The sequence below is a fragment of the Rhinopithecus roxellana genome, chromosome 10 (genome assembly GCF_007565055.1).
Source record: "Rhinopithecus roxellana isolate Shanxi Qingling chromosome 10, ASM756505v1, whole genome shotgun sequence".
In the NCBI taxonomy this organism is placed as follows: Eukaryota; Metazoa; Chordata; class Mammalia; order Primates; family Cercopithecidae; genus Rhinopithecus; species Rhinopithecus roxellana.
Genome location: NC_044558.1, coordinates 23820310 through 23933390, shown reverse-complemented (window position 1 = coordinate 23933390; position 113081 = coordinate 23820310). Strand labels below are relative to the sequence as shown.

The 113081-nt window shown below is 38.3% G+C and overlaps 1 protein-coding gene across 5 annotated transcripts; it reads right to left on the bottom strand.

Moving 5' to 3' along the window:
- Positions 1–9808: 9808 nt before the first annotated feature.
- MYBPC1 (myosin binding protein C, slow type) lies at positions 9809–108177 on the bottom strand. Of its 5 annotated transcripts, XM_010357198.2 has the most exons (33): positions 108054–108177; positions 88189–88224; positions 85476–85517; positions 84913–84954; positions 75479–75517; positions 74578–74613; positions 72831–72941; positions 70606–70754; positions 70186–70303; positions 67684–67735; positions 65580–65636; positions 59651–59817; positions 57444–57576; positions 55373–55497; positions 54106–54211; positions 52960–53126; positions 50990–51152; positions 49587–49693; positions 49124–49257; positions 36362–36521; positions 34927–35031; positions 33443–33631; positions 32431–32565; positions 28121–28288; positions 25355–25443; positions 22215–22410; positions 20446–20585; positions 18495–18654; positions 17669–17805; positions 15420–15606; positions 13011–13069; positions 11253–11295; positions 9809–10098 (listed from the first exon to the last, which is right to left on the bottom strand). In XM_010357198.2, the coding sequence occupies exons 1-32, from the start codon at positions 108076–108078 to the stop codon at positions 11272–11274; spliced, it is 3558 nt and encodes a 1185-aa protein (XP_010355500.1). In that variant the 5' UTR covers positions 108079–108177; the 3' UTR covers positions 9809–10098; positions 11253–11271. The 5 variants fall into 5 exon arrangements, with proteins under 5 accessions (XP_010355500.1, XP_010355503.1, XP_010355502.1 ...); XM_010357200.2 differs by lacking the exon at positions 13011–13069 and having other exon boundaries at positions 9819–10098; XM_010357201.2 differs by lacking the exons at positions 74578–74613; positions 75479–75517.
- Positions 108178–113081: the final 4904 nt, after the last annotated feature.

Sequence of the window (113081 nt, the reverse complement as noted above, 5' to 3'; positions counted from 1 at the left end):
GGTTCTGATCTGCACGCACTCTCTAAGGTCTAGGACAAACCAGAAATTGCTTCCAAGGCACTTGTGTGGCGCAACCTCTATCAGCGAGTGCAGTTTGCCTCACCGGCTTAGTCAAACACTTGGCACAGGGGTCCACAAACTGCTGCCTGTGGGCCAGACCCAGCCCACCACCTGTTTTCCTACAGCCCTCCAGCCAAGAATGGTTTTGACAGTTTTAAATGATTGGAAAAAAATCAAAGAATACTATTTTGTGATGTGAAGTTATATGAAATTCAAAGTTCAGTGCCACAAGTAAAGCCATGTTTATTCCTTACATATTGTTTGGCTGCCTTCATGCTACAAGGGCAGCCGAATTCAGTTGTGACAGAGACCATATGGCTGGCAAAGCCTGGAATATGTCTTACTGGGCCCTTTAAGGAAAAAAATGGCAACCACTACCTTAGAGCAATGAGTGTGTCTACAGACCAAGCGTATATGTTTTAGGAATATGTACCTCCTCATCTTTAATGTGTAAAACGATGCTGACAAATGCAGGAAAGGAAATGGAATGATGGAGATCCACTTTTAACAATGCCGGTTTATGTGCAGTGAACTTGACAGTACCTACTTTTTAATTTACCAATGCCATGAACAGTCCAAGGAAAAAGTCCTTTTCCAGATTAGCAGATTTCACTATATTAAAGATAATTTTTAATGAACATCAAAAGACATCATCAAGAGAATGAAAAGACAAGCCATAAACTGGAAAAAGGTATTTTCCTCAAAACCCACAATGAATAGTACCCAGATTATGTAAAGAACTCCTAAAAATCAATCAAAATAAAAAATATTCAACTGGGCTATGTTCAGTTTCTATAGGAGAAGCCCTGGAACATGGTAATGTTCCAGGGTGCACTTATGAACATGAATGAATTGCACAAGCACATGTTCAGTGAAAAAAAAAAAGCAGATGTATTAGTCAGCTTGCATTGTCATAACAAAATGCCATAGACTGAATAGCTTAGACAACAGTAATTTATTTCTCACAGTTCTGGAGGTTGGGAAGTCCAAAGTCAAAGTGTGTTTCTTAGTGAGGACTCTCTTCCTGGCTTGCAGATGGCCACTTTCTATGTCCTCACATGGCAGACAGAGAAAGAGAGGAAGCTCTCTGGTGTCTCCTTATAAAGTCCTTATAAAGGCACTAATCCCATCATAAAGGCCCCACCCTCATGATATCCAGTATCCTAAAGGCTCCATCTCCAAATGCCATCACATTGTGGAGGATTAGGGCTTCAACATATGAATTGGGGGTGGAGCGGGGGCAGGATACCATTCCGTCCATAACAGCAGGTCATAGGCAAAATGCACACAGAATTATTTTACTTATATAAACTTCAAAAACATGCAACTGTACTTTGCAGCTCCCATGTGGCAAAGTTATTAAGAAAAGGGAAAGAATTATAAGTACAATCCTGATAGTGGTTACTCCTGATAGAAAGAAGGGAAATGCAATTGTAGGCAAGTTTCAAAGGTATTGGTAATTTTTTAGACTACAGCTAAGCAAACTACAGCAGCCTAAATGGAATAGAAGTTTAGTTTTCCAACATTGATGTCTGGGTAGGCATGGTAGGGCTACATCGCAGCTCGATGGTGTCAGAGACACAGTCTTCTTCCATTTCGTTAGTCTGCCTTAGGACCCTTAGGATGTTGCCCTTGTCCTTGTGATCAAAAATGACTGACCAAGACTCCCAACCAATTGGAAGGGGAAAAAGAGAAGGGGCTGCTATGCTCCTTTCTTCTGAAGGCCATGATCAAAAGTTGCACACATCACTTCTGCTCTTATCCCACTGGCCAGAACCTGGCCACATGGTTGCTATGCCAAACTGTAAAAGAGCCTGCAAATGCAGTCTTTAGCCAGCCACCTGCCCAGTTAAAATTCCTTCATTTTATTTATTTATTTATTTATTTATTTATGTATTTATGTATTTATGTATTTATATATTTAGAGACAGAGTCTTGCTCTGTCGCCCAGGCTGGAGTGCAGTGGCACAATCTGAGCTCACTGAAACCTCTTCCCAGGTTCAAGAGATTCACCTGCTTCAGCCTCCTAAGTAGCTGAGACTACAGGCATGCACCACCATACCCAGCTAATTTTTTTTTTTTTTTTTTTTTTTTTGAGACGGAGTCTCGCTCTGTCGCCCAGGCTGGGGTGCAGTGGCCGGATCTCAGCTCACTGCAAGCTCCGCCTCCTGGGTTTACGCCATTCTCCTGCCTCAGCCTCCCGAGTAGCTGGGACTACAGGTGCCCGCCACCTCACTGGGCTAGTTTTTTGTATTTTCAGTAGAGATGGGGTTTCACCGTGTTGGCCAGGCTGGTCTCGAATGCCTGACCCCAAATGATCCTCCTGCCTTGGCCTCCTAAAGTGCTGGGACTACAGGTGTGAGCCACCACAACCGGCCAAAACATTTCTATTATTATTGAAAAGTGAGAGAGTGGGTATTGCAGGGGGCCATCAAGCTGCCTCAATCACAGGTTTTTAACTGAGTAGTAGTAACATATTCATTTTACTATTATTTATGCCATCTATATAACTATATATCTACACAGATATAGATGGCATGGTTGTGTATTTTGCAAATATGAAATGTCATAATTTAAAAATAGTGAAAGCAATAAATATAAAAACCATTTTTAAACTACTCATCATGCTCTAAATTGATTTTTCCCTGTGCTGCTTTGTTGAATTTTTGGAAATTTCAAATTAATTCAAGACATACTAAGGCATATTTATTTCTTCTACCTTACCCCACTCTAACATACTCTAAAGTCAAAAAAGTATATTAGAGATTTTCTACTGTTTTATTTCTTGCATCATGACTCCCCTCCATTTTCATGGTTTATTACATATAGTAATTGATACATACAATGTTTCCCTTTTTTCTTGAATTAACATGGTAGCTCACATTTATGAGTTTCTGTCCTATGCCAAGCGCTGTTCTAAACATCAGGAGTTATTTCAGTTACTCCTCAAAAAAACTCTGTGAAATAGACCATTGTTATCCCCATTTTACGGATGAGGAAATTGAAGCACAGTGAGGTTCAAAAACTTACCCATGGCTGCACAGCTAGTATGGTGGATTCAAGCCCATGTAGGCTGATTTCAGAGCTTATGTTCCCAATGACTGCAAAATGCCACCTAATAACTTACATGTATTAAATATAGGACTTTGGTGGGTACTTCTGTCAATATGGAACAGTACAGTTTCTTTTTTTTTTTTTGAGACGGAGTCTTGCCCTGTCGCCCAGGCTGGAGTACAGTGGCGCGATCTCGGCTCACTGCAAGCTCCGCCTCCCGGGTTTACGCCATTCTCCTGCCTCAGCCTCCCGAGTAACTGGGACTACAGGCTCCCGCCACATCGCTCGGCCAGTATTTTTTGTATTTTTTTTAGTAGAGACGGAGTTTCACCGTGTTAGCCAGGATGGTCTCGATCTCCTGACCTCGTGATCCGCCCGTCTCAGCCTCCCAAAGTGCTGGGATTACAGGCTTGAGCCACCGCGCCCGGCCGGAACAGTGCAGTTTCTATATATCATGTTGGTTTTGTGCCATTCCAGTCTATTCTAAATATTATGAAAAAAGTTATTATACTAAATTTACTAAAACTAATAATAAATTCCCAATGTTCAGAAGACTTTGATAAAGTCCAACCTCCCTCACATGGCATTTGAGGGCCCAGTCTACCCTCCTAGTCTTACCTCCCTAATATCTCTTCCCCATTCTTCTCCCTAAGTCTCATGCTCCAGCTGCGTGGGCCCATTGGCTGTCCCCAAACCCACTCTCACTTGTTCCCTGTTGGGAATCCCTTATTATTCCTGTCACATTGCCCGTCACTCAAGACTCAGCTTAAATTCCACCTTCTCAAAAATGAACTCCCAGATTCTTCCGATTTGATCCCTCTTACTCCCACACAACCAGAGCACTTTGTAGCTTGTAATGCAGGCTATCTTTGTTCAGTTATTTGTATATTGATCAGTCTCCCTGCCCAGGTCATAGAGTGTCAGATCAACCCTGCACTGAGTGTGCTCCTCAATGCCTGGCATCCAGTAAACATCCATAATTAAAAATATATATATTTTAAAATGATTACAGACACACAGGAAGTTGCAAAAATAATACAAAGAATCCCTTGTATACCCTTCACACAGACTCCTCCTATGGTAACATCTTACATTTCCATAGCACAATAGGGATGCATAAATGTTTATTTGATGATTTAACTAAATTGAATTCCTTTTCCAAAGGAGAAAGAACATCTTGATTTAGGATCTTGGTTTTACTACTAGTTCTTTTGTGTAACTTTCACTCGTATTTCAAATATTCCTTAACATCCTCAATCTCTAGGCCAACTTTCCACAAAATATTAAATCGTGTCATATAGGCAGATTAGGCACTGTTGTGTGTGAAACAACCAGTTAGAAGCCCATGGACTTTCACTGGTTTGGAAGAAAGAGTGGGTTGCAATAAGAAATCACGTGGCTAGAGGCTGGGCGTGGTGGCTCATGCCTGTAATCCCAGCACTTTGGGAGGCTGAGGCAGGCAAATCACTTGAGGCCAGGAGTTTGAGACTAGCCTGGCCAAAACGGTGAAGCCCAGTCTCTACTAAAAGTACAAAAATTAGCCATGTGTGGTGGCATGTGCCTGCAATCCCAGCTACTCAGGAGGCTGAGGCAGGAGAATTGCTTGAACCCGGGAGGCGGAGGATACAGTGAGCCCAGATCATGCCACTATACTCCAGCGGGGGCAACAGAGTTAGACCCTGTCTCAAAAAAAAAAAAAAAAAAAAAAAAAAAAAAAAAAAAAAAAAATCACCTGGCTAGGCTTGCATTGCAGTAGAATTTTATCATCAGGGCATCAAGCTATCTGTGTGAGTGTTTAGAATTCTGGGATCCACAGGCTTGAGTATTTGTGATAAGCATAGTTTTATGGTATGATACTTGCTTTACTTGCTTGGATTTTATATTTTTATAGTTTTGTACTTTGAGACTCTGAAGTCTAAATTTTATGGAACTCTGGTACTTTACAAAATACATGGGTAGATAGTATTCAATAATAGATTGATTAAAACCTTTGCTCTCCTCTCTAAAAATGCTTCATTTCCTGGACAAGATCAGAAAACAAAATTTCACAATACAGTCCCCAAGATGTTATGATTGTGTTATTTATCTGAAATTGCAAAAGCATTTTAGGGTTAAGAAAACTGATTTCCTTCAGAGACACAGTTCTTAGCATTGGGTCTTGTTTATATCCTTTAATTATATTTTATTTATAATCTTTTCCTGAGTTTATCTTCTACTGCTCTAAAATACTTTGCATGGTATGATTTGAGAAGCACTAGAGGGAACACCCTTCTTCAAAAATTCCTTTTTCAGGAACCCACTTTGCCTGACATCCCACAGTGAGTTAGCCTTTGAGTTAGGGCTTTTAGGAGTAACAGGTTAAGTTATATTTAGACATTAGACAAGGTCATTATCAGCAACACCTGGGAGGGGATACATTTCTCAGGACGTTTTTCCTCTGGGACATCTAAGAGCGAATGCCTCCAAATAATAGCCATGCAAGGAACAAGACAGAGAGTCCGGAGCATGGCCTCTCCAACGTGAATGAGCACACGAATCACTGGGGATCCTGTTAAAATGCTGATTCTGAACTTAAGGATCTGGGGCAGGGCTAGAAAGTTTTCATTTCTTTTCTTCTTTTTTTTTTTTTAGATGGAGTCTCACTCTTGCCGCCCAAGCTGGAGTGCAGTGGCGTGATCTTGGCTCACTGCAAACTCCGCCTCCAGGTTCAAGTGATTCTCCGGCCCCAGCCTCCTGAGTAGCTGGGATTACAGGCATGCACCACCACGCCTGGCTAATTTTTTTTTTTTTTTTTTTTTTTTTTTGAGACGGAGTCTTGCTGCATCTCCCAGGCTGGAGTGCAGTGGCCGCATCTCAGCTCACTGCAAGCTCCGCCTCCCGGGTTTACGCCATTCTCCTGCCTCAGCCTCCCGAGTAGCTGGGACTACAGGCGCCCGCCACCTCGCCCGGCTAGTTTTTTGTATTTTTTTAGTAGAGACGGGGTTTCACCGTGTTAGCCAGGATGGTCTCGATCTCCTGACTTCGTGATCCACCTCCCAAAGTGCTGGGATTACAGGATTGAGCCACTGCGCCCGGCCAATTTTTGTGTTTTTAGTAGAGATGGGGTTTCACCATTTTGGCCAGGCTGGTCTTGAACTCCTTACCTCAGGTGATCTGCCTCCCTCGGCCTCCCAAAGTGCTGGGATTACAGGGGTGAGCCGCCATGCCCGGCGGAGAGTTTTCATTTCTAAGAAACTCCCAGGTGGTCAGCTGAGTAATGAGGGACTGAAGCACACAGTCTTAGGAGGCTTGGGTGGAGGCACCAATTTGAGCTCTCTGGCTCTCAGGCCTTCAACTACACCTCCAGCCTTCCTAGGTTCTGTGGACAGCAAATCATGGGCTTTCTCAGCCTCCATAATTCCATGACGAATACCTTATAATTAATCTCTTTCTAGATTTTTCATTCTTTTTCTTTCCTCTTTTCCCTTTTTCTTTCCATTCCGTCCCTCCCCTTTCCTTCCTTCCGTCCCTCTTCTTTCCTTCCTCTCCCATTGGTTGTTCCTCTGAAGAACCCTAACATAATAGCCAAGTCATAGCCTTCAAGACTGAAGGACCCCAGGTCCACACTTGTCAGGGATGTTTCAGAGTCACCTGTCCTTGAGTGAACCATACCAGGTTTGACCATTAAACTAAAAGAACTGCTTTTGCTTATTCTATGGGTGACTTTTTTATAAAGTGTAATACAATGACAGACGTCTCTGCAGGCACCAGTGTAGATTGAAGACCAGAGGCGTTTCCTTCTCTCCATTTTCTGGGCACCAAGAAAGATTCCTGTTGACTTTGGAATCTGAATCCCTAAACACGACAGAGAATATCTCAATCTCCCTAGCTAGTGGAGAGCTCAGAGTTACATTTAATCTGATTTAGAAAAGTTAAGTAATATGGTAAGTCCTGTGCTCCATCCTAGTATGATACACACATTGACAATAACGAACACATAAACCACATTATCCAGTTTCTGTATTGTTGTCGTCCTCTCTTATACCTGCATCCTGCCCTGTTTATATGTTCCCCTCTGTGTACTAGTCTCATACATTATAAATTCCTTGAAGGCACGAAGTACCTCTTCTTTTTTTTTTTTTTTGAGATAGGATCTGGCTCTGTTGCCCAGGCTGGCAGTACAGAGGTGAGATCTCAGTTCACTGCAATCTCTACCTCCTGGGTTCAAGCAATTCTCATGTATCAGCCTTCTGAGTAGCTGAGACTACAAGTGCATGCTATCACACCTGGATAATTTTTTGTAGAGATGGGGTTTTGCTGTCTTGTCCAGGCTAGCCTTGAACTCCTGCACTCAAGTGATCTGCCTGCCTTGGCCTCCCAAAGTGCTAGAATTACAGACATGAGCCACCACGCCCAGCCTGAAGTACCTTATTTATCAAGTTGCAAGCTGAATCCATTACAGTGCCATGCAGATATCAGACATTCAATAACTCATTTGTTGAGCTGAACAGTGTTTCAGAATTTATTCTAAAAATGAATGGTTAAGGGCATATTACCTTGTTCCAATGTCTCTTAGAATTAATTGTTTTCTACTTTGATATTAATTTAGATGAGAACATTCATTAAGCCTTCTTTTAAGGTAAATAAAGAAACATGAGCCTTAAAAAAAATTTTTTTTTGAGACAGGGTCTCACTTTGTTGCCCAGGCTGGAGTACAGTGGTGCAATCTTGGCTCACTGCAACCTCCACCTCCCAGGTTCAGGCTATTCTTGTGCCTCAGCTTCCCAAGTAGCTGGGACTACAGGTGTGTGCCACCACGTCCAACTAATTTTTGTATTTTTAGTAGAGACAAGGCTTCACCATGCTGCATAGGCTGGCTCGAACTCCCAGCCCCAAGTGATCTGCCCACCTCAGCCTCTAAAACTACTGGGGTTATAGGCATCTGAGCCACTGTGCCCAGCCTAAAATTTTTCATGAATGTTTAGTTTCCCAAAAGAATTTTTGGTAAATTCCTGTGATATGTAATTTTTTAATACAGTGAAATTCAAACAAAATTATAGAAAAACTAATAGTAATAACAGCTTCTGATACTTTTTGCTCTTTGCAGTTTCACAATAGACTTTTTCTTCCTTATTAGAACTTTGCAGTGTATGTGTACCCTTAATATAAGGAAAGATTATGTGTAGAAAAGTAACATTTTCTAATACAATATAGAATTAAAGAGCCTAAGTCATAAGTGAGGAACCAAAATTCAGCAGGGGGGTTTTACAGTCTCTTTTAGGCTATGTAAAACCATACACGTATAAGCAGCCTAACCAACTTGGCCAATGTCTTGGCAAAACTGCTCAGTGCATATTTGAGTTAAGTAGCCAGCTCAGCTGCTGCACTATGGCTAAGACCCAGCAGCTGGGCTGCAGAGACCATGCTGATTGGGTTTGCCACATTGTCATTTCTTTGGTTTGTACATAGATATAAGGCCTTCGTGTCTTTATAGATGAGCCAGACTTCCTTTATGTAAAATACCTTAGCCAATACTGTGCACGTGGCTTTCTTGATTAAAATTGATATTTACACAGGGATTGCACACAATATTATTCTGGAGTTGTTGGGAGCATAGGAGCAGGGGTGATAGCCAATGTCATTAACAACAAGTAAGGCAACATCACCAACCAACTCCAAAAGAGATATATAGAGCCACCATAGTTTGGACATAAACTAGACTTTCTCTTGTTCTCAAATGTATTGCAACGAACTGAATCATTCACCCTTCCCTTTACGAGCCTAACATCAACCCAGATCCATGACGACCATAGAACTTCTCAGCTAAAATCTGGAAAGAAAGCAGAGCAGATATGTTTAAAATGTCATCCAAAGAAGCCATGGGCCCACCAACAAGTGACAACATATTTAGCCCCTGCAAAAAAAGACCGAAAAGAAAAACAGAAGGGAGGCAAGGGAATAAACAGTAATGGTGTGGTACCTTACAGTTCAATTCTACTCCCTTAACTGAAACTTTGTATCAGGCAGAGTAAGGGAAATTGCGGAAAAGATTATGGGTTAGTATAAATGTTTCTCAGCCGCTAGATTTTTTTTTATAAAGATTTCCATCAAACTGAATGGATACCTTCAGCAAACCCTAACTCTATAGTAGGTCTGTTGTCTGTAACAGCCCTCTGTCACTATGACAAGCTGTTTTGGCAGAAGCTCTGGCAGAGTTGGCCAAGATGCCTTGCTAGAGCCACAGGGAGGGCAGACCTGGGTTCAGGGGCATGCTGGCTCCCAGCCTTTAGCCTCAGTTCTGTATCTAGGCACACAACCCCAAATACATAAATGAATATTGTATCATTTCATCACAAACACTTCAGATTTGTTGTACCATTCACTGAATTCATTTTCCCTTCTGAGGAAATTTGTTTGAAAGTTAGACTTTTAAAAATGTTTTATTGCATTCAAATAAGAAAACAGGGCACAGATCCTGGTGTTAAGCAGGGCTGTATGAAATAAACAACTCTGCTTTAGTTAGAAAAATCTATTAGATCAAGAGAAAGATGGGTTTTCAAGGTCCAATTGTGGTGTATTGTGTTATGTTCTTTACTCTGAGAGGAAAAAAAAGCATTTATAGCCTACTATTTAAAATAACTGCTTTTGCTGATTCTATGGCTTGCATTTTTGTAAAGTATAATACAGTGAGCAGAGATAGTAATGACCAAAGTGCTGACTTCAAATGAGATTTTGTTTGCAATTTTTAATTAAGCAATCTGGGCAATTTTTTTTTTTTTCTCTTCAACATTAGGAGGAAAGAAAAAGACCACACTTGGGGGCCTGGTGGAAAAACAGAAAATGCTTTTTCTCATTTCAACCAGATTTCAAAGCAGCAGAGTGCAGAGAGGCAGTGGCCAGGCCCTCAGTATTCCTCAGGATTGCTTGAGTGTACGTCTCGCAGATATGAATCAATTATGTTTGGAGGTACGCCTTGCAAGAGGAGCCTGCAGAAGGAGAGCCCACCTAGAGAGGACCAAAAGGAAAAGAGATAAATCAAAACCATCTCCGTGAAAAATCGCTGAAACAATACTTCTTGACTAGCTGCCTGGAAATGTGACTAATTATGTTCCCATTAGTTACAAAGATTCATTCAGTCTACTTGGAAATTTTCTCCTGGTTTTAGCATATTTAGAATTTAAAGCACTTGGCATCTAGAAGGAAAAGCAAGTTCCCAGCAGAACCATAGCACTTTTTCCCCTACTATTGTTCAATCTTCATTTAAATTCCCAAGTGGTTGGAAAGTATTTATTGCTCTTTGAGAGGTTTTGTGATTCCTCATAGATGATTGAAATGTTGTGACTGAACAGCAGAATACATGCATACCACCTTATGGATCAGCGGGAAGATCTGCTTCCAGTTTGTTAATGTTGTTTTTAATTAGGCACAGAGAGTTTCGATTCAAACACATTGGAAAAGATATAAACTACCCCCTTTAACTTTGGTCATTTATGCACATCAAAAGCACAAAAACTGGAAATATTTTGTTAAAGTTACAGTGATAAGACCAGTCCAATACTTTCTGAAGGTGTGAGAAACACCTACCAATATTTCATACCTACCTTCTGAGTTTCTGATTTATATCAAAAAAATAAAAGTACCCTTCAAGAGAGAATCCATGAAACCACAAAAATTCATGGTCCTTTAGTGAAGTGCTTCACTACTTGCTAATAAATTCACGTCCAGACAAAGCAGCATGCCATTTGAACATTCTTAAAAACTTCTTTAATGCAAATTTGAGAAAGTCATTCTCCTTTTTTAAGAAAAACAACTCAAGTCACATATTGGTAGAAATGATGCCACTTATGTACATGTCCATTCCTTGATGCAAATAATTCAGAATGCTTGGGTATCACCCATTTTTGTCTACATTAAATGCTTTGATTCATGCTCTACTGCATTCAACAACTTGCTTCATGTCAACAGGAGACTGCTGTGATGGATAAGTACTAGCTGTTAATTTCAAGATAGTGAAATACAAATTAAAACTACAAAGTTAGCTATTTAAAATAAGTCTATTTTCATTGGATTACATAATGAAAATCATGCCATACTCCACAAGCTTGGTATGGCTTATGACAGTCATAAGCTTCATATGCCAAAACCATATGAAAGCTTACCTTAGATGATATTATACATTCAAAAATCCTTATTGTGCAACGACTAAGGAAAAGAGAAAGAGGGAGAGAGAGAGAAGTTGTAAGCATTAATAAAGTGCTAACACCAAAGTTGAGTACTTGTTGGATGAAATTATGGTCATGATTATGATGAGGTGATTTCATTAATCCTTAGTCATGTAAAAGATATAGGAAAATAGAAGCACATGAAATGAAGGGTGGGGATCCAGTCACGTCAAAAGGATCATTAATATGTAAAACATTTATTAATATGCACAACTACTTTGCCTGAATAGGTGGCAAAGCCAATCCGATTGTATAGTGAATATCTATGGTAAGAGCTTCCAAACCATTAGCTTAAAACAAATACAAAAACCAAAACCCTACAACATATATATATCGTGTTTTTCAACAAAAGAAAAACATAGACAATGGACAAAGTGTTAGTGTACATATATATATGTTGAAATTCTAAAAGGCAAAATTATCAAGTACAAATATTAGACTAGTGTATTCTATAATATTGTATTCTGAATGGAATATATATGACTGATCTAAATAGACACAAAACCTTATGTTACAAAGCTATTCTGTATACAATCTACAAAGCTTTCAAGAAAGAACCTTACTTTTTTTCTCTTTTGAAAGCTGATATTATCTTTGGAAATTCACAAAACAAATATTGTAAACTCAGGCATAGATCTACATCATCAGGGTTTTAATCAGGTTGCATACCCAGCTGCAAATAACTCTTAATTTGCAATTCCAAATGGGGGCGAATCACATGTATATGATAGTACTCATTTATTGCTTGATACATTTTATAATAGAGCCTAGAATTTTCTTTCCTTTTAAGTTCATAAACATGTGAAATAATTTGAGTCCCTATGAAAATGTCTAAAATCTTCAACAGATAGATGGGTTACAGATATTCTACTGGTGAATTTGTAATGGAATATTTTAAATATGTAAGTTTCCCAATTTTTTTTTATTTGTTATTTTTTTGAGACAAATTCTCACTTTGTCACCTAAGCTGGAGATCTCCACTCACTGAAGCCTCTTCGACCTCCCACATTCAAGCAATCCTCCTGCCTCAGCTCTCCAAGTAGCTAGGACTACAGGCTTGTGCCACCACACCTGGCTAAGTTGTGTACTTTTTGTAGAGATGGGAGTTTGCCATGCTGCCCAATCTGATCTTGGATTCCTGGGATCAAGCGATCCACCTACCTCGGCCTCCCAAAGTGCTGGGATTATAGGCGAGAGCCATCACGCCTGGCCTTTAAATATTGGATTTTTTTTATCCTCTTTCCATAAAAAATGCTCAGAACATTAAAAAAAAATGTTTAAAACGTTCAGTTCTCTGAATTGCATCATGAATGTAAGGAAACTATGCTGTAAACTATCTTTAAAAAAGTATTTCTACAGTTAAAAAATGAAAATAATAAAGAAATGTTGATTCCCAAGTTTTGATAGTCTTATTATATAAAACGAGATCATCTTCAAATGTAGCTTTCTGGCTTTATTCATGGAGACATGTGGTAAGGTACGTAGTTTTCTGATAAAACTTAGTTTCTACATTACTTAATATCCTTGAATAATTTGGCCTTCCTTGTTCATGGCATAAACACTGTATGCCATGAGCTGCTAAGAGGTACAATTAAAAGCGAATGAGAAAGTCAAGCTTTACATGCAAGGTGCATTTTCATGTAAGAGGAATGGAACGGAAAGTAGAATATCCAGCGGGATATAAACTTTTTAAACCTGTTGCTGCCCCTCCAGGAAGACTGGCTGTCCAGGGGTATCTACTCCTTGATATATCACTGCAGAATCAGAATATTTGTACCAGTATTTATTTATTCTCAGTTGACATTCTTACCTTTTTTCACAACTTAACTTGATTCAAGTTACCTATTATCAGATAACAATCTGATGACAAACAATTTCAGCTTTACTTTTAGGACCAAAAACTTTTATCAATATATCACAGTTGATACTTTATTATGAACTATGTACTAGAATACATTATTCTTTTTATCAAATTTAATTACTGTACCATTTACTATATTTTCATTAAAAAGAATACATCTTGTATATGTAGAATACTATTCACTTTTAAGGAGGGCCTCAAATATTGTTCCATTTGTTAAAGCATCATTTTATATCATTAACAACATTCAGCTAGTTTCAAAGCATAAATAAGTGGTACTTTTTTGTTTTTAGTTTTTGTTTTTTTGGGGGATATTGAAACAAAAGCATCAACAATACTTTGGAACTAATAAGGCTAGTAGTTGAGAAACCAGATGATTTGCAATTATGGCCTTAATAATCATTTAAAGCCAATAGAGGTGCTAAAAATGTTTAAATTTACAAGCATTATCTCAATAGTAAGGCTTGAAATTTTCTAAGAACATTATATGCCTTATATTTGTGAGAAAAAAATCAAATCTTTTTCCTTTCACTCAATTATGAATCGTAAAAGAAAAAATACAGCTTTAAAAAGTTATAAGAGGAAAGCGGCTGGGTGCAGTGGCTCACGCCTCTAATCCCAGAACTTTGGGAGGCCAAGGTGGATGGACTGCTTGAGGTCAGCAGTTTGAGATCAGCCTGGCCAACATGGCGAAATCCCGTCTTTACTGAAGATATAAAAATTAGCCAGGTATGGTAGTGCATGCCTGTAATCCCGGCTACTCAAGAGGCTGAGGCACGAGAATTGCTTGAACCCAGAAGGCAGAGGTTGCAGTGAGCTGAGATTGCACCCTTGCACTTCAGCCTGGGTGACCTTGTCTCAAAAAAAAAAAAAAAAAAAAAAAAAATATATATATATATATATGTATATATATATATGAAAGTAATTTTGTTCAAGAAGTTTCTCTATCATATTTATATTAGACTTAGGACTAAAAGACCTTTTTTTTTTTTTTTTTTGAGACAGAGTCTCGCTCTGTCACCCAGGTTGGAGTGCACTGGCGTGATCTTGGCTCGCTGCAACCTCCACCTCCTGGGTTCAAGCCATTCTCCTGCCTCAGCCTCCCGAGTAGTTGGGATTACAGGCATGTGCCACTACGCCTGGCTAATTTTTGTATTTTTAGTAGAGACGGGGTTTCACCATGTTGGTCAGGCTGGTCTCGAAATCCTGACCTCGTGATCCGCCCGCCTCAGCCTCCCAAAGTGCTGGGATTACAGGCATGAGCCACTACGCCCGGCTAAAAGACTCTTTTTAAAAAAACATAAATACCCAAGCATTTACTATGATTTTCTAAAATAGATAGTTACTTTCTGAGTTTTAGATCATAATTTCATTATAGAGAGATTGGAAAAAGAAAGATTTTGGTTATTACAGAATGGCAATATAATACAGCTAAGAATGAGAGAAAACACACTAGGATCATGTCACCTATTATCTCATAATGGTGACTCTTTGAAGGGGGTTTCATGGTGTCCCAAAGTAGGTTCTGCTCGTAAAGAAAAATGTCAGTATAAAAATGGTAGTTGATTAATATGAAAATTGATTAAGATGGCAGGTTATGCTTTTCAACCACATAAATCCTTATGTGTTTTCTTGGTTTACATTAGTTGCCACACTTTGAAAACTAGTATAAATGAAATGTATACCTATATATGGAAGTTCTCTAGTTAGAGATTTGAAAAGCAACCTGTTATAATATGTATATACTGTATTCTATATGTGTAATATCAAACACTTAATTAGCAAAACTATTTCTATAAATATCAGAAAATAATAAACTTAACAAAATAGTAAACTAATTAAAAATAGTGCAGATTCCTCAATTGCCATTTCATGGATTTTCACACTAGGCTTCTATTTATAGATGAATGATGTCACCAAAGTGATAGCCCCTTTCATTCTTACCACGGTGTACACATACTAACATTCCACTGAAATTAACAGTAGCGCAAATCACATAAGACAAAAATAAGTTGACTTAAATAATCAAATAACCTTCCACAAATAAAGTGAAGTGAATGTAGGATGTAAAACTGCCTTCTCTCCCTGAATTCCCTCCCTGCTTCCCTCGCCCTCACCACCCTCTCCCACCCTCGCTGCAGCATTTTGCCAAACAATTTGGATTAAGAACAATAAGCATTAAGAACAATAATTCAATGATTTTCTTTAACTTTAGTCTATACATGAGATATTGGATGTCATACCTTTCACCTCCAGTTTGCATTCAATCTCCACTGTCCCAAGGTCATTGACTGCTTTGCAGCAGTAAGTGCCTCCATCATAGGGGCTGGGCTTGCGAATTTCCAGGGTACAGACTCCCTGGTTGCTGAACATCCTGTATCTTGGGTCATCCACAATAGCAACTTTGTTTTTCATCCAGGTTATTTTAGGCTGAAGTTCAAATTGAAGAAACTTAGGTCAAAACATACCTGTACTTGGCATATTAATAGACCATCAAAGCCAGCAACAGAATTTTAAAGCATGACTTTAAAAGAAAGTGCATCTGAGAATGATAGGTTTCTACTTGGGCACCATTTCTCACATTAAACTCTACTTAGTGCTTGGCAAAGAAACAAATGAACAGTTCTGACAAAGAAAGCCAGATTTGTTCAGAGGCAACTCTGGGGCAATCTTCTCAAATGGATTCAGTTGCATTTCAATTTGATCTACACAGATACAAACTTTCAGTTATAGGATGAACAAGTTCAGGGCATCGAATGTACAGCATCGGTGGTGACAAATGTTAATTTGATTGTGATAATCATTACACAATATGTACACATATCAAATCATCATATTGTTCAGCTTGAATGTATATGACCTTTGTTTGTCAATTAAATATTTTCAAATTAAAAAACAATTTCATCCATAGGTCCACGATATTAACTCATTGTAGAGAGTGCATATTTGCTGGGCATTTTTTTTTTTCAGAGAATCCCCATAAGGTGTCATGACTATTTGATTTTCCTCATTTCCTTTTCCTGATACTCTTTTTTAATTCTTTATGAGCTGCATCTGCCTCCTCATTACTTAACCTGTCCTCTGACATCTATATTCATCATCCCATGGAAATGGATCTACTCCAATCAGATAATGCAAGATCAGTAATGACCCAATCACCCAGGAAGATGACTTCATTCTCCTTGACCTCTGAACAGCATTTGATATCAGTGACTCCTCACTCTCATATTGTCTTCTCCTTTCTTTTGTAAATATACACCCTCCTCATTCTCTCTTCCACCTCTTCTATTATTTTATCTTGCTCAGAACCTAGAGATGGCACTTTTCTGTCTCCTTCACACAGTCTTCTTCTTCCTTCCGCCCTTCAAATGGGAGCAATCACTGAGTCTCACACCTTGGTCCTTGGCTTTTTACTTGCTATCCTCTTTCCTCAATGATATTCCTTTCTAAAGCTTTGGCAAGGGGTAGAATGTAGCATCTTTATGTCTGGGACTCCCAAACCGAGAGCAAGAGCCCTGGCCTTTCTCCTAGGCTCTGGGTGAACCTCTCCATCTGCTTCCTCATCATTCCCATTTGGGTGTACCAACATCATTTCCAAGTACACATTAATTTAGCAACTTTCGCTCATCCTCAGTCTGGCTTTTTCCTTTGACTTTCCTTTTTTTTTTGGAGTCTTCTGTCACACAGGCTAGAGTGCAGTGGTGCTATCTCAGCTCACTGCAACCTCCATCTCCCAGGTTCATGCAATTCTCCTGCCTCAGCCTCCCAAGTAGCTGGGATCACAGTTGTATGCCACCACGCCCAGCTAATTTTTGTATTTTTAGTAAAGACCATGTTGCCCAGGCTGGTCTCGAACTCCTGATCAAGTGATCTGCCTGCCTCAGCCTCCAAAGTGTTGGGATTACAGGCGTGAGCCACTGCACCCGGCCAACTTCCCTATTTATGATCAAGGTATATACAGGAAAAAAAAATGTTCATAAATTTTCCCAATTCTAGGGTACTTTCAGTGCACCCAGGGATATGTACATCCCTATGGGTGATATTCATTAAATCGTTGTTCTTTCCAAATGCCAACATGAAGCCTTGAAACCTTTCTCATCTCTTCAACCGGATATGATATCTCCCTTCTTAGCACACTGTACCCTTATCAAAGCACATTTATATTCTGTCTTACAGTATAGTGTAATTGTTGTTTAATCTATCACAGAATTCTTGACATTACCACCTAATTTTCCAAGTGAAACAATGTTATTACACATCCATCTCCTTATACAGGAGATGTTCTTTTTTAAATAGGCGGTTTGCTTTTTCTTCAGAGGAATCCCTTAGTAAAGAAATGTAAGCATTTTTTACTATTGCATCTGAATAGTGTGCCTAATTATCTACCACCAAAACACAAGGAGCAGCTGGATTTGTTTATATTGTTACTTACATTATAACACAACAAATACAAGCGAGGGACTTTAACTGATGTGATAGAAGAACATAGTACCTTAGGATTTCCTCTCACACTGCAGTTTAGGGTGGCATTGTAACCAGCGATGGCATAGGTGTTAACCAAAGGCTGAGTAAACATGGGTGCCTCTGAGAAATCAAAGTCTTCATACACTGGATTTTTGTAGATTTTACCTTAAAAACAAGCATTACAAATATGTTAAAATTATGTAAATTGGCCTGAGACTATATTATTGGTGGCATCCTTTACTCACAATTAAAACTTTCCTGAACTTAGAAACACACGGAAAAAGATGAGCAAATGCCATGTGGCAAACATTCTGAGGGGTACAAATGCATAGCCAATCATACATGAGATAGAAAGCCAGAGGGGTCATCTGAAACTGAACCAGATATTGAGAAGACTTTGGTGTCTTTCTGAGTATTTTGAACAGAAATTTGTTCTAATGTGAAAATTCACAAGGAAGGTTTTAAAAAGAGTGGTTTATGATGAAGTGAAAAGATAAGGATAGAATTTAGTTTCTCCTTTTATAATTGAGTGGGTGCCACGTGTAGCTACATTGAAGGTGTCCAAGAATAAAAGTAGAAACTCTAGAAGAAAATGTCTACTTTTTCCTGTCTCTGGGGTATTAGCCATTTATAGATCCACTGCCTAGAAGCTGGAATGAATTAAAGCCTATATTTGTAAAAACATTCAATAATAATATAATTTCACTTAAATTTTACTTGAACACCATTATCATAATTTTACAATGTACATTTACCATTTTTTAAATTCCCTTTCACCACATCTCTTTTTCCAGTCTTCTCTGTGTAGTCACTGTCAACCAAAGTTTTCAAATGTCAGTCCATTCCCAACTCACCATCCTTGGCGATCACAGCACTCTCTTTAGTCATGGTGGCATCCTCACTGAGGCCGCACATGTTTTCAGAAAAGACCCGGAAGTAATATTCATTCCCTATGACCAGTTCAGTAATGGTGGCACTGGTTCGGTGATAATGCTCGATGACAGTGAACCATTCCTAAAAGAAAAAAAAATAATAACTGGAGGAAAATCACCTAAAAGCATACAATTTTTCTAACTGTAGATTGGGATAAATAAGTGCTTTATTAACAAAAGGGAAAAAAGACTACTTATTTTTGTACGGAGAGTAATAATATGTTGTTAAAATATGTTTATATGGAGAGTAATAGACGTTGTTAAAATATGTTGAAACAATGTATATTTTGTTTAATATTTTACAACTTATTTGCAATTGACTATGTAATCTTCATTTACACATTAGATTCATATACCCTAGATGTCATCTACAATCTTTATATTTTTTCATAACCTTTAGGTGTCTGTCATCTATTTATCCAACTGTCTACCTACCTATTTGTCTTCCTAGCTATCTTTTGTAGAATAAAGTATAATTACAGAATTTTAGTGCCAACTTCTTATGAGAAAGACCTGAAGCTAAATCACTAGAGAAACATTAGTAATATCCAGGGTCTCACTCTGTCACCCAGGCTGGAGTGCAGTGATGCGATCTTGGCTTACTACAGTCTTGACCTCCCAGGCTCAAGAGACCCTTTCACCTCAGCCTCCTGAGTAACTGGGACTACAGGCACATGCTACCACACCCAGCTAATTTATTTTTTATAGAGAGGAGGTCTCCCTATGTTGTCCAGGCTGGTCTCAAACTCCTGGGCTCAAGCAATCCTCCCACCTCAGCCTTCCAAAGTGCTGGGATTACAGGTACGAGCCACTGCTCCCACTTTGTATTATTAACTTTGGTTCTGTTTTTTCTTTTTGAGATGGAGTCTTGCTCTGCCATCCTGGCTAGAGTGCAGTGGCACAATCTTGGCTCACTACAACCTCCGCCTTCCAGGTTCAAGCAATTCTCCTGCCTGAGCCTCCCAAGTAGCTGGGAATTTGGGTGTGAAAAAATCTGGTGATCTTTAGCAAGTCATTTATCCTCTGTGAGCCTCAGTTTCCTCATCTATAAAATAAGTTTATAATATGCCATACTCCAACTAGGTTGCTTTTTAAACACATTAAGTCAGGGGTTTTCAATCTTTTGGCTTCCCTGGAAAAAGAATTGTCTTGGGCCACACATAAAATACACTAACGCTAATGATAGCTGATAAGCTGAAAAAAAAAATCATAAAAAAAAATCTCATAATGTTTTGAGAAAGTTTACAAATACATGTTGCGCTGCATTCAAAGCTGTCCCGGGCTGCATGTGGCCCAGGGGCCACAGGTTGGACGAGCTTGCATTAGGCTCTTTTCCTCCTCCAGACCTTTCCGCATTTGCACATGCTGTAACCTTGGAGAATCTTTCTTTTCTAACTGGTGTCTGTCTTTTTTCTTTTTTTTTTTGTAGATATAAGTGCATAGTATCCAACTTATTTCACAAGGAGAAAGAGTTGCATGGGTGTGAATCTGAGTCAAAGTCTCGAGCAAATATTTGTGGAAGGAATGAGTTTATTGAATTCTATGGAGCATTGAACCAGTTGCTTTATATCATTTAAGCTTTGTAACAATCAAGCAGGGGATATTTGTGCCCCCATTATATAGACGAGGAAAACAGAGATGAAAGAGGTCAAGTGATTGTGGTCACGTGTGGTCCTTATACACGTGGTCTTAAGTAGCAACGCTGGGGTTTAATTCCAGCTCTGTGGCTCCACAGGTCTTTTCCTTTCTGCTCTGCCACATCACTTCTCCATGGCCCCAGCTGGCTCCTCACCAGTGAGGCCCTTGTGCCACCTCCTTTACCTCTGATGAAATGGGCTTTTGCTGCTGATAACCAGAGAAAGCCAGACCTTACCATGCTCTTCTTGTCGGCCTTCTGGATGGTATACCCTGTGATAGCAGCATTTCCATCATCCTTCGGTGGAGTCCATGTGAGAGCGACATTTTCTCCCCAGACATCCTCAATCTTCACAGTTTGGGGTGGACCTGGACGGTCTACAGGATGAATTCATGGTGTCACTGCAAGGTCACTTTCTTTCCCAGTCTACATTTCATTTCAGGAGGATATTTTAAAAGACCCTTTACTCTGTTTTAGGAGGCATCATTCTTCTAGACCCTGCTATGGGGGCTTCTGAGACCCTGTGCCTTCCAGTAGAATGGAGCCAGGCCAGATCAAAGGGCACAGAGCAGCCTCAACACTCCCTTCAACTTAACAAAACTCAAAAAGGATTAGCCAGTGGGAAAAGAGTGCTTAGTTTAAAGGGAATGACCCTTTAAACCAAGAAAGGAGGCTGTTACAGGAAGTTGCCCTGTTGGTTAGAGAACCTTAACTTTCAGCAAATTTACTGAAATACAATGATAACAATGATTGAAAACAAGGCTTTTTTCTAGCTCTGCTCTTAAATTTCTTTCTTTTTGTTTTTTGGGAGACAGAGTCTTGGTCTGTAACCCAGGCTGAGTTGCAGTGGTGCAATCTTGGCTCACAACAACCTCCTCCTCCCAGGTTCAAGTGATTTTCATGCCTCAGCCTCCCAAGTAGCTAGGACAAGTGTGTGCCACAGTGTCTGGCTAATTTTTGCATTTTTAGTACAGACAAGTTTTTACCATGTTGTCCACGCTTGTCTCAAACTCCTGGCCTCAAGTGATCTGCCCGCCTTCCAAAGTGCTGGTATTACAGGTGTGAGCCACCATGCCCGGCCTTAAATTTATTTCTTGAAGTTGCAAAAATTACAGAATAATTTAAATAATTAAGAACTAACATTATTTATTCTTTGGGCAGGTAGGTATCTAACTACTCCGGCAGGATCAAAGAGTTCAGTGCTTAACTGTTCAGTTTTGCTTAGGCACATCTTACTTATATTAATATTTTTAAAAAATTCTTCATTCTCCATGAAAACTTTACCAGTAAATTTTAGGTGTAGTAAGAAACATGCTAAACTATAGCTAGAATCTATAATGTCTAGAATGTAAGAATTCAACATAAGAAATAATTTTATCATCAGGGAGATGAGAAACTAAAAGTAAGAGAGAGCCGGGTTGTAGAATAGTGCAGAAGGATTTCACTAAAAAGTACATTCATTAATTTTCTTGAACATATATGCCTTAAATCTCTCATGATTAGTCCTTTGAGTTGGTGAGAATTCATTTTGAAATGGTAACAAATCTTACTGTCTTTTTTTTTTTTTTTTTTTGAGACAGAGTCTCGCTCTGTCACCCAGGCTAGATAGAGTGCAGTGGCTTGATCTCAACTCCCACAACTTCCACCTCCTGGGTTCAAGTGATTCTCCTGCCTCAGTTTCCTGAGTAGCTGGGATTACAGGTGCACGTCACCATGCCCAGCTAATTTTCGTATTTTTAGTAGAGACAGGGCTTCACAACGTTGGCCAGGCTGGTCTTGAACTCCCGACCCTAAGTGATCCACCTACGTCGGCCTCCCAAAGTGCTGGGATTACAGGTGTGAGCTACTATGCCCAGCCTAATTTATCTCTTTTTAAAAAACAAATCTAAAAAAAGAGTTTTATGTAGAGCCAGCCTAACAAAACTCCTGCTCTTGCCTTAGGGACAAGGACAATTCATCCCTGTACTGCTTTGACAGAACGTTCTGGCTCCTTCGTCTAAACCTACCAACAATCTGGATGTCAATTGATGCAGTCTCCACAAATTTGTCCACTTTGACTTGCAGATCGTATTTCCCAGAGTGGCTCCTCTCTGCTTTTCTAATAAATATGATTGTATCAGTCTCAGAGTTGCGAATGTTTATTTGATTCTTATCAATTTCTACACCATCCTTCTTCCAAGTTAATTCTGGTCTTGGTTTTCCCTAAAAAGAAAGACAGCAAAAGTAGAGGGGGTAAATCACATTGTCTGAAGATGTTTCTTCAGCATTATGAGAAGGACAATGACTTAACCCATTCTAGGCAGGGCTGGAAAACACCACCCTTCTAGTCTGGTGGTGAGCAATTACAGCAGCAAAGTTGTCATCTGCATTTTATGTGCAAGGCACTACCTTAGGTACATCACATTGATTATTTTCCTCAGTCTTCACATCAAGCTTAGTATCATTATTCTCATTTTGTGGATAGATAAGTTAAATAATTTGCCCAAGGTCTTGCAGTTAAGTAAGCACTGGAACCAGATCTCCCAGCTGGGTCTGTTGGCTCCAAAAGCCTACACAACACAAGATAATGGTTAAGAGCATGGGCTCTGGGGTCCTGGAATCTATATCTGGCTCCTGATCACTTAATGTCTGTGTGACCTTGGGCAAGTTACTTACTAAGCCTTCTATGCCTCAGCGGGAATAATGGTAGTACCTATCTCAAAGAGTGGTTATAAAGATTGAATTCCTGAGAAAGTTTCTGCCCAATACATAAGTTTTTGTAATTAATATCATCTAATTTTTTTTTTTTTTGATGGAGTTTGGCTCTTGTTGCCCAAGTTGGAGAGCAGTGGCACAATCTTGGCTCACTGCAACCTCCACCTCCTGGGTTCAAGGGATTCTCCTGCCTCAGCCTCCCGAGTACCTGGGTTTACAGGTGCACACCATTGTGCTTGTCTAATTTTTGTAGTTGTTAGTAGAAACAGGGTTTCACTAAGTTGACCAGGCTGGTCTCGAACTCCTGACCTCATGTGATTCACCCACCTCCGCCTCCCAAAGTGCTGGGATTACAGGCGTGAGCCACCGTGCCCGGCCAATATCACCTGAATTCTCTCTCTGTTCCCTCTAGCTGTTGAAACTATTCTTTAAGAGCAGAATATAAGAAATCATAATCGCATTCATGAACCTGAGTTTCCATTTCTATTACAAAGGAATTTCCTAGAAGATCTGAGCATCCAGGCTCACCCTGGCAGACAGGAACCAAGCATGAATTCTGTCAGGTAAGGCACAGCTTTCCTGTGGGCTCTGAACATGGCTAGGTTATAATAAGAGATGTAGAGCTACACACCAAACCCCTGCTCTCAGAGCCTGAAGAGTGGTTGGGGGTGCTCAGACTCACACATGGGAAGCAGAAAACAACATTGTTGAAGATAGGGAAAGACAGTTGAAGCTTGTATTTCCTTAAATGTACAACTTGCTCTTAACCACTAGGGGAAAATGTGGGTTCTCTAATAACACATAAAGTGAAAAAAACCACTGAATTAAGTCACAGGGCCACAGACTCTGTTCTTGGCCCTGCCATTGACTTTCTGTGTGACAATGGGCAAGTCACTTAACTTCCCTGTCAGTTTCTTCCCTTCTCAAGCAAGGTAAGGAAATCTGGCCTTTCTGCCTCACAGGGTGTTTCTGAGGATCAAATGAGAAAATGTTTGGGAACTCTAGAGATTACACAAATATACTAACATCACATTTTGGTCTCATCTCCCTTCCTGGGGGCTGAACAGTCTCTGGGATGCCAGATCTACGGGGAACTTGTTCTCATGATTTTTTTCTCTCTCAGACTCAGGGACAGAAGCAGAACACACAGACCCCCAGATCTGGGAGCTGGGATTAGCTGTGGTGGCAGGAACGGTGTGGAGACTTGAGGGCTGATTCAGCAGCCCCACTGCAGGGTTGGGGCTAGGTCCCCAGTGCCTGCCTTGTTGCCACTTCTGGTTTTATTTGATGCTGCAGGAGAAGGAAAGTAGGAAGAATCTTGCCAAGTCACCCGCTTCCTCCTTGGCTGTGTTCCGCTTCACTTCCTCCTTGACTTTCATTCTGATTTCATGCTGGGGGTACGTAGTACACAATGTCTCTCCTTAGGTTTGTGCCCAGAGTGCAATGAGGATGGCCTGAATTGGCCATGCCTTTAGTTTGGTTTCATGGGAGCCTGGGTTTGAACAGACTTCTCTCTGTGTGTGCGTGCATGTGTCTGTGTGTGTGTGCATGTGTATGTGTGTATGAGTGTCAAATGTGTGTAGAGACCTACATTCTAAGGCCAGCCTGGCTGATACAATAGCCACAAGGTACAAGTGGCTATTTAAATTAAAATTAAAGAAAATTAAAAATTTATTTCTCCAGTCACACTAGTTCCTAGTTACACATTTCAAGTGCTCAATAGCCACATGTGGCTAGTGGCTATGATATTGGACAGCGCTGATATAGAACATTGGTATCATTGAAGAAAATTCTATTGAACAGCACTGTCTGGAGGTGCCATATGAATAGGGAGCTGGAGAGTAAGGGTTGGGAGGTGCAGGGTGTGTGTGTGTGTGTATTTGTGTAAGACCAAAATTGACTATTGTAAGTGAAGACTAGTGAATTTTGTGAGGAACAGATTCTTTTGCTGGAACAATGATTTAATATTGTTCATATATTTCAGTTAGTGTCATCGTGATTTCAAATTTTAGTTGTCCTCCTTATTGAAATTATTTTGGTTTGGGGTCATCGTGGGAACTAAGCACACACTGTTTTCCTGAATGTGACACTGACAGCTTCACTTAAAATCATGGGTTTCTACAAATATATATGATCAAAAGAATCTTCAAGCATTTCTTCATTTGGTATCTCCTTGATGTTTCTTCCCTGCCCACCACAGTCCCTGAGTTTCAGGCAAGACTATATCTCATTTGTCTCATGCAGAAAGAAAATCTATGATGGTTTCTATAGATTTCTCTATTTTGATAGCAGGAGATTGCTTAATCATTCTCTAACACTCTTTCTTTCTTTACCTCCTCTCCCTCTGAGGAAATCCTGAATCATGATGAACTTAAATGCTAGAGCTTATCTTCCTACTTCCTAAACTAACCCAACCATGGAAAGAGAAAAAGAGCGAGCCTTGAACTCTTACCTGGAAAGGTATAACCAGATTGACAGCTTCTCCAACTCTGCGGATATAGGTTTGCTTCAGGTGTCTTGGGATGCGAATCTTTGGAGGTTCTGAGTGAGGGTAAAATAGCACAATTTTGCAATCAGTCTGGTGTCTGAAAATAGCCTTACAAAAGCAAAATGGCATGATACTCACCAGAGTACCTTTGTGGTCATATCTCTGCAATGAAATCTGAGATGTGCCACTAACAGACAATATATGGTAACTGGTTCAAAATGTGTGTGTGGTTTTTGTTTGTTTGTTTTGTTTTGTCTTGTTTTCTCTTCAAGCAGAGATGTTTTAACAGTTTGACTCAGCAAAATTTATCCCTGATATCCTTGGCTTTATTGCAACTTTGTATTTTTATTGTTGTAGTAAGCCTAAAGCAACTTTATAGAAAAATACATTTTCTCTTAGGGCCTATAAGTCTAGGAATGCCGAAGGAAGGAAGGAAGGAAGTAAGGAAGGAAGGAGGTTCCTTCCTTCCTTCCTTCCTTCCTTCCTTCCTTCCTCCTTCCTCCTTCCTTCCTTTTCTTTTTCTTTCTTTCTTCTTCTTTCTTCTTCTTTCTTTTCTTTCTTTCTTTCTTTCTTTCTTTCTTTCTTTCTTTCTTTCGTTTTCTTTCTTTCCTCTCTCTCTCTCTCTCTCTCTTTCTTTTTCTTTCTTTCCTTCTTTCTTTCCTTCCTTCCTTCCTTTCTTCTTTTTTTTTTCAGACAGAGTCTCTCTCTGTCACCCAGGCTGGAGTGCAGTGGCATTGCTCACCGCAACCTCTGCCTCCTGGGTTCAAGCGATTCTCATGTCTCAGTCTCCTGTGTAGCTGAGACTACAGGCACATGCCACCACACCTGGCTAATTTTTGTATTTTTAGTAGAGATGAGATTTTGCCATGTTGGCCAGGCTGGTCTCAAACTTGTGACCTCTGGTGATCCACCCGCCTTAGTCTCCCAAAGTGCTGGGATTACAGGCATGAGCCACTGCATCTGGCCGGTTATTCATAGTTTCTAACAGTGAGTATATTTGCCAGGGAACATTCCACAAAACATCCATAGGCACCACATTAGCTGGGAAGACTGTCCATTCTTCCTTACCAGAAAAAAACAAAAACAAAATGTTAGCACCCAGCACTTGCTATTTAGGTGACTCTGTTGGAGTTTAACAGTAACTTTCTCCTTGTGTGACTATGGCGGAGTACATAATAGGCAACCCTGGCCCACTGTGTATTAATATTCATTAATTAAACATCATGAAGATACTAAAGCATGTCGCTGCAAATCCATCAGGAGCAGAGAGTCAAAGGCTCACAGGCTCACAGGGATGAAGCAGTTCTTCTTACTTATTTCCTCAAGTAAAAGTGGAGCTTCTATGCAAAAAAGTCACCTATTCATCCTCCAACTCAGTTGTACGGTGCTTTTCCTGGGGTAAACCATTGTAGTGCAGTGTGCAGCCTAAGTGTTCAGACATACTTTGCATTTCATTGTCACACAAGTCTAGAAAAAAAACATACTCAAGAGCCAAGATTTGATGAAAGCTATTAGTCTTATTCTTGTTTTGTTTTGTTCGAGACAAGGTCTTGCTCTGTCACCCAGGCTGAAGTACAGTGGCGTGGTTTTGGCTCACTGCAGCCTCCGCCTCCTGGGTTCAAGTGATTCTCCCACCTCAGCCTCCTGAGTAGCTGGGACCACAGGCGTGCGCCACCATACCCAGCTAATTTTTGTATTTTTAGTGGAGATGTGGTTTTGCCATGTTCCCCAGGCTAGTCTCAAACTCTTGGGCTTAAGTGATCCACCTGCCTCAGCCTCCCAAAATACTGGAATTACAGGCATGAGCCATCCTGCTCAGCCAAAATTAATTATTTTTATGCTTCATTAAGAACACTCTAAGGGCCAGGCATGGTGGCTCATGCCTGTAATCCCAGCACTTTGGGAGGCTGAGGCAGGTGGATCACTTGAGGTCAGGAGTTCGAGACCAGCCTGACCAACATAGGGAAACCCTGTCTCTACTAAAAAACACCAAAAAAATTAGCCAGGCATGGTGGTGCATGCCTATAATCCCAGTTACTTGGGAGGCTGAGGGACGAGAATTGCTTGAACCCAGGAGGCAGAGGTTGCAGTGGCCAAGATTGTGCCATTGCACTCCAGCCTGGGCAACAAGAGCAAAATTCCATCTCAATAAAAAAGAAGAAAAAAATAAAAGACTCTAAGGCAAAACTGGTCCTTTTATTTCAACTGTTGAATGCATGGTGGTGAGGAAGGCAAGGTTGGCTAGTATTACTCCGTGGCAGTGACCTGATTTCATACTAAGGTATGAATAGTTTTACTTATCTTCATTTTTATACTATCAGTGCAGATGTCAAAACATTGAAAGGTACAAATAATATATTCATAATATTATGAAAACGGTTCTGACCCTGCAGATTCATTGGAGGCACACGGTTGCTGCAGGGATTGTTTGCATGGTTGCATTAACATACTCTCCCTCCACTGTGAATAGGCAGCCCAGCCAGAGTTGGCTCCTGGAACCAGTAGAGGTTAACTAACTGGTCCTCAGAGTACCAAGATAAACCTGAAGGTGATCTCCCATATTGCCAGAAGAGAGCTGTTTTGTTAAGTTCTAACTCCTAGGAAGCATTAACAAAATATCAAAGGAGTAACAACAAAATAGGAGGTTTTGAGAAAGAAAGTCAGTTTGAAGAAAAAAAAAAAGCGAACAATGTAAAATGGAATCTAAATTTTGAAAGCCTTGTCACCTACCTATAATTTCCTTCACTAGAATGGGCTGAGAATAGTACTTGGGCTCGCTGGCACCAGCTGCATTAACAGCCTTCACACGCACAAAGATCTTTGAATCTGTCGGCAGATCTGTGATGGTGAACTTCGTCTTGTCGATCAGATCTTTGTTTGCAGGTAACCAGTTGTCAGCTGAAGTCCATAAAAGAAGAGGAAAAGAAGGAGGAATGCTGTTTAGTGAAAAAAATCATCTTAACCATTACAGTCAACTCCAAATTAGTATTTTACTCATAATAATAAATCATTTAGAGAGATTATGACTTTGGTCTGGACTCCGACTACAGGGGTGGACGTTTTTCATGTTAAATAAAAAACAGCCTAAAATAGCTAACATAAATAATAGGAAAAATAAACTATAAGCTTCTGTTGTTTCTGAAAAACCTCTTATTCAGCACGAAGGTATCCTGAATAATAGTAACTGTCCACAAGAATTTTGTAACAGTTTTATTCCAATTTGATTTTATAATGATTCATGCAATCATGATTGCTAGCCATCTATACACATTAAAGTTCAGAAAAACAGGAAAAGGCTATCTTTATGAATGAGAGACATTGACCTTTATAGTCATATCATACATTTTTATCTTGGTTGATTTACTGTTGTAAGACACTAACATGGGTATAGAGAACCTGATCATATTTATTCACATTGATGAAGAGAAAAAGCTTATATCACAAAGAGAAAACACAGTTCATGGGCTGATACCTCATAAGGAGTTGGTAAAATTCTAACCTTGCGACCAAAATCTAATTTTAAAAAGTTTTTGGCAGCTTGTGTACAAGAGAATTTTAACCCCGCATTCAGGCCTTACAAATGTTTCAGCATCTAAAAGTTAGTATGCATTTTGCCCATAGGAAGAAAGAAGACTTTGACCCCACATTAGTAACTCACTGCTCCCTCTCCCCCAACTCTAAGGATCTGTGTGTGTGTGTGTGTGTGTGGTGAGTATACTTCATGCTTGGTCATTCGATATTCCCAGAAACATTATAATATAGTAAGAAAATTTGAGAGCTTCACGGAATACTTTACCTGGCAGATCATACGCAGCCTCCCCATTTTCATCAGACTGTTTTGCTGATGTACCTTTGAGAATCCGTCATTAAAATTAATTAAAGACACCCACTTTCACACCAGAAGAATATCGTATCAGCAGTCAGCATTCTCTGTTAGTAAAGTATGCAAAGTGTGCAAAGAGATTTGTCCTCAGAGCAGTGACGGAAGAGACCAAACGGTGTTAGGGGGGGTTCCTCAGGAGAGCACAGCCTGCTCTGTGCAGACTGTGGCTTCTGTCCTGAGGCACCTGCCACAGAGAAGAGGAGAGAAAAGAAAAGAGAAGAGGAGAAAGGAGGCTGGGACACCTCCAGCAGTGGGAAGAAGAGATAGAGAAGAACAAAGCAAGACCCTGAAGAAAACAGAGGAGCAGGTCCTGGAATCCGCAGAGGAGCAGCGCACAGTGAGACAGTCTATCCTTGTTTCTGTCTCTGCCACCCCAGCAGGGGAGGATTCTCTTGGGTCCCCAGGAAACACGGTGCTCCCACAGTGGGGCTCCCTCATTCAAGACTGGGAGTGCAGGCCCTTGGGATAAGGCCAGCCCTGTTTTACCAGGGCCCAAGTTCTGAATAGAATTGGAGGCTGCCCCAGCAGCTAAGGAGGGAACATTGTCATGTTCCCATGACAATGAACTCTGTCAAGAAAACAAATTGAGCCTGCCCAGGTCCCTGCATCCCACATGGGTGACTCACAGGGTGGTCTTGGGCATACCCCAGTGGTTTGAGATGATGACTTTCTCGGGATCAGGAGAGGAGTGGGGGCATCGGGGACTGGACTGGCTGTCCATTGGAACCTTTGCCTCTCTCTTGTTCTAACCCTACCAGGATTATCAAAGAGAAGGGGCAGGCGGCTAGAATATCCTGGCAGCTAGGAAGGCATGTGGAGAATAAAAATTCCTTATGTCTTTGAAAAAGAGACACATCTTTACACAAATTGTCTGCTTGGGAGCTTCTGGGTTGGTATTTTCAGAGTCAAGAGACAGTGGATGAGAAAGTGAAAATAAGAGACTCAGAAAACATGTACAGAAGAATGAAGAACTAGTAAAAGAGACAATTTCAAGAGAAAACAGGACAAAACAAGACCAGAGGGGGAACAAAAGTAGTCCATCTCTTCATATTGGAACCACTTTAATTGGGGAAACACAGACAAAGAAGATGGCATCCCAGGGGTTGGGCAAGGAATTTGTAAGTTATTTAACACGTGAGGAGAATTTCTAAGAAAGGAAAGAACAAACTCGAGTGCAGAAAGAAAACAAAGAAGAGTAAAATGTTGCAGGCATTAAAAAAATAATAACAAAACAAAAACGAGAGAAAGGCAGAGTCCAAAACAACACACGATCTTATAAAACAAAGAATTCTCTTACAGAATAGAACCTGACGTCTCTAAAAGCATTAAACACTATAGAAAATTAGTCTGGAGGACAATAGCCATTAAAAGAGAATGAAGAGTCGGCAGCCACATAAAGAAAATAAGAAAAGACTGCAAGGGGAAAGAGATACACATTGTGAAAGAACTCCCATAGAAAGCTAATTCCAAAACATTACTCAGCAAAATATATACATAATGACTGTGTACATATACATATGTATTCATGGGTATACATATGTATCTACACAGACCACACGCAAAATTATGTAAAATACACTTCGTTGTATTTTATCTAAGGTGGGCAACATCAAAATGACAGCCATCTATCATTTTGCTGTATCTTCTTACTTTTTAAACCTATCAGAAAGAAAAGAGTAAAGAATTTGCTCGATTCATACATACACAAAAGGTTTATGCTCAAAGGCCACATCACACATAAGATTGGGATATTCTGCTGGCTGGATAATATAAAAAACAGAATGGAGTGCTCATGACTTTTTTAAATGGGGGCGGGGGGATGGAAGAGGAATAAACTGAAGTGCTCAAGAATTTACTTGTTGCATTAGTGACACTACCCCCTTCCCTTGCTGGGTTAACCCTGGGAAGTTTCTGACAACGTTTCCACTGCTTTTGGTTAGTGGCCTTTTAAATCCTGGAGAAACCAATCATAGGACTCTGTGTGTGGAGTAGGCGCAAGAGGGATTGAGGGGTATCAGGATACTTCATTGTCCCTCTCCTCTTCTTCCCTCCAGAACAGAGGTGAGCATTTCCACAGGTGTCCCAATCCAGGCACCTGGGATTTCTTTTTCAGGAGTTTTCTCTTCAAAGGAAGTTTCTTCTCCATAGCGAGTTTCCTCCAGGGGAGGTGCACTTGTGTTCACATTCCTGATTTCCCGAATGTGCTTCGTAACCTCCTTCCTTCATTTGGAGGATCTATGTTAAAGTTTGGTGTCCAAAGAGTTTTCTTGGAGGTGAAGTCTTGGGCTATTGTTTGTGGAATTTGAACAAGTTTCCTGGGTGATTCTTTACCTACCATCATCTAGAATGGAGACCAAGTCCAGAGCCATTTTCAAATGTCATCTCTTTCTAGTTATGGCAAATAAGAAACCAAGAAACACAACAGGACTTTGGTAAGTTTCACATTCTTTTGGTTTTCAGGTAATTCTGGCCCATACTTTCTTCCGTCATTTTTTCTTTTGCTATTATTTCTATCAGTGATTTTAAAAATTTATGGCCTTGTTTCTCTTCCCCTCCTAAATTAAACTGATTACATTTTTATATCCCCAACTCCTGAGATAAGTTACTGCTACATATTGAACTTCTTTCTTATACGTTCAAGGATTTAACGCTGCTTCCTTTAAAACTAAGACTGGTTCTTAATTCATCTTATTTTTAGATGAAGGCAGGTGATGATCACTAGACAAATACGTAGTCTCCCTTTATTACCCAAAATAGGCCACTCTTTTGATAGTTACCTTCGGCTCAGTATAGGTTTTAGAATTTCCGACTGGCTTCATCATAACTAGACTTTTATATTGCTGTGGTGCAATTCAATTCCACCAGTTTAAGAAGTGGAAGTCCCCAAAGTTTTGTTACAATCTCTTCCTGCCATGTCTTAGTTCAATTATGGTGTCCAATCTGGCAGCCTAGTCAAGGTACTTTTGAGATATCAATTTATAAGCACCAAGTACTAAAAAAGGGCTTAGTTTGTATACATCTCAGAAGGATGACATTTGGCTTGATCTTATTTTCGTAGGAAGGTGATGCATTCTCAACGAAGAGAGACAAAAGAAAGGGAAGGGACATATCTCACCTATTGATGACAGTATTCGTTTTATCTACTGGTTGTACTTACATCCTTCAAAGCAATACTCTAGCACATAGCCATCTAAACCTGCTGCACCAATCTGGTCTGGGGGACGCCACTTCATCGTGACAGTCGTGTCAGTGACAGAGTCCACAGCCAGAAGAGTAGGAGGGCTTGTTACAGCTTAAAGATAAAAGAGACAGAAAAGAATAAAGTATTTACTACACAGCTATAGTGCAGGAACTGTGATAAAATCAATGGGGACACAAATAAAAATAGACACAAAAGCCCTACATCTTAATGAAATTCAATTAAGACACCTTGAGCATGGTTGTGTGCCAGGCAAAGATCTAATCAACGTGAGAATTTTGGAAATGCTGTCATGTGTTTTTTCCAAATTGAGAGGCTGGTGTGGGAAGCTGGGAGGCCCAAGGAAGTTGAAGAAGGCAAGGTTTGGGATCTAATGATCTAGAGTAATTTTCCCAATGCTCTCTAATTTCTAAGTGCAAACTCTTGTATTACATTTTCTTTCCATTGAAAAAACTACCTCATTGCCATAAAATAATGGAGATGTCTTTTTTTTTTTGCCTTCACTGAACTAACTTTTTTGATTTAATAGATAACATTTAAGGTGTGACCGTAAAGCAAAGAAACCAGTTTCCAAGTGTAGCCTGTTGAACTGACCTCAATTTGTTTCAGTGGTAGTTGTTTACAATAAGCTGGGTTATATTAATAGGCTAATACCTTCAGAAGGGCAAATGGAGAGTAGTCATATGTCCATGGACTCAGCAACATGCTTTCAGTGGGGAATGACAACCAGAGCCACCCACAGTTGGCAATGGAATTATGGTAATGAATTTCAGGGCCTATGTTATGAAGCTATTCAACTTAACCTACTTTTTAATTTCTTAGACACATAAAATTGTCCCTAACTGTTTCAAGCTCCTGCCACCTACCACTCTAAGAAGCATCCAGGCCTGTTCAGCTAGGGATCAGAGAGAAAGCAGTCATACTCTGGGGCAATGATGCTCATGACAAAGACTCATCTGTCTTGACTTACCCAAAGGAACAAAAGGCCTGGAGGGCATACTGGGCTTGGAGATGCCAATGGCATTGACTGCAAAGATGCGGACCTCATAGGCCACACCTTCAATCATCTTCTTGGGCTCAAAAGTTGTTTCTTTGCAGAGATCAAAATTCAGCCTCATCCACCTGGAGCTTTGTTTCTTCTTCCTCTCAATAAAATATCCTGCCGGTATGCAAAATGAAAACTCAGGTTTTTCCTTGGTCTCTGAAAATAAACTTTGTCAGATATTAGAAGTCCTTAAAATTTTGCATTTTGTCATCAATCTATGTGAAATAGTCATACATGTATGTAAATATTTTTAACCTACCTTATTCCAAGAGAATATAAATATTAATATAAAATATAGATGAAAATAATGGGACTAAGAAATTAAAATTGTACTACAAAGAAAAGAAAAATGGATCACAGATAAGTCAGCCATAGCGACTTAGTCACTGTAAGTGAACAATATAATCAGAGCCAATGTAGTTGACTCTGAGTCCCAGCAAGGAAGATAAGAAAGGGGAAATGACCAGTTTCATGAGTCTCATTGTTAGCAAAGAGAAAAAATTCTCATGGCATAGGGGAAGCAAATGTTTCTAAGCATTTACATCTTTTTTCTTTCTTTCTTTTCTTTCTTTCTCTTTCTTTTCTTTCTTTCTCTTTCTTTCCTCTTTTTCTTTCTTTCTTCTTTCCTTTCTTTCTCTTTTTTCTTTCTTTCTTTCTTTCTTTTTCTTTCCTTTCTTTCTTTCCTTTCTTTCTTTCCTTCCTTCCTTCCTTCCTCTCTCTCTCTTTCTTTCTCTCCTTTCTTTCTTTCTTTCTTGCTTTCTTTTTTTTTTTTTTTTTGACAGAGCGTCACCCTGTTGCCCAGGCTGGAGTGCAGTGGTGTGATCTTGGCTCACTGCAACCTTCACGCCCCCGGGCTCAAGTGATCCTCCCACCTCAGCCTCCAGAGTAGCGAGTAGCTGGGACCACAGGCGTGCACCACCATGCCCAGCTAATTTTTGTATTTTTAATAGAGGTAGGGTTTTACCATGTTGGCCAGATTGGTCTTGAATTCCTGGCTTCAAGTGATCCACCCGCCTAGGCCTCACAAAGTGCTGGGATTACAGGTATGAGCCACCACGCTCAGCCTAATTATTTAATTCTAAAAGAAATTTCTTCATAGACAAAATCATGTAGAATCAGACATTCACTGGCTAGGATAGTGGAAGTTAGCCTTATAGTTGCCTCAAAATTAGTGTGTATAAATGTCAAACAAAAAAGAAAACCGGCAATCAGATGATATTCATCAGAGTTATTTAAATCTTGAGTAATTACAGAGCATCTCAACATATATATTTCATTTTGAATACATAAAGCTACAGTAAAATAGGTTTTCTTCTAAATGCAATATTTTAAAATATGCTGTGTACTAAGATGCGTAAAGAGGACACAACTGTACTGGCAGTTACACAGACTAACCAACGGGCAGTTACCTAGGATTGGAGACCCTCCATCGTAGGCAGGAGGCTCCCAGTTCATGATACACCAGTCATCTCCCACCTCTGTCACAGTCGGTGCCACTGGAGGATCAGGGAGGTCTGTGGCAGACAAAAAATAGGATAAAGTAAAATAAGGAAGAGGGAGTAGAAAAAAAAAGTTAATAGGAAAATACGTTTCTTGGTGATAATCACAGAAACTGTTATTTCTGAGACTTTTCCATGTTTATTGAATTATGCTTATGATATGGTTTGGCCATGTCCCCATCCAAATCTCATCTTGAATTGTAGCTCCCATAATTCCCACATGTTGTGGGAGGGACCTGGAGGGAGAGAATTGAATCATGGGGGCAGTTTCCTACATACTGTTCTCATGGTAGTAAGTCTCAAGGGATCTGCTGGTTTTATAAGGGGAAACCCCTTTGGCTTGGTTCTCATTCTCTCTCTCTTGTCTGCTGCCATGTAAGACATGGCTTTCACCTTCCACCATGATTGTGAGGCTTCCCCTGCTACAAGGAACTGTAAGTCCATTAGACCTCTTTTTCTTTATAAATTACCCAGTCTCTAGTAGGCCTTTATCAGCAACGTGAAAACAGACTAATACAAGTTGGTAACTAATTTGGGCAAAAATGTGTGCTCAATATGGGATAAGGGAAGATAAGCCCACCCCTCGCTCCAAATAAAAATAATGATGTCTCCAAATCCCTTAAACTAGTGTCCCAGCATTACAGAATAAGCCCCATGTGAAACCCAAAACTCTCATTCCTTACCTTGAAAAATGTTAACCAAGAAATTATTGTCTAAATGTTGAATATGGTTGTTGTGGTTGTTGTAGTTGTTGTTTTTAACTACAAAGTGAACTTCCAGCAGAATTGAATCAAGGAGTTTTACAAGACTCAAGATGTTGGCTGGTAGAAATCCAAGTCAGAAATGGCAAGTCACAATATCTTGTAAATATAGTTTGGTGTCTGATAAAAATGACCTTAGTTTTTGGTCAATTTGAAATATGTCATTTAAGGAGAAACTAAAGTGAGAAGAGGAGAGTATCAGACCTTGGAACAGTAGTAATCTGCTAGACTCATTTTACTCAGTTTTGGGCTTAGGAAAAATGCACTTAGATAGTTGTCTAAGGACCAAGGCAGATCTTATCCCTCTGTAATGACTGTGATGTGGGAAGTTATTTAGCAATTGTGTTTCAGTGATGTTTAAAGGGCACCAAAAGGGAATATGACTGGAGAGCTAATGACCAGCAACCCCAAATGGCTGACCTTAGCTATTCTTCCTCCAATGATAAGTCCTCTAGGCAAGAAAAAAAAGAAGACAAAGGAAAGACAAAGGAAGGAAATGGAAGGGAAGGACAAAGAAGGAAAGTCTACTCTGAATCTTGACATGTCAGCTTGATTCTAGAAGTGTGTTTACCTGGAGGACTTACCCACAACTTTAATCTTGATGGCTGCATGTGCCTCTCCAGCTTCGTTTTTCAGATTGATGTGGTAAACACCAGAGTCATCTCTTTCAGCTACATCAATGACCAGAGTGCTGCTATCAGGGTAAGATTCTGCCCTTATCCGGCCACTGCCTTCCATAATAGCCTAAGAAGGAGAGAAACAAAATGTGGCATGATTTACACATAAAAAAGGGCTACTTCGGAGTGTCTTATAAATTGAGGAATTCAGCAGACTATACAGTGTAGAGTGTATAGATTATATAGTGTATTTGGCAGACTATATAGTGTAACTATGTACTGTTCATGCCTATTATATATTTTCTCAGTTTAATTCTTCCCCAACTCTAATGACAAGGTATTATTATACCATCTTACACATAAAGAAACTGAGACTTATCTTGCTCAAGGTCACACAGGTAGGAAGTAGCAGAATTGGGATTTGATCCCAAAGCCCACTAGCCACCAACTTTCCCAAGAGAAAATTGGAGGGCTAAAAATACAAGCGCAGAAATGTCATTCTAGGAGAGGAGGCCCTGTCTATGAAATTAGAAACCCTCAAACTCCTATCAGCAACTAAATAATGATTTGTTCACTTTCTTAGATGTTTGGAAAATTTTAAAATACTGAAAAGGATTGAAGAAGGCTGCAAGGCCAATTTTCCACTTTCTTCTTCTAGCAAAATTAAAAAAGAGTAAACATCCAATTCCCAAAGTAAAGACAGAGTGAGGTTGAACCTCCTATTATATTTTCTTTCTTTTATTTTCTTCCTCTTCTATTTTTCACTTTTTTTTTCTTCTTTCTTAAACCTGAAATTTAAAAAGGATTACATTTTTCTGATTCCCAGGTTGTATCTTCTATAAGACAATAAACAGCCAATATACAAAGAGGAAAAGGAGAGAAGGTCAAAGTAATTTAGAATCTGGTTATTTGTCACTAACTACTAGGTAAACTCTCTACTCTTTTGTGTCTGTATTAGGACTCATAAGTCTTCAACAACCTAAGATTGTGATCACAGCAAGAATATCTGAAATAATTCTCTAATTCTTCTATTTTGTAATAGAACAAAATTCCCTCATATCAGCCAAATTCTAATGTAAGATTATAATAGATGTTCTCATTTGTTTTTATTTTTTATTTTTCTCACTCCCAAAGCTAATCCATCTCCTTTCTTTTTAATGTGAGAAAAAAAGTTTATATTGGGTCATGTTACACTATCATCTTCAGTTTTCTATATTTTGTTTTGTTGGTTTTCTTGTACACTATAATTTACATAGAGCAAAATTCACACTTTTTAGAAATATAGTTCTATGAATTTTGACAAATTTGTGTTACCACCACAGTCAAGATATAAACCATTTCCATCACCTTCAACGTGGCTCCAAGCTCCTTGGCAATTAAACTACACCCTACACCCTGGAACCACTGGAACCACTGGTCTAATATCTGTCCTTCGTTTTCCTTTTTCCCAAATGCCATATAACTGGAATCCAACAGTATGTAGCCTTTTGCCTCTGGCTTTTTTCTTAGCATGATACTTTTTAGATCCTTCCTTGCTGCTGCATGTATAACTAGTACATTCCTTTTTATTGCTGAGTAGTATTCCATTGTATATTCCATGTGTAGTTAGTTCATGTATGTACCAAGTGTGTATTTGTACAATTGGACTTTTGGGTTGTTTCTGGGTTTTGACAATTATGAACAAAGCTACTGAAAACATTCATATACAGGTTTTTGTGTGGACATGTCTTCATTTTTCTTGGGTGAATGACTAGACATAGCATCATAGAATTGTATAGTAAGAATACATTTACTTTATAAAAAACCACCAAACGATTTGCCAAAGAGGATGTACCATTTTGCTGGTACATTCAATCTGGAAAAGTGATGTATGTACATTTCATTGTTCCATATCCTTGTCAGAACTTGGAATTGTCATTTTTAAAGTGTTTTTTTTTTTAAAAAAAACTCATTAAAATACTTTTTTAGTATACTTTCTTTCACTTAGCATAATTGTTTTAAGATTCATCCATGTTTTTGTATGTATCAGTATTTCTTTTTATTGTATGACTATAGTATTTATTGTATGAATAAAAAGTAGTCCATTGTATGAATATATTAAAATTTGTTTATTGATTCACCTGTTGATGGACATTTGAGTTGTTTTCAGCTTTTGTATATTACAAATAATGCTATTATGAACACTTGTTCTGGTAGTTTTTTTATTGTTGTTGATTACATTGAATTTTTTACATTGGTAACCATGTCATCTGCAAATAAAGACAGTTTTACTTCTTCCTTTCTAATATGGATGTCTTTTATTTCCTTTTCTTGTCTGGTTGCTCTGGCTAGAAGCTCAAGTATGATGGTGAATAGAAGTAGTGAGAGTGGGCATATCTCTCTTCTTTCTGATTTTAGAGGAAAAGCATTCACTTTTGCATTGTTAAGTAGGATAATAGTCGTAAAATTTTTGTGGGTGTCTTTTATCATGTTGAGGAGGGTCTTTTTACTTCCTGGTTTGTTGAGAGATTTATATTAGGAATGGATCCTGGATTTTGCCAAATGTTTTTGCTGTGTCTACTGAGAGGGCTGTATTTTTTTCTACTTGTTCATATCATGACTTATATTGATTTTTAAATATTAAACCAACTTTTGGATTCCTGAGATAAACCCTACTTTGTTATGATATATTACATATTATTATTTTCATATATTGTTGGATTTGATTTGCTAAATTTTGTTTAGAACTTTAAAATCCATGTTCATGAATGATAATGGTTTGTAGTTTCCTCTTCCTGGAATGTCTTTGTCTGATTTTACTATAAGGGTAATACTGGCCTTAAAGAACGAGTTGGTAAATATTCTTATTCGCTCTTCTTCAATTTTGGGGAAGAGTTTTTGTAGAATTTGGTATTGTTTCTTGCTAAATGTTTGTTAGAACTGTCTAGTGAAGTCATCTAGACCTGAACTTTTTTTGCGAAATGCTTTTAATTACAAATTTCCTTTCTTTAATTGTTATAGGGAAATTCAATACTGATTTAGTAGTATTCTGCAAGTCTAATATGTGATGTGTTCATAAATATTTTCTTTTTTGTTTTTGAGATGGAGTCTTGCTCTATTGCCCAGGCTAGAGTGCAGTGATATGATCTCGGCTCACTGCAACCTCCGCCTCCTGGGTTCAAGCAATTCTCCTGCTTCAGCCTCCTGAGTAGCTGGCATTACAGGCACATGCCACAATGCCCGGCTAATTTGTTTGTATTTTTAGTAGAGACAGGGTTTCACCATGTTGGCCATGCTGGTCTTGAACTCCTGACCTCAAGTGATCTGCCTGCCTTGGCCTCCCAAAGTGCTGGGACTACAGGTGTGAGCCACCGCACCCTGTCATAAATATTTTCTAATTTACCATATGGTGTCTTTGATCCATGAATTATTTAGACATGTGTTGTTTAGGTTCCAAATATTTGGGAATTTTTCCAGATATCTATTATTGATTTCTAATTAATTCCATTGCAGTCAGAAAACATACCTTGCATGACTTGAATCCTTTAATATTTATTGAGAATTATTTATGGTCCAGAATATGGTCTATCTTGCTAAATGTTCCATGTGCGGTTTAAAATAATACTCATTTTGCTTTGTGTAGTGGAGAGTTCTTTAAATGACGATCAGTTCAAAATGGCTGCTGGTATTGTTCCAGTCTTCTAAACCTTACTGATTTTCTGTCTTCTTGTTCTATTAACTATTGAGAGAAGAGTATTGAAATCTTAAATTCCTCGATTTCTCCTTGCAATTCAATCTTCTTGCCATTTATTTGCAGCTTGTCCCATCTGTTCTTTGTGCCTCTTTTTCTGCCTTCTTTTGGGTTAAATATTTTTATGATTCCATTTTATTTCCTTTGTTGATTTATTAGCCATAACTCTTTGTTTTATTATTTTAGTGGCTTCTTTAGGGTTTATTGCAAACCTCTTTAACTTTTCACAACCTACCTTCAAGTGATATGACACTTCATGTACATTACAAACAGTCCCTGACTTACAATGGTTTTAACATACAATTTTTCAACTTTATGATGGTATGAAAGCAATATGCATTCAGCAGAAATCATACTTTGAATTCTGAATGTTGTTCTTTTCCCAGGCTAGCAATATGCAGTATGATACTCTCTCGTGATAGTGGGTGGCAGCAGCGAGCCTCAGCTCCCAGTTAGCCATATAGCCATGACGGTGAACAACTGATCTCCATAGTGTACTGTGTTGCTAGATGATTTGTCCATCGTAGGCTAATGTAAGTGTTCTGAGCATGTTTAGGTGGGCTAGGCTAAGCTATGATGTTCAGTAAGTTAGGTGTATTAAATGCCTTTTTTTCTTTTTGAGACAAGGCCTTGCTCTGTCACTTAGGCTGCAGTGGCTCACTGTAACCTCTGCCTCCAGGGTTCAAGAATTCTCCCACTTCAGCCTCCCAAGTAGCTGGGACTACAGGTGTGCACCACCACACCTGGCTAATTTTTTGTATTTTTGGTAGAGACGGGGTTTCACCATGTTGGTCAGGCTGGTCTTGAACTCCTGGCCTCAGGTGATCTGCCCACTTCTGCCTCCCAAGGTGCTGGGATTACAGAAGTGAGCCACTGTGCCCAGCTGCTTTTTCAACTTATGATATTTTCAACTTACTATGGGTTTATCTGGTGCAACTCCATCATAAGCCAAGATGTATCTGTAGAAGAAATTTATAGTAGTACAGTTCCCTTTTTACCTTTACTAATTCTTACTTCTATTTCTTCCCTACTGAACTTGTATATTTGTTGTTATAAATTTCATGCATACTTATGTTATAAACCCTATAATGCATTGTCATAATTTCTGTTTAAACAATTTTCTTTTTAAAATATTTAAATATTAAGAAAAAATCTTCCACGTTTATCCATGTAGTTACTATTTCTGGTGCTCTTTGTTCTTTTGTGAAAATATTTCCAGCTGGTATCACTTCCCTTCTAACTTCAAGGATTCCCTCTAACATTTCTTGTAGTGCAGTTCAGCTGGTGATGAATTCTCTCAATTCTTGTATATGTGAAAATAATTTTACTTTGCCTTCATTTCTTAAATTCATTTCTACTGAGTCCTAGGTTGACAGTTTTTTGTTTTTTGTTTTTCAGTTCTTTAAAGATGTTGCTCCTGTTTTCTCACTGGCCATGCTTCCAGAGAAATATGCTGCCATCCTTGCCTTTGTTTCTCTTTACTTAATATGACATTTTTCTCTATCTGCTTTTAATATTTTTCTTCATCACTGGTTTTAAGCAGCTTGATTGTGATGGATCTTGGTGTAGTTTTCTTAATGCTTCTTGTACTTAGGGTTTATTGAGCTTCTTGCATCTGTAAGTTCATAGCTTTTACCAAATTTGGAAACTTTGTGGCCATCGTTAATTAAATATTTTTTTTCCTTCTCCTTGGGGAACTCCAGTTCTGTCCTGTCTTTGGGGACATACATTTGACCCCTTAAAGTTCTCCATAGCTCAATGATACTCTTTTTTTGTTTCCAGAAAATGGAAGAGGAGGAAATACTCCTTCTCCAATTTTCTTTTGTTTTCATTAAAAAACTTAAGTTTTTAGAGCAATTTTAGATTCACAACAAAATTGAGTGGAAAGTATAGAGAGTTTCCATCTATCACATGTCCCCACACATGCACAACCTCTCCGACTATTAACATCCTGCACCATGGTGGTACATTTGTTACAATTGATGAATCCATGTTGACACATTATCATCACCCAAATTTCACAGTTTCCATTAGAGTTCACTTTTGGCATTGCACATTCTATGGGTTTTGACAAATGTATGACATGTATGCACAATTACAGTATCATACAGAATAGTTTCACTGCCCTAAAAATTCTCTGTGCTTCACCCTGTTCATCCCTGTCTTCCTCCCAGGCCCTGGCAACCACCCATCTTTTTACCACCTCCATAATTTTGCTTTCTCCAGAATGTCCTATAGCTGGAATTAGGCAGTATGTAACCTTTTCTGACAGGCTTCTTTCACGTAGTAATATCTGTTTAAGGCTCCTTCATGTCGTTCTTGGCTTAGTAGCTTATTGCTTTTTAGTGCTGAATAATATTCCATTGTCAGGATGTACTGTAGTTTATGAATTCATTCACCTACTGAAGGATATCTTGGTTGCTTCTAGGTTTTGGCAATTATGAAAAAAGCTGCTGTAAACACTTGTGTGCAGGGTTTTGTGGGTGCATAAGTTTTCAACTCATCTGAGTAAATATCAAGGAGCACAATTGCTGAATTTCATGGTAAGAGTGTGTTTAGTTTTGTAATAAACTGTCAAACTGTCTCCCAAAATAACTGTGCCATTTTGCATTCCCATCAGCAATGAATGAGAGTTCCTGTTGCTCCACATCCTTCCAAGCATTTTATGTTCTCAGTGTTTTGAATTTTGGCCATTCTAATGCATGAATGACATTGTTGTTTTAATTTGTAATACCCTAATAACATGAGACATTGAACATCTTTTCATATGCTTACTTGTCATCTATATATGTTCTTCGGCGAGAGGTGTTTTTTCAGCTCTTTGCCCATTTTTCAATCAGGTTGTTCATTTTCTTATTGTTGAGTTTTAAGAGTTCTTCGTATTTTTTTTTTATAACGATTCTTTATCAGATGTGTCTTCTGTAGCTATCTTCTCTGAGTCTACGGCTTCTCTTCTCATTCTCTTGACATTGTCTTTTGCAGAGCAGATATTTTTAATTTTAATGAAGTCCAGCTTATCAAATGTATTTTCCACTAATTGTGCCTTTAGTGTTGTATCTAAAGGATCATCACCATAATCAAGGTCATCTAGGTTTTCACCTATGTTATGTTCCAGGAGTTTTATAGTTTTACATTTTACATTTAGGTATATGATCCACTTTGAGTTAATTCTTGTGAAGGGTATAAAGACTGTGTTTGCATTCATTGTCAGTTGTTCCAGCCTTATTTGTTGAAAAGACTACCTTTGCTTCATTGTATTGCCTTTGCTCCTTTGTCAAAGACCAGTTAACTATATTTATGTGGGTCTATTTCTGGACTTCCTATTCTGTTCCACTGATCAATTTTTATGTTCTTTTGTCAATACCACGCTGTCTTGATTATGGAAGCTTTATAGTAAGTCATTAAATTGGGTATTATCACTCTTCTGAGTTTGTTCTTATTCTTCAATATTGAGTTGGCTATTCTGGGAGTTTTGTCTCTGTATATAAAATTCAGAATTAGTTTGTTCATATCCACAGAATAACACACTTGGATTTTGATTGGAATTGCATTGAATCTCTAGATTAAGCTGGGACATCTTGACAATATTGCATCTTCCTATACATGAATATGGAGTATCTCTTCATTTATTTATTTTTCTTTGATTTCTTTCATCCGAGTTTTACAGTTTTCCTCATATAGATTTTGTACCGATTGGATTTATACCTAATTATTTCATTTTGGGCGGTATGAATATAAATGGTAATATGTTTTTAAATTTATATTCCACTTGTTTATTGCTGGTATAAAGGAAAAGAGTTGGCTTTTGTATGGGAACATTGTATTATCCTGCAACTTTGCTATAAATTATTAGTTTCAGGAGTTTTTGTATCAATTCTTTTAGATTTTCTACACAGACAACCATGTCATCTGTGAACAAAGACCATTTTATTTCTTCCTTCTCAATTTGTATGCCTTTTTTTTTTTCTTTTATTGCATTAGCTAAGCCTTCCAGTATGATGTTAAAAAGCAGTGGTGAGAGGAGGACCCTCTTGCCTTATTTCTGATCTTGGTAGGAAAGCGTCAAGTTTCTCACTGTTAAGTATAACTTTGGCTGTTGGGTTTTTGTTGTTGTTGTTTTATTCAGTAGATTTTTAAAACTCAAATTGAAGAACTTTCCCTCTATTTTTATTTTGCCAAGAGTTTTCTTCATGCATTTTGTCAAAAGATTCTTTCTGTGTCTATTGACATAATCATGTTATTTTTCTCCTTTAGCCTGTTGATGTGGTGGATTACATTAACTGATTTTCAAATTTTTAGCCAGCATTGTATACATAGACTAAGTTCCACTTGGTCTTGGTGTATAATTCTTTTTATACATTGTTGGGTTTGATTTGCTAATGTTTTATTAGGATTTTTGCATCTACATTTATGAGAGATATTGGTCTGAAATTTTCTGGTTTTGGTATTAGGATAAAGCTGACCTCATAGATTGAATTAGGAAATATTCTGAAAGAGATTAAGGCACAATTTCTTTTTTAAATGTTTGGTAGAATTTACTAACAAACCCACTGGGGCCTATTGCTTTCTGTTCTGTAAGTTATTAATTATTGATTCAATTTGTTTAATAGAGATAATCCTTGTCTGATTGCCTATTTCTTCTTGTGTGAGTTTTAGAAATTGTATCTTTCAAGGAGTTGGTCCATTTCAACTAGGTTGCGAAATTTATGGGCACAGAGTTGTTCATAATATTCCGTAACTATCTTTTTAATGTTCATAGGATTTATAGTAATGTCCCTCTTTCATTTCTGTTAATTAGCCTTGACTCTTCTTTTCCTACTTAGCCTGGCTAGAGGGTTATACGTTTTACTGATATTTACAAAGAACCAGCTTTTGTTAATTTTCTCTATTAATTTCGAGTTTTCAATTTCATTTATTTCTGCACTAATTTGTGTCATGTCTTTTATCTGCTTACTTTGAATTTAATTTACTCTTCTTTCTCTTGTTTTCTAACATGGAAACTTTGATTATTACTGGTTTTAAGTCTTTCTTATTTTTAAATATATGCAATCATTGCTATTAATTTCCCTTTAAGCACTGCTTTTGCTGCAACCTAAACATTTTGATATGTTGTATTTTCATTTTCACTTAATTCAATATATTTTAAATTTTCTTTTAAGATTTCTTCTTTGATGTGTGTTGTTTAATCTTCAGGAATTTGAGGGATTTTCAGCTATTTTTCTGTTTATTGATTTTTGGTTTCACTTCTGTAATTTATTTATTTTTAGTTTAATTAAATTGTCCCTGACAGCAGATATTGCATGACTTCTATTTTAAAAAATTTGTTAAGGTGTTTTTATGGTCTAGAATGTGTTCTATTTTGGTGAATATGCTATGTATTCTTGAAAAGAATGGGTGATCTGCTGCTATTGGATGAAGTAATCTATAGATGTTAGTTATACACAATTGATTGATAGTGCTGTTGAATTCAGCTACATCCTTACTGACTTTCTGTCTGCTGAATCTGCCCATTTCTGATAGAGGGATGTCAAAGTCTCCAACTATAATAATGAATGCATCTATTTTTCATTGCTGTTCTATCAGTTTTTGTCTCATATATTTTGAGGCTCTGTTGTTAGGTGCATACATGTTAAGGATTATTAGGCCTTCTTGGAGTATTGACCCATTTATCATTATGGAATGCTCCTTTTTATTCCAGATAAATTTCTTTGCTCTGTAGTTTGCTTTGTCTGAAGTTAATATGGTTACTCATACTTTCTTTTGTTTAGTCTTAGCACAGTATGTCTCTCTCCATCCCTATACTTTCAGGGATGCAACTTTATATTTAAAGCGGGTTTCTTATAGTCAGCATATCTTCAGGTCATGTTTTTGCTATACTGACAATCTTGGGCTTTTAATTTGTATATTGGACCATTGACATTTAAAGTAAATATTGGTGTAGCTGAATCAATATCTGTCATATTTATTATTATTTTCTATTGGTTGCCCTTCTTCTTTGTTCCTATTATTGTCTTCTACATTTTTTTCTGCCTTTTGTGGTTTTAATTAAGCATTCTGTGTGATTTCATTTTCTCTCCTTTATTAGCATATTAATTTTACTTCCTCTTTTTTCAACTTTTTAAAGTGGTTTCCCTAGTTTACAATATATATTTACAATTAACCCAACTCCACTTTCAAACAACACTACAGTGGTTCACAAGTAGTGCACGTACTTTAAAACAATGAAATGTCCCTAATTCTTCTCTCCCATTTTTTGTATTATCGCTGTCATTCATTTCACTTATATATAAAAATACATAAATATAACTATATAAGTATACCTAATGGAATACATTGTTGCTTTTATCATTTTGAACAAAATGTTATTGGTTAGATCAACTGAGAGTATGAAAAATGAAAAAGTTTATTTTACCTTCACTTATTCATTATTTTATACTCTTTCTTTATGTAGATCTGAGTTTCTGACCAATATTATTTTCCTTTTTTCTGAAGAACATCTTTTAACATTTTTGGCAAGACAGATCCATTGGCAACAAATTTCCTTTTTGTTTGTCTGAGAAAGTCTTTATTTCTCCTTCACTTTTGAGAGAGAATTTCAGAGGGGACAGAATTCTAGGTTGGTGGGTTTTCACTCTGAACACCTTCATTGTGTCACTCCACTCTCACATGTCAGCAGTTCGCCCTGTATCCTCAACTCTCTGACATATCTAAGAGGAGTTGCTAATTTTTCAGATTGTCCAGCTTTTTACTTGTTGTTAGGCTAGAGTGGCAACTTCTAAGTTGATTACATGCCAGAATGAAAATTGGAAGTCTAACTGATTCTTTAAATTATTTTGGACTTTTTCTCTTGTGTTTCATTTTGGATCATTTCTATTGCTATGTCTCCAAATTCACCTGCAATGTCTAATTAGCCATTAACTCCATCTACATATTTTTTTATCTGAGACATTTTATTGTTTTCATCTGTAGGTGATTTGATTTGGATCTTTTTATATTTTCCATTTCATTTCACTTTTTTCACTTAATTTTCTGTATTTAATTCAAATGAAGAGCTTAACATTTCTCCACCTAACTTTTTGAACATATGGAATACAGTTAAAACAACTATTTTCATATACTTGACTGCTAAATCTAATTTACATATGAGATCTGAGATGGCTGTAACTGACTTTCCTCCTCATTTTGAGCTGTGTTTTCCTGCTTATTTCTCTACCATAATGTTTGACTGGATGGCAGAATATTGCTAATTTTGCCATGTTGGGTGCTTGATATTTTTGTATTCCTATATAAATCTTGAGCTTTGTTTTGAAATGCAATTAAATTATTTGGAAATTGATTGAATCTTTTAGGCTTGTTTTTATGACTTATTAGGTGGGTCCATGACAGTACTCAGTCTAGGGTTAATTATTCCTGCAACCAAGGCAAGGCTTTCCCGAGTACTCTACTCAATGCACTGTGAATGATGAGGTTTTCACGTCTAGCTAGGGGGAACAGGCACTACTATTGGCCTTGTGTGAGTGCCAGTCCACTTCTCTTTAATCCTTTCAGATGTTCCTTTCTTGAATCTTGGGTAGTTTCCTCATAAATGTACACTGATCTTTGCTGAATACTTGAGCATGATCCTCTGCTGAGCTTCAGGGGGACTCTCTGTGTAGCTCTGTCCTCCAGTATGCATAGTATGTATCCTATGAACTCTAGCTGCCTTGGTCTCCTTGCGCAATGGGAGTCCTAAACTTAGGGAGTCCACTGGGTTCTGCCCAGCTTTTTCTTTCTTGTGCCACTGCCTGGATGCTCTTTTATGGCAATAAGCTTGAGGCAATTACAGGGCTCACTTCATTTGTTTATCATATTTCATAGTCACTGTCTTTCACGATCTGATGTCCAACGTCTTGAAACCCATTGTTCATATATTTTGTCTATTTTGGTGGTTATTTCAAGTGAGTAGGTAAATCTGGTTGCTGTTATTCAATTATGGTTGAAAGTAGAAGTCTCACTCTGCTTTTTATCATTTTATTTTATTTTTAACATTAAGAAAATTTTTTTTGAGATAGTCTTGCTCTGTCACCTAGCTGGAGTGCAGTGGCGCAATCTCGGCTCACTGTAACCTCTGCCTCCTGGGTTCAAGCGATTCCTGTGCCTCAGTCTCCCGAGTAGCTGGAATTACAGGCATGCACCACCGTATTTGGTTAATTTTTTTGTATTTTTAGTAGAGATGGGGTTTCTCCATGTAGGCTCAGGCTGATCTGGAACTCCTAGCTTCAGGTGGTCTGCCTGCCTCAGCCTCCCAAAGTGCTGGGATTGCAGGCGTGAGCCACTGCACCCGGCCTCATGTCTTCTTTTTAAATGTAACTTTTTTTTTTTTTGCTTTTATTTTTGTAGAAAGCCACAGAGTCACACATGAGCTGGCACTGCTCTACCATTTCACCCTCATTTGTCTTTCTCCCCATCATTCACTTTGCCCCAGACATGCTGGCTTTCCTTCTGTTCCTCCAACACATCAGGCTCATTCTCTCCCCTTGGCCTTTGCACTTATAATTGCCTCCATATGGAAATCTCTTCTCTTTGATCTTCACATAAAGGGTTCCTTGTTCTTCACAGAGGCTGCCATTGACTATGCAGTCATTTGTAATTGTATCATTCTCTTTTATTATCTTCTTGTACTTACTACTATCCAAAGTGACTTTGTTCACTTATTTAATAATTCATTTCCTTTTTCATCTCCCCAATTTCCATTAGAATTAAAAATGAGGCTTTCTTCACTGTGCATCAAAATGTGCTTTGCTATGTAATAGTCAGAAATATGAGAAGTAAATGAATGATGATCAGATTTGCCTGAAAATCAGTCATCTCTCTTTTTCAAAGGAATTACAACTGTACTGTACTGCTGTACATTTATTCGTTTTCTCCCTTCATCTGACTAATGGAGGGCAAGGGGTGGAGTAGGCAGTGTGTATGCATATGTGTGTGTGCATGTGACTGTGTGCAAGTATAAAACAAACCTTATCTGCCCGGCTCCAGATGGCTTTAGGAGGTGGTTCTCCACTGATGGGGATCTCAAGACGAAGCTTGTTTCCTGCAATCACTGTCACTGTATTATCAGCATCAAGACCATCCAGGATGATCTTAGGAGGATCTAGAATATTAAACATAGTCTTTGTTATCAGACAGTCATTTCTGTGTGAATATCTGCACTAATGTTTGGCTGTATGATGGTAGTAACCAATATTTTATCTGATCAAAAAGAATATAAGAGAAGTCAAGATAGTTGGTGCCTGGCACCTTGCAAAACCATTTTATTGTAAGGTGTTGGTATAAGTCACCAATCTTTCTGATTGGTGATTAATATCAATTGATGTATTTTTCCTTAAATGTCACTTAGTTTTGAATATATTATAATTCCATGGTAAGCAAAAGCAAACAAAAAAGAACACAACTATGCAATGACTTATTTTATCTACTCACCAATAACATGAACTTTGGCAGGCAGAGTAACATTGTAGGCATCAGGTGCAAATACATAATCACCTTCATCTTCAGTGAGGGCATTGGCTATCACTAACTTGTGTATCCTAAGGAAACAAGGAAAATGTATTTCTAAGACTGCAAAGATCTAGTTTATATAAGACCCAAACTGAAAAGACACTTGGCCTTTATCTGATTAACTTCTGTAGTGCAGGAGAGAGAGGGAGAAAGAGAGAGAGAGAGAAAGAAAAAGAGAGAGAGAGAGAGAGAGAAAATGAATGAGAAGCCTTAATTATTCTACTTATTGGTTCAAATTAAATGTTTATTTTGGACAATAAGGAATTATCTCCACAAATACAATCTGCTTATTGTATAAGCAGTCTATTATTCTTTTTTTAATCTCATAGCTTTAAAAAAGCTAAAATAGAACATATCAATAGTGCTATACTTTAAGATTCAAGAGATTGCCAAGAATAATATTGATTTTGACTTTATATCCCAAACTCTAAGAACAACAGCTCTTAACTTTATTGGGGTCACAAACCAGTGAATCTCTAATGGACACTATGAATCCTTTCTGTCTAAAAAGTATGTATTTTTGTACACACAGAATTTTCTCACAATTTCACAAGAATTATGGGGCTTCCTAAAGTTCATTTATGATATCCTAAAAGCCCATGAATTCAAAGTTAAACTCTTGCCTTAGATCTTTGCCAGGTTCTAGGATATTATGCCCCCTACACAAAGATTTGTGGGAAGGCATTGTGACACTTATTGGTTAAAGATAGTTAATCCATTTGATCAGGTCCTCAATTAGAATTCAGTATTTTTCCTCTAAATTCATATTTATTATTTATTTTAGAGACAGGGTCTCTCAATCTATTTCCCAGGCTGGAATGCAGTGGTGTGATCTCAGCTCACTTCAACCTCCCCCTACTGGGCTCAAGCCATCCTCCCACCTCCCAAGTAGTTGGGATTATAGGTGCATGCCACCACGCTTGGCTAGTTTTTGTGTTTTTTGTAGAGACGAGGTTTTGCCATGTAGCCCAGGAGCTCTTGAACTCCTGACCTCAAGTGATCCGTCTGCCTCGGCCTCCCAAAGTGTTGGGACTACAGGCATGAGCCATGGTGCCTGGCCTCTAACTTCATGTTTAGATGGAAAAAGGGTCAATGGATTTTGAATAGACAAAGTACCATAGTATGAGGTACAGATACAGGATTATGAGTAGGACATGGTGTACAACAGAGAAATCACACCTTCTTGCTAGTTGGAAGCAAAGAATCAGGAATAGATGATCTCCCTATGGCTACCCTTCAAACATCCTCAACAAATATGTAATTTAGAAAACAGAGAAAGTAGAAAAGGGACCAAACCTCATTTGCCGGTCACCTGGCTCACTTACCTTCCCTTGTGAACCACCTTTAGACGGTCACTCTCCTGAATGGGTAGGCCATTTTTAGTCCATTTTCCAGTTATGTTTTCAGAGATTTCACACTTCAGGCAGATTTCTTTTCCAAGATTTACAGTCTGATCAGTCAGAGGTGTCAAAATCTTCAGAGGTTTCACTGTAGAAATGATAGACCATTACAAATGCAAGCCCAAACTCCCGACAGGCCAACATGGTGGCATTTCACAATGGTATAGTGAGCTCTACTACAATGTTTGTTTTGAAAGTGAGAAGTTGTACCAATGCAATTAACATATTATGGGATAATTTCACATTTGATTATGTACAATTTCATTCCTTAGAAAAACCAGGTGAATGCAGAAAATTGCATCCAGCTGAAATGAGCCAGCAAGGAATGCACAAAATCCGCAGACTCATACCTCAAACATATATCAGCTACCTCAGTTCATCCATGTGATATAAGCCACACCCATTTACATCAGCGGTCACAACTACTCATCAGATTTTGAATAATCCTCTTTCTACTGCTTCACAACAGTTCACAAGCCACAACACTTCCAGCATTACTTCTGTAAGCAAATCTCAGGTCTTTTTCAACATTAAGTGCCATGTTTATTACAATATTTATCAACCATTTAGCATGTGTAAAACTGTGCTACTACTTTTTATTAGGTTATTATATTTTAAAAAAACATGTCGTTGACTGATATGGTTTGGCTGTGCCCCCACCCAAATCTCATCTTGAATTGTAATTCCTATAATCCTCACATGTCATGGGAGGGACCCAGTGGGAGGTAATTGAATCATGTGGGCGGTTACTCCCATGCTGCTGTTCTCATGATAGTGAGTGAGTTCTCATGAGATCTGATGGCTTTACAAGGGACTTTTGCCCCTTTTGCTTGGCACTTCTCCTTGCTGCCGCCATGTGAAGAAGGACATATTTGCTTTCCCTTCTGTCACGATTGTAAGTTTCCTGAGGTCTCCCAAGCCATGCGGAACTGTGAGTCAATTGAACCTTTTTCCTTTATAAATTACCCAGTCATGGGTATGTCTTTATTAGCAGCATGAGAATGGACTAATAAACCAACAAAATTCTTGAGTGTTGTACCCATAATCCCATTTCCCCTACAAACTCTATGGTTTTTATTGCATGACTTTGCAGAGCATAATTATTTTTAGAAATGCTCATGTTACATAATAGCAGAACTGATTGTAATTGCTTTAAATGGATACAAATATCAGATAAGGATCTGTCTATGGCTGAAAGACTTCTTGATGTTAAACTAAAATGGCCACAGTTCCATAAAGCATAAGGAATGTATTGGGAGTGATCCTGAATAATTCAATGATTATATGAACTGCAACTGGACTAAGCAATAAATACAGAAGTAAAATTTCTACTCTGTTTGTGACATCATCTTGAGATATTTGCTGTTTTAATTTTTATGGCAAATTGGGAAAGATTCTGCCATTGCTAACTGACTAGGAGTAGAGGGCATTGAGGGAAGTACGTTAATTCTCTCATGCCTCTGAAGCCTACTAGGAAATGAGCTCTTACAGTCTTCTCAACCAAACCCTTTTGGTTTGAATTACTTTCTTCTCATGTAAAATGTAATTGCAGAGTGTTGAATGTTTACTTGATGAATAGCTAGCTAACATTATCAGGATATGACATAATATCTAAGTATTTATCCCCTATTTATGTGGTCTTGGAACTATAACTTTTCTGGCAGGTGATTTTTATACTTCCTTCCTAATACTGGTGCTCTACTATTAAATTGAGTCGTGGTTCCTTCCTCAAAGACTCTGACTGATCTGACATAGACATTTAGCTAGAATGAAATCCATTTTACATACTTAAAATCACTGCAAATAGAAATCAAATGGAAACTTTTCTAAAACCAAATTAACACAACCATCATTAGTAAGCCCACTTAGAAGACATCTAAAGAAGTCTTACTTACAGTCAACACTAAGTTTAGCAGATGATTGTCCTCCTGTTGTCATTACTGAATATTCTGCAGAATCAGCCTTTGTTGCTCCCTCTATGATCAAGATGTGTTTCTTACCCTCAACTCTAATTCGGTATCTCGATTTTGGACCAGGGATAATCTCTTCACCATTCTTAAACCTGAATTAAAATAGTAAAAAGGTTTATAAAAGATCCTTCAGGAAAAATACCTTGTCGATTGTGCCTGTTGCAATATCCTGAAGAATTTCTGGCAGATATGAGACACACAAGAACTATTTGTTGAATTAAAAAATGTACGAATCAATCTCTGTATCCATCAGTAGATTCATAATGCAACAAATACTGTCTACAAAATTGTGTTAAAAGAACACAAGCCACCTGTTCTCACTCAAGATGAATCAGGTGCAACTGCTAAGAGTGGATATTACCCACATGGAGGCTCTTGAAGCACACTAGTAAGAATATCACTTAATGCACTTTAAAGATAACTATGATTCTCTATTAGAATGAACAATCTACACCGTACCAATAACTACAAATCCTGCTGTGTAATTTACTGTACCTTTCAATATAACATTTCATTTTAAGATTTAAAATTTCTAGTTTTTAATTTTAAGGTTACTCACAAGGAACCTGAGAAAACACTCCCCACCTAAGCAAAACAAATAAGCTCTTGTTTCTAAAAGCAATTGATGATTCTCAGCCTAAATGTTTTTTCCCTGAGGTACTATGAAAATAAAGTGACTAGGGGTTACATGAAAAAAAATAAATATGTTTTTTCATGTAAGTTGCCAATATGGGATAGTGAGAGGAAGCCTGCTATAAAGGTTAAGAGCATCCATAGGCTTTGGGGTCAAACAGATTTGGGACAACTTGAATCATCCACTTAGTAGTAAGTACCTACGTCCCTACATGCTTGCTCACATATATCTCTGGTTCTGTTTTCAGTCTCACGAGTGGAAAAACCCCAGTATGTTAGTATACTTTTATTTATCATCTCTACTAACTCAAATGAGGTGGAGATTATTTTCAAAGGTTTAAAAGCTATTTGTCTTCCTGTCCTATCAACTATGAAGGTCCAATTTTTTTTTTTTTTTTTGCCTATTAAAAATGGACAGACTTCATTAAGGCTATTTACCATTTTACATTGGCATCATCTTCAGACACCTCACATTCTAATTCCACTCTCTCTCCACAATAAGCAGTTGTATCTTCCAGCTGTTTGGTCACCATAATTGGAGGCTCTAGTATACAAAAAGGGGAAATCAGAATCATTTAATATCCAAAGCCTATCCCATGAACCCTGATTTGTTCACAGATGAAAAACCAACAGTAAGAAAACAACATCTATGGTTGACATGGTGATAACAGTAAGTGAGTTTTTTGTTTTTGTTTTTGTTCTTGTTTTGAGACAGAGTCTCACTCTGTTGTCCAGGCTAGGGTGCAGTGGCATGATCTTGGCTCAATGCAACCTCCACCTCCCAGGTTCAAGTGATTCTCCTGCCTCAGCCTCCTGAGTAGCTGGGATTACAGGTGCCCGCCACAACACCCAATTAATTTTTGTATTTTTAGTAGAGACGGGATTTTATCACATTGACCAAGCTGGTCTTGAACTCCTGACCTCAAGTGATCACGTGCCTCGGCCTCCCAAAGTACTGGTATTACAGACATGAGCCACTATGCCTGGCTGTGAGTTTTCTTTCTTCCTTTTTTTTCAATGTCTGTTCTTGGCAAAATAAATAGCAGGCAACCCTGGGTAAATTCTCCCAATTTTTTCATAACTCTCCAAGTCAAATAAATTATTGCTTTCAAGAACAAACAAAACATATATCAAATATTATTCTTTTAGCAAAGAAGATACTAAGTGTTAGACATTTCTGATGAAGGAGAATATATAAAACTCAAATCTTTGATCCTAGTTCCAGATGAATGACAGAGATCTCAGAGTTGTCTGTAATCAGAAGGCCTCATAAAGAAAATAAGGAAGACATGGCTTCATTCACACCCTCCAGCTCTTTTCACAATGTCTTAGTAAATGATAATTTTCAGTGTGCTTGGTGCCAACCACTTATTAATGACGCTGAATTCAAGAGAAACCTATATGTGATCAACTGAGTTTGTGAAACAGGGATTATCCAGTAAAATCTGTTGGGTTCTAAAGCTATAACTAGAATAATTATTTTTGCAAAATAGTGCTTGACTTGAGTCAAAATCATGAGGCATTTGTACTCAGCAGGTTTCCTTTCTCCCCTCTGCTGTTCTAGTCTTCAATAAACCAGAAGACTCATTGGGATCCATAATAGCTGCCAGTGTAGAGGAGCCTCAGTTGCTTTCACTTTGATCATTATCCCTGGGAGAAGGAGCCAACAGCTCCTGGTGACCACAATAAGAGATTTCATTTTTACCTCTTACGAAGAGCTCAGTGGAACATTTCTCATCACCGGCTGTCACATAATACTCCGAATCATCTGTCATCTGACAGTTATTGATAAACAGGATTCTCTGGCATCCTTTGTGTTCAAAGATGTATCTGTTTTGAATAGGAGGAAAATAAACAGAGTCTGTGAATGTGATTTTATTCTTTATTTCCAGCAAATTTGGCTTATAATTTGGTAATGTTTGAAAGTCAAGGATCTATTTCTTGAGACAGGGTCTTGCTCTGTTGCACAGGCATGAGTGCAGTGGTGCAAACATAGCTAATTGGAGCCTTGACATCCTGGGCTCAAGTGATCCTCCTGCCTCAGCCTCCTGTGTGGCTGGGACCACAGGTGTGGGCCATTAGGCCCAGCTAATTTATTTTTTGTAAGACTGAGTCTCACCATCTTGCCCAGGCTGGTCTCGAACTCCTGGGTTCAAGCGTTCCTGCCTCAGCCTCCCAAAGTGTTGGGATTACAGGCATAAGTCATCGTGCCCAGCAGGGATATAATTTTGATCTGCAATTTAGGTATCATATCTTACACAGTTTAACATCAAACAAAAAAAAAATTTTTATCTTTATAATGCACAATATATAAGCATATTTATAGATACTATTTAATTTCCATTATAATTTTCTTTTACATAAGGTTTTTATTTCAAATAAAAATCAATACTCACATATTTGCTATTTAATTTTTTTAACCCACTGTTGGAAGATAGAGTTGGCTGAGGGTGTGAGATTTTTAACTCTGTACATTCTTTAACTGACCAATTCATGTGCTTTATAGGGGGTAGAGACTTGATCTTACTCATTGATGTATGAATAAGATCTATTCATTGCCTATTCCAGTGGTATAGTAGATCTCCTTGGGTGAATAAATGATTATACAATTTAAGAAATAATGTGATATAATCACAAACACACGCAGTAGTTCTGTCGAATGTGATGTTCTCTTAGATGAGCTTAAGAACTGGTGCTATCATACAGTTACATCTACTAAGAAAGAATGTGAGTATTTGGAAACAAACTAGAAGCCAAGAAGATTGTAAAATATAATTATCTGTGATCTGTATTATGGAGGAGCACATTATGGGATTAAAATAGACTAGAAAATAACTGCTTTGGGAATTTCTCAAAATGAAGCCTTCAAGAACAAGATATTTAAAAATATTTTCTACATGAAGATAACCAATTAAAATTATGTTTTTGGTAAATTCAGGCCATCTTCAAGAGATTTTTACACCAGATATAAATGTTATCATCACAAAGTCACTCTTGTGGCATGACCACATTAAGAATTGGAAACCACCTAGTTGTACTCCAGAAGTAACAGCTTTCCAGGATTAACATCTTTTATAAATGTACACATGGCTCCTGTTAACCTGAAAAAATATATTGGAGTTGAAAATCTCTCAGGCTGAGGAGGATCTCTGTAAAGTAGTTTTATAATAGACTGGAGATACCATTAGACATCAGGGATTAGTCTGTCTTTAGTGTGCCTCCATTTGCAAGAAGGCCAAAAAATAATAAAACACAGGCTTAGACCCACATTTTGTTTTATCTCAACATTAAAGAGTTCCTTTTAGATGCAATATTGCAAGTGCTCAGAACAGTACCTGAATTGAAAATAGAAGGTATTCACCCATTATTAAATATAGTTGTTATTTTGGAAAAGCAAAAGTCATCTAATTATAAGATGTGATTCCCAGGTGGCATATCAAATACGGATTGCAAGTTATTTTTCAATTTTATTTTTTAAAATTGGGAGAAATTTGGCAATACTCTGAAATAATCACATATAACCTGCAGCGACACAAAACCATAATTGGAAAACACTTTAGTTTTACAGAATTAAACATAAAACAAGGTTTAGTTTACATAGAACTATCATGTTTCCATAATAAGTAAAATATGACTTAAATGTTTACTCTCTCTCCATATGATTTTGTATTATGAAAATATAACTAAATATCCTTTTATTCTCAGAAAAGTAGGTCAAACTACTATTTGGTTAATTTAATGTAGAGCTATCACTGATTTTTGCAAAGCCCACTTACTTGGTACTGGGTCGAATTTCTTGACCATTTTTATACCATTTCACCTCCAACTTTGGATCTGCCAGCTCCACAACAAACCTCACTCTGCCTCCTTTGTCAACCTGATATGCAGGATCAAGAATTTTTGCGAAAGCTGATAGAATAGAAGAAGCAAAAGTATGTTAATATATGTATACATATGCTATGAATTTAAATAGTCAATACATGTAGGAGAACCTAAAAGCAAATGAAAAAATGAATCTCAAAGAAGAAAAAATCAGAAAGCTTCCAAATTATCCTTTATATTTTGAACACTGTTGACTTATATACAATAAGATGGTTTAAATTGAAAAGAGAATCCACACGTTTCTGGAAGAAACATAAGAAAAGAATCATTGAAGAAGCTTTAAAAATGGCCTAATTCTTCAGGGAATGTGCACTATAAAACGTCCAAATGAAAGTGAACTTTAAAAACATGCTGGGGCTGGGCACGGTGGCTCACGCCTGTAATCCCAACACTTTGGAAGGCTAAGGCAGGCAGATCACTTGAGGCCAGGAGATCGAAACCAGCCTGGCCAATACGGGGAAACCCTGTCTCTTCTAAAAATACAAAAATTAGCAGGGTGTGGTGGTGCGTGCCTGTAATCCCAGCTACTCAGGAGGCTGAGGCACGAGAGTCACTTGAATCTGGGAGGCAGAGGTCGCAGTGAGCTGAGATCATACCACTGCACACTCCAGCCTGGGTGACAGAATGCGACCCTGTTTCAAAAAAATAAAAATAAAAGAACACGCTTATTCTTTCAGCACAATTACTATTAGTGTCATTGGCCTTATTTCTGCACTTCTTCTATGTCACAGATGGTTTTTTAAATAATCGAATTTATAAGATAAATTCAGTGATTTGTATTAAATCGAATGTCTTTGACTAATTGAAACAGTAGGCTTACCAAAGTTTTTTATACTGTGGTAACTTGCCCAAATAGTGGCATTTAAAAAACACCCCTTGCACATACGTGTAGGAATCCAGGATTTCCAAAGATTTTAAATAACATAGAACACAACAATTAAAAAAAAAAAAGTTGTCTTTGAAAGGTCCTAAAGATAGTTAACTTCTTTTTTTAATTTAATAAGCTTTTTTTTTCCTGGTTTTTAAAAGATAATCATTTTCATTTAGCAGTTTGGAAAATACAAATGTGAAATGCTTCATGTTGTCATGCTTGTATTTCCATCATTCCAACCTTATTATACTATTGTTTAGGTAAGCTTGCTGTCCCATATTTTAACAAGTTAAAATAAACCCTAGCTTTTAAAAAAGCTATCTACCACACACCTTAAGAGATGAATTCAGAGCTAAGTGATAACAATAACAAAGTTCAGCCTGGGGAAAAGAGATGTCAGCTGGCTCTCCCCTGTAGCACGCACACACCTCTCAAAAATATAACATCAGGAGTTCTGGGATAGTGGGAACGGCTGAACTCCAGAAACTAAAAAAATATACCCTTCTATATTTCTCTGGGGCCATTTCTCAACCAGTTTCCAGGAAGATCAGAAATAAAGGTCAGATTTTTTAAAAGAGGTGGTAAAAAAGCTTTAAATTCTATTTGAACATTAACAAAATAATAATAATAGGATTGATATATTACTAATCTGATGTGTTATAAAACCCATAACCAATAATGACCAAGTACAGGAAGCTTCGAAGAGCTAATGGTCAGTGTAAAATGCATTCCTTTTTCTTTCTTTAAAATTTCCACTTTAAAAAGGTATTTCAGACCACAATAAACTGGACCCATTTCAGACCCCCACGGAGCTGCTTATTGGTTTTACAAAACATTTTGCTAACCGTGCTGGGTGTAAAAAAGTGAACTCTCCACACGCCATCAAGTGGGTGGAAGAAAAGGATGGTGAAAGAGTCCACTCTGCTTAAGTAAAAATCAATAATTTGACAGTGAGAGGGGATGTGGAGGCTGGAGAAAGGGGGCCGCTAAGAAATTCGCAGTAACAGCGGGGGTAATGTACTATTACATTTACGTTGTGTGTGGACCATGAATCTCCTGTTACCTTGAACCTTCAGGAGCTGTCCGCCAAGACAACCGTAACCCCTGCACGCTTACCCAGGCCCACTCCCAACCCCGCGGGAGACTGGAAGGGGCATGGGATGGGGTTCAAGTCTTTCGAACGCTGCCACGCCCCTCGCCCCCGCTGCCACGTCCCCCGGGCGCGCTCACCTGCGCTCTTCTTCTCCTCCCTGCGCATGCGCTTGAGGCGCTTGAGCATGCCGCGCAGGTCGGTGATTCCATACTGGAAGGCGATCTTCTCGTATTCACTGGGTTTCGCGTTCTTCAGCAACTCCCACACGTCCACCTCGGGTTCTTCCTCCTGCTGCTTCACCTCCCTAACCGGGGAGAACCATGGTCTAGTTTAGTAGCTGCACTGGCCCTTAGAGACCAGGAAGGTCGAGGTATGATTCTGCTTTTTCAGTTCAGTGTAAAAAAGCTCTGTTTAAAGCCTGAGTACTTGAAGCCCAGAAGTCAAGTCTTGCCTTGCTGGAATGGAAGTCTTAGGGAAACTTGCAGGTAGTAGAAGATCAAATGTGTGCCCTTATAGTAACACCTCTCGTTTTCCTAGTTAATAAAAACAATTTTAGGGGGAGTAGAGGACATCAGGAAATAGCCTAAAAATATATTTTACTTATTTTCAAATTTAAAGTCTAATTAGAAGATGGGATTTTGAGAAACGACAGGTTTCATCTAAGATATGGATATTGAATTATTGAAAATTGGACTAGAACTAAAAGGTTTAGATTTGGCCTATGAAATAAAAATGATCTCTTTCTATTTTCTTTGATGTACATGCCTTAGATAAATATGGAGACAGTACAAATACGTTATTTCAAACATTTGGATTTTGCAAATAGCATTTTCCCTACCATATTAATAACTGAATACATTAACCATTTTTTACCTTTTTTAAAATACAAAAAAAAAAAAAAAAAGAAACTGCCATGAGTTTTTTGTTTTTCACATAGTGTTTATGGATACTGATGGTTTTTTAAATTTTTTTTTCTAAATTGGCAGGGGGAAAGGAGACTGGCTTTAAAAAATTTTCTTACATTTCACCTTAAAGTACTGTCTTGAATGTTTTTTGGAAGCAAATTGGGTATGAGTTATAAAAATATAAATGTTAAACTGGAACAAATGGTTTAGGGCACCATGAACAAGGGGAAAGTAACTTCTTAGGGTGCGTATCAAAATTATGACCCCAACTTTTGATCATTAACTACAGAACACATAAAGAACATATATGACTTTAAAAAATAAGATTTAAGATTTACACTTGCCTTCCTTTCTTTTAAAAGCATAAAATAAAAATAAAACTCAGAAATAAACACTCTTTTGGAAAACAGGCTTAGTATAAACAAATTGGTTTCCTTCATTGAATAAATAATCCTGATTTTGTTGATGTTTACATGACTGTTTTTATCAGGTTAATTTGAAAATGTTACAATGACTGCTTACCATAATGCTGATTTGGATATGATTTTCTAGAAAACTGGTCAAACATCTTATACATCAGTGTGAAAATGAATTCATGCTATCATGTTAGGGAATGACGGGTTACGTCTGTTTGCATTGTCATATTCATTACACTTGTTTCAGAGTGCCTTCTTTTTTTTCTTTTTTTTTTTCTTGAAGACAGAGTCTCACTCTGTTGCCCAGGTTGGAGTGAAGTGGCATGATCTCAGCTCACTGCAACCTCTGCCTCTTGGGTTCCAACGAGTCCCCTGCCTCAGCCTCCCAAGTAGCTGGGATTACAGGTGTGCGCCACCACACCCAGCTAATTTTTGTATTTTTAGTAGAGATGGGATTTCACCATGTTGGCCAGGCTGGTCTCAAACTCCTGACCTCAAGTGATCCATCCACCTCAGCATCCCAAAGTGCTGACCACCACACCCAGCCCAGAATGTCATCTTCATACTCATGTGTACTTTGAGAAGGAAATACTGGGTTGTAATCATGGATAAAAATATGCAGGGGAGGGGAGGAGATTATAAATATTAACATAGAGTTCAGGGTGGCATTAAGCAAGGATGACATCTAAATATCTAACTTCCATTTTACATTGTCATGTAAGTTTTTTTGCCCAGTGGGTTGGGGGACATTGAGGCAGAACTCCTGGAAAATGGAGGGAAGTGCAAGGTCACTGGTCTCTCCAATAATCTTGATGGCAAGGACTAGACAACACCATTAGCAAAATGTGCCTCTTAAAAACTCAAGACATAGCATTATCTTCATCTCACTGATAGTAGCTACATCCTTTATTAACATGGGAAAATTGAAAAGCTTAAGAAAATTGTTGTGAAATTGGAATATTGGTAAGAATTTGCCAGATCCACTAAATCTACTTCCTGGAAACAGTAAACACTTCAAATATATCCTTTAAATATTTTAGTAGGAAGTCTAGGAGAATCGCAATTATGACGTATATGTATAGGCTGGTGAGGTGGCTCAATCTTGTAATCCCAGCATTTTAGGAGGCTGACGTGGGAAGATTACTTGGGCTCAGGAGTTCGAAACCAGCCTGGGCAACATGGTGAAACCCTGTCTCTACAAAAAATACAAAAATTAGCTGGGCATGGTGGTGCATGCCTGTCATCCCAGCTACTTAGGCTGAAGTGGAAGGATTGCTTGAGCCCAGGAGGTTGAGGCTGCAGTGAGCCAAGATTGCGCCACTGCACTCCAGCCTGGGTGACAAAGTGAGACCCTGTCTCAAAGAAAAACCCAAAAAAGATGTATATGTATATTCGTATGTATATATTTTCTGTGGGGTGTTCCCTCAATCTAATTTATTAATGTTCTCTTTTTGTCACATTCCAGCCTAAATATAGTCCTCAGACTATAAAATTATACCATACTGGATTATGTTAAATTTGCATTTGAACCATGAAGAATTGCATATATACATTACATACTTCAGGTATCCTCCTGACATTGGCAGAGGATTTAAAGATATCAAGCTAGATATAATTAAAATAGCTAACAAGAGGCACAAGTCATTGAGTCCTACATAGATCCATGAGGGGAATATTTATATGAAGGAAACCAGTAATAAAGATGATAATTTTGATTGTGATTTCCTGAGTCAATTTTGTTGATAGATTTATAAAACCAATCATCCTCACCATTTTTCATTAAAATGCCGGGATACTCTCCACTCTATCACATACTTAGTCGTATCAAATTTCATATAAGAACACCAATGACCTCTTGCCTATTCCTTCCTTTTCTTTCCATTACTTAATTGTATCTCAATTAAGTATCTCAATATAGAGAAGTATCTATCTTGTACTGAAATGTGAGGTCGAGGCTCTCACCTTCAGCATTTCCTTAATGCACCTGGAACATATCTTTAGTTACTTACCATGGTGGCTGCACATGACCCTGTCTGCATGGCTATGTTAAGTTACAATGAGGAGAAAAAGCCACATTTCTGTAGGCACTTCTGATTCTTTTCCAAGCCTCGGGATAGACCTGTATAATGCTCATGGTATTTTCATCTACATCAAAATTTCAATAACTTGGTGATCCTAGTGAAGAGTAAACAGTTATAGAAATTTCATGTAGAATACAACTTACAAGTATTTATACAGGTCAATTCCTATAACAGGATGCTGCCCAAAAGATTTAATCTGATTTAGCTAATGTCCATTTGAAGTAAGCTGGCTTTGTTCAGAGCAGGAATATCTTTCGTTGTACAGAGATGTTGGTTTTAATCATATATTTTTTTTCTCATGGGGATTTTGGCACACACACTTGGAGGAGTAGAAATGGTAACCAGGTGTCATTACCGCAATGAAAACACAGGCAACTCACTAATTAGTAGGAGAACACAATGAGTTCTAAAGTTATATTAGTGGATTAGCACAGTATACTGAAAGAACATAACATAGCCTTATATTAACAACAATCTAATTATGAATGAAAATCTTAAGTAGGGGGTAAGAGAAAATGAGAACTGAAGACACATTGGCTGCCCATTAAGTGATTGTTAAATTTTGTCATTTTGACCATGTAATTAGATTTATTTTATTCTGGAATTACTGCTTGAAAAAGTCTGTTCTTTTTTCTTTCTTTTTTTCCTTTTTAATCAGAGCATGGTGCTTAATACCGTATCACATTTTTGTTGATTGATCGTGTGTGTGTTTGTGTGTTGTCTCCTTATGAATATAAACTATGTTAGAGAAAATGACACATTTCCTTAGAGGAGGTGCATATTTATTTGCCACCTACTGTGAACCAAGCTTTTTCACTTAATTTAATTTGCACAATAATTCTATTAAGTAGCATTTGTTCTTCACATTTCCAGGTGTGAAATCCAAGTCTCGGAGGGGTCAAATATTTGACCAAAGTCACATAATTAGTAAATGGTAGAGATGAAACTCAATTCCATGTTTTTACCACTGTTTTTCCTCCCACAAAAGTGTATCTATCCTTTTCTGTGTGCCAGGCACTGGATTTCTTTTCCTCACATCAGTAGCATTATATTCTACACAAAGATAGTGTTTAGTATTTTCCTGAATGAGTAAATGATTGTGGGGAGAATACAAAGCTCTCTTGTCTTCCTAAAGTGTCAATTTGTATTATAAACTGAAGCACCAGCTTCCAAGGCAAATTCAGAGTGGCATCTTTAATGTGGAGTCACAGGAAATGAACTGACTCATAAAAGGGAAACCTGGATTTGGGTCCTGGCCCTGCCTTGAACTCTTGTGTGACTTGGGATAAGTCACTTGTTATCTCTGGACCTTGGTTTCTCATCTGTAGAATGAGGAAATGTGAGGCTCACTTAAGGGCACTTCATATACTATTGCTTTAAATGCATTTGGGGAATTAATCAATACTATTGAGACTAATGGTTATTTGAATTAGTCTATTGATGGGCTGATATCCCTCAGTAATTAATAAATCACACCCATTAATATTTCTGTTCTTAACCTACATGTTGAGCAGTAGGGGTAAATTTTTCATTCATAGAGACTTGAATAAAGCTATCTAACTAAACAGAGAATAAACACAATCCCAGTTTATTTCAAGTGTTTGTAATTTGTTATGAAGCATATTTGTACTTGTAGTCTTTTAATAACCATAGAAAGCATTAAAAGTAATTTTAAAAGCCTGGAAAGTTAAGTGAAAACTGATATTATATACAATTAATTTAAAATTATAGTTTTACTCTGTTTATTTACAAATTTGCTAGATAAAACTTAACCTCTGAAAAAAGTATTTCTTTCTGTTGCTTCTGCACTATAGTAAATATCTAGATACCTCTAATATACATATAATATAGTATATATGTAAGGAATCCTAGTGAAGAGTATAGCAGTTATAGAAATATATATACGGAGAGAAATCTTATAAAATGGTTATGTTCTAAGTATCCATAATGAAATTCTATAAATTTTATTGCAGTAGAGAACAATGAAAAGGAAGTGTGAATGTGTGATAATACTAAACTTTTATTTCCATTTTATCACTTCTAAAACACATTTTTGAGGCATTTTAAAGACCTCGGAAATGACAATGCAACTTATCATCAATGGTGTGTCAAACCATTTGGAGCAATTTTTTCATTGCTTAGTGATTTATAAAGTACTGGTATATCTTAAAAGCAGTGGTGTCTTAGACCTGCAGAAATACAGTACATCATAAATAATATATTAAAGTAGGTGTGCCTCTTACAATGTGTATACCTTCAGACTTCTACCAAAATTGTAAAATTGATTTTTTGATCAAATATCAAAGAGAATGAAGGCTTTATTTATTCAGTCATGAGAAGGAATCATATGTACAGTCTTAGAGGTTTCTAGGTATTTGTATTATGTCTCAGTTTTCATGTCTCTTCATCCCCACTTTAAAAACATAGGTGAAGAGTCAGGAAACATTTAAAAAGAAAGTTTAAAAGCATCTATTAAAGTCTTTAAAAGATTAGTATGCAGTTGTTTCTCTCTTCCTTAGTCAGCTCTGTTATATTCTATAAGCAAAACACATTTTCAGAAATGAAAAATTCTTTGAAAAACATCCACTTTAAACTTGACTTCTCTGAGTGGGTGTCTGAAAGACTTCCAGGCCACAATGCCTCACTCCATCACTTGGTTCTCACCTACGTTTCAGGAGACCACTAAAGTCAAGTTCCCCTGCATCATCTTGACCTTCTCCACTGTCGTTAACAAAAGAAAAGCAAATCTGGGTTTAATGCAGAGACATACACAACAATTTCCCCCAAACACTCTACATGTAACGTATATGCAATTTTGTACCACACAAGGACTAAATCAACACAAACTATTTCTTTTCACACAAGTGACATGTTAAGTTTTTGGAGTATGTACTTGTGGAAAAGTAAACATGAGGAGCTTGTGTTACTCTATGATTTCAGAAGACACATTTTTGTAGATTGCATATATAAAACTGCTTGGATTTGTGTTAAAACCAGGTAACACAAATGCACTTAAGCCAAGCAACACAAAGTACTTTGTTTTTGCAAGTTGGGGGCTCTAGAAACATACCTGTGTAAAAAGCAAAGAACTTTTGCTGATCTCTGTTATTCATGTAAGACAGAGATTGGCTTGGAGGACCAAGTGTACCAATGTCAGATATATAAGTACAAAGCCTTATATTCAATGGTAACCTCTTTGTGTCCATGAACAGATGAATCAGATAATGTGATACCAACATGGCAAAAATAAAAAAGGAGCTAACACAGAACTTTTTAAAAGATGCATTCCTTTCTGTCTTAAAGGGTGATAATTATTCTAATTTTCTTGTTAATATTTATACCTTCTTAAATGTATTTTTAAAAAATTTGTCTTGAATTGTTAACGAAACTTTTACTAGCAGTTTTAAAAAGTGCTTTCCTGTAGAGAAATGCATCTTAAATTAGGCATGCAGCCACCATTGTGATTTCATATAAACTCTAACTAGAAGCTATAGAGCTAACATTTAAATGGCACTACATAGTTACTTACATGTTTAATTTTTTAATGAAGTTTTGTTTCCTGCTCTTTACAAATGTTAGTTATGGTTTCTAAGAAAAGAGTCTGTGGGTTTAAAAACAGTGTGTATAACGTAAGTCATAAGAATTAAACTCAATAACGTGTTTTCAAAATTTCAGGCGTTTGCAGGCCTTTTGAAGTAAATACATTTCTGTTCTTTTAAAGCTGGAAACTTAGTAGGTCATGTTTCCCTCTCCTGAGATATACGTGTATACAGTATGAGCATAGTTTTAGACCTGTGCATTTGCCAAGCATGGGAAGGGGAAGTGGAAGGAAAGTAATAAAATTTGAAAGTTATGACATTTTTTAAAATTAAAAAATACCTAATACCAGTAATATTAAATAACTTTTCAAAGTAAATTTTTTTTGATTTATTTGTAATATTGGAGGAAAATATGCCTCATTAACAGGCTAAATTATTGTTTTGTAATAGTTTGGAGTGACTTTCCTTATTCAGCAAAACTGTATGTGGATTCAGTCATAGGAGAAACAAAACATTTGGTCTCATTAAAGAATTTATATTATGGAATAATTAAGTACAGAGAATAACATAATGACAGGAAGGGGCTGGTTATATTTCTTAGATATCAAAAATCTCTGAAATTTTTTCCTTGACCTCCCATCCCCAATTTTTCAGCCTTGGTAATTGCAAAAATATATGAAATAGGTATCTAAATTTTGCCTTTCTGTGGTATTCTTAATGCCAGTTTCATTTAGGATAATCCAAAATTATATGACACTAACTTCAGTAAGTAGCTACTTAGTTGTGGTTTTCTTGGGCACATGGTTCAGTAGCCCCCTAAGTGATTTCTAGATGAAAGGCAATATAAATAAAAAGTTTTCTGCCATGATTTAACCAATGAAATGAGTCTCTTTGCATATTTCTTTTGGCCATTTGGTGGAAAATAATGCTTTAAGGAAGAAGCCACATATGAATAAATTGAAAGTGTCTTGCTAAGGCAACTGTGAAACCTCAAAAACAGGAACTTCATTATAATAAGAATATTCTAAAAAATGGTCAGTATATGCTTGACTGGGCCTTAAACCCATGGCTTTTCTAGAACACCTACGTTTAAATATATGGTGTGTTTGACTGCGGTGAAAAGGATTGTTCGTACTTGGAATACGGAATACAGGGGAAGGGAAATGTGTTTGAAAATCCTCCACTTCTGTGTTATACAAAAGCTATCTAGATTTTCCTTTTGGAGTTACCTTCTCTTGAAAGCAGATCTGATGTCAATGTTTGGAGTAGTCCCAGTAGATTCTTTGAAAGGAAAGAAAACAATAACATAAATACCCATTAAGGCTGTAGTTTGTATTCAGTTCCTTCATAGGCTGTGGGGATTCTTTAGATGGGAGAATGTCAGGTGAAGTGGGGATGCTTTTCCCCTGAACAGCCGTGCTGCCACAGCCTCATCATACCTCCACCTCCCTCATGAAGAACCAATGAAGGGACCTTGGGGTCACCTTGTCCAGGTGTCATTCAACTTGTCTGCCCACTAGAATCACTGAGGGACTTAAAAATGTATCAGTTTCTTGATCCTGTCTGCCAGAGATGTTGATCCACCAGATCAGGGAGGGGCACCCAGAATCAATATTCTTAAAAAGCCCTCCAGGGGCCGGGCGCAGAGGCTCACGCCTGTAATCCCAGCACTTTGGGAGGCCGAGGCGGGCGGATCATGAGGTCAGGAGATCGAGACCATCCTGGCTAACACAGTGAAACCCCATCGCTACTAAAAATACCAAAATTAGCCGGGCGTGGTGGCGGCCGCCTGTAGTCCCAGCTACTCGGGAGGCTGAGGCAGGAGAATGGCATGAACCCGGGAGGCGGAGCTTGCAGTGAGCCAAGATGGTGCCACTGTACTCCAGCCTGGGCGACAGAGAGGAGCAAGACTCCATCGCAAAAAAAAAAAAAAAAAAAAAAAAAAAAAGCCCTCCAGGTGATCTTCTCAGAGACAGCCAGGGTGAAGCAGTGCTGCCCAGGATCCCAGATCCCACCTGATATGGAAATATCAACAGCACTTGACCCATGGCCATCCAGCCTCTGCTTGACATCGCTCTCAGTGAGACTCTCACAACCTTCCCGGGCTGTCTATATAGCTTTAACCAAAGAGCTCATCTTTTTTTTTTTTTTTTTTTTGAGATGGAGTCTTGCTCTGTTGCCCAGGCTGGAGTGCAATGGCACGGTCTCGGCTCTCTGCAACCTCCGCCTCCCAGGTTCAAGCGATTCTCCTGCCTCAGCCTCCCAAGTAGCTGGGATTATAGGCGCCCACCACCATGCCTGGCTAATTTTTGTATTTTTAGTAGAGACGGGGTTTCACCATGTTGGCCAGGCTACTCTCGAACTGCTGTCCTCGTGATCTGCCTGCCTCGGCCTCCCAAAGTGCTGGGATTACAGGAGTGAACCACTGCACCTGACCAGCTCATCCTAATGTTAAGACAAAATTCACCTCCTCATCGTTTCCACCTTTTGATTCTAAACTGCCTAAATGTTTCTCATGCATGGAAATTTGTTTTCCATGTTCTGTATGACAGCCCCTTCCCCTCTTTGCAACAAGCCGTGTATGCCTGACTTCCTTCACCCACACACTCAAGCTGGATAGGGTGTGGTTTTTGGATTCTTCATCTTCCTGGTTACCCTACTCCAGAAGATGTCCAGGCAGAGGTACAGTGCCCAGGCTAAAGACATCACTCCAAATGTAGAACAAGTAGCATGTTGTAGAGAGAAGTATCGTTTCCTAAACTTAGATCCTATACCACTTGGAATAGCCCAGTTTAAAATTACAGTCATGGTTGGGCACCGTGGCTCACACCTGTAATCCCAGCCCTTTGGGAGGCCAAGGCAGGTGGATCACTTAAGGCCTGGAGTTTGAGACTAGGCTGGCTAATATGGTGAAATCCCATCTCTTCTAAAAATACCCCCGCAAAATTAGCCCAGCGTGGTGGCACATGCCTGTAATCCCAGCTATTTGGGAGGCTGAGGCATGAGAATCGCTTGAACCCAGGAATTGGAGATTGCAGTGAACCAAGACTGTGCCACAGGCCTCTAGCCTGAGCAATAGAGTGAGACTCTGTCTCAAAATAAAATAAAATAAAATAAAATAAAATAAAATAAAATTACATTTGCTTTGTCTTTTGCAACTACATCACACTTTACATTCACTTTAAGTTTATATTATTTGCTGCCAAGTCAACTTTTCCTTTGTATGCTTGTAAAAGTGAGTTTTTTCCCAACCTCAATGTATGCAATTAGGCCTTCTATGTTTACTGTGGGTAGTACACAGAACATATGGATGAAGAACTGCCATGGCTGACATTAGTCCTTACAAAAGAAACTCTCCTTTCCACCTGGGTCTCCTGAACTCTCATAGCATATTACCCTATCCCCAAACCTAAGTGGGAAAGTGGACCCCATGAAACATACATTCTGCAGCAGCAAAAACTGACAACATCTTTTATCTGGGAGATTGAAGAAATATAGATAGCATGGACAAGAGATATTTAGCGATAAAATCCCCCCAATTCTACTTTTAGTATAAATTATTTCATTACAATTCAATTCAGCAGGCTTGCTGAGACTACCACAATCAAAACCACACAGTTTTAAAGGAAAAATTTCCCCGAAATCTCATAGTATTAAATGAACTTCTTCTCCTCCATCCCCTCACATCCCATTAAAAAATTACATTTATCTAGGCAAGAAGATTCTCTTACCATGCACTTCAAGATCAAACGAACAGCTGTCAAACTTATCCTTATAGGTGACCTCACATCTGTAATTTCCTGCATAGTTCTCTTTGGCCTTGATGATCTGCATCTCAAATGTGTACACCTGCAATGAAATGCATCCAGACACACCCATTTCAGTTTATTTTCCAAATTTCTCAGCATTGGCTTAAAGCTGTGTCTATCCGTGGGAATTCCAGTACAATGTTCTCAATATAGGAGGGCAAATGTGTCCTGCAGCCCCCAGACACAGCAGGGCAATCTCAATAGAGTGTAGACACTAGCAATGGTAACTTCAGAGGATTTTCTGGAACTGAAGTCTCTCAAAGCTGAACCTGAAAGTGATCATTTATTCACACAGAAGGAATGCGCTAGCTGAGCCCCTGTCCTGGGAGTTCAGGGCCTTACCCGACTGTGCCTCTCAAAGGTTTCCTTCAACTGAAGGTGCTTCCCGGCTTTGCTGGCCAGATCCATCCATTTTCCTTTGAACCATTTGACAGTGGGTTTTCTCAGAAGATCTTCAGCCTTGACTTTGGCTATGAAGGTGATATTTTCACCTAGAAGAAGCATAAGGGATTCAGCTTGCTCTTTAACTAGTGTCATTTGTTTTGCTTTCAACTGGAAGGAGTTGACACAGGATTGCACTACAGAATATGGTGTGATTGGTGCCCTTGTATTGTGCAATGAATTGGTCCTGATTTTTTTATGAATGCTCTAGAGGTCCTTAGGCTGTTCCAGCTTGTTCTGCTTTGGGGGTTTATGAAGCAGAAAAAACAATAAAGAAACCAGTGAAAGTAATTTTTATATATGGATAATTTTACATTTGGATAATTTTTAAACTTCATATATACAGATGTATACAAAATTTTATTTCATATATATGGATGTATACGAAATTTTATTTCATATATATGGAGGTATACAAAATTTTATTTCATATAGATGGATAAATGCATATATGGATATGTATAAAATTTTATTTCATATATCTGAATATAATATGAAATAAAAATGAAAAAATTGAATTTTTTTCACCCCTTTTGTTAGGCAAGGTGATGAGAAGCCTGGAATTACAGGAATGTGACTAAATCAAACTGATCTGCTTGAAGTAAACCTGCCAATCTGTTTGTATTGAGTGATTTAGACCCTGAGGACATGACATTATAGTCCAGCTTCCAGTCCAGCATTTCAGTGTCTTACAGGAACACAAGGGGAGCCAACATTTCTGTTCACATGCCGTGTGCTTTGACATTCTAGCCTGGAAAGAAGTAATTCTGGAATACAGTTAGCTATGTACTCATTTGCATAATATTGATAAGTGTCAAAGACTAGTTCAGATCATAATATATCCCTTATAAAGATTTATTTGGTTAAAATTCTTCAACCCTCAGGTCCTCCTCCAGCTCACCATCCCTTCATAGCACTTGGCATTTGTGATTATTTGTTTAATTTTTTGTCTGCTCCTCTCAGACTGTAAGTTCTGAGTTATACTCACATGTTATACTCAGTGCCTAAAACAGGAGGTATATAATCAATATTTTGAATTTGAAGAGTGGAACCATTTGTCCGATCAGCTGTCTCAGATATTATGAATTATGGCCTAGCGCGTGTGTAGATTTGGAATCATCTTATGGAGTGAGCTATGATAATGTCAGCAGACACTGGCTCAGAGCATTATGGTGAGTCAGGCACTGTTCAAAATACTTCACAGCTAGGTCCTGTTATTGTCACCGTTTTACAGATGGGGAAACTGGAGCATAAAGAAGTTAAACTGTCTTTCCAAGGGCAATAGCTAGCAGGAAGCAGAATCAAGATTGGAACTCAAGGTTCCAGGGTCCAGGCTCCTATGTGCCGAAGGTTACTGAAATCATAGCTGTCACTCATCTTTTCAGGTTGTAAAAAGCAGGATTTAGTATATACACACAGTGGAATATTATCCAGCCGTCAAAAGGAATGAAGTTCTGATACATGCAACAATGCGGATGAACTTTGGAAACATTATGCTGAGTGAAAGAAGCCAGACACAAAAAGTCCTGCATTGTCTGATTCCATTAATATGAAATACCCAAAATAGGTAAACACAGAGAGACAAAGCAGATTAATGGTTGCCAGGGCCTGGGAGGAGAGGGCAATGGGGAGTAACTGCTTAATGGGATATAGGGTCTTTTGGGGATGATGAAAATGTTTTAGAAATAGAAGTAGTGGCTGTACAACATTGCAAATGTACTAATAGCCACTGAATTGTTCACTTTAAAATGGTTAATGTTATAAGTGAATTTCACCTCAATTTTTTTTTTTTTTTTTTGAGACAGAGCCTGGCTCTGTTGCCCGAGCTGGAATGCAGTGGTGCCTTCTCCGTTCACTGCAGCCTCTGCCTCGTGGGTTCAAGAGATTCTCCTGCCTCAGCTTCCTGAGTAGCTGAGATTACACGTGTCTGCCACCACGTCTGGCTAATTTTTGTATTTTTAGTAGAGACTGGGTTTCACCATGTTGGCCAGGCTGGTCTTGAACTCCTAAGCTCAAATGATCTGCCTGCCTCGGCCTCCCAGAGTGCTGGGATTACAGGCGTGAGGCACCACGCTTGGCTCACCTTAATTTTTTAAAAAAGGTAGGATTGAATGCTAGGCACTCACCGACTTTCACTGTTCCTCCTTGAGGTTTTTCAACGAACAAGATGGACAGCTGGGAGTTGGCATTCTGCTTGTCTTGTTCCTCCCCAGCAGGTGACTCGCCAATGGACCATTCTGATGAGCAGAAAGGAGGAAAAGGATTATTTCAGGGCCAGGCTCTTCTTAGGGAGTCTTACCTGGATTTGGTGTTCTCACCAATGTTGCAGCTTTTCTTTGTCTAATAAACCTAGATAAATACAACATCATTCTTTCCACTCCCAGCAGCCATCAGTAGAGGGGAACAGATTCCCATTCTTACAGGGGTGTCTCTTCCATGACAGCACAAAGGAACATTATGTAATTCCTAGAAATAGTGGAACTTTCCAGGTAAGCTGTTATTCTCTCTTTGTTGACTGCCATAGTTCCTTTGCTTCCCCATCTTGCCTGTCCCCAAACAGGTAAACAATGGTGGTCAGTGTATTAAAGCAGTACTCTTGGTGTTTTTCTAGGTGATGGACTATAAGGCCACATCGATACAACTACATGAAAAAGACTAAAGGGATAGGTCATTTGGAGAGTAAACTGTCTGACAAGGGTCAGAAAGCCAAGCCTGGCCTGGTATTTCTAGATTCCTTGCTTTTGAAAGAGAGTTTTATTAGGGTTGTACAGGTGTGGCCATAGTTTGACAAGGAAGTAACAGATCATGACCTGTGGTACAAATTGCAAGGATACAAGGATTGTGCTGCAAGGGGAAGAAACAAAACAAAACAGAGAACTGGAAAGAAAAAAACTGAGGCTTTCCCATGAAGAGAGACAAGCTGGAAATAGAGTTTCTTTTGCATCTTCTCATTTGCACTCTGGTGCTTAGTGTTAATCTGCAGTCAATTCCAATTCTAGGATAGTGGAGAGAACTGTAGATATTCCCCCTGTCTCTGAGCCGAATGCCGAGTTCAGGTGCAGCCACTTAATAACTGGAAAAAAATGCATAGGTTGCAAACTCTCTGCTTGTTAATGTTTCTTCAAAAGAAGGAAAATGCACATTTAATTGTTTTAGTTTTCATGTATCAATCATGCTTGATATTTCTATCTGTAGTAGTAGGCCATCATTTTCACAATGAAGTTAAACATTTTCACAATCATGTGACAATCATAGTCATATGATTACATGTTTTTAAACACCCAAGTTAATGTTAAAATTTTATGTTGTTTGTGTTTATGATATTAATAGGAACACATTTAGAGCATGAGGATAAGTGTTTCTCTTGTTTTGTTCACTTCTATACCTGCAGTGCCTATAGGAGTGGCTGGCCCATAAGAGGCCCATAATAGGATCATATTAGGTCCTCAATACAAATTTGTCGAATGAATGAATGAATGAATGAATGACTTCACAGAACAGGAACTACAGCTGATAGGATGCATTTGAAAGTGTTTTATTGTCTGTATGTAAAGTTCTATAAAAATGTGAATTATTATCTAACTTTAGTACATCCCCAAATGAAGATTGATCTCTGCGTATTTGCTAAATATTAAATATGATAGAACAAATCTGTGGCATATGTGGCTAGATCCTTGAACGTGTGTGTATCATGCAAAATTAATCGTTTCTCAATACATTAGTTTTCTTGTAAGAGGAAACATAATGAAAGATTGCTGTAAAAACTACAGTCTGAATAAGACAAAGATTAGAATCAATACAGCTTCAAGAAATGAGCTCATTAGTGATTGTATTAGGATGAGGTCAGGATGCCTTGTCTGGGCTTGTGCTCACCTGAATCTTTTCTCTCCAGGGCCCGACTACCCAAACCTGAAAGGAAAGTGTGATTTGGGTGATGCAGAGGGATGGAAAGGTGATGAAAATGGTGTGCTGACTTCAACCTTCTTGGACTCCACTAAACCCTGTCTCCTCTGGTGATAGGAAGGAAAAAAACCCTACAAGTTGGCTTGGATAGAAAATCAGTAGAGCTCTAAGTATGAAAGCATCTATAAAAGTGTATGTCTTATTTTAAAATGATAGAAACATTAAAAAAATCCCAGCTGAGCATGGTGTTTCACGCCTGTAATCCCAGCACTTTGTGGGGCCAAAGTGGGTGGATCACTTGAGGTCAGGTGTTTGAGACCAGTCTGGCCAACATGGTGAAACCCCGTCTCTATGAAAAATACAAAAATTAGCCCAGCTTGTTGGTGCACCCCTGTAATCTCAGCTACTCGGGAGGCTGAGGCACGAGAATCACTTGAACCTGGGAGGCACAGGTTGCAGTGAGCTGAGATCGCACCAATGCACTCCAGCCTGGGCAATAGAGCGAGACTCAGACTTAAAAAAGAAAGGAAAGAAAGATTTAAAAATCCAAATATCTAAGTTTAAAGAACAGGGGGAAAACGTGGATATACAGTGAGAAATGGAAGACAGATATGTTGACCCCTAACATTTATACCCAAGATTTACCAGTCTTATTTATTTCTCAAAGAATGCCTCTTTCTAAGAAGTTTCTCATGTCAAACAAAAAATTGTCATTAAAGCCAACATTTCCTTCTTGGTGCCATCACAGGCGAAACCTGTTGCCCCTGCTCTGTGCACTGGCTCAGCAAGGAGGCTCACTGCCTTTTCTTTTCCTCTACTGTCAATGAATAATAAATTTAAAAGCAGGGAAAAGGGTAGAAATTATCCTAACCTGGAGGCAAGGCGCTAGGCGGGGAGACTTCCTCTTCATCTGAAACAAGAAATAGGAGTAAAAAGTCAAGGAGGAAAGGACTTCATCCCAAGTAACCTGAGAAAAGAGAAGTCTGAAAAAGAAGATGACAAACCACGCAATACACTTCCAACTGCTGAGCAAGCCTTAGAAAACTTGGTACCTGCAAAGTGAAACCTGAGTATTGCTGGCAAAGAAAGAAAAATGAATAAATACAAAGTTGATAGAGTAGGGTAATCCAAATGGAAGCACAGATTTAAAAATGGAACACTGCAAGTGTTTTATGTGACTGTAGGTTAGGAAAAAATGAATACTAAAAATCAAACCTTGATGAAATCAATAATGGAAGTGGTTTTCAAGTCCTGATTTTGTAGCGAAAGTGAATGGCAGATATTATTCATATATCACATTCATTTAGACACAGACATAAAAGTCTATATATGTACTATCTGAGAACTCATTTCCACCCAGAAAACCTCATGATTAATTGCTCTTCAGTATTTAAGAAACAAAAGTCAAGATAAATTAATATAAATATAAACTTTATGAGCATTTTTTCCAACATTATATTGGTATTGAACAGTGCTGTGTAATTTCTTAATATTTACCCATACATATTTGTGGAATTCAAAATATGTCTTTTCATGTTTATGTGCAGAATACTTCCCTTTTTAAAAACATCTGAACTTCAAAGTTCACATTTTATGTATTTATTTTGGTTAAACAAGTTTATATGTAAATTCAGTCAGCATACCTAGTTGACTTAAAAACTTCAGTAGAAGGATAAATTTTAAAACCACTTGGAAGACCATCTCTATAAAAGTGGTTTTCCCAGGACAGTAACCAGACGCAGCCTAACCCAACACCATCTTCATTGGCAGAGGTTCAGTGGGCTGGAGCTTTATGCTTTTTGCTTTTTATAATACAAATGCTATAAGAAAAAGAACGTCAGTATTGTTTCCTGTTAGCAGAGAAAGAAAGCTCAACCTAGTTAGGAGACCAACCACAACAAAATGAAAAGCTGCACTAACTAATGAAGAATATTAGTAACACATGATGCTGGTATGAACAACTTGTGTTTTATTCTAGAGCCCTTATAAATAAGATCTCCCCAGTTAGTGTTTATATTATCAGACAGAGGGTTAGTTATCGTGTGGTAGAATGAGGACTTATGCAAGGTATAAATGCGCATAGCATTTCACCACCATGGAAACAAGTACAGTCTAGTTAGAATAGAACCAACTGGACTCTACACACACCTTAATGATAAGATTCCCCATCACTTGTGAATGTAAAACATTTAATTTAAAAATGTTAATATTCCAATATATAAAACAGCTACTATGAATGCACCTGCTATATTCTATAGCTGCCAGGATTTTTTTTTTTTTTTAAGGAAACTATAAGTTACAGTGTGGTTAAGACATTTATCTTCATCTTTGAAAAAGCCCACATTCTATCACAGTGATGTCTGGTCAGACTTAACAGCCCTAATTGGATCAAGTCATAACCAGTTGTATTGCAAAGGACCCTGTACACATTTGTCAATTCTAGTACCTTCCTAGTTACCCAGCAAGTCGCTAACATACAGAAACATTCATCATGAGAAGCAAGAAATACTACCCATCGCTTCTGCATTAAAGCAACTTGTTACTCCTGAGCAACAGTGCTCACATCACGGAGGTCTGTGAACAGTCAAAGTTCACATTTTACATCCTTAAAGAGGCATTTGGTGTCATCTGGACCTCTGCTGTGCTCTTTCCAAAGCATACACTAGTGTTTTTATGAATAATAAAATCTTCGTACTTAAAATACTAGAATATTTGTGAATTCATGGCCTGGGCAACGTAACAAGACTATGTCTGTAAAAAAAAAAAAAAAAAAATTAACCAGGCTTGCATATTATTTGCATGCTGAGAGCTTGGTGGTATGTGCCTGTAGTCTCAACCACTTGGGAGGTTGAGTCTAGAGGGTTACTTGAGTCCAGGAATTGGAGGCTGTAGTGAGCCATGATCATGCCACTGTACACTAGCCTGGATGACGCAGCAAGACCCTGACTCTAAAAACAAAAACAAAAGCAAACTAGAATAACTGTAGATTTCAAAATGTAAATGTGTATGACTGTATAAAACAGGATACAGGAAATACATGCACAGGAATGTTAATTAAAAAGTGCTTTAAAAAATTCCTGACAAAAAGACATAAAATAGTATGTTTTTATACAATCTATTAGAATATTTACTACAAGTATTACCTGCTGGCCTGAAATTTCTTTTCCCAAACTGTCAAACAGGGATATGTGTTATTATTACTTTTTATTAAAATAACTAATGTATTTATAATATATTAATATAACATATTAATATCATTACTTCAGAATCCAAGAGGTGATTCACTGGGTCATGTGGGATTTCAGATTCTTAACACGAAGCTCTCTGTGGTCAAAGAAGCTTGAAAAATGCTAGGCTGGAGTTAAATGTTTGTATTTTATTGTTTTGTGTTTGTGTGTTTGCTGCAGGACATCTCAAAGCTCTCAATGTGCAAATAATGTGTACTGGAAATGGGGGTGACAAGAAATAGTATGGTCGTTAGCATCTCCCAAACTTAGTTCACTTGGAATTTTTTTCTCCTGAACTAATATGCATGCATTCACATTCCACAAAATTGTGCATTTGCCCGGTATAGGGGTTTCTGAGCTATTAGGAGAATTCTGTGTTTCAGAAGACTGTGAAATAATTAAAATTTTACATTATCAAAAATAAAATAACTTGTAATTTTCTCATAATATTACTTGCCATAGATTTAATTCAGTATTCAGTACTTTATTCTTGTCACCTAGTCAAAGACTTTTATTTACTGAAATATATAAGATTGTTAATTTAAAGTCCTGTAAAAAATGAACAGAAATGAAGTTAAAATTCAATCAAATCCTAGAAAGGAGCTTTCTTTGTTAAATGTAAACTAGAAGCTTGAACCAGTTTGATTCAAATGAACACTTTATAAAGGTTTTGTGGTGGTTTACTTTTTGTTTGTGCACAGAGCATAATGAAACATTGAGTTAATTATCTAGAACACAAAATGAGAAGAGTATTCACTAACTTTCATGAAACTAAAATGAAGAAAAATAATCTTGTCTTTAAAAAATTGATTGATACATAATGATATTTGCACATATTTACAGGGTACATGTGATGATTTGTTACATGCATAGAGTATGTAATGATGGCAGTCCGGGTTTTTTTTGTTTGCTGTTTGAGACAGTCTCACTCAATCACCCAGGCTGGAGTGCAGTGGTGCAATCTTGGCTCACTGCAACCTCTACCTCCAAGGTTCAAGCAATTGTCATGCCTCAACCTCCTGAGTAGCTGAGACTACAGACATCAGCCACCACACCCAGCTAATTTTTGTATTTTTAATAGAGACAGGGTTTCACCATATTGGTCAGCTGGTCTCGAACTCCTGGGCTCAAGCAATCCTCCTGCCTCGGCCTCCCGAAGTGCTGGGATTACAGGCATGAGGAGGCACCACGCCTGGCCAGCAATCTGTTTTTTAAGCAAAAATTTGATAGGTGAGTAGTTTCAACGTCTACTAAATGTTAAGACTATTTGGAGGACATGCACAATTGGTTTAGACTACGAAGGAACACATGTTAATGCAATGCTTCAGAGTATCATGAAATAGTCTTCCTCTAGATTACCCAACAGTAATTTCCAACAGCAATTACTTCTCAATTGGCAATCTTTGATTCATTGCACATAATTTTTCAAATTTACAAAAGTGCTAGAAAACATAATCAACATGAGCAAAGTTTACTGTTTCCTTTCTTTTATTTTTATTTATTAATTTTTGTTTTAGATGAAGTCTCACTCTGTTGCCCAGGCTGGAGTGCAGTGACGCTATCTCAGCTCATGGCAACCACCGCCTCCCAGGTTCAAGCAATTCTCCTGCCTCAGCCTCCCAAGTAGCTGGAAATACAGGTGCTTGTCACCACGCCTGGCTAATTTTTGTATTTTTAGTAGAGATGGGGTTTCACCATGTTGGCCAGGCTGGTCTCAAACTCCAGAGCTCAGGTGATCCTCCTGCCTTGGCTCCCGGAGTGCTGGGGTTACAGGCATGAGCCACCTTGCCCAGCCAGTTTCCTTTCTTTTAAAAGTTGTTTCAGTCCTGGCACTTTTTTAAGATTGGGAAATGTAGTTAAGATATTGGGATTCTGACCTTAAATTCTAAAAGAAAATTGCCTGGTTTGATTTGGTTGAGTTCGATGATACTGAAATGTTTAATGGTTCTTATTTGTCATAGAAACCAGATTCTATTGCTACGAGGTAGATGGAATATCCAAATCTTTCTGGTTGTGTCCAGTTCAACAATATATATATATATATGAATGATGTAGCATCTTACAAACAACATTTTCAAACAAACCAAAAAATATATGTGTCATATTTCATTTTTTTCCTATCTAAAAGTGGTGATGATGAATACATAAACATCAGGTTTTAGCTTGTTGGAATATGACATACAGGGAAACCACACACTCGGTGTGTAGCAGGGCTGTCTTCCCCTAGCTACATAGAAGGGCAATTTACCAAAGTGGAATTTTATTCATCTGTAAGTCATGGGAAAATAGCATTTGTAAGACCATAAAAATGATTCTTTAAACAACTGAAGTTCCCAGAGAAGAACTTCTAGAAAGTAGGGAAAGAACCCAGTCTTATATTACAAGACTGGGATTTTAGGGAGTACACGTAAATACTTCGTAATGTGAGAGTCTCATAACTGAATACAAAGCTCCAGAGAGAGCAGAATGTGTACATTCTTCTAGTTATCCAAACTCTCTTGAGCATAAAATAACTCCTGCCTGTGGTTGATTTTAAATTGCCTTTTAAAATTATTTAAGCAATATACACTTGAGACAATTGTTGAGATTTAAGAATAAAGACCAAAAGCTTATAAAATTGTGACTTGTAAACAAACAGTGACATACTGATACAATACCTTGTTTGATTGAGACAAATTCATGACTTCCTCAAGCAGAGCAATCAGTTGTAGTACATACTGGTGTTTGTGACCAAAATAACAACAGCAATAAAATATGGGAGACAATAACAATAGCTAACATTAATTCATCATGTTTTGAGGCATTCGGTTAATTTATTGCATTTTCTTAATGAGATGATACATGCCTTCACACTTTGGTGCTTATAAAACCATGATTTATCCTACAATACATGTGTACATTTAATGAATTTTTTCTTCCCAAAATCTATTAAATCAATCTTGCCTAAGAGTGGCTGTGTCTTTGAATTGAAAAGTGTGGTGACATTAATTTTTAACAAAGTTCATTACAAAGAAGTAATGTCATTAGAATACATAGATCAAGCATGGAGAAATTTTAATAGATGGTTGATTGACACCTAAAGGCAAACTGTACAAAAATATTTTAGCATGCTAGTAAAAAGCGCCAGGGTAATGTTATTGCAGATGTAAAAGAACCTAAATTTTTTTTTAAATCTTTTTTAAATTTAAAACAAAATCACATAATTCAGGAGAAAGTGTGTTGGAACTTCTGCTGATTCACTTCCTCATCTGTCAGTCACATTCATAAAAAAGAAAGACTTCATCTCAGATTATGTGAGATATTTAATACACACAGGGTTCATTCAGATAGTTTATGTGGCGGATGCCTGGGAAAAGAAAATAAGTTTTTATTTCCCTTTTAGCGATTACCAAAAACAGTAATAAAAAAAGGAAGTAACTTTACCAATTGAAAAGATATAGACTCTAAGCTAATAAGATGTAAAAATAAAGTATCAGCACTTAGGCATGGAAATGAGTCCTGGTCTTCAAAGTGGTCTCTGATTCTAATGCTGCTGTCACTTTTTGAACCAGCCACAGAACCATTTTCAGAGCTTTCCACAGTGCCAGCTGTTGAGGCACAGCGGAAACCTACTCCGATTACCCTATGTTCAGACATAGGATGTTGGATCTTAGTTGACGAAAAAAAAGTATGATCCCACTTGATCACCCACATTATTCTCTACACATGGCCCTCTGTGACTCTTGTCTGCTTCCAAAAGTGAAATCCACCTTCCTCTGTTGATGGTTGTTCTTCCCCATAAAGTGTAACTTGGCTCCAGGAGGGCAGGACCCAGTGCCCAGATCTGTGCCTGGCATGTAGCCAACACTCAGCAAATCTTGCTGAATAAATATGTGCTAGAATAAAAGGTGGATCCTTGGCCCTACTGAGCGTACAGAAAAGAATCTATACTTAGCGTTCCATTGACTTGCTACATATAATTATTATGAAAGAATTCTAAGCCAGGACAGCATTATTTTTATAAGGGCATTGCCTCCTGATATGATTCCTCTGAAGGAGATTCGCACATCTAATTTCTGCTATTACTGTTTGGTTAAACACATTTCTTTATTGTCATCTCTCTTGTTTCAATTCCAGGATACTTTGCCCAGGTCCCAGGACAAAGTGGTCAGTATTAAGGAACAAGATAGCTGGATGGATAGCCAGATGCAAACAAGCAAGCAAGCAAACAAACAATAATAAAACCCCGTGCTGGGAAATCGGCTGCTTTCCAGACAGAGACTTTTAGCAAATCTGAAAAAATTGGCAAATCTAACCACAAACACTACTTCTAAGATAAATATCAGAATCAACTCTCTGTGGCTTCACAAAGTATTTTCAGAACATTTCTGAGCTGTTGCAGAATGATTCAATCAATCTGGGAATGATGTTAAGGCTGCATTGCCATGATTAATAATCTTAATAGTGACAGAATTGGAGCAATTAATTGAATATCTGTCAACTAATTAAAGACCAGTTAAAGTGCTGAGAATGTACCACAATCCAGGCGTGACCATTTTCAGTAGCTTTAGGCAAGTTGGTCTTACAGAGAAAATCATCCATCTGTTCTGCAGCAGTGCCTCATTCTAACCCTCAGTGACTAAGAACGTACATGGGATGCTCATCCTCCTACCCAGCACTCATGGTGAACGGAAATAAAAATCGATCCAGATTACCCCTGAATGGTCAGCAGCTAAGCCAGCATGGAATTCAACTGCTCATTCATTTTGCAAGTATTTATTAGATGATTGCTCTGTGCAGCTCTCTGCCAGATGCTGGACAGAATAAGATGAGGGGCCCAATGTCAAAAAGCTTACAACCTGTTAGGAAAAGGAGTCAACCATTAATGCATGATTACACGGAGACAAGAGTGAATGACGGAGGCAGTAGGTCCAAGAGATATCAGGAGAAAGAAGGAGAGATAAAAGTGAGCCAGGATGGTCAGGGGAAAGCTGTACAAAGGAGTGAAACCTGAGTTGGATAGTTAAAAAAAAAAAAAAAAAAAATTAGATAGACTGACAGTTGGATGAGGGAGGGAGAGCAGGAGAGTTCTAGCTCATGCTGGAGAAAAGGTAGGTTGCACCCATCAATCCTGTTTATGCCCATGCAGGACTCCTTTCTCAACTGGGGATATACATGTAGCAGTAATTATTGTGTCTACTTTTTGCTTAAGTATTTTGTCTGTGCTTGATGAAAATGGGTAATAGTTGAAGAGCACTGTATATTTATAATAAACTTCCATCCACTTACCTTCTTTATTTAGGGATGTCACTTTCTATCCTAAATTGATTTGCTTCCTAGGCATGTAAGGCAAATACATATATATACATGTATTTGCCATTATATAATATATATATACACACACACACGGCAGTTTTTGTACCTGGGTGTGCAACTGCAGGTGGTCATGGTTTTGCTTATCTTCTGCAAATGTCAGAAAAATGCTACTAATTTCAAAATGCCCTAGTCATCTAGCCATCATGCTGTGTTCTCCATAAATAAGAGTTTTTGCTGGTTGGTTGGTTGAATTTAAGGAAAGGCATTTTCTCATTTAAGCATACAAGTATAATATGGTGACTTTTCAAATTAAGGGTCAGGCACAGGCTTTGTTTAAACTTTGACAGCTTGCCCTCTGGGATTACATCATCTGCTCTGTTGGTTGAGCCTTGCAGCCTGGCCCAAACACCTTTCCAAATTTGGAAACAGAGGTGTATGCCCATTGGCCTTGTAGAGAATAATGTTACAATAATTTCGGCCAGTATGTCCAAACCTCCTTGAAACCATCCCATGGAAGGAGTTCTAGGAGTTTGCACTGTCTGCATTCCATAAGCAAATAACCTTCAAACTGTGGCCCACGTGGCCAGGATTAGTATTCATGTTACTCTCCATGGGAGCCACTGAAGGTCAAGGACAAAGTGAGTATGCTAACATTATGCATTCATTATGAGAGCATAAGTTCAAGTTAGCTGAAGAAAAGTAATCCAATGTACTGAAAGAAAGAAAAAAGTATTTTACTAATATATAGGAGACAAGAATATCATAGAAATTAGATAATGAAATATGACACACCGAGAACAAAGCGATACCTAACAAGCTTTTGAGCAGTGTCCAGGAAAAAGAGAAACTTCATGTTGCAGTCAGGAAACAATTATTTCAAAATTTAAACTTTGTTATTCATTATGCAAATAAAAGTTTCACTTTTTAAAATGACAATACAAACATACAAAGCAAAACTGTCTAATCCACCTTCATGAAAACTTCCCTCTTGAAAGACTAATGCTCCTTAGCTTAAGACAGATGAAAATCATTTCCTCCATGGTGAGACAAAGGAATTAGTATTTCATGGAGTAACAGAAGCATATGATTAAGATTATTTTGTAAAACGAGAGCATCTCCATATAAAGTAAAAATAGGATAATATTACAGGAGCTAATTTTCTCAAACTGCCCTCCTGAAAAAAATCTCTGTACAGTTTCCAGTTCAAGAAGGAGCAGCATGTTTACTTAATGTTATATTGTGAATCTGTAGAAATAATTATATAAATCTACATGAATCCATAGTCAGTGTCACAAAGTAAGATGCTAGCCTTCAAAATTACTAGTGGAACCTGGAACAGTTCACACAGTAACATGAAAACATTTAATTTTTTTAAAAAAATCTGGGTAATTCAGAATCATTTTCTGATTTGGGTAATTCTGGGTAATTCTGATCATTATATCAATTGATATAATCCTAAGAAGACCAAACACCTCTTTTTCTTAGCATGCACATTGAAACTTGGAAACTACCAATTAATTGGCTGACATCTCAACAAATGCTTGTGGTATTTTTATCGTTGTTGTTTTTCTTTTAGAAATACATGTAATGGAAACTTAACAACACACCATTTGTCGTTATACTGACTGGGTCTTGCAGATAAGATGCAAAGGCAGAACACTAAACCACACTGATGAAAGATAATGCAGAGAAGTTCTATGGGGCCACCACGGCAATCATTACTGACCTCTTTCTGCTTCTAATTTTGTGGACCTCAGCCTCACTCTCCCTCCCGCCAACTCACCTTTTGCTGGTGTAGTTCCGGCCTCCTTCTCTTTACTTGGTTCTGTGTAGAAAGTACAAGCATATCGTTTAAAGTGTCTTTAAGCATTTTATTGTGTGATGAGCAACGGGGTGGAGAGGGGGAGGGAAGAAATAAATGACAACAGAACAGGTCATAAATGATACTGAATACTCGTGCTGTACATGGATTATGAATTTAGAAATTATAATTTAGAGCCACACTAAACTTTTCGTGAAAAGCAATTAATCTGATCATTTTTGGAAAAGTACACATAAGAACACTCAATACAGATATTGTTAAAATGCACTCAGCTATACTTGGATCATCTTATATAACATGCTGGAGTAGAATTGGGCAAAAAAAAAAAAATGTGAGCCACTTAATTTTAGACCTCAACAAGGGACTGACTTTTTAAAGAAAAATCAGTTTGCCTCATGTAATGATTCCAAGAGTTTGGACTTCTAGATTTTATAGTAAAGTACAAAATATGTAATTGTGTTACTGACCTCTTTCTGCTTCTAATTTTGTGGACTTCAGCCTCACTCTCCCTCCCTCCAACTCACCTTTTGCTGGTGCAGTTCCGGCCTCCTTCTCTTTACTTGGTTCTGTGTAGAAAGTACAAGCATATTTTTTAAAGTGTCTTTAAACATTTTATTGTGTGATGAGCAACGGGGTGGAGAGGGGGAGAGAAGAAATAAATGACAACAGAACAGGTCATAAATGATACTGAATACTCGTGCTGTACATGAATTATGAATTTAGAAATTATAATTTAGAGTCACACTAAACTTTTCATGAAAAGCAATTAATCTGATTATTTTTGAAAAAGTACACATAAGAACACTCAATACAGATTTTGTTAAAATGCACTCAGCTATACTTGGATCATCTTATATAACATGCTGGAGTAGAATTGGGCAAAAAAAAAAAAAAAAAAAAAATGTGAACCACTTTATTTTAGACCTCAACAAGGGACTGACTTTTTAAAGAAAAGTCAGTTTTCCCCGTGTAATGATTCCAAGAGTTTGGACTTCTAGATTTTATAGTAAAGTACAAAATATATAATTGTGTGCAGTGTAAGTTATTTCAAAGAAAATGTTTCAGTGTCCATGTGAATCTTCTGGATTGGGTTTAGTGGCAATAAATGCAAAACAAGAGCAGTAACATCAGATTCTATCAGTTGAGACTATCTAGTTTGCATTTCTCTGTGTTTGGAATCATATTAGTTTAGACCTGCAAATGGTATCTGACTTACGGTATATGTACAAAAAGAATTGTTTCAAGAATGAATTCTCTTTTTTTGGACTGATGAATAGTGATTCAAATCTCAGTTAACTAAGAAGGACAATTTTAGCAGAATTTGGGAGGAGACATTTGAGCAAGAGGAAGTCAATATAGTGCAATGAATATGAAATATGGCATACAAAGGAAATGATAGTGTCTCAGTGGCAGTAACTAATATGAAAAACAGAAGGGAAAGGTTTGCTTGGAATGGTCAGTAGGTTCTCAGTGTACCAATGTTGATCAAAGTAAATTTGTTATGGGCAAGAAGAAAACATACCCAGGAAGAGGAAGATCCTAAGAAAAATGTCACACATCTATACTAGTTTCAAGATCAAGATCTAAAGAAAATAAATCTGAGCTTGCCCCTGTTTGAACTCATATGGCACTGAGCCAGTTTTGTTCATTTTGACACATAGTAATACTTCTCTATACTGTTTAGGGTTTAGTGTGTGAATCTAGTATTCTTAGCTGGACAAAGGGCCTCTTGTGAGCAGCTAGTTTTCTCAAACTGCCCTCCTGAAAAACAATCTCTGCTTGAACCCAGGAGTTTAAGGTTGCGGTGAGCTGTGATGGTGCCACCGCACTCCAGCTTGGATAACAGAGCAAGACGCTGTCTCAAGAAAGAGAAAGAAAAGAAAAAAGAAAACAAAGAAAAGAGTAAAACGATCTCCAGGGAGGAAGAGGAAGAGCTTTATAATTGCCTCATAAGTTTTTGTGTGAAAAGATGATTAGAAACTGAGACCTTCTCCAACTCCTGCTTTCACCTAAGCTAGACCAGGTCTACAGTCACCTGCTGGCTTCATAACACATTGTCAGTTTAAGCAACCCAAAAGTAATCACATACTGCTTGGTGGGGGTGAGGAGTTCTTATAATATTGCCTAATGTTTTAATGTTTTGGTTGCATTTTATATAATTGTTCTCCAGGCTGTATTCTATTTTCTACCTGGCTGCAAACAAACTGAATATAGGGAGATGTTTCTATGTAGAGTTCCCCACTACATCTGGCACAATATGCTTGCACCTAGCTATTAATACGTATATGGTAGGTATGTCTGAATCCCTCTGAAGGGTTAGGTCAGAGTTGTGCACAAGGTAAATACCTAGTGAATAATTATTGAATGGATGCCAGTTATCACCCTTTTCAAGGAGGAAGAGGGATGAGAAAGGCCGCTTTGGAGTCTTTATAGGACAATGCACATGATTTTGGTTGCTTCCATCTTGGGGCTATTTGGCTGATAAATGACTCTGAAGAGCCATGTTGGGAATTTAAGCCATGTTGAGCTTTCAATCTTTCGAGCTTTCAATCTTTCAATCCTCTTCTCTTCTTTAGGTGTATGTGGACATAAAAAGAAGCTTCACATATTGCGTGCCATCGGGGACTGCCCTACCTGCCAAGGGTCTCACTGGATCCTTGTACTTGTTTCCTACTGCCAGCTGGTGGACAATGTGGTACTAAGAACTCAAGAAGTTGGTCCTCACGTTGAACCTCAGAGGCCACCAAACCTTTCTGGAAAGTCCCTAGGGAGTTTCTGCAGGTGCTCAATAGTGACATATGTCAAGTTGAGAAGGGACAGCTGATCTTCCAGGGTAGAGATGGATCCACTCCCCACTCTCATGAAGAAGATGTGGGTTTGTTTGACCTTTACTATATAGGAAAAAGCCTCACAAATCCTTCAACCCCTTGGATGGAGGCTCAGCCTCCATGCTGTAAAATGCGGACATAATAACTTTTACATAACTTGAAAGGTTTCATAAGAATTCTTCCCCTAATATATGTGAAGTGCCATCCAAATTAGATTAACACAAGAGGATTATATAAACACAATGTATTATTTTTATTATTATCAACTTATCACAATGGTCACCATCCAACTTCTCAGTAGGAATTAGGTTAAAGCTCACAGCTCACAGCACCGTGGAGGCCAAATCATGCTGGGATGGACGTTCTGTATTTGCAGCCCAAACGTGTGTGAGGCAGTGTTTTTACTCACCTTCCGGGGGCGGGGCTGGGGCTGGCACTTCATTTTCTAGAAATGGAAAGAGTCATGGAAATGTTAGGCTCATTTATCACAGAGAAGAACTGCTTTCCACAGCCCCAGGCTGCTTCTGCTGCAGGCAACCATCTCACTTATGTGTACTCACAAGAGGGATGGAGCAGGAAAACACATTCTGTCCTCTCTCTCTCTCTTTCTCTCTCTCTCTCTCTCTCTCTCTCTCTCACACACACACAGACACACACACACACACACACCCTACTACATCAAGAGGCCCAAGACATTCATGCTGCCATTTATGTGTGGTATATAGATTTCCAGAAGGTGGCATGGTGTAGTGATGGAAAGATAAGAGTAGAATGGGGATCCAAGTGTCCTTGCCACTTAGTTATCCTCTCCAAGGCAGGCTGGGCATTTACTTGTGCTGAGCCTGTTTTCCTGCCTCTAGAGAAATGGCCACAACACCCATCTTACATGGGCAGGACTGCTGTTAGGATGAAGTGAAACACAGTGGGTAGCAAGCATATGGCGAGCATATCCCGTAGAGTCCAAGGTAAGGTCGGTGCAGAAATGAGACCCCTTTTTCCCAGAAAGCAAGAGCACTGCATCTCCAACATTGTTCTGCCTGCATGGGAGACACTTTCTGAATGCAGATGACATCAAAGTCCTCTGGCTTTGCAGTGCTTTTTGTTGTTGTTGTTGTTGTTGTTGTTGTTGTTTTACAGGGAAGGTGCAATTCACTGGGAAACAGAATTAAGCCCTCTCAGAATTGCTTCTGGAAATATACGTGCTTGGAGTAGATTCCCACCTACACTTATTAAAAATTTTCCAAGCTCTGATTTTGAGGTTTTGGTTTACCTGGCTTTGGATGTCTGGTTATTACAGAGCAGTCTGGCTATGAGGTCTGACAAAGAAACTTCTGTTAAAGAATATACTATTTCCAAGTAGCTAAAGGCATCCCCATGAACAAAGAGCACAGCATTTCCACTGCCAAATCCCCGTGGATGCCCAGAATTGGGAATTAGTGACATGTGAGTATCACTCACTCATGAACCAGCTGCTTCATCTCCAGGACAAGAAGAGGCAGTTAATGAAGGTGATTGCTTCTAAAATTATCTTCTACTTGACTACTAAATAAAATATAAAGATAGCAAAGTTTTTGCTATCTTTATATTTTGTGGAATATTGTGGAATCCTGGGAGCCTTTGTCAGCATGTGGGATTTTCCACATTTTTTCCCACAAGTGACTCTTGTTGAACAGGGAGAACGATGCCCCGTAACAAGCGGTTTGGCAGAACAGTCACCACTATGTGTAGGCCAAGTGCCCCATTCTAGTCTAGGAAGGCTGGAATGAGCATGGAAAAATGAATGGATTGCACCGTAACTGAAACAAGAAAAGAGTAATACAGGCCTGCCAGGATGCAATAATGTCTTTTTCCATCACTCATTTTGTGGCTAGTATAAACTCCAATTTATTGTTTTTTAAAAACTTTTATTCAGGTGGTCATAAATAAGTTTATTACTATTTACTAGTGAGGGAGAAGAATATATATAACCAATAGACAAAAAACATAGCCTTATACATGGGCAGAAGAAAATGTAGCAGGATGTGATGTAATTCGCAGATACAGTGAAAACACAAATGTCCCTTGGATGGCATTGTCAGAAATGTTTTTGTTTCTTCACTACATCACGGAAAGAATCACTCAGGTTATCATCAATCAAAACATGAAACCGTCAGTCAAAGCATTTTATTTTCAGAGATCTGAGTGCAGAAATGGAAATCTAATATTGTCCTCTTGGCTTTGAATAAGTTATTGCAGCACATGGATATCAGAATACTGAGAGCGAGACGCCAATTTCTTTGACACGCTATCTTTCAGACAGGGCCATTGCCATGACATGCCCAAGGACTTCTTCCTGGCTCTGTCTACAGACAAGTTCCTCATCCCTCCAGTCTCCTTTCCCTGCAGCTGCAGAAGTTATTTATCCTACAACTGTGTTTCATCCCATTATTCTGCTTGAAAGAGTTTCTATTACTATTTGATTAGGTCTACACTCCCCAGTTTTGCATTCAAAGTCTTTGTTCATGGGCCCTTCTTTCTCTCCCTTCTCTTACTACATTCCAGTGGCCCCTCTGTTCTAGAGTCATTTCTGTTCACCTTCTGACCTTTCTGCCACTGTTCTCCCCAGCAGACCTCCTGCTTTTTCTGAACATGTGATGGAGTCAGACTTAGGTCTGAATCCTGACTCTCTGCCTTATCCATTGTGCAATCATGTGCAATTCCTTAATCTCTAACAGCCTTGGGTCCTTCATCTGAGAAATAAGAATAACAAAATAAATAACCTCTTAGGGTGCCAATTCTATGTAAAATGCATAGGTTAGTTCCTGCCATGTAGAAAGTGCTCTATAATTCACAGAATGAACTGTCTCCATTACTATCATTTGGCAATCTTTATCCACATTGCCAACATTTTTCTCAAGGCACTCGGAGCTGATTCTTCTTTTTTTTTTTTTTCTTTTTTTTGAGACGAAGTCTCGCTCTGTCACCAGGCTGGAGTGCAGTAGCGTGACCTTGGCTCACTGCAGTCTCCACCTCCTGGGTTCAAGCAGTTCTCCTGCCTCAACCTCCCAAGTAGCTGGGACTATAGGCACTTGCCACCATGCCCAGTTAATTTTTGTATTTTTAGTAGAGACAGGGTTTCACCATGTTGGCCAGGATGGTCTCGATCTCTTGACCTCATGAACCACCCACCTCGGCCTCCCAAAGTCCTGGGATTACAGGTGTGAGCCACCGTGCCCAGTCAGAGCTGATTATTCTATTCTGTTCTTCTTTCTTACTCTTTTGCATTCTGGACCATGTCATAATGCATTCTCTTTTCACTGACTTAATTATTTTCTAATAGTCTCTGTATATTTATGTTTCTGTTTCTCCCCCATCTAAACAAAGCCAGGGGTCTTTCCTTCTTTTCTTATCTCCCTGGTGTCTCATTTTATTGCTGGAAACACATTAAATGCATAGAGAATTGATACAAAAGAATTAAGAAGGGCTTCTTTTGGTGGTTGGATATGAACTATTAAATTGATCATACCTGTTTAGCATGTATGTGCCCAATTCCCATTTTTTAAGGGTAATCATAGTTGCTTAAAAATCCAGCTAAGGCCAATGGTAAATTCTAATCAAATACGTAAAAGAGAATCATCTTGGGCACTAAAACTGTAGATGTTCCCTGAAGGTACATTCTCCATTTCCGTTTTTTCTATAGCCCCATGGGCTATGTAACAGACCAAAAATCAAAATGATAATGTAAAGGGCTTAATTCAACTTCCACTTAATCCACAAAACATTGGTCATGAATAGCCAACTCTATCAGAGAGAATGGCAGAAACGTTATAGGGTACTAATGTTAGGACCGTTGTGGGATGGTTGCAGGGAGTAGAAATAGAAAAATGTATACCAGCCTGGTAAACAGGCAGATCCAGAACTTTTTCTTCTCAAAATCACAGAAACCTCCTTACTTTATAGCCAGTGAAGGAGTAAATACATTGCAACCCCTTATTAGAACCCACCGCATGTAGGACCTAGTGTATATTAATCCTTTTAATCCTTACAACTCTATGAAATCAGTACTATGATTATCTCCATTTTGCAAGTGGGAACTGAGGCTCTTTGAGATCGCACAGTCTAGGAAGGGTGGAACCAGGCTGTACTCCAGGCTTGCTTGGCTCAGCCTGGCCTCTGCAGCCTGGGCCTGCACTTCCTTTCCCTGCTACTTAAGTTGACCAAGTCAGAAGAGGGTTGATGGACTTCTCAGAACAATGACACCATTTTCCCCACTGAATTAGTTGGTCTTAATCTCAAGACCACATAGCCTCATATGGATGTTGTCCTCCCCATTTGTAGGAGTGGGGTGCACATCGATTTCCTCAAGTCTGAGATAGAGATAATAGCACAGCCTAACTCGGGGGTCACTGGCAGAATGAATGCATTAGCAGGGGTAGAGAACATGGCAAATGTCACATGAGCTTTATCTTTTCATGATTTTTATCGTTATGATCATCATATTTACTCAGACACACCTATGAAAAAGACACTTATGTCTTCCTCCACATGCTGCCTGCTAAGGATGTGTCTTATTTCTAGGTCTACGAGCTGTATGTGTTAAAACATGTTTGCATGTGGGGTGGGGACTGAGTAAGTATCTGGAGACTGGACAGAAGAGGTGAGTCCCTCATAACCCTACTATAAAGTGGGAATAGTAGTTGAGCTCGATGCAATTTATATGCATTATAGTTTGTACACTGCAGATAAGTAGATCAGTCAATGATTCAATCAATCAATCATGGTGAGACAGAAATGATCAGAGAAAATAGGACCTTAGTCCTTTTCAGAGCATTTGAAACAGAAAATTCCAGTTGTCTTAAACCTGGAAACTGGGAAACGAAGGAGTGGTAAAGGCCAAACAGCACATGACTTAAATGGAAAATGAAGCATTGCAGGTAAGTCTCAGAGACCCCAAGGTGTGCCCGTTTACCTTGAAGGAACTTCTCAAGCATCTCTCTCACTCTAATTCATGTGTTTGTCTCTGACAGGTCCTGTCATGGTCAGCTTTGCCCATTTCTCTAAAAATAATTTACATGTTCCTAAAATTCACTGTCTGCCTCTGTAACATTCGTTCATTAACAGCAATTTCCACAGTACCTCACTGAATAGGGACCATAGGCGGGAGCACCCTTGCAAGCTAAATTCACTGAACTCCCATTATGAATTTAACAAGGTCAGTGGGTTATAAAAGTGGTTACAGGCCGGGCGCGGTGGCTCAAGCCTGTAATCCCAGCACTTTGGGAGGCCGAGACGGGCGGATCACAAGGTCAGGAGATCGAGACCATCCTGGCTAACCCGGTGAAACCCCGTCTCTACTAAAAAATATAAAAAAAAAACTAGCCGGGTGAGGTGGCGGGCGCCTGTAGTCCCAGGTACTCCGGAGGCTGAGGCAGGAGAATGGCGTGAATCCGGGAGGCGGAGCTTGCAGTGAGCTGAGATCTGGCCACTGCACTCCAGCCTGGGCGACAGAGCGAGACTCCGTCTCAAAAAAAAAAAAAAAAAAAAAAAAAAAAAAAAAACAACAACAACAACAACAACAACAAAAAGTGGTTACAATGAGATAAGATACCTGTGTTTAGGAAATTCACAGGTAAATGAATTGCCTTTCAGTATCATTTGAGTCACTGAACCAAGTCACTCTGCTCTCTTAAAACATTCAAGACTCACTACTTCCAGAAATCCTGTAGAACTTCTCAAACTCCAGTATGCATATTAATCACAGGGATCTGATCGAACTGCAGATTCTGACTCTTGGGGTCTGCAGCAGTAGGGTTCACGATTCTGCATTTCAAGGTAGCACAGTGGCTCAGGAGGTCAAGGTGGGAGGGTTGCTTGAGCCCAGGTGTTTGAGACCTGCCTGGGCAACATAATGAAATCCTGTCTTCACAAAAAAACATTTTATATTAGCTGGTGCTTCCTAAGTCCCAGTGACTTGGGAGGCTGAGGTGGGAGTATCACTTAAGCCCAGGAAGTGGAGGCTGCAGTGAGCCAAGATTGTACCACTGTACTCCAGCCGGGGTGACAGAGCAAGACCCCATCTCCAGAATTTTTTTTTTTAATTTAAAAATAAAAAGATTCTGCATTTCTAAAAGGTTCCCAGGTGATGCTGCTGGTCCACAACCCACATTTTGAGTAACAAGGCTCAGCACACCCCCTAAATATCACCCATTCCTCTCCTTTTTCAAAAGTGACTGGGAACCCTAACGGGTTTACAGTAGATGGGGACTTTTCTTCTCCCTTTGATCACAAGCTTCTTGAGGACAAGGGCCTTCTCCTTCTCCTTTTCAGATTCCACACAGCAGGTGCTCCATAAATATAGTTAACTGGCAGGCTGTTCCTCCCTGCACAAAAGCCCCTTCTCCTTGCTGCCAAGAAACCCATAACCGTCCCCTGACATTCTGTGGGCAGCTTTCTTCGTCTGTGTTCCCCACAGGGAACACTATGTCTTTCATTGGTTCCCCTCCCGCTGGCCAAGGCTCCAGGGGCATTCACCCAAACGCCATCATTTACATTTCTTCTTACTGTCAACAAATGTCTTCCATTTCTTAACAAGGGCAGGAGAGCAATTAGGGTTAGTTTTGGCTCTCAGGAATATTACACCCCTCGCCTTTCTAAGGAATCCTCCCCTTTTAAAATCAGGGCTCCCAAAAATAGCAAAGCAACTTGTGTCGAGGAACCTGTCCCACCAGTTTCTTAGCAAATAACAGTCAATCACACCAACTGTTGTCAACAAGGTTAGCTGTGTTGCAATGTTCGGGAGGCACCCACCTTTGGTAAGCTCTCTAAATCTTAAACAAGCAAACAGATATTTATTGAGGTGAGGTCCTGCTGTACTTCTGCTTATTCAAAAGCCAAAGGGCAAAGTTCTGTGGAACATTCCTGCTAGGTAAATACAGCTGGTTTTTTGTTCTCCTCTCTTCGTTCTCCCACATAATATCTTTGTTGGAAAACGTGCTAACAGGACTAAAGAAGCATGTTTTAAAATGTTTGAATAAAAAAGGAAAAACAAGGATACTTTTTGAAAAAAATAAGCCCAAGGAAATATTTTAAGGGACAACCTAAAAATGAACTGGTTTGTGAACCAACAACTAAAGCTAGCCCCTTCTTTCCTGGGCAAGGGCGGCTGTTCTTTGATCCTTTCTAATGAACAGATACAGACTTTCTCTCCCTCTGCAGCACTGAAATGCTTTCAAAGGGGTAGATCTATTTATGGTGGATTTTTCCTGTGGTCACCTACTGTAAAAAGCACAGGTATGCCACCAATGGCATGCCTGCACAGCCTGTGCCAAGGCATTCTAATTGACGGGCACTGGTGGCAGCTATGAAATAGCCCCATATGTGGCCTTTGTGCTGCTACAGAAACACTAGGGACCCAGTAACTCCATAAATGGTTTGGCCCTCTCCAGTGGAGTCCATTTCTATTTTCAATGATCAAGGGTTTCATGGTCAGTAACTTAAAGGGGAAAAAAAGAAATCTTATGTCTTAAAATTCATTAAACTGTCTCTCTTTCTATGTCTGTGTCTATACGCTTAAAACAAAACAAAACACCCAGTTCTCTTCTTCCCGTGGGCTGTCTCAAATATTACATTATTTTACCTACTTAAACTATCTTATGGGCCATTATATACAATTTAATTTGGTTTTTTGTGCAAGGAAAGCATATCACATGAATATATTATATAAGCATAAAAAAGACAGAAGAACACATAATAACAGTTATCATTAAATGTTATGATTCTAGGTCTCTTTTTGTGGCTTTCTGTCACTGTCTTGGGAAAATTTTTAAAAAATAAAAATATTCTTTGGAAATTTGAGGCATAGGAGAAAATTGTATGCTATTCCTAATTATTTTTTCTTATTCTCAAAGTAAAATTCTAGCTTTGAAAAAAAAAAAAAAAACGCGTGAAGGCTTTATGTTTTGTAAACATCATGATGAATAAGGAAGGGTCTACTTGGCCAACTCCTGTACTGTCATTTTTGGTGGTATAGCAAATTATCTTTCTTTTTAGATTAAATATGTAATAAACACTGTCAGGTGTCTCCCCTCTTGATGGTGGGGTCTGACTCTATATGCATACTCTAACCTGGACCTCATTTGCCCAGACACGAGCACAATGGAAGCTGCCATAGCATAAAATATTGCTTTCACGGGGACATTAGTAATGCTTAGAGATGTTTGATTCTGTTAATCATAAGTGTACCCCATGGCCAGGCGTGGTGGCTCTCACCTATAATCTCAGCACTTGGGGAGGCAGATGGAATTGCTTGAGCTCAGGAGTTCACGACTAGCCTGTGCAACATGGCAAAACCACATCTCTACCAAAAATACAAGAAATTAGTCGGGCATGGTGTTGCATGCCTGTGGTCCCAGCTACTTTGGAGGCTGAGGTGAGAGGATTGCTTGAGCTGGGTAGGCGAAGGTTGCAATGAGCCAAGATTGCACCACCGCACTCCTGAGTGACAGAGTAAGACCCATCTCAAACAAAACAAACAAAACACAGTGTACCCCCAAAACCAGCAAATATAAATGACAGTGTATTTTTATTGGCCAAATTGCTTATGTATCAGAGATGCAGAATTTGGACAGAAATCAACATTTAATTCAACATTTTCACAGTTACTTGCTTATTTTGTTCCCCACTCTATTCATTATGGGCATTATGGGTCTGGATACCTTATACTTTGGGATTTAAAAGAATTACATACGTTTTAAATAAGTAGGCTGGGCTTGGTGGCTCACGCCTGTAATCCCATCACTTTGGGAGATGGGGGTGGGTGGCTTGCTTGAGCTCAGGAGTTCAAGACCAGGCCCGGCAATGTAGTGAGACCCTGTCTCTATACAAAAACAAAACAACAACAACAAATAAACTAAATTGATTTATATTAGTGTTTCTCAAAGTATGGTCTGGGATCTTCAGGAGCTCCCTAGGTAGAGAGTTTACCAAGTCAAAATGATTTTCATAATAGTAATGCTAAGACATTATTTGCCTTTTTCACTCATATTCTCTAAGAAATAGACAGTGAAGTTTTCCAGAGGATACATAATATGTAATGATATCAATGTTCTGACAGCTAATAGAATTGTTTGTGTGTTCTTGTATGTGTGTGTGTGTGTGTGTGTGTGTGCGTGTGTTTCTTTGAGAAGGGCCTCATTCTGTCACCCAGGCTGGAGTGCAGTGGCGTGATCTCGGCTCACTGCAGCCTCGATCTCCCCAGGCTCAGAGGATCTTCCCAGATCAACCTCCTGAGTAGCTGGGTCTACAGGCATGTACCATGTCCGACTAATTTTTGTATTTTTAGTAGAGACGAGGTTTTGTCATGTTTCTTAGGCTGGTCTCAAATTCCTGGGCTCAAGCGATCTGCCCACCTCAGCTTTCCAAAGTGCTTGGATTACAGGCATAAACCACCATGCTTGGCTGTATTCTTGTATTTTAAACATTATCAATTTTACTTTTATTTATTTATTTATTTTGAGACAGAGTTTTGCTCTTGTTGCCCAGGCTGGAGTGCAATGGCATGATCTTGGCTCACTACAACCTCCACCTCCCGGATTCAAGAGATTCTCTTGCCTCAGCCTCCTGAATAGCTGGAATTACAGGGGTCCACCAGCACGTCCAGCTAATTTTTTGTATTTTTAGTAGAGACAGGGTTTCACCATGTTGGCCAGGTTGGTCTCAAACTCCTGACCTCAGGTGATCCATCTGCCTCAGCCTCCCTGAGTGCTGGAATTACAGGCATGAGCCACCACGCCCAGTCAATTTTAATTTTTAATACAGTAAATATGACACGAATATAATATTTACTATATTACAAATTAAATTAGTGTGTATAATACACTATTTATGCACATAAACAAATGCTCTTTAGTTTATCAGTAATTGTTAAGGGTGCAAATGGATCTGAGACCAAAAGGTTTGAACCACTGGTTTTGAATTTATTGCAAACCTCTTTGAAAAAAGATTTTGTGCATGTCATTTTAAAAACAAACTCAGGTCATATACATCATGTACATCTGCAGCTTTGATAAAACGAATGAATCAGTCAAAATAAAAACCATACATTGATTTTGAGGGCAATAACTCATTTTCCTAAGTGCACCGTAATAGAGACAAAAGGGCTATAGTGCCTGGTAGCACTTCCTCTATGCAGAATTCAGATAGCTAGCAACTTACCTAATGGCTTCTGACCACCCAAATAAAAAGACCTCTGAAGGGCCTCTGCATTTATCTCAAGCTCCTGCCTTCTGTGCACTGAGAATTTCTGTGTTTTCCTCATGGAAGAAGGCCCTAGCTCCTCAGTAAACCCAGAGCCTGGGGCTGGGAAAGGTAAGCAGGGTGCCTGAGGAGCAAAATTTAAGGAGGTCACTTAAGGTGCTGACCCTGCATTTTGGTGACCCAGAAAGTGAGTGCCTTCTTAAATGTTGTGCCTTAGATGGTGCTAAAATCTACTCAGCCAGATTAATTACCTGGAATGGAGTCTATAACAAAGGACAAGGGGAGTGAGGGCAACAGCTTCATATGCTGACTCACAAGAGTACTAAAGAAGACAGCACACTTCTAGGAGGCAAAAAGTGAGAAAGCTAAGAAAAATTGGACAGAAATTCAAAATACAAATCAATATGAGCCCAGTTTTCAAGAAAGCAAATAATTTGGTCTCTCAGTGTGTCACATGATACTAACAACTGATGTCTATAATTTAAGACAAATTATATCCACTGTACTATATTTTTTAAATCAAGGAGTAATATACTACATTTTAAGAATGTTTCTGTTCAAACTGGTGGAAAAAATAAGGCTCTGAGGTTATATAACAAAATTAACCTTTAGCTGTGCAGAGAATCCAGTTATACAGAATGATTCAATCAATTTAATCTGTGTTTATTTACTGTGGTCAAATGTTGCCAAAGTCTGTACTGTACTCTAATGTTCTGAATAGATGAAGTCTAATGGTACATCAATCATGTAAATTTTCAATGACTCATTATTCAACTTTTGGAATTTCCCTGAATCTACAGGGTTTTTTTCCTCCCCTAGTCAATTCATTCTTTTGTCCTTCTAATTATGCAAGTTTCAACTCAGGATGTCATTTCACACAGGAAGAGGATTAAAATATGGTCCTTATTACATAGCAACAAATAACTTCTCTTTGTTAACATGGGGCTGGAGGAAAATTGCTAAGATCTGAGGACTTGCCTTCCTCACCACGCTTACCATGTTTTAAAGAATCAAATGGGATTGGAGTGGCATGTATGAGGGTATGTTTTGCAGAGGAAGATTTACTCAAATTGAAGGAGCTTAACATTTTAGTATAGGTCAAAAGGAAATTATTGCACAAGCAATTTGTATTGTTAACAATTTCATCCTTTACTGTGTCTTTTCTGGGGATCTTGAATCACTTATTATTATTATTATTATTTTGAGACAGGATCTCGCTCTGTCACCCAGGCAGGAGTGCAGTGGCATGATCATGGCTCACTGCAGCCTTCACCTCCTGGGCTTAAGTGATCCCAAGTAGCTGGGACTACAGGTGTGCACCACCACACCCAGATAATTTTTGTATTTTTTGTAGAAATGAGGTTTCACCATGTTGCTCAGGCTGGTCTCAAACTCCTGGGCTCAAGCAATTCTCTGGCCTTTGCCTCCCAAAGTGCTGGGATTACAGGCATGAGCCACTGTACCTGACCTGTGTCATTTATTTATGTGGCTATAGGGTTATAGGATAAATCTCTTAAAGGTCTTGCTCCAAGCCATTGCTGGACCTCACATTGGGTGACTTTTTAAAAATAGAGGAAGAAGAGTCCTGATGCCAGGTGGGGTCATAAAAATAAAATTCCATCGCAGTAAACACAGTAACACTCAATCAATCACCCACCACATCCATGTGTGGTCATGGAGAGTTCTTTGTGTGGTTATCTCAGGAAAGTGCAGACTGAGGAAGACCCTATCCACCAAAAAGCACCCCTGATAGGGACAGAAATCTTTTTTTTTTTGAGACAGACTTTCTCTCTTGTTGCCCAGGCTGGAGTGCAGTGGCACAATCTTGGCTCACCACAACCTCCGTCTCCGGGTTCAAGCGATTGTCCTGCCTCAGCCTCCTGAGTAGCTGGGATTACAGGCATGCACCACCACACCCGGCTAATTTTGTATTTTTAGTAGACAGGAGGTTTCTCCATGTTGGTCAGGCTGGTCTCGAACTCCCGACCTCAGGTGATCCTCCCTCCTCGGCCTCCCAAAGTGTTGGGATTACAGGCATGAGCCACTGCACCCAGCCAGGGAGAGAAATTGTAAAGTCCCACAAACCCAAGCCTTATAACCCTTGGTGTCAGATACAGTTATTGTTCAACTGTGTAGGGTAACTCTTTCATCTAAGTGGGAAAGGCCATGTCCCCACAATGGAACAGTGAAGAAACAACCCAATCGTTATCACCTTATGCTATATGCTGACAACTAGAGACCCCCGAATTGGACATGGCTCATTTCAGTAAGAACACAGCAGAGGTCATGGAGTATAGACCTTTTATTTGATCTGAACTTCTATGGGTGAAAGCGAAGATGTCTCACTACAAGTAAAAGAAGGAAATGTGGTGGTGGCAATGATGGTTATGACTATCATAGCAGCTTTCTTGGCATGTATTATAAATATTACACTAGTGAGGAGGTGAGCAGTGGTTGTTACATCCCTTATGTTGAGGGAAATGCCATCAAAGTTTATATGAAATATGAGGCATTTAATACCTTATACCAGACAAGATTTCTAAAGCTTTAGGAGGAAAATGCTTGAAATCTTTCCATATGTTAGGCCCTGTTCTAAGCACTTTACCTGTCCAGGCATGGTGGCTCATGCCTGTAATCCCAGCACTTTGGGAGGCTGAGGCAGGTGGATCACTTGAGGTCAGGAGTTTGAGACCAGCCTGGCCAATATGGTGAAACCCTATCTCTACCAAAAGAATACAAAAATTAGCCGGACATGGTGGCACATGCCTGTAATCGCAGCTACTCGGGAGGCTGAGGTAGGAGAATTGCTTGAACCAGGGAGGCAAAGGTCGTAGTGAATCGAGATCACGCCACTGCACTATGGCCTGGGCAACAGAGAAAGACTCCATCTCAAATAAAAAATAAAATAAGATAAAATAAGACCTTTACCTAGTGTATTTCAGTTAATTCTTACTGAGTCCCAATGAGTTGATACTGTTTTATTCATATACAGATGAGGAAACAGGGGCATACAAAGTGTAAGTAACTCAGTTCATGGTGCAGCTGGAATTTGAGCTGTCTAGAATGTTCTATGAATATTATAACTTTTTATTTCACCATGTTTAATAGTGAGTATGATTTAAGATGCATAAAGAAAAAGCCAAGATACATACTATGTGCATAACAACCCTAAAGACATCTAACTCTAAACATAACAAAATGTAGAATTACACAAATGGACAAATTTTTAGTTTTAAGTAGAGCATTGTCTTCCAAGATTCATAAAAGTTTTTAGAAGACAAACAATATTAACGGATGCAAGCAAAGCAATTTATAAAGAGTATTATATTATAGTTGAGTAATTTATAAAGAGATCTGATACTATTTAGAGAAAGATTTGGACAATTTTGGAGAAGAATAATATTTAGCCAAAATAGCTAAATATACATCAAAAAAATGAATAGAACAAAATCATAAGATCTAACATCTGACATATTATTAAGTGTAATTTTAGATACTGCCCTGATGTGCCAAATTGGCCTAAAAATGATTCCTAAGGGAGTATAAAAGGGCAAGCCTTATCAAAGTGGATTTAGACTTGAAAGGCATAATGAAAGTCAGATTACAGTTAGCTTTTTGTGAACTCATTTTAGAAAGAGAAATAAGTGTGAGATTGAATGATCCTGGTCTTTGCCTCTGCCACATCAATCAATTCATGCCCCAATCTGATGGTACCTAAAACTTTACTCTGGAAATGTATGTTAAAGCCCATAAATACTCTGTCCCATGAATGGGAGTATCTCAAAATTTGGCCTGCGGTCTATCTTTGGGCTGTCTAAACCAAATGTACTCTTTGTAAATTAAAACTGAGCCTATCCACACAGAGCAGAATTATGACAAGACAGTATCATCACTTTGATTTTGGGAGGCTGTCTTTGTAAAAAGCTGCATGGTCAGAAGCCCTCTTCTCATCTGGTTATGAGATAATTTGCATACATATAAGAAATTAAGTGACAAAGTCTTTTCTTCTTTTTCAGTTTCATTTTCCTTAATTGCTATGCTCTCAAATTTTAGGAAACCCCTCTTGAATAAACAGTAGCTACTTCATGATTAACCTAACTCAGAGCACTAATTCAGCTGCTACCTTTCTGTGTATTTATTCAGTTTCAACCAAGGGTTCCAGAAAAGACATCCGTTTCCATCAAGAACTAACATGGAATAAGAACAAAGAAGACGTGGCCACATGCTCTCAGGTACACACATTAAATTAAAATTTCCGTACTTATTTTTGGTTGCTAGAACTTTAATCCCGTTCTTTATCATCTAACACACTTAAGTATGTCTAGAGATGAAGTTTAGAATTACCACAGAAGATACTGGCAGCCAAGAGTATTTTGTGTCTCTTAATATAGTTTTCATAGACTAATTAAGGAGCAGTGAAGATAAAAATAGCCATTATTAATTATAATAAAAATTATTCTCTGTGTCCATAAACAGCCTAAAAATAATTTTTTTTAAAAAAGTTGCAATAATTTTAAATACAAGTAACAAAAATGCTTCCTTGGACTGTAAAAGCAATAGCAATAATGACACAGCAATCTCCTCTCACAACCATACAAAATTGAAAAGAAGAATGCATTTGTTTACAAAAGTATTGCAAAAACGTCATTTTGTATTTATTCAAGTTTTTAAAGAGACCACTTATTTATTTCTTTTTGTGTCCAAGCATCTTTTAAAAGCAGCTTCAGCCTGGGTAGTTGACTTCAACACTCATGTTTGATTCGGGGATACTTTGAAATTGCTGTAAATAAGGAAACTCTATGAATTGTGTGTGTATACAGAGCCTAAAAAAAAAAAGTTTCAAGGCCATGTCTCATGGCCAAAATAAAGTGAGTCATTGAGAGCATAAAGGATTGTAAGTTCTTCATGCTTTCCACCCGCCTGGGTTCCTTAGACCAGCTAGTGAGCCTAACTTCCACCTTTGATCATTCCACAATCTCCCTTACTCCTGACCTCACTGTTTGAAACTCCTGGGAATAAGAGGGAATTTCTTTAGATTTACTGGGTGAGAAGTAAGGATACAACTTGTTTTTCCAAAGTGTTTTTAAAACGATATATTTAGGGCGCTTCAGAGGAAAGAATTGGCCAGTCCTTTATTTATCTTCCTAACAGGTGCAGTCGGAGCAGTCATAAAAGCAGGCTACTGAAAAAGAAGGATTCTGCCAAGTATTAAGCCCCTCTAGCACGCATTTGCCCTAGAGTATTCCTTCTTACAACACAGAGCTCAATTATATGCCATGAATCTCCAGCATAGCATGGCGGTTTTTCTCAGGAGGAAAAAATATGATGGCATTCATTCGTACAACTTCTTTATTTTCCGTCCAAATCTTCAACTTGGCCTCGATGAGCCATTCGAAGTTAAAAGGGAAACAATTGCCCTTGATAAACTATCTTTTCTCCTCCCCTCTTCCTTTCTCTTAGTTTTCTGCATTAATTATTAACTTTTCCCCAATTTGAGGTAAGGGTAATATTTATATATTAATAAATATTTCCAAAGACAAATTGATTTCGGTGTTTGAAATAGGCCATTCACTCTCTTGAACATAGAAACTGAAGGTCAAAGAAGAAATATGAGAAGGAGGTTTCCCATCAAGGGAGCTCCTTTTCTGATGGATGACTAAGCCCTGAGAAATGCTTAGAAATAGGCAAGAGGTGATGAATGCTGCTGTACATTCAGGTAGGTTTGGGGCTCGGCATAACTTTAAAATGTGATGAAATCTCTAGAGACCAAGGAAAAAACATACAGAAATGGAAAAACCCTTATGGACTCAAACAACAACAACAAAAAAACTGTTCTCTGTTCCCGTGGTCCCATCTATTCCTACTGAAATGTAGATCAAGATGGATAAGATGAATATTGTATGTTGACACAGCAAAAGAATCTGCAGTAACAAAGGCACGCCTTTGCCTCCTGAAGTTATCAGAATGGCACCTTAAAATTATGGTCATAATGGAACCTGTGTTTGGCCATATGTTTGAGTTTTCAAGAAGGGATCTTACACGGAAAAGGAGAAAACTACAATGACTCTTGAGATTTTTTTGAATGACACACAAGCACCAAAGAGCAACTTTTGCCTTTTTGGAGAATTTAAGTACATTAAATATAATAAGCTCTGATAAATCAGAAACAAAAAGTGAAATTCATGGTAAGGCCTCAACCCAGTGTTTTAGAAGGTATTTTTTCTGAGTTTTATAGTATCTGACAGTTAATAGGCCAGGCATGGTAGCTCATGCCTGTAGTCTCAGCACTTTCGAAGGCAGAGACAAGTAGATCTCTTGAGCCCAGGAGTTCGAGACCAGCCTGGGCAACACAGTGAGACCCCCATCTCTACTAAAAATATAAAAATTGGCTATTAGCTGGGCATGATGGCATGCATCTGTGGTCCCAGCTACTGGGGAGGCTGAGGTGGGAGGATCGCTTGAGCCTGGAAGGCAGAGTTTGCAGTGAGCCATGATTGTACCACTGCACTCCAGCCTGGTGACAGAATGAGAACTTTTCTGAAAAAAAAAAAAAAAAAAAAAGAAGAAGAATCTGACAGTTAACAGGTGTCCCAGGATGTTAAAGAATCAGGTTTTATGGTTTTAATCATTACATATGCCAGAGGTAAAATTCTGAGGAAATCATTTGTATGTGTTTAGCAGCCATTCATATTATTCTTTAATGAACAGAGATTCTGCCACAGAAGAAAGGCTGTTGCAATTGTTTAGTTTGGGGTTGATAAAATTTCTTTTTGACTCGAAAAGAGAAATTTCCAGTGAAAGGTGATTTCTTGGCCGGGCTCGGTGGCTTACACCTGTAATCCCAGCACTTTGGGAGGCCGACGTAGGTGGATCACCTGAGGTCAGCAGGTTGAGACCAGCCTGGCCAACATGGTGAAACCCCGTCTCTACCAAAAATACAAAAATTAACTGGGTGTGTTAGTGAGTGCCTGTAATCCCAGCTATTCGAGATGCTGAGGCACACGAATCACTCGAACCTGGGAGGCAAAGGCTGCAGTGAGCGAAGATCATGGCACTGCACTCCAGCCTAGGCCACAGAGTGAGATACTGTCTCAAAAAAAAAAAAAAAAAAGAAAGAGAGAAAGAAAGATGATTTCTTTACACAGTAGGAACCAGGGAATTAACTGTAGGGCACTTACTTGTACTCAATTAATAATTGCTATATAAATGAATATATCAAAGGCATCCTGGGAGAGCCCCACAAATCTGAAGCTTCCTACAACATCCCCCCAATTTGATCGGAATAACTTATTTGTACTAGGCCTTAGGTTCTGTAAGAATCCAAAGTGGTGTAAGGTAAGTTTTATCTGGAACTGACAGCTCAAATAACACAGTTCTCCAAAGAATACATAATATACAACTGATGACGGTAAAAAGTAGAACAATGGGAAGTGGTTACTCCTTAAGAATACTGCTTGCTTTCTCCAAAAGGGCTCACTGAGCCACCCAGCATATTCCAAGAGTCTAAACAAGGACTGTTGACTAATTACTTCCATTAGACTTCCTCCTTAAGATCCAGAGTTACAGCTGTCCTTCCTCATCCTTCTTAGAAGAACCAGCTCTCCCAAGATTTAAGAAGAAAACTCCCAGAATTGGGTCACGGTAGGCTGGGAGGTAGAGTGAGACATGTTTTGTACCTTCAGGTGCTGAAAACTCAGCCTCTTTTGAAGAGTTGCCAGATCCTCCTGGATCTTAGGAAGGCCAAACCAGCCCATGTCCTATCAAGATTCATAGCAAGTGGTCACGGCCTCCCTGGGCATGGCTTTCCGAGGTGTCAGAAAGATTCAGAAGACCCATATGGGCTGGAGGAGCCTCTCCTTTGGGCAGGTTTCTGCAGATAGTTTGAAATGATTCTGAAGAACTGGTTCTAGGCCATGTTTTATTTTTCAGAGGGATGCTTATATGTAATCAAACTAACCCCAGTGAAAATGAAATCGCAGTTAGGAGAAGAAGAAAGCAGCAGAATAGTTCATGAATTGCCATACTCCATACTCTTCTGATGTAAACAATATTAAAATGCAATTATTTCACTAAGGAACGCTCTTCGAGGTACAGTTCCTTTAAGAATCAGTTGCCCTGGTAAGGGAACCAAAAAAATCTCTGTACTTCCTCAATGGATTTTAAATATATCAGTAACTCTTTTTGCTCCACTCCCCATCACCCAAATTTACACTAACCAAAGAATTTATGGGTATAAAATTACTGTCCTGGGTGGAGGAACTGCTACACAGAATAACAACGTGCTTTTAGAGCAAAAGAAGATCATGGAGTCTTTAGTATCCATGCTGATTTATTCAGAAAGAAAAAATATATATCGGGGGGTGAGGGCTAAAGTTAAAGGTATATTTTCCTCTTTGCAGCTCTACAATTTCATTCCCTGTAAAAGCAGAGTGAATCAGACTGAGTTGTCAAATGAAAAGTAAACTTCATCGCCTCTAGTAATCAGAATAATTTAATTAGCTTTATTGGCTCTTACAGCCTGTCACCTTATTTATTGGTTTTTCAGCTTTCTTCTCATTTTCAATTAGGCTTTAAAAAAAATGTAAAATCATTCACTAAATTCAGAATAATTAAAACACTATTGTGTTTCCAGTTTGGAAACATGGTAGAATGCATTTCATCTGGGTACACTTCGGAGAGGTTAACGTGACAGAGCAGATAAAAAGGACACTTAATACACAAGTAAATCATTTGCATTACAAATAAGATACTTTAGCAGGGGCTGGACTCCCTGCCTAACAGTCAGGATTAAGTTCCCATATTAATGCTGCATTTGGTGTGGTTATTTTGGGTGAAAGACTTCATCCATCAATGCCCTCTGCCACTAAGTAAGGCCAACCTGTAAACTGATCACCACAGCCTGTCAACACTGGTTACTTAATTATATAAAGAAAATATATTTAAAAGACTTTTGATAATTTGGTTAGTATTTCAACTTTGAGTTCAACATGTAACATCTTTTTCAAGATTCCTTAAAATAATGGCTAAAGCATTTTTAAGAATTAAAAACTGAAAACTATGACTATTTTTATGTTTCCTGCTACTTTTTCTTTTATTTGCAGAAGGGAAAAATAAAGATTCAGTAAGCACTAGTGAAGATGAATATAAATGAAATAATATTTTAAAAAGATATTTTCATTAAAAATTAAATTCAATGCATGCATACTATTAATTTGTGCTTATTATTTATTTTCATAATTAGTAATTCCAATTTACTTTGGTTACCAACTGGTAGTTTTAATATATTAATAATTTTTTAGAAAGAAACTTTGTTAGAGAAAACATTTCTTCTAAGGAAGAATATTTTTATACTTTCAGCTTAGCTATTCTTAAAGGCTACATATTATGAAATTCTCTACAATAAAACTCGTGAAAGAACAATCTATTCGTGACATTCAGGGATATCCTTTTTTCCCGGTGTTTGGTTTTCTTTGCATGCAAGAATTTAATAATGAACCTCCAAAGGCACTGGTAAGAACACAACAAAAAACCCTTCATCTGTATATTTTAAATATGTTTCCATTTAAAAATGTAGCAAATCTGGAAATAATGTCACAAATTCTTTTTTGAAATCATGATCCAATGTATTAACCATTTTAGAAAATATTTTAAGTCTTCTACTCTCTGCAAATTGCAAATACATGGTAAAAATTTGTGATTAAACCTAAGAAAATATGCTTGAAAATGTAATCTGTTTACCATCAGCAATTAACATCCTTAAATTACGCTTTAAGGATCCTTTACAATTGAGTGATAGAATTATCATTTGATAATTTTAGTCAATATCCCTTTAGAAACTATCATTATCAGAAATTTTTAAATTCAGTGTACTCTCACTGTATTTTTCCTTTGGTCTGTTTAATTTAAAACATCTTTTCCTTAAATCATAGTGATTTTATTTTCTCATCTAGTTAAGAAATGTGTTATTTGTTTGAAGACAAATACCAAAATAAACACACTTTATTAAGGAGTACAACAAAAAGATTTCTGGATAAGTCTTACCCTCTTTCTTAGTGGGTTCTGGCATGACCACAATAAGATGTTATTCTTTAAAGAGTTTTCTCCCCTCCACGACTAGTTGACAGAAACCCACAGGCAGGCGAGAGATAGTGCAGGTCGGTGTGACAAGCAGTTGGGGAGAAAGCCAGTGCTTTTATACTGCCTCTGAACATCAATCATAATGGCACCTCCCTTCTCTTCAGCACAAGGATGTAGGAACTTGACAGCTATTGGGACCTTTCTCACATCTGTTGTCTGCACTCTGCTCTCTCGCCTACTGGAAGGAATCTCCTGCCCATCTCATGTGGCTGATGAGAACACCTCTAACTTTCTAAATTCAGCTGCAGCCTCGTGCTCCGTCTTGCTCTTCTCTCTCTCTGACAGATGCATGTGCTGACTCAGGAGTGCAAAAAGTTTGCTGGATGATAAAATAAAATCTAATTAAAAATCATGATATTCCAATCCAACCAATGCCTTAATTTTCACTGAGACTAGGCAGAAAAGTCTTTGTATTCAGATGATCATTTTTATGCTCCAATTCGCTTTTCATTTGCATCAATCCTTAATTATTGCATTATATTTTTTCTTGTTCCTTATTGATATGTCAATATTAACTTTTCAAGCCAAATCGCTAGGTTAAATAACTTGTCTTGTGTTCTCCTCTAAGAATAGCAAAGATTTCTATTAAGGGATACTCTGCGTTTGCATTTTTTTTCAAAAGCATCATTTTTCAAAATTATAGGACATATAAAAGAATGAGACAATGACACATGCTACAACATGGATGAAGCTTGAGAGCATCACACTAAGTGAAAGAAGTCAGTCAGATATACAAACATAGACTATAAAATAATAGATCACTGTAATGCCTATAATCCCAGCACTTTGGGAGGCTGAGGCGGGTGGATCTCCTGAGGTCAGGAGTTCGAGACCAGCCTGACCAACATGAAGAAATCCCATTTCTACTAAAAATACAAAATTATCTGAGCAAGGTGGTGCATGCCTGTAATCCCAGCTACTTGGGAGGCTGAGGCAGGAGAATCACTTGAACCTTGGAGGCGGAGGTTGCGGTGAGCCGAGATTGCACCATTGCACTCCAACCTGGGCAACAAGAGCGAAACTCCATCTCAAAATAATAATAATAATAAAAAATAATAGATCACACGTTGTACAATTCCACTTATGTGAAATGTCCAGGATAGGCAAATCTGTATCAGTATATCAGTGTTTGCCAGCGGCCTGAGGGAGGTGGAATTGGGAGTGACTGCCAGGGCATACGAGGTTTCTTTTGGTCATGATGAAAATGTTCTGGGATTAGATAGTGGTGATGGTTGTACAACTTTGTGAATATATTAAAAACCACTGAATTATACACTTAAAAATATGTGTGGAGGCTGGGTGCAGTGCTCAGGCCTATAATTCCAGCACTTTGGGAGGCCAAGGTGGGAAGATTATTTGAAGCCAGGAGTTGGAGACCAGCCTGGGTAACAAACCAAGACCCTGTCTCTACAAAAAATAAAAATAAAATAAAAAGATATGTATGGAGCCTGGGCAAAGAAAGTCAAATAGACTAATAGCTACTGTTTTGATTCAAGATGGTAATTGGAGGGTACACAAATCTAACTTAAGATGTTGAAAGACTGTAGTAGATGTGGTCACTGTCTCCAAAAACGCTCATGGAACTGATAGAGAAATAGGAACTACCAAGCAGTCAACCCGAAGAAGACACCTTACTTTCTTTGTTCACATGCGCTAGTACTAACCTGAGTTTCTATGAAACGACAGCTACCCACATGCCTTTATTGGTGTGTGTTTTCGAGATAATTTTCAAAAAACTTTGATTGATTGGTTCTGAAGCAGCCGCACTGTCTCTTCTAATTTCCCTTGTGGCTGAGAGTGCAGCTGGTCAGACTTAGCTCTACCAAACTCTGTGCCAAGCTGACTTTTCATATAAGGGTGGAAACTCGACTTAGAAGTCAATAGCATCATGCTTTAGTTATGTGGCGGGGAGGCGGGGGAAGCCAGTCAAGATGGTAATGAACATCTTTTATAAAGAAAGCCTCTCCTTAACCACATAATACTACTGAGGACATTGTTGTACTTAAAAAAAAAAAACGTTCCTTTGCTGAGTCCGGTAATATCAATTAATAGATGAAACAAATGAAAGAGCCTAGAATCTGAAGTCAGTCCCTTGGGTTCTATTTCTGGATCTATCATTAACCAGCTTAGTTACTCTAAGAAAGTCAGGGGGGCTTTCTGGGCCTCAGTTCCTTTTTGTGTAGAAAAAGGGGGCTTTAAAAAAATGATCTGGGAGGCTCCTGATAGTTTTAACACTGTGATTTTATTTGGGAAATCTCTAAGAGAGAATTGTTTTTTTTAAGCGTTCCCAGCACACTGAACACCACATATGAAATGGACATAGGGCAGAGTGTCATGTTGCATAAGAATGTTTATAGCGAAGGGCAGATTTCACACATGCCACAAAAGAGGTGCCATGCCATCCTTGGCTTCTGCAGAAACCCTATTGGGTTTTTAATACACTGATCATCTTACTGAAGTGAACATATGCCAGGAAATATTGCAATCCACAGAGAAAGTATTTTATGACCTGGGGAACTTTTTGGTAATAAAGGAATTAATTATAAAAAGGCAAAGCATTATTATAGGAATTGGAAGTACGGACAAATTCTAATTTTCCTAGGGTTATATTGTTTTAGGAATACATAACCCCTATTTCAGATCTTATGCATTCATCTAGAAGGTTGCAGATGCCTTAGCTCTACTCTCAGGAAAGACAGGGGGATGGTCAATAGGCTTTTGTTTCTTTTGCTAAGTGCTTTATTATATTTTTCCTTTTGTATTACTGAGAATGAGGTTTGTTCAAATACAACACAAAACCACCAAATACCAGCAGTTGAATCAAGATAGAAGTATTTCTCCCTCACATAAAGCAAGTCCAAAATCAAATGGGTTAGAGTCATACAATGGCTTCACAGTGTATCCAGGAAACCAGACTCCTTCTTCTTGCTCTACCATCCTCCTGGTAACCTCATGGTCCAAAATAGCTGCAGATCCTGTAGCCACTACATTCCTATTCCAGGCAGCCAAAAAGAAGAAGAAGAAGGAGGAGGAGGGGGAGGAGGAGAAAAAGGAGGAGGAGGAGGAGGAGGAGGAGGAGGAGGAGGAGGAGGAGGAGAAGGAGAAAGAGAAGAGAAGAAGAGTCACTTTCTTCATTTTAAAGAAACTTGTTTGAAGTCCCACACCACACGCATCTACTACATCCCACAGGCCAGAACTTGATTACATGGCTATATCTGACTACAAAAGGAGCTGGGAAGTGTAGTCTTATTCTCAGGTAAAATTGGAATTCTGTTATTAAGGAGACCAAGGAGAATGGATGTCGGATAGGCAAGTATCAATCTCACAACTTTCAAAATATAAGCAATAATGTTCCCCGCATTAACCAAAGAATATGGAGAAGTTAAATAGTAAATAAATAATCTCAACAATTTCACTCTCTCCCCAACCTCATCCTCATTCCAGTGTATGAATTAGGGTCTAATTTTCCTTTGTGTTCATACGTATGTGTACAAATGTATATTTTCATATGTAGAGAGTTCTTCATCTATTTTTTAATGAATGGGGTTATACTATTTACATTATTTTTCCATCTTCTTTTTCCATGTCACCTCTCATAGACATTCATTCATGTTAATATACATAGACCTAACTCAATCCTTTTTAATAGCTAAATAATTGTTCACGGTATGGATGTGCCATAGTATGCCATATTTTCTCAATCACATGCCTTTTGATGGGCATTCAGGTTGTTTTCAGTGTTTGACCACCATAACAAATACTGCAATCAACATAATGGTAAAATAACAGAAACTGGTGTTGGTATGACTCTCTGGTAAGTTGGAAGCACATGGCGGGTGTGGGTGGGTGGGGAACAAAAAACTTTAGACCTCTGATTCACATAATATATAAGAGCAAATTATAGAAGAAATAAAGTTTTAAGATAAAAAATTAAACAATAAAAATATTTAAAGAACAATTATGAGAGTATTTGAATAATACTACTCCACGTAAGTGGAGAAACTTGTGTTAAAGTAAGAAAATCTAGAAGCTATGAAGAAGGTGACAGATTTGAGTAAATAAAATTTTTAAATTCCTTATCTCTAGCAAAGATACCATAAAATCAAAAAGTAAAAAAGGAAAGGAGAAAAAGTTATTTTAAACACATCATAGAGTTGATATTATTAATTTAAAAATAGAGTAAAAGATTTCAAAAAGCAATTCACAAAAGAAATAGAAACCATGAATACATATGATATATTGCTTAAGCTTTCAGGAAAATGGAAACAAACAATGAGTAGTCATTTCTCACCCATTAAGCTAGCAACTTTTTGTTTTTATAATGACAACATTCAGGATATGAGAAAACAGGCAATCTTATACATTGCTGATCAAACTGTTGGATAGGTAACCTTTTGGGAAAGTAGTCTAGCAAAAATCGATTACAGTTTAAGCTATATATATGCACCAGCAAATTAGTAGGATCGATTCTCACTTTTAAAATCAATCCTACTAATTTAAAAGTATCCATATGTAAAATTATGGTCCCCTTTTATTTCTAATAAATATTTGTATTTTCTCCCTTTCCATTAGTAAGTTTTTCCAAGGTATAACTAATTTTATTGGCGCTTTGAAAGAACTAGTTTGTGGTTTAATTATGTTTTCTCTTCCTGGTTTCTTTTCGTCAAGTTTTGTTTTTTGGGTTTTTTTTTTCTATATTAAGGATTTAGATTGGACCTTATTTTCAGTCTAGGGCTTTAACTATACCACATAGATTTTGATTTAATGTAATCATGTTTATAATTTCTGAATAATCTCCAATTTGGTTGTAATTTTCTTGTTGATCTAGGAGTTATTTAAAAGGGCAAATTTTGGCTGGGTGCAGTGGCTCACACCTGCAATTCCCATTTTGGGAGGCAGAAACGAGTGGATCACTTGAGTCCAGGAGTTCAA

Excerpts from the sequence above, each read along its gene's own strand:
- MYBPC1 (XM_010357197.2), bottom strand. The coding sequence starts at position 108,078 with ATGCCAGAACCCACTAAGAAAGAGG. Across the intron at positions 88,225-108,053 it reads AGAACCCACTAAGAAAGAGG|AAAATGAAGTGCCAGCCCCA; the intron begins GTAAGACTTATC and ends TTCCATTTCTAG. Across the intron at positions 65,637-67,683 it reads AGATCTGCTTTCAAGAGAAG|TGGAGAAGGTCAAGATGATG; the intron begins GTAACTCCAAAA and ends TGTTAACGACAG.